Below are 138,599 nucleotides of genomic sequence, written 5' to 3'. Positions count from 1 at the left end.
GAACAAGCCAGAGCACTTTAAACTATTCAGACTTACACGTGTTCAAATTTTTATTATCTGAGTCCAGTACTTATTTTTACATTTATTATTTTGTAATAAATGTAATTTGTAACCCCATTCAAAGTTTCCTCCCAAATCTGCCCTAAACCAGAACAATGGTAAAAAGGTAATTGTATGTATCTGTTAGCATCTGTATTAAGGTTCTTGTAGTTAACGAAACACTTAGAGGGGTTTGCAGTGCAGCTCCAACACTTACCTTTCAGGCATGCTTTTCCACAACTAGTTTATGCTATTTCACGAGTTTAATTTTAGCAGTATAAGTTGAGAGACTTCTGTACTGGCAAAACTGAGGCAGTACTGATTCATTGTTTTTTCCCTTTTTGTTCTTTATACTTGGGTGGAGTTGAAAGCACTTACTCACACTTGCATTAGGCATAAATTTGCCCATTATATTTACTCTTCACTGGAATGATAACAAAGGGACGAGGAAATAAAATAAGAATGCTAAAGAGTTTTATTTGATCTGTGTATCTACTGAGATTACTCTTACATCAATTAAAATATGTTTCCTCTAATCACCATAAAAGAAGCAAGAAAATACTGGTATCATATATGTAAGATACTTTTGATTTGTATTTAGTTGGAAGCAATGGCCATCCTCCACAGATATATAGATCACGAAGGAACAAGAACCACTCTCATATTTTTGATTTTAAATCAGTCAGCTCCATGTCAATATTATCCAGTGCTGTAATACTGAGGCTACAAATGACCTTCTTCAATCTAGCCTTGGAAATCAAACCTGGATAAGAGACCAAGGGAGGCAATAATAAAATGGCAAAGCTGCCATGTACAAGGAACTAGCTCTGCCCAATGTGCTTTGACCCAACCACTTGAGTCATCAGACTGCGCTGATATTTTTTAAACTGCTGCTTGTACTTATACAAAAGATCTATTTTTAAAAGGTCAGATAGTCTAGTAAATGTAAAACCGAATTATAACCAATATTATTCTTTGCAGCAGTATGGCAAGATACAGAGGTCGTACTTAAAAGTAGACTTAAAAGGGAGCCTGTGGTAAGACTCAGAAATCCAGTATCAGACTTGAGAAGCCATAGGAGACTTTGTGGCCCTGGATCAAGAGAGAGGCTCAGCTGTGGCAAATGCTCTGCACAGAGGGTAGGAAGGCAGCTGGCCAAGGGGCCTCAAGGGCCAGCTGGGAACGCATAGCAGACAGGGCAATATTAGTTCCAGTTGGGCTGGACAGGAACCTGAACACTTGGATGGGCATCTTTGGGCCAGTCCCACTGCTTAGCCATGGAACTGGGCAGCATGAGCTTCTGACTGTTTGTAAATTGCTCCCTCTTCTCACACCTGCTGCTGGATTTTTGGACCTTAGACACACCTATACCTGGACATGATTCATCCTATGAGGAGCATGGCAGCTCTGTAAAACATGCAGAAAGCCTTGCTGTTGGCTTTTCCGCTGCCTGTCTCCAGATGCCTCTTGTACTGTTGCTGCAGCCAAGGCAGGATTACCCAAGCAGGCATCCAAAAGTGCCCCCTTAGAGCTGGCGCCAGACCTTCCATTGGGTGTGCTGGCAACTTCCCCCAGAGAGAGGAAAAAGAAAGTTCAGCCTATGATTTCACTGTCTAGAACACAGACCCATCTATTTCCTCAGCAAATGCTTAAGGAGGGACTGACTTACAGCATCAGATGGTTGCCTTCTGCATTATCTCTGAAGTAAAGTAATGCTGTTCCCTACATCATGCTGTCCTCTAAGAGGAGAAGTTATCAATACCTGTTTAATGGGAAGATTTTTTTCTATTTTCTTAGACTTTTTAAATGTTTAATACATCTCTACTGCATTTTTCTTTCCCTGCATTGTCCTTGGTCAATAAAAATAAGTTATGAAGCATGGGGACATGGTAGCAGGTGGCATGATGAATTACCACTTTAAGAAGTGATGTTCTTTTCCGCTATGGATGTAATGTTCTTCCCAGGTAGTCATAAGAGGGTTCTTCTGCAGGAGCTCTTAGTCATTTTGGAAAGAGAATTAAACTCTCTGTGTACTTTGAAAAGGTTTTAGCAGACTTATGTGCAGTTGACTTATAATGAAACTCCTCCTCCCTTTATTTGTGAGTAAGTAAATAAGATCAGGTTTGCATTTCTGTAGAGAAATAATTTTTGTTGCTAACAATTACATGCAAGACATCACCAAGCTTGTCATAACATAACATAATACTGTAATTCAGATCATATCCAGCCTGCAGAACTGAGCAAAATTAAAACTGGAAACCTTTTTTAAAATGTCATTCAACTAACAGCATTCCCTGCCAGGTAAAGATAAAAGAGTTTTAATTTATAGTTTAAATTTAGAGAAAGGGCACTTTTTTTTTAACACATCAGTAAAATAAAATGCTAAATAGTACATTTAAGTTTTTATCTTTCCACATGTACAGGCTCTCAGATAGTGGACTTGGATTTGAATATCTTGTACTCTCAGCTGGAGTTAAGATGGAGAGACTTAGCTGCTTCTTCACCCAGTTTTCCATAAGGAAGGGTAGACATAGCTCACTGTCCAGGTGGCCTCTTGCCTTGAAGCAGCCTGACCACAGAGATTTCTCCTTCTGGAAACTGGCTCTTCCCATCCTGAGCTCATTTCAAACACTATCATCTGTAAGAGGTGGAAGAAGTACCCAGTGTAGGATTTAGCTGTAACAAAAATACATTAATCCCAGTCAGTCGCTGCTGTTGGAGATGTTTAAAGTCAATTAGTGAGTGTTTTTCTGAGTTTAGGTTAGTAAAGGGCCCTCTCTGATTTCTGTATGTGGCCAGAGTCACTCTGCTCAGGTCATTTCCCATAGCCCATGCTGGACTGGACCACAGCAGAACCAGGGTCAGGCTCAGAGCCTGCTTGTCTCACCCTCAAAACTTAGAGCCCTGTAAAAATTTCATCTGATGTCAAATGCAGGAGCAAGAGAAGGCTCTAAGAATTCTGTGGGACAAAAAGAATGGTGCAAAACCCAGGGATGTGCTGAAAGCCCAGTGTTCAGAGCACTCAGTGTGGGAAAGACCTGCATTTTTTCAAGATTGTTTCCACTTTGCAGCAAATGTAGTCTAATGCCAAGTTACAGAATCAAATCTGGAAGTTAGCACTAAAGCTGGACTGTGTGCCAAAGCCACTGCCCCATGGCATTGCTGCCTCATTCAGATACATCCCACAGATGCTGGGTACGTCCAGGTTAAGCTTAGGGTGTTCAGAAGCTGGCAAGTAGAGCACAGTAAGTGCTTTTATGGTGGAAAAAGAATTTAGATTTGAGTTGTTCTAGACCTCCACCCGCTTGGATGGGTGCTTTAACCATGGGTCTGTTGGGGATGTGGCTGAATCATGGCTCTGTGAGACAAGCTGCTTCACTGGGCTGATGTTTGTTGACATCGCTGCAGAGCTCTGGTTTAGTTCATTCCCCAAGTAAGGTGTCTGTTCAGGAGTGAGAATGTAAAGTTAAAAATACAGAGTGTAAACCTAAAAGCTGTTCAAAGCATTATGTAACTGTGGAAGATATCAACTGTGAAAGTGAAAAAGTTACATTATAGTCAGGCAAATAAAGCAGGTGCTTTCCATCACAAATATTTAAAGACTTCAGGAGTGGAGATTATTTCTGTTAGCAGTATCTGATCCTCTCTTTGGCTGAAGTTCTGAGCTGTCATCAGCCTCCTACTAGATGTTGCTGGAAAAAGGAAGGAAACCTTTAGTTCCCAGCCTAAGCTTGCATGTCAAATATTCCAGTAGTTACATAAAGTTTTCAATACTTGTTAGATTTACACCTTTTATTTTTAACTCTACACTCACTGCTCATTTTGCTTTTTCACCTTCTGGCTCACCCTTCATCTGTTCCCAGAAGCCTTCCACCTCAGTCCTTACCAGTCAAGCTACTTTCACAAGCACTGTCATTAACAATAGATAAAGATCTTTTAAATAAATTATTATCTTTACTTCGAAAGATCCAGATGACCAGATGTGCTAATGTAAGAGAACTGTTTGCCTGGGGGAGCCTGTGTTCTTGTTAAAACCAAGTTTGGACTAGCTTGGAGTTGCACCAATTTCATTTGACACACATGCAATGTCATTTACCTCTTGTTTCATCCATTGTAGCACTGTGTTATGGAGGTGCATCTACAAAGATGTGTTAGTTTAATTGCAGGTGGAAAGTCTGGGTAACAAGTCACTGAGCCCTGGCAGCAGACAGAATCAAGGTGAGCCCTAGTGGGCAGGCTTGTCATGAAAGCTTATGAAGTTTAAGAAATGCCACTCAAATATTTATCAAAAAGCCTCCTGTTAAAACCAAACTTTTTATCTTTAAGTATTCAGAGAGAAAAACCATGCAGCATGCCAAGCTCCATGTAGGTACAGAAGAGTGACATGGCATGTGGAGAATTCTGCCCATATCTGGACCCACTGAAGTGCAGCTGGAGTATGGAAAAATGATTGCAAATATCTGTTCTTGCATGTGCTTGTACTTGTTTAGTTGTAGACTTACCTGCCAAGGGGTTTTCAGTAATTCTGAGATGTGGGGCTCAAATCCATGGTTGATCTCATTAATCTTAAAGGACTATTCCAACCTAAATATTCCAATGGTTTTATGAATCATGGTCATCAATAAAAAGAGGACTCCAAACCTGTTAACAGGTTCCCCATGTGATTAACTATCTCCATCATGATTACTGTTCTTACATTCTGCCTCAAACACAAAGCTTTGCAGAGAGCCACACATAGCAAGGATGCAGTTTATATTTAATTCAAAGGTGTAAAAATAGGAAGTGAGCATTCCCTTCATTATGTTTCTAATGAATTGTAAAATGTATATCATCAAAATAAATATTCTTGAAATTGCTTCCTAATGATTCACTTACACAATGTGCCTACTCAGTTGTGTCAATGATTAATTATATTCTTGCCTCCTTCCTGGAATACAAATGCTTTTATTAAAGCAATCCAACGACAGTAAGACAACAGACTCATTCTTATGGTCATTCATTTGGTTGTGGATTGATAGAGTATTCCTTTCAGTGTCTTTAGAGTGCATCTGAACAGCTGCAAGTGGCTGTGACATAAATGAAAGTTCATGTCACCTTAAGCAGAATGAGATGAAAGACAGTCTATTCATCCGGTTTCAGCTTATCAGTGCACAGTCATTAAATACTAATATTATCTGGAGCACTGTGATAAATACAGAGCGTACCGTGCCAGCTGCAGGCGTCATCAGATGAGAGCCTTTTTACAACATTCTGATGCACAGAGGTGAATTATTCCAGATTATTAAACGTTTCATTAGTTCTCAGCATCAAGATACAGCTTTAGAAGTGGCCAGTCTCACAGAAAAAAATCATTATCACGGAATGCAATACTTACAAATTGGTATTTGTGAAGTTCAGTGACTGCCATTATGAAAGAGCCTCAGAAACCTTTGTGTAGGTGAGTGACATTGTTCTGCAAGGCTGAAAAGCAGTTGCTTATTTGCATAATGGCATTCACATCATTGTTGAAAGATTAGGATTCATTTAATGAAAGTGGTCATGGGCAGAGAAAAATGGTTTTGTACTGAATTTAAATAAGCCACTCCTGAGCTTAGGTATTCCTCTTTGGCTTCCTAGCACAAGTCATATGGAAAACCTTGACTGACAGCTGTCCTTGGCACTGATGGGCTTCATGTCAGGGAAGATAATTAATAATGGTTTTTCTGATGCCTAACTACTTAGACATCAGTAAGCAGGTTACTTTAATCTAGTAAGTCAACATCTGCAATTATATGGAAAGAAAGGAGCGCTAGAGAATTAATTTAGTACAGTCTGTCTTGCATAATGCAGAGTGACCAATTTACAGTGACAGGAAATGAGGAAGGGTGGTATTAACTAGGAATATATCACATGTGGCTGTGGGGTGCAATACTTTCAAGGTATATGGTTTAGTTAAAATTGATGAAAGTTAAAAGAGAAACTAAAATACAATTAGGCCAATTTGAAGAATATCCAGACATAAAGAATAATCTTTTACATACTCTCTGTATTAAAAGCATTTGATTTGAGTGAAATTTTAATTTTAAAAAATGCTCAGATTTACCTTGTACATATGCTGCAGCAAAACAAAATCGGTAACTTACAGAAGAAGAAAGCAAAGGTTTTAAAAATGTGAGTATTTTGTAAATGCTTTGGATTACAAAGAAAAGGCAGAGTGCCTGAACCACAGCTAACTGTATTTGATAGTGCTCTTTTTCTTCAAAGTGCAACAATTACATGTAGGGAAAATGACATTTAAAAGAGAAAAAAAAAACAACACAGCAAAGAACAACACAATTTCCTTCACCTATTAACATTCCTCTTTCTTGATTCAATCCTGCCTTTGATTTTGCACATGTATCTCACTGATTTTAGTTAGTAGCCCTCTGGATGACCCCTCTCCAAGTCCATTACAGAAAGGAGATTCTTGCTGAGTTCTGGGGAGTTTAGGGACAGCTCTGGATGAGGAAGGATTTGGGGTAGGTCCTACTTTTGATAATCACAGGGGGCAGAATTTCATTCTGCCATTGGTTCTGCCAGAACCATGCCCTGTTTGCACTGACTTTATCCCCTTCAGCAGGAGGCCCTGTAGCCTGGCCAGCCCAGACAAGGCTGGTTGGCATGGGGGTGGCAGGACAGTGGTGCCCCCCAGGTCTGTGCATGATGGGGAGCAATGTGGCTGTGTGGCATGTGTGGCATGTGTGGCAGGGAGGGAGGAAAGAAAAAGCCGAGTAAAGGCTCTGTCCTTGCATTCTGCTGGGGTTATCCTGTCCAGGCAGAGCTGCAGCCAGTGTCTCGGTACTCTGTATGGAGCCGTGGGAGGGAGGGGAGAGGTGCTGAATGCAGGGGAGCAGCCATCTCCTCCTGGTGCCATGCCCTGGCGTGATACCATCTCCCCAGTTTGCTTGGGCAGAGAAGCCCTTGCAAGAGCTACTCAGCTGTTTCTGGCAAAATCTGGTTTCCCCTGATACTGCCAGGAAGTGCCTGGCTAGCTGGGCTCATTAGCCTAAAGTAGCATCTGTGACCAGCTTCCTGACATATGAATTGGCTTGTGCCTTCCTCATTCATTCAGGTACAGGTGAAAAAAGATACAAGCAGTGAGGAGCCAGCCCATTGTCTATGTGGTGTGGCATCAGAACAGCTGCTGTTTCCTCAGAAATACTCACCCGGGACTTCTGTGGCACCAGAGAGCATCTGGCTCCTGGAGCATTCCCACAGATCACTGCCTCCTCCTCACCTCCAGATGCTTGCCCAGACTCTGCCCATATGCAGGACCAGACCGACCACAGGAAACAGCCAGAGAAGAAGCAATTACTGGGTTAATGATCTCCACTGTGACTACAGAAGCAGATTTCTGTGCCATGGAAATCAGCAGGAAGGTACAAGTGCAACAGGATATGAAAATTAGTGAGTACTGGTATGTCAAGGCCTGGGGACTTCTTTTCCCCAAACAGGAAGATGCTGCTGTTCTCACCGAGCAGCATGTCTGTGAAGCACCTCTGCTGTCTGTGTATTAGCTGTACAAATATATTACTGAGACAGCCCAGTGGGGAGGAAAATGGATACATTAAGGGAGGATGGAGTTCAGAATATGTATTCTCATACCAGGCACACATACACAGGCTTAGATAAGAAAATGGATAACAATTGAAATTCAATTTAGGGACTTCATGGCTTATTTTTTCTGGAAAGTGTCATCCACTTCAACATATTCCTTTATCTTGTTCTCCCTTAATAAGGATATTGTCTTTCAATTGAGTTAACTCTCCTTGTTGCTTAATTACTTTAAAAGAGGATCTCAATTAGTCTTTTCATGATTCGCTGTCAGACATGTTTGCCTGCACTTATTTATAGCAACTGAGAATTTTTTTTCTTTAGTCTTTTGTGGTATTATCTTTACAATTTGCAGTGTATGCTTTGGCTAAACACATTCAGCCAAAAGAGTAACACAGACAGATCTAATTGCAGACATATAGCCTGAAATGTAGCTTCATTGGTATTGCTCTCGAAAATGAAGCTGTTCAGAAGTATTTATGAAAGTGGCAACTGAATTGTGTTCCTGAAGGCATTGAAATTTGGGAAGGTCATTCTGCTTACTAATGTGGATTGTCTGCCATAATGCCAACAGGCTGTGTATCACTGCACACATAAAATTAATAAATGCTACTAAAATCTGCACTGCTTTTGCGGTTATTACATGCACAGAGAATTATATCTGTAAGAGTATCTGGGTATGGATGACATGCTCAAATACTACAGTGGCTGGCTACATATGGAAATCAAAGGGGAATAAAGATAAAATACCATGCTATTTTTTTTTTCTCCTGCTTCAGAGCTTTACTTTCTGAAGTACACATGTGTGGACAGATACATATCAGAGATTTATCCAAGTTAATTTTCAAATCACAGCCCTCTGAGCATGCTAATTTACTGTGCTATGGTATTTCTGTCCAACAGCTGTAAAGTAGATGTACCTGGTTTAGCACAAAGCTGACTCAGAGCTGTCTGTGCTTGCTTGGTCCTGCAGGCACATAGATGCACTACAAATCATGTCCAGAAGTTTTCAAGAAGCAAGACGGAACCTAGAGGGTTAATATTTTATCTTTTTTTGGTTGTTATTATTTGCACAAAGCATTGCACAAGAAAAAATAAGAAGTGGAAACACAATTTTCTAGACTACATTTTACCAAATGGTCTGTGGACTAAAGCAAGAACAAACTAAAAAACAACCTCAAGAGACTGATGTGGCTGCAGAGCTCAAAAATATTTCCCAGTGTGCTGATCAGCTCATGTTTATCATTAAACAATACTGTAGCACTAACTGTAATATGCTGAATAACACAAGATTCAACTTGAACAGTGTGACAATCTCATCCTGCTGCAAATTGCTAGAAAGGGAAGAGAAAGGAAGGGAAGAGCAAACTAATGTGAAAAACATGCAAAACACAAACATTAGGCTGGATTTAGAGATCTGCAAGTTATTTTACTAGCATTATAAACTGGATATTTTGTCATTTAAATGAAGATTTTGAGATCTCATCTAGCTTACGTTATAACCCAAGCATCAGCATTAAAACAAAGATCAATAAGCGGTTGCAAACATTTGCAGATAATCTAGTTTCAGTCTTTACCCTTGTGTGCAGGCCAAGCAAGCAGTGCTGCAGCGTGGTGATTAGCAGGAAGCAATTCCTCTCTTTGGCACCATAGCCTGCAGCTCCATGCCTGGGGAGCGGCCAATTCTCTTGCTAGCACACCCTATAAGCTTTGTGCTCCTCTTTGTCAGATGAGGCTCAAAGGAAGGAGTATCCAGAAAAAATGGGATCACCCCCTACGTTAGATTTCTTCCTGATCTTTTATACAGAGATAATAATTTAATGCCTAATTCATGAGTTTCGATATCCCTTTGTATACTAGTGGAAAACAAGCAGGACTTCAACTGTGATGGCCCAACCTTCTTTGGAATCTTGCTGACTTCTTGATGTGGGTGATTTCCTCTGGAAATGAGTTCTGGATAATAAGTTATATGGAAAATCATCCATTTCCTCAGTGATAGATTCCCTGCATTGTCATTTCACCGAGGAAATTTTCTTGGCTGGAATAACAGCAATTCTTTTGCTAGAGAATAATTGTTATAGCTTTTATAGATGAACATTGCCTTCTCAGACCTTCAGTTCTTTGAAAATGTCAACAACGATTGAATAAGAAAAAGCTGGCTGTGCTGTCTACTGTAATTTCCAGAAGGCTTTCAGCAAGATCCTTCACCAGAAGCTTTTAAGGAAGCAAAGCAGCTGTGGGGCAAAAGGGAAAGTTCATGTGTGGATAAATAATTTATAAGAAGAAAGAAACCAAACGGTGGGAGAAAATGGTCGTTCTTTATGGTGAAGTAAGGTTGTAAGGGGAGTCCTGCAAGAAATTCTCACTGGTACCTGTGCTTTTCAACACTGTCATACAGGACATGAAAGCAGGGTGAGGAGCGGGATTTGCTGAGAATATGAAGTTAATTAATTTATTCTGGACAGCAAAGATGATTATGCAGACTTACAGAAGGAGCCTGCTAGATTGAGTGGGCAATAAAATGACAGATGAAATTTGATGTAGACAAATATGAAGGTGGGAGAAAACCAATCCTGTTTTCATATATAAAAAGATGGGTTGACTGATTCCCTCAACAGCAAAAGCTCTGGGCTATGACAGATAGTGCCATGAAAACGATTCATGCTTGTTATCAGTATGCAATCTAAGGAAAAGCAAGTATTAACAACTTGCCAGGAATGAAAGAGAGAGAAAACTGGACATCATCATCATGGCACTTCATATGTCCATGATTTCTCAGTCCTTCTATTCTGCATGCAGTTCTGGTCTTTCTTCCTCAAAAGGGTGTAGAGACGCTGAAAAAGTTTCAGAAAAGGGTAACAAGGGTGATTAAAAGTATGAAACTATTTCTGTATGAGGAACAACAAGAGGAAAGGAGCAAAACAGTCTGAAACAGCACAGAAGGGAGCCAGCACAGAAGTTAATGAAATCATGAAAAGCATTGAAAGAGAGGATCAACAGAACACTTCTGCTAGAGGAATGAGGCACTGGCAGATGGAAGTAGTAGGAAACAGGTTCAGCTGACAGCAACAGAGGTTGTTCCACCCTCAGGGTGTCCCTGGGCTATGAGACCCTGCTCACAGATGTGGGTGTCCAAAGTGTGCATGTACTCAAGAGGAACAGGACAAACTCAAGGTAAAGAGCTTTTCTGAGGATAATGGGATGCTGTGAGTCACTTGTAGTCACTGCTGGACAGAAGGCACCACCTTAAGAACCTTTCTGGTCTTATGTTGCAATCAGCAGCTTTAAATTTTGGAAAAGAAAATGAAAAACAGATTTATTTATTTTTTTCCCCTAGGAGAAGTGATTCCTAGTCTGAAATTTGGAAACAGAAACCTACAGTGAAAAGACAAATGCTGTTTGACCCTTTACATTTGAGCCTGGTGTTGCACCCTTCCAACTTACTTTCTTTCCTTGTCTGTACCAGATGTGAGCACTCATAGGGGATCCCTTATTTGAATAAAAGCCATGTTTGTGGCTACTGTGGTCCCTGAACTTGTTTCCACCACTCGACTGTACTACAATGCAATATTATTAAAGGCATTCGGTTTTTCAATAAAGGTGGGATTCCTTGGCCAAAACCACATTAAACATGACACTGAATCAGCCTGGGAGCTATCAAAATGTCCTGATCATTTTTAGCACTCCTACCCAGCTCAGTGCTCAGTGCTACCTATCCTTAAGAAATTATCCAAGAAAACAGAATTGTGTAAAAATGGACTGAGCATGATTTCAAGCTGCACAGGAAAACAGATAACACTATGAATTGGAGTAAAGCCATGCTTTTACTTAGAACTAAAAGCAACCTAAGGCTAACCATGAGTTGGTTAGCCTAAGTGCTAGGCTGTGTTTAAGGTCATGTTTCAGCTGCCATTTGTTAGCCCACTACATTTCCTTTGTGAAGGAGAAACTTTGGTCTGATCAATTCCTTTGCTGCTAACGATGGGCGAGGGATTTTAGAAAGCATCCCCAGGGTACAGAGAGCCCTGCTGGGCTGTTTGCCTTCCTCCCGGAGTTTTCCTGTGGAAGGGTACAATATAATTCTTTGGTTTTAGCAGTTAATTTACATCTGTTGCTGTCTCTCATTTGTTATTCCTACTCCCCACGCCTGAGACTGTCATACTTTGTCCTTGGCATAATGGGTTTCAGTGAGTGTGTCTGATGTCATGAAGAGGATTATTAGCTTCTAAATTATGACAAGTGAGAGCAAATGAAGACTTAAAGCAAAAATATCACTTCCCTGAGAAAAATACTAGAGCAAAATTAAACCAGGTAAGACATTACAGAAATTTGGAATCGGAGGTATAGACAAAATTGTTTATAATTAGCCCATTGTGTTTTTTTTTTTTTTTTTTTTTTTTTTTTTTTTTTTTTTTTTTCTGTATAGACTACATGTACTTTGCACTATTTATTAAATAGACTAATGACTCCTCTGTGAAACAATCTCTTTGAAAACAGTCAGAAAGCCTTCTTTGGGATCACTGTTGCATATACCATGCTGCCAAACCCAGCATGCTGCCTGGGAAGCTGCCTTTGCCCATATTTCACCTGGGATGGGGCAGGTGTTTGCTCTGGTACCATGTCCCTGGTGTGTTTTCATGCAAGGGTTTGTGTGTCAGGCTTGTAAGACACAGCAGTTAAGGTGTAGGCTGAATTCAGAACCCACATTTGCATGTCCAAAAGATGGCATTTAAGAATTTTGTGCATTTAAATCTAGATGCTTGTATGATAGAATTGGAAATAATCCAAGTATAGATTTCCAGTCTATCTCAGCCTTGCACCTGGGGGTTGTGTAGAGGCTTGGTGCCCAAATGCCTTTTGTGGATCTCTGAGGCATATCAAAGCAGATGTGGAGTGAGTACATGAGAATTTTAACCAGGTGTAGGATGAGATCTCTACTTCTGATCCAGTGAAATATATTTTCTTTACTCAACAGATGAATGCAGAAAACATGAGTTCAAAAACTTGAGCCAGTTATCACTTGGAAGCCAATATACAGAAACTTCAGTTTTCAGGTCTTCAAAGCATTGAGAGGTGGTTTGTACTCAAAAATGGGCATATAAAATAAACTCTGACAGCAGGGGCAGCATCTGAATAGTTGAACTAAGCTGCTGATCTTTAAAGTAACTCCTAAACCACCATGAAGTCCATACTCACACCTGTAACCAGAAAGCTTTGCCCTACAAAACTTCAGATGCCGAGATCTTGGCTTTGAAAAGAGTTGTCAGTATCCCACTTTAATTCATTGTCATCTCAGGAGAAAAAAAAATTAAAATACCAAAATGCCACCTGATAAAGACTGTATTCATATTTGTAGTTGCTGGACAGTTTCTATTTTTGAAGCCAAGTGAGTGAGTAGAGTATAAATTCTGTATTTGTGGCAGCACAGTAGTACCAAAACATATTTAAACACTTGGATTGTGAAGTTATGAGTAATCTCCTCAGAACAGGGATACTGGTGTCAGAGATGTGACTGGGCATCCTCTTTCAAGCCTTGTTCTGGCAAAGCAGATAAAAATGACTAAGCTTTTTTTTGGACAGTGGCTAATTCTTGAGTAACTCAAGATTTTCCTTCAAAAGTCTATCAGCCTTACTGTGCATGTTGTGGACATATAGTGCACTTATAGGAGCCTAGATAAGGCTCCCATTATGGTCCTGATTTAAGAAGGTTGTTCAGTTTGAGACAATCCTTTTAGGCCCAAGGGTTGTCTGTGATGTCTCAGCAGGGCTGGCAAACACCTCCCAAGGCCTGGGAAACCTGTCCCCTTTGGGAGAGCTCCTGGAGGCTGAGGCAATGCTCAGGAACATCTCAAGTGTCACCAGACCTGTGTGGGCAACTGAAACTGCTCTGCTAGTGACACACCATTGATCAGGCACTTCTTAGCAATTACACATGAGCTCATCTGGCACAAGGGCTATGCCAGACTTAATAGGTTACTTTTCCAAGGATCTTTTTAAAAAGTGTATTTATGGAGTTTTTTTGCTGTTTTCTCTTTTTCTTTCAATTTTTTTTTTTGTGCATCACAGAACTATAAAGAACACACACTTGCTGGCTGAATTACATTTTTAACGGGGTGCCCTAGTAGACTTCATGAAGTCTCCATTCTCTGATTTGTTTATCCATAATCCTACCTTTTACTATTCCCATTGTCCCTGCTTTATTTTTGAAAGAAAGTGTGCTGAAAACACTCTGGAGAGTGTAAATCATTGTAGCTTGCTTGAATTTAATGAAGTTATAAGAATTTTTATTAGGGAAGGATTTTGCCTTTTCATCTTCAGTTGTCATGGGTTTCTCTAGCTATCTTTGCTGTAAAACCCGAGGGGTGCAAACTTATATGATGAAACAATATTGTGTAGTTCATTCAGATGGTTATGATTTATCTGTTCATTATAAATCACAGATTTCTGTTCGGAATTTATTAGGTTTAAAGATTTTGAGAAAAAAATCTTTGTGATATTTTGATTAATTCTGATGTGATATGAAACTCATCATGTGTCTTCCATAGAACACACTCCCATATTAGATGAAATAAAGACTTTTGTAATGGATGTGTGGTCCAAGAGTTACTATACTGATGTAGAAAAATATTCTTTGTGTAACAGAGGCATCACAGCCTTTAAAGACATCATTTTTTCAGGGTACGTAAAATTGAAGAAAACTTTTTCCTTTCAGCATAATGGAATCTTGTCAGGAAATATGAAGCACAATTTTTCTTTTTCAGGTTTTAACACATTGCTAAAGAAATGGAATTTTTTGCTTTTGACAGAGACAAGAGCTAATAATTCATTGTGAATGAAAATAATACCAAGATTGGACAAATCTGTAAAAGACATTGTTAACAGAGTTGTCAGTAGCCGTTAATCTTTTTTTTTTTTTTTCTTCAGCTGGCAAATGAAAAGATATTTTCCATTTCCCTCTAAGATGTGTCTATGAGATTCATTGTAGTGCTATCACAAGTGGGCAAGAAGAAATTAAAAATGGGATGGTATAAGCTGAAGGGCTTAAGACAAACCTTCCAGTAAGCTCTTCACAATGTTGTTTTGAGCATCTTTAAACTGAGCTCAGTGCACATGTAGCTCCCAGTAAAGTCACTGGGAAACACAGCATGGCAGTAACTACATCCTATTGTCCATTTTACTGCTGGAATCATTCCTGCCTTTCCCTGCACTTTCAGCATCACCAGTGTTCTTGACAGGAAAGGCAGCCCTTGCTCAATGAGGTCGGGTGGCTACTATTGGGAAGTGAAGGTGAGGCACCCAGGCCTGGATGATGCCTGGGCACGGCTCAGCTGCCGTGGGGGGACAGAGCCCTGGGGAGGATGGTGGCTCCTGCACTGCTGCTGCGTTGCTGTGAGCCAGGCTTTATTCCTTGAGAAATGGAAATGGTGAAGGAGGCTGAAACCCACAATTTCTCACTACTGTTTCAGACTTGTCCTCGAGGATCAGAGTTTTCCCTGCTGCCCCTGTCTGAGACTGTAAGAGAAAGGAAAACCAAAGCATGCAGAAAGGGGAAAAGAAAAAAGCCTATTCACTGGGAAGAACCACTTGAAGATGAGACTTACAAGGGGCCAAAATCTTGCATACAAATATGATTTCAGGAATACTAAAATGTAACTGCTACAGATCCATCGGAGGACACATGGGGAAGTCGCTCGATCCAGCAGAACTGTCACTGCAGTTAAAATAATAAGCAAGAGGTCACTGATTATGAATGGAGGCTGAGAAATAATCCCCCAAGTGCTGTTTTGAACTGGCAAGAATTTGGCAGGAGGCACTGATTAATGCTATTGTGCTCTAGCTCTTCTTGAGAGCTTGTATGTTTTCAGCAACAATCTGGGAGGAAAAAAGAGAGGAGCAGCAGCAGACCTGTTCTTTGAAGAAATTTTATAAAGATAAAGGTCAAAACACACCAAAAATCTCTCACAGGCATATGAATGCTTTAGAAAAAGCATGGGAATCTTATGGTAATGTAGGATTATTTAGAGTATGAAGGATAGTGAACAACAATATGCTCAAACAGGACTCCATATTTTAGGACCACACAGTGATGTGTTCATGACACATTCAGTGAAGTGTTGGAAAAGAATCTCACAAAATGTTGGCAAAATCAAGTAATTTCATTTTCAAATCTCCTCCCTTTTGTGATAGATGTGCTTGATTTTTTTCCCTGGACAAATGACAATTTTTCTGCAATTAAATATGAATTTTAGGACATGCATTTCAGTGAGGGAAAAAACCAAACAGCAAGACATTGAACCCATTATATAGGAGTCTCACCAGAAAACTGAAAACCACATTTTACACTAATAGCAGAGGTGAAAAGGCAGAGACCACTGGCATCAGTCTACAGCACAGCCACTTAAGTTAGAAGAGAGAAGGAAAAAGAATGAAAGGAAATCAGGTTAATTGTCAGCTGTCAAGCCAGCTTAAAATTAAGTGTGAGTAGAGCAAAGGATGTGTAGGTATTTAAAGGCATTTCTAGTAACAAGCTGGCACCAGAAGCTTAGTTTTGTTTTGATCAGAAAACAAAGAGCTCAGGAAACTCCTTGATAACCCTTGCATGAATCCAAGTAGTGGGAGTAGTACTAATGAACAGGTACATGCATGGTCCTTAGCATAAAACCATCTCTGAGCATTTTACCTGTTTCTCTCTTTCAAAACACCGTGCTGCTCAACTTTCCTACAGGCCAGCAAAGTCATTTCAATTATCATGGAGATGAAGACACACAAGGACTGAGTATAGAAGGGCATTCCCTTGGTTGAAAAATCCCAGCAGTGGTGGGGAGTCAGATTCAGAGTACATGTGATCTTAGTCTTTATAATCTTATTCCTTTTTATATCTTAAATGGCTTTAGATTTCAAGAGCTGGAAAGGGTTTAAGAATGAAAGAAAATGTTTCCTTTTTTCAACAATTTCCTCACTTTTCTCCCACCATCTTTCTAGTGTGAACAATCTTCAGGATGTGTCATGGAGACTTGAGAACCATGATGTTTGGAGGTTTTCTTCCCTTCTATTTCAGCTGTAAATTGTACATAAAAATGATCTGCTCCTGTTCAGAGGGGATTGTCCAGACTTTTGTGGTAAGGTTCCCAGGACTTGAAGTGAGCAGGTGCAGCAAGGTCCCAGGCTGCCACTTTTCTGATGCTGAACCTTCTCCAGGAGTAGGGCTCAGAGGGAGATGCTGTTAGGAATACCTGCAGGGCTCCCTAGGGTGAGCTGCTGGCTTGGAGCCAGGTGGGGAGCTTCCTGGGAATAGGGCACAGGTCCCTGGCCTCATCCCTTTGCCTCGTCCCTAACATGTGTTCTCACCTGCCCGCTCATTAAGGGTGGTCGTGATAATTAATGACCTGCAGTTCCCAGATTGTTCAAGGATTCAGTTAAATATAGGCACAAAATTAGCAGTGGCAGAACTACCCTAGTAAGGTATACTGAAATATCTCAACAGGTATTTCAGGGCTCTTTCATGCCATCTATGCTGCAACTTCACAATTACAGTAGTGTGAAAATTTCCCTGCTGTTTTTGGTTCTGATCTGAAAGTTCATTGCCAAAATGGGAAGATTCACACGGATTGTTGTGCTTTGATGAGGACTGCCTTCTGCTGCCAGTCATTTTTCAGCTTCCAGTACTGAAAACCTTGTGTTGGGGGGATGGTGATTCACTTTGAGGAATCCCCAAACTCCTCCGTTCTGTTGGATTTTGTTTGATTTAGACCTTGCTGGCTGTGTTTTCCTGAAACAAGAATAGGGAAATGCACTGCCAGACATACTACTTGTGTGTCTGCAGGAGATGCTGTAATGAAAACAGCATGGAATTTGCAGGAGGAGAAGCCCACATTGTGCTGAGGGGCCTGTGTCTCTGAGACAATTACTGGGAGAAGTGGCTGCTGTAGAGGTGAAATCACCATCATGGCTGAAAACTCTGTGAGCTACCCATCTTCCAGCGTGGAAAGCACACACAGGCAACATCTTTTCATTTCAATTTCAATTTCAAGGAATTAGATGGAGGAGATAGACAAGAGGTGGCAGAAGCCTTTGGGGACAGCTTGCCTTGGTGAAACAATGAGTGAAAGGAAAAAACAACAGAAGTTAAACCACAGCTAGTTCCAGCTAGAGGAGCTGATTAAACAGACCAGGAGGAAGTTCAGAGCAGCAGGATGTCTTGGGCATTATTTGTTTGTTAACTAAGAACATCCAATTCTCACAGAAGCAACTGGAGATGGTTTTTCAGAGCCACAATTAATGTTCCAAAAGTGTTTCTTGAAAAGGCAACAGCTGGAGTTCGCAACAGATGGTGAAAGCAGGGATTACAACCAGAGGGCAAAATGGGAATTGTAATGCTAGTACCAAACATTCCTGAACTAACATTTGAGTGAAACGGTCCTTAGGAGGGCCATGTATGTGGCAACCATATGTCACCCAAGGAGAACAGCTAGTCTTCAGAAACTGGCTCAAGGGATTTCTGAATTTCTAATCAGTGATCTGGAAAAAATAAGAGAGAAAATGAAGCAAAACCCTAAGGAAAGGTCTTTCTCTGCATATGTGTGTGTGTTAGCCTGCAGCTTGTTTGTTTTGCCATAAGCTTTGTAGACATTCTCACATGCTGAAGCTCCAGGTAATTCAAAGAGTAGACAAAGTCAAAAAGCAAAAGTGTCGAAGAATGAAAAATGATCAGCTATAATGTGATTAGGAAAGATGAGAATACCTTTTGGAGATCAAGGGTAAAGAAAATTAGGTATTCCTGTAACACGTAAAAACACTGTAAGAGAAAGGGATGGAAGAATGAGAAGGACAAAGCTGTTGCTGTAAGATATGGGCTCAGAGTCAATAGGAGGTTTTATGTCAGACAGGCTTTTAAGTCTAGGTTTTTAAGTCTAAAGCTGTCATTCAGAAAACCCTGCCAGTTCATTGCTTCCCTTGAAAAATCTCTCTCATGTAGGCCAGAAACCTCTCTTGGTAGCTGGAGGTCTCTGCTGTGCTAAAGGCCTGACCTGAGCAGGACTTCTCTGCATGGAATAACAGGCCAGGCTTAGTTTCCTGCCAGCTTCATGCTTTACAGGACAGCAGGACAGCTGAAACAGATGAGCCAGTAGCAGAGTTTTGGTAACTCCTGTAGAAACTGGGGCTCCCCAGCTTTCCTCTGCCTTGGCTGCTCTTGCTGGTCCAAGGGGTCTTCTTGCTTGTGGCATCTCCCTTATCTATAGGTCTGTGTGTGCCCTGAGTTGCCAAGCCAGGGAGATCAGCTCCATGCTTCTGTTGCAGGGAGGAAGACCCCTGGGAAGCTGGCTTCTAAAGTAAACTGGTATTTTCATCAAAGTCTGTGCTGGAGATAAAGATGACATGTTCTCCCAAAAGGCTTGCACAGCCTTTGAGGGATTGACAGAAGAGTAATTAGCTTCCCTAGATGTCTGCTGTCATCCTGAACAGTGGAGAAAACCCACAAATGAGATGAGCAGGCTAATAAACTTGGAAAAAAATATAGCTTTGAGTGCAGATGTTTAAAGGAAGAGAAAGGTAGCCTGTAATTTGGCAGCATTCAGGCCCTCTGCTGAGGCAGGGCAGGTGGTCCTAAAGACCTCAAATCCCAAATTTATTTTCCTGGTTCCTATGTAGGCCCATTTTTCTCCACAGACAAGACCCAAGTCATAGAATCAAGCATCCAGAATCACTTAGGTTGGAAAAGACCTCTCACCTTTGACCGATCACCACCTTAGCAACTACACCACAGCATTGAGCCCAGTTGTTTCTTGAACATCTCCAGGGAACAACAACACTCCCCTGGGAAGTCTGTTCCAATGCTTAACAACCCTTTCTGTGAAGAAATTCTTTCCGCTGTCCAATTTGACACAGCTTGAGGGAACAACCTCTGAATTTTACCATGACAGCCAGGCTAAAATGATTATTAACATCAGACTTCTTTTTTGAACCTTAATTCAGGAAAGGCATCTCCCACTAATTGGATCCTAACAGGGAACAACTATCAAAAATAATGAAAGCAATCCAAAATCTCCAATGAAATGTTCTCAATAACTCTCCAACTCATTAGCTGGAAGCAATTTTGTAAATCTGGTACCCCTCCCCCTCATTTGACTTCCTCTGGCAATCACAGTGGCCCTGGAAAGCTCCACCAGGCAGGAAGAATGGGCAACAGGCCCATGGCAGCAAACTATTTAATGACTGGGTTGTTGTGTGAGTGACTGTCATCTGTGAGAGGAGGATGTTTTCCAGTTTGTCCTTGGCAGCTGAAGCTTTGCTGAAGGATAACCACATTGCAAAGACAGGGAATTTCAAGAACTACTTTTGCTTTTAGGCATTTTGAGTGATGTGTGCTCTTATGAAGTTCAGATTTGGATCTGTACTTCCTTGAAGCTCAAGGAGGGGGGAGCATCTCTAATTAGGAAAAGTAATCCTTTAATTTCAAATAACAGCTGGAGGCTTGTTTACATACAGTCAAGCCATAGAAGTTTCTCAAGATCTTCAATTTATAGGCAGTGATCGTCTACAGTTATTTCACTTTTTTACTCTAATGTGAAGTTTTTCTAGTTCAGTCTGGAAAAAAAAAGCAGCTTTGGGTTGACCTAATTGCAGCCTTTCAGTACCCTACAGGTAGGAAGTCTACAAGAAAGATGGAGAGAGACTTCAAGGACATGTAGTGACAGGACAAGGGGGAATGGCTTCAAACCAAAAGAGGGCAGGTTTAGATTAGATATTAGGAATAAATTCTTTACTATGATGGTGGTGAGGCACTGGAACAGGCTGTCCAGAAAAGTTGTGGATGCCCCATTCTTTAAGTGTTCAAGACCATGGTTGATGGAGCCCTGAGCACCCTGGTCTAGTGGAAGGTGTCCCTGCCTAGAGCAGGGTAGCTGGAACTAGATGATCTTTAAGGTGCCTTCCAACCCAAACCATTCTATGATTCTACCTTTGTCTACTCAGTGAATCACAAAATGAAGGGCAAACCATTCAGGAGCTGAAGCTCAGGTCCCCTATCAATGGTCTTATGTCTACGGTTTTACACCATTTATGATGAAAACATGGTTTTAATGCTGAGAAGCTTTAAACTAAACCAAAAAAAGCAATTTCAGCAGCAGAATGTTAATTATGAACACTAAATGTATGAAGTAGGAAGTATTTAACAGCTTGGCCCAGCTACTGAGAGAAATACCTATCAGTACTGAAAGAAACATCTGCACATACCTAATATCACAAAGCTTGTTTTACTACAGCAGAGCTTCCTCTAAAACAGCAGTACTACCAGAAAACAACATATTTTGTTGAGAAATGACACTATTTCATTTGAAACAATCAGAAGACAGTAAGTATTGTTTATCTGCTTCTGTTACTGTTCCAAACGATTCTGAAGAGTGAAATAAATGCCCAAGCCCTTTATTCAGTTTCTTCCTCAGGAAGGAAACAACAGTCCAAGTCACAGCATTTTGTCACTTGCTGTCACAATAACATGCTCTTGTTGCACACCAGAAATGGCCTAAAAGAATAAATCAGAATGAGTAACAATTCTTCACCAGCAATGCACTCCTAAAACTTCCAAAAAATTGCATTAACTGGTGTAAAACTAACTACTGAATAAACTCCTCTGCTACTTAGCATCTTCATGGTTGTTCAGTAACTGTTAGGTGGCAAAGCAAACTTTATTTTTCTGCTGCTCTTGTCTTCTGATACTTTCTATGACCCACAGCAGAATATATTTGATGGCATCACTGAAACGCAATGTATCTTCATGTTGATCTGTTCTTCTGCTAAGGAGATGCCAGAGGTTAAATACGGCTCTTCACAGGGAAAGAAAAACAGCATAAAAATCATGGTGCTAAGAACTAAATGAAATTACCACCTCCTCTTAGTTCAAGTGCTACTGCTGAACTTCTGCTTTTCTGATTATTTCCCCAGTACTTTAAGAGTGAGGCTAAAAGATAAAAAAAATGCAGATAATATTTTGGGCCTAGTAATGCCCAAATGCTCTAGATTATAGAGAAGTATCAAAATTAATGCTTAGTTAGCACTACCAGATAGCTACCTAGTACACATCTACCTTAAAACAGCATGTGTCCCCACCACCTTAGAGGCTACAAGAAGAGTAGCTCCTTCCTTTTTGCACAGAGAAGGCCCGAGAGGCACGGAAAGCAGTGCACAAGCACAAATTACAGTTTCCTGAGCAGCATGTGGCCAGCTGGAAAATGTCACATTTGCAGGGATGTCATCCATCCACTGGCTCCAGCTGTCGTGCTGCATCCGCTGTGGGAGCTGGGAATGTTTAGTGAAGTCACCACACACTGGCTCTCGCTATTCAGACTTTCAGCATTAAACTTCCACTGCAGTGGGTAAAGGGCATGTGCACCAAGTTTGTTCTTTGCCCTCTTTCTCCTGGTAACAAGGCAGAGGGATGTCTACAGAAAAGATTCTCACAAGTTATTGCTAAGCTTTGGTTTAAAATGTTGAATTTTCAATTATTCTTATGGAAAATTAGGAGAAACAGTCAAATCACAGTCCTCCTCATCCAGCATTTCAGTTAATTTCTGTGCCAGTAGCTAGTCCTGCTTCCACTGAGGGACTCCACCACTAGGATTGCTCTGCCATGAATAAACTGAAGACATGAGCTTATTAGAATTTTCTATTCATGGATAATGTTATCTTGAGGACACACTATAGTTATCTTCAGGCACATAAAAATTGGAAGGCTACTCCACATCACTCTTCTGCAAGAGCAAGCTAACAAAAGCCTGAAAAATGTTATTTTGTTTTTTGTCTTGGCATGCCATATCTGAAGGCAGAAGTAATTAACAGAAGGGAAAATGAACCAAGTTGCCAAACCTGGCTGTTCAAACCAGAAGGACCTATCCATATTCTGAGAGGTCTGGACAAAGAGACAATTACACAAAAGCGGTCTACTAAAGATTTTTGAAGTAGAAGAGCTTGGCAGAAAATTGTGTGGTTGTTTATTAGCCTTGCTTCCAAGTCCCTCCCTTGGCCTTCCTTCTAAATCCTGCTCAGCCTGGAAAACCCCTTTCACAGGAGAGACTGTCAGGAAGTCTATAAGCAGATCTTTAGGCAATCCTGAGGGGCAACCTCAGGCTAAAAATAAATAAATGACCTGGCAACATTGATCTTTGAAAGCTGCTGCTTGCCGTATTGAATCCAGAAGTACTGCTGCTCATGTTTCTGCCTTCCCACAGACAGATGGCAAAGTAGAGCCAAGTGAAGAAAATCCTGGTCAAGAAGCTCTAGGTGCCAGGGTATCTATCTCCAATCTCTTTCTTGAGCACCCTTTATTCTTACATACCCAAAGGCTAGCTGCCCTCTTCCATCCCTAAACTACAAGAGTGCAGCTCCCACCTGAAATCAGTACGTACATTGGCACACACACACACACACACACACACACACACACACACACACACACACACACATATCTATATATCTATCTTTTTAGCAGCTACCAAAATGTAAATTAACTCAAATACAAAGGAATTCAAGTATCTCTTTCTGTAAAGAATATGAAGACACTCAGCTTTTAAAAATACTTCTGACCTTTTTCACATAAATCAACTCTAAAGCAAATATACACTCATGGGAGGAAAGACAACTAAGGTATCTTTACATCAGTTGTGAAGAATACCAGGAGAACTATGTAAAAAGTTCATTTATTTCCACACAAAATCAGATTTTTCTTCATGTTACATAAGCCTCTTACAGGGCTTTTTTTTTGCGGGGGGGAGTTGGATCTTGGCACAAAACATCAGTATGTAGTTTTCTAAGGTGGTTTTAAAAAAGCAGATCGTTAGGAAGTTATCTTGCCCGGCTTGTGAATTTTGCTTCACATACTGGAAACATGCCACAAAACACAAGAGTATCTTCATAAAATAGTGTTTCCACTATAGAGAAAATAACTTAACCTTGAAACTAGACTAACAGAAAATTCATTATGTTTTATACAGTTTGGCTGCAGGTCTTTAATCAAAACCCTGAAGGTTTAAATTCCACTATATTACAAGAGCATTACTCGCTCAGGCCTAATTATAGATTCCAAAGTTGGAGTATGACCCCGTCTGCCTCAAAAGCAGCAAGTCAGATAACAGGACAGCTTTGCAATATCATTTTTTTGGCACTTGAATCCTCAACTTGGCACAGTGGATTAAGATCAAATAAATTTTGACATGATGACCCTGTTACAGAAACACAATGCCTTCCCAATACTGACATCAGCATTTCACAAGGGGTACTCTGCAACACTTAATTTGTGAGTGGTGTCTCCAGCAAGCAGCTCCACCTTCAGTAGGACTGACTGCCACTCAGAGAAATGTTTGTTTCCAAAGTCCCCAGATTATAGGTCATCTATCATGACACTGAGTCATTCAGGGAACTCAGCTTCAACAGAAGGCTTCAGAAGGAAAAGGAGTTACTTTTCACTTGTGCCATAAAGTTTTGTGCTTGAGCTATTGGAGAACAAGGAAAAGCATTTTTAAGGAACAGACCTAGAGATGACTGAGGTGGCTGTACCAAGCATTTGCAATTTAATGCACCGACAGAGTTCAGCTCTATTTCTCAGATGTCTGAGGACCATGCTTCCACACACCCTATCCTGCAAAGCTCTCTATCAGAGGTGAAGCTCTGCCCTCTTGACAGTAACTATTAATTCAATAGAAGGCTACGTGCCACAACTACGAATATTACAAATGGAGATGGCACAGCTTTATGTGCTTTGTTTCTACCACATGGGGAAGCTGTTGAAAATTTCTAGATGATCAAAGAAGCAGTTCATATACCTCTGGGAAAAGGGGGATGCTGAACCTGCATCTCACAGTCTGGAAGGAAAAAAAATCAACCCTCCCTCAACTCCCTATTCGGATTGTTTAATTCAATGCTGTGATCAGAGTGCAGAAGTCTACAGAGTATCTTGTGAACAACTGTAACCCTAATGGATCCCAAATAAACCTCAGATCACATACAGGTTTTAGGTGTGGTGTTTCATATGAAAGCAGAAATAATTTTTTATTTTCTCCTAAAATCAAATTAGCCATACATAATAAAGGCGTGGGGAGGATGATCTTCCCTGGACTCCAGAGGGAATCAAAAGAAGTCCAGATCATGAGAGAAACACAGAGTAACTCTGGTACAAATTTATTTTTATTTTTGCTGCTCTTTAGAGCATTCCTCTCTCTTTTAAATACCATTCCCTCCTCTTCCTGCACCAAGACATTGTTTGTTTATAGATAAAACTCCTGAGCCCAGAGTTAAAATACAGTTCTTAGGATCTAAGTATGAATGTAATGAAAAGCATGATTCTGGGAGATGATATCAGTACATCCAAAAATGAGAAACAGTGATGTTTTCTGGATGGGGCAACAAGACTAATAATAGTTGATAGGATACTATTTTTTTCTCTGCGAAATCAAACTAATTGCTGTATGCATCAGAGATTAAACAGTAGGCAAATACTTACACCTACTTTATAGATTCACAGCCTAGATGGGAAAAATGGCAGTTCAAATAATGTGCCTGTGTCAAATCATAGGGGAGTCTGACTATGAGCTCTTGCTGTTTCAAAGCCAAAACTAGGTTACATATGCATGTTCAGAAAAAAGGTGAACTTGAATAATCTGGACAAAGCTGTGGCTTTGGGTTGGGGTGGGGTTTTTAATTAAGTGTTAGTTTATATTTTGTTCATTTATTTAAATCAGTGCCTGGTCTACTCTTCAGAAACAATTAAAGAAATAATTTCACATGGGCTGTTGGAGAGTATCTGTATAGCTTGACTGAAATTACAGTGAGAATCTAAGATTTCTGCAAGTTTTTCAGCCTTCAGTTTTCTCTTCTGTGTGGAAATAAATGGCTAAAGAGAAAACTGGTGACATTTTGAAGTCTCTTTGGAAAGAAAGAACAATTTAGCAACATCATTATTACAGACTGTAACATGTTTATGAAGAGAATGTAATATAAGCCTTTTAATAATATTTGACATAACTGGATTACTGTCTCTTTATTTTTTCATGGTTATCACTGAACACCTTCAATTTACATTCTTAAATAAATTACTGTGTAAATAAAATATGCTCAGAGTTCTTGTATGTGAACAGTACTTACATTTAATTACAAATGATCTGGATATGTTTATAGGTGAAAGACATTAAAATTGTTTATAAGAAATAAGCTCAACTAGCACTAATTTTGAAATCTAAATTTTCACAACAGTACTGAGAGTAGTTCAGGTATTTTTTTTCAACATGCTTTTCAAAATGGAATTTGGAATGCAATAGAAAAAAAATCAAAGAAATGCCAAAAGAGGGAAGCACAGAAGATCAAAACTCCCTATCAGGTTGGATCAATAAAATATTAAACTGCTTCTTAAATGTAAGTACTACACCAAGTAGTAGTGTGGCTGTTCTTAACTGTTAAAGCCCTTGTTTTCTAAAGGAGACAGTAATTAGCATTTTGCCTATTCAATCCACTCAAGATTTAGACATCGTGCTATAAAAGCAAACATATCTGACACTTCTTCTATAACTTTAGCAGTTGGCTTTCCTGCTCCGTGCCCAGCCTTGGTGTCAACATGGATGAGAAGTGGATTGGTTTGTTTACTGCTTCGGCCCACAACATACTGCAGGGTAGCGATGAACTTCAGTGAATGCAGAGGGACCACACGGTCATCGTGGTCCGCTGTGAGAAGCAGCGTGGAGGGATACTGGATGCCATCTTCTTCTGGAAGTCTGACATTGTGAAGTGGAGAGTACCTGAGAAAAACACACAAATGTTTCCGTATCTTTTTCCTCAAGACCCAACAAGAAGGTCCTTCCCTACTGAAACCATCACAGTGGCATTTGTTAGCACTCAGAATAGAACAGTTCTCAGTTACATTAATCAGAGTTGCACTAATGGAAACTGACACACAGTAGTGGCCCTAGATCTCTGGCTCTGAAATGTGAAGCGAGTACGCTTCTTTATTTTAAAGGGAGATGCATGTGTACATCTCACAGGAATGTACAAAATATCAGGAGTAGCCAGCAGGGAAACTGCAGCAAAACCTGTCAAGTCCATAGCAGGACCCATCCTGCTGGAAACAGGAGAGACTCTCAACAGAAGCTAAGGAATTAATTAAGATCCTATTATGGTTTAGTGCCATTCAATTCCTACAAACAAATCCCACCCACACTGTATAATACAATTCACAATGGTGACTGTCTCTCCCTCATGGTAAAAAATACAATTTATGTAGTGGCCCACTTGAGAATATTCTGTTGTAATAGCCTAAAAGACTCATTATTCAGAAGGAAACCTTATGAACTGTTACAAGCTGCTAGGAGAACAAGGTCTTTGAAAATAGGACCATTTGATTCAACAGGGCTTTGAAGATAGTCTTTGATTCAAAACTAACTTGTAAGGAAATGCTGAACTCCCCAAATTCAGTGTAGGAAAGGACGAAGTAATCATTAGACTAGATACTGATCGTGACAACCGGAAACTGTTGAGCAGACTACACGTTTTAACAACCACAGGAAGTATTTAAAGACACTTACTTGTGCAGCCATTCAAACTGCTCTTTACAGTCAGAGCAACCATAGTCAGTGGTCCAAGCATGGCCAATGGTGTACTTGTGGAATTTGAGCATGTCCATCACTCCCACTTGGGCAATAGCACAACCAAACAGGTCAGGGCGCTGATTAGCACAGGCAGCTTCAGGAGGAAAACAATTCCATTAGTATTCAGATCTTAAAGAATGAAGTTCATCAGTAAAAGGTTCACTACCAAGTTGTACTGGGAATAGTCTGTCAGTGAATATGAAGTCAAATAGACTTTCAAGCAAAACTGTAAGCAAGTACACAAATAAATAAAAACCACAACTCTGAAAGATGGGATGTTCAAAAAAACTTAAGAGCCATTTCTGTGCTCTTCAGACACCAACCATGCTGCTCTATGAACACTGCCTTTCAAACCACCAAATTGGGAGTGAAGGAGAAATGAACTTTTAAAGCATGTGAGATTTTGAACTACTGAAATGAAGGTACCTAAACCATTCTCTGTTTAAACTTTTAATATTAGTCTCAAGAAAGAAAAGGGCATCAAGGATCAAAAGCCCTCCATTTACTGATGGAAGTTGTATTCTATAATTACTGTGTAAACCCATTAAAAAAATTGATAAAGCAGACTGTTACAAAATCAGTGGAATAACCTCAAATTAACAAAGTGAATTGCTGCTGTGTTTTCTTGTTTTACTATTTTTATATTCCTAGAGCTGGAAGGGGCAATTTCTTTAAGAATAATGCTTGCCTCATATATTTTAAAAACAACTGCAGTTGTTTTTTAAACATCAGGCTCACTGTTCAATGTGTAAAGTGGCAACTGGGAGATCTTTCCTGTAAATTATTATCTGACGAACTAGTTATTTCAGTTTTCTCTGAGTTGGGAGTTATCTCCAGCTATCTTATAAGAAAGCCATCAAAACACACATCCCCTGTAAATACAACTATTTCCTCTCTTAATGTTTATTTATCCAGTGTTCATCATATCCTGTAGCAGTAAGTTCTTCAATTCCAATTCCTGTTTCTTGATTTAAACATTTTCCCTGGTGATTTTACAAATTCCCCTGCCTTTTTATGAATTTTAAGAAGTAAGACCACTGAAATTTTCACATAACTACTACAATGGATCCCAGAATCCCTTAATTAATTCAGAACTATTCACTGTGCATCCACATGTAAGTATAATCTTTCCCAAATTCTTATTATCTTGTAATTTTTGTCCACTGTGAAAATGGATTGATTATTGCCACTCTTTGCGTCCTGCTAACCATGATATTGCTATGACATGACTTTGCTTCCAGCTCAGCAAGGACTTTCTTTCACAGTCTTATGTGAGGAAGTTTTTGAAAATGCAAGAATAGCTCCTCATCTGGATCACGGTTACAAGCCACATATGCAGCCCAACTCCTTCAGATAGCTCTAATACATTTGAAAGCTGCAACTTCAGCCTGCAGAATTCTTTCTTTTATGTCAGCAATTATTTATTGGTTTCAACTAGCTTGCCCATTAGAGAAGTCAGATTTACTCATCTGCATCTCGTGGATCACCATGAACCATTTAAAACTTGGCATTACACTTGCCCCCTTCTGTTCCTCAGATATTCAGGCTTAGTAGCCTGCAATTTCATATCAGAGTTCACTTAGGATCCTGCATGTGCACCATCTGGTCCTGGCAAGACACTGCTTTTCATTGGATTGATTCATTCCACAACCTCTCCTGCTGATGCTGGAGTCAGCTCTCCAGAATACTCCCCATGAAGACAGACTGGTGCAGGGAACCCCCACCCCGCTCCTCAGGAGGGAACATCAATACAAACAGACCATTTAGTTGTTCTGTTTTGCCATTATTTTTCTTTAATGCTCCTTTTACATCTCACTAACCTGCAAGTCCCACAGATTGTCTGGCCAGCTTCCTGCCTCTGATGTGCATAGAAAAATGTCATTGCTAATCTTAATATTAGAAGCAATTTGTTCATCAGTCTCCTATGGTCTGTCTGTCCCTGCCAAGAGTTTACACTATACCCGATTTTCTTCATTTAAACATGATTTTTACTTTCTGAAAAATGAAATTTTACTTTTGGTCATCTCTGATCTGTAATTGTGCTAACTCTTCCTTATTTATGAGTCATTTCCATAAGGTATATATAAAGTCTTAAAGAGATGCTGTGCAAAAGATCTTCAGGTTTTAATGGAAGTTTTTGATCAGATCCCTCCCCTTCAAGCTATTTTCTTTTATGAACATAAATTGTATTGTGGTAGGAAAAAAAGCAAAAAAACCTACCATAACACTTTATTTTAATACTCTTTATTTCAGAGTGTCTCTTGAAGCACTGTCTGTTGCTCAGGATTTTGGAAGAAGTTGCTCCTTGCTAGTTTCCTAAGGAGTTCCTTCAGTAAGAAATCACCCATGGCAACACTCATCCATGCACACTGCACCTTTTCAATTAGCCATAATACTTAATTATATGCATTATTAAAGTTTAATCTGGAACAACAATATATTTGTGAATTTTATCCCTCTATACATAACTTTAAGCTTTAAAATCCAGTATGAAAATAAGCCTTCAAAAGTTTTGTCTAGGCAAACATGAGAGGTCAAACACTACATTTGCAGGAAGGTTTTCAGCTCACAGCTGTGCTGATCTGCTCAGCTTGGGGATCACACTGCAGGACAAGGAAGTCTTGTTCTGTGGTTGAATGAGACAAGACAAGCTCAGGGCTCTGCAGTGCTCAGTCACCTCCTGTTAGTCTGACTGAAAGGAAACTATTTTTTGGAAGAGTGAAATACTCTTCTTGTCAGCTTTTTCTTCAATAAATAAGAACAAAGAAAATCTGGCAGTGGGTCCTCGAACCTACAGGATGAGTTATGATCTCTAACATTGCATCAACAATTATTGCAAAATTTATTCTTGCTTTGATAAAAAAGACCTTACAAGAAATTCCTGAATTCACCTAATTCTACTCAGTCAAGAAAAATCCCTATCAGGGTCATCAAGAGCATGGAAATCCTGCTTGACTGTAATCTACCAGTAAATTCAAGGGAAGGATTCTAACAAGATTTTTTAGAACAGAAAGGTCTAGATTCCTAACACCTCTCTCCTACCAGAATTATGTATTTCCTGCAGTTGTCACTTGCTTCCCCCTTATTGACACAAGGAGCCCAGCTGAACAGTTCACAGCCAGTAAACCAGGGGGTTTTATTAATGAAGCTGGGTAGGATGAACCTCATCCTGACTGAAGCTGAAGACCACATAACAATAAAATAGTATTTTCAGAAGCTATGTAATATATTCAAAGTTTAACTGCATTTCCAACTATATATTTAGGCTCACATAAAATTGACTTGTGCAATGCTCGCATTCCCAAATGGAGTACAAACCCTTTAATCCTTTATCATATTCACCCATTTCTATTTTCAATGCACAGATGCCTTCTGCCACTTGTTATTGAGAAGCATATAAGCAAAAACCAAAAAACAACTTTACAAGTACTTGTTACTTGATCTTTAAAACAATTGCTTTCTAAAAATAATAATGCCAGTCTAGCCAAGACGGCTTTAGACCAAAGATCTGTATAATTCCAAATCCTGTTTCTTATGCAAGATGCTAATTCACTGAAAAATAGAATAAAATCAATAGAGTCAGTATACAGTAGCAGATAAATACAAACAGAAGAGCAAGCAGAGTGAGCCTAGTAAAACTGCTAGTAAAACCACTCAGTGGTTTAAGAACTTGAGGTGCCTTTTTACACCCTTCTCACATAAGTAGCTCAAATCTGTCCTACTGTCTGTCACCTTTCATGCTGCATAAAAAAAGGCAAACAGACCCTGATACTATTACTTTGTGTCCCCTTTTCCTTTCAAAATTGCATCAAAAATCACCTCCTTTTTTCTTCTGTTACTTTCAGATGCCTTCAGATAGGGATCTTATCAGAAATATATTTTGCAGCTCTTAGACTGCTCAGAACATGAGATCTTTCTGTGACAAGACTTCTGTTTAAGAGGAGGCTATTTATTTCCTTGAATTTAAGAACGTAGCAGTGAATTTAACAAGATCTATTTGTAACAGACCACACACAGTTTTCCAATGCTACATAAATTAATAGTTCAGTAGACATTTTGTAATGGTTAACTGGAAGAAAGAAAAATTTTAAAAACCCCATGTTTTTTACTCCATTCTTACTTTCTGTGTGATTCTACCACAGGGTTAGCTCTTACCATAAAAGACTGTGTGGCTTGTAACAGTCAGCCTTTACCAGAGACTGCAGAATTCCAATATCTTATGCAAACAGCAAATGAAGTACTACTGTACACATTTAACACCTGGTATACATAAATGCATTGATATTCTGGCAACTTTTGACAGGCAGTTCTCATCATTTTTTGTCTGGTTACTTTAATTTGCCCAGCACCAAATCTAGGAAACAGACAAGGAGTTCTTACCAACTAAGAGGCCCCCGTTTGAGCCTCCATTAATAGTCAGCTTCTTTGGGGATGTGTAGCCTTCCTTGATGAGGTATTTGGCAGCACACTGAAAGTCATCAAAGCAATTTTGTTTGTTGGCCAAGATACCACCTAGCACGGAAACAAAATGAATCAGTTGATACCATAAAATCCTTTTGATACCATCTCTTCAGAAAAACATGTGTGCAAAAATACCTGGGAACAATTCCAGTTTCATGAACATTTTAATAATTGATGCTGCTCAGAAAAACAGCAAAAATGAAAGATTCTGTCAACACAGAGAGGTTATAAGATGGTTCTGTCAATAACTCTGATGCTTTCAGAAACTCTGAATAATACATACCTATACTGTGGAGTGAGTGCCAGGTAATGTTCCTAACCAGTGAAAGGAAAGCCAAAAGCTTTGCACAGCAAAATATATACAAAATGACCACATACAACCCACTTGAGGTTTGAGCTAATGGGACTTAACATCATTAAACTCCGTGACAGTTTCTTAAGGCAATAAAGATTCAGCTTATAAAACAAGCTATATAAAATAAGCACTTCTAATTGCCTGGATATATAATATGTGGCTGGTAATTTACTTTTTTTTCTATTAATTGTTTTCAAACCAGGTGATATAAAGCTATGGTCAAAAAGAGACTTCTAAACTGATTGCCTAAGGTTATCCCTATGGTCCAGGAACCTCCAGGACAATTAATTTTACGCTAATTAAGTGACATGAGCCACAGTCTGGAGGTGTCTCTTTATCTCCATTCTCCATCAAGTGATCCTAGACAACCAGTTTACAATGGTTACTTTGTTTCTATGTCACACACTTTTAGCAAGAGAAGTCTGACATTTAGTCATAAAGATCTTGCAGAATTGAAACCAGTAATTTGTAATTTTTGGTCTTTCTTTTTTTAACAAATACACATCATTCTTGTATTAATGAGACTGTTGAAGAGAGACATATTAGGACAACAAAAAAGACTTCAAGTATGTGGCAATAAAGGAGAAATAAAACTTACTACTTGCTCAAAACACCAGGCTGGTGTAAGGTCAGAATCCTATTTATAAAATTAAACCTAAGCAAAAAAATCCTTCTGTAATTGCTTCTGGAATTACAAAAGAACAGACACATATTTTATTTCAAACTGCAATAAAAGACTTGGGTCAAAATCAAGCAGGAAATAGGTGGATCAAAGAAGCATTACCATATTACGATAAATTTTATTAAAATCTACTACAAATCAATCTGCAAATTAAAATTAATGAAGGATACTTCATCTTTAGCAATAATATCCTGTATCTGCAAGCACATACAGCTTCTATTTATGAAACTATTACATAATTAACTTAATTGTGAGGAAATGACCCAGACAAATAGTTACCACAGATGAAATAGTAAATCAAGATGCAATGATCTGGAAATACCATTTTGTCTGATAAAAAGATATTATGGATTACTGCCATGGCAAATTGCTAGATCATGAGCACCGCTGTTTTGGTACATTTGTCTTGCTGACAACATTCCCAGCAACTTAAGCACCAGATTCTTGGAATCTGGTGACAAGTAAAGTGTCACCATTAAATAAAGATAGGTATGTTCCTGAGATAAGAAGGGCTTTTTCAAGCTTTTTCCCCTGGTGGAGGAACATGGACAGTTTTCCACAATAAGGCAAGTGGACAAAGACAATTAAATGATTAAGACAAGGACTTGATTGGAATAACATGGACAGAAATATACGAAAAGTGTTAAAAAAAGGGGAAAAGAGATTGACAGAACTTTTCAGTGTTTGACTGAGTTTCCCTGAGGCATGACAGTCAGCTTAAAAAAACCCCTAAAAGGTCAAATGGTAGTCTACAAGTTCGCCCCCGCAAGAGTGTGGGGGGATGATGTGAATGCACTTCTGGAGCTGATGGTTCTCATGTGAACTTCAATCATAGAATCACAGAACCATTTAGGTTGGAAAAGACCTTTAAGATCATCAAGTTCAACTGTTAACTCAGCACTGCCATGTCCCTAAGACACACCTATGTGTCTTTTAAATACCTCCAGGGATGGTGACTCAACCACTTCCCTGGGCAGCCTGTTTCAGTGCTTGACAACCCTTCAAAACATTTTTCCAGTCACATTCATCAAATATTAAAAAAAAAAAAAAAAAAAAAAAAAAAAAAGGTCTATTCATAAATTATGCAGAAACAATATACAAGAGTTATACTCTGAACTGAAGAGTTCACACCTTCTGTGAAGTTCTGAAATTTATTTTTTTTGTGTGTGTGCGATACCAAGAGAGGCTCAATAGTCAGTGCTCTTGTCTTGGGGATTTAGAATTGGGCACCTGCAATAATGAAAGTATGTGAAAGCAAGCCAGGTTTTATGCAATAGACAGATATTTTTTGTAAGATCAGTTCAAGATAAATAGCTGCATTTTCCAATGTTTAAGTACAGGGAACTTGATCTTGCTTAAAAACCCACAATGATTTCCTTGGAAAATATTGTCTCTGCACAAAACTGTTTTTAAGTAGGCTGCAAAAATGAAAATAATCTAATGAAAACCATCAGATTAACACTGGACAATGCACAGATCTAACATGTAAGTAAGGAAAAATATCTACTTTTTCACAGAATAAGTAAAATGCAAAAGGAGATGTGAGCATGGAAGAGGGAGTGAAAAGAAGATATTGCAATTTTCATTGCTAAGCCTGCAGTTTTGTTCCTGTGCCTTGACTGACTTACCTTTGTGCCAGGTCTCTCCATATTCACCGCCGCCCCTGATGTTTGCCACTGCTAGAACACCTCCCAAGTGTCGCACAAAAATAAGTCTTGACACACTGAAAAGCAAAAAGGTAAGAGGATTATTTTTATTTTTCAACTTTTATACACCTGCCACTTCTGCAAAAATATTTTGAGGGAAAGATCTCTCCGAAAATTAATCACAAAACTGTGACTTAAATCCCTCTTGATGGCGAACCTGAGTAGTTAGGCTTTTTTCAATGGTTATCCATGAAAATGAAACTTCCAGCAGCTTTAGGACAGGAAGGAACCAGTGCTGGTCTGCTCTTCCTCCCTTAGTACTGCTCTTTGGAGAAGAGTGACCAGTGGTTAGCCTAACAGATGACCACTCAGAATGTGCCACCATTTACAAAAATTATCTTCAAAGCCATTAGTCTGCAGACTACAGTTATGCAGTACCACTGGACCTCCATAACTTTCTGAATTGTTCCTCTTTCATGGGACCTCCACTTCTTCAGAGAGGAAAGGATGATTTAGCCCAAAGGAAGAAATCAAAGAATTAAGACTTAAGATCAGCACTTGTTCTTTGTTTATGAGCATGTATTTTCAACCTAATTTCTGCTTAATATACTTCTTTTGGACCTTTGCAATACTGTATTTGCAAAGAAAAATTCTAAATCTACTGTTCTTTTGTGCCATTGGCAGCAGTCAAGTCAGCAGCTGGCCAATTCCCTTCTTATTAATTTTCCTCTCACATTGCTAAATACAAAACAAATATTATAACATAAAATTACAGGTTCTGCCTCCCCTACTATCTCCTGAATCTGTCTGAAAGCTAAAATAGTGTATTTTTTAAAAAATCCAAATTGCAAAAGTATCAAAGATATTACTTTTTTTTTCAAATAGACTGAAGTAATTAAAATTATAAATTAAAAAATGTTAATTGTTGATCTGTTGAGGCAGTAGCTTAACATAGGAGAAGCTGCAGAAGGCCATCCACATATATGCTAAGGAGACAAATAAAATATTAAAATTTAACCTCAAGTCTTTTTTCCCCCTCTAGTAGGTTTAAATTTCTTATTTACTTGAATTCTTTGCTCATCCAGAAACCACTGTCTGCAGAAAATAAATTTTTTTAACTACAAGGGCAAGGATTGCGTCATTTTACCTTTAAGTCCCACTACTGCTTATCAGAAATGGCTTGAAAAATGGTGGTGCTACAGTGTGTCTCATGTGGATGTAGTATCATAACAGGTGAAGTTTTCATACCTCCCAAAGCAATTACCTATGTACTGGCACATGTTCTTGAGAATATATATCAAGGAGTAAGGAAATGAAAAGCACAAGGATAACTGGTAAGAAGAGATTTCTGTATCTTCATAACCATCAAAGGAAAACCTTCCACCTAGGCTAGTTATCTGGCCCATCAGGTGGCTCACAAGGCATGAATTACCTCAGCTTCTGTAAAATCATTTCTTAAGACCATCACTGTGAATTGCATTTTCCTTAGATTCCTGTGACATGCTGATCAAATGCAAGATTGATGTTCTATAAGCACACTGTGCAAAGGTCAGAGAGCATTACTCTGTCAAACTCCAGGATTCTTTAATTTCAACATGTTGCTACACAGCTTATGTGGAGTAACCTGACAGTAGGTTGCCTCAGGAGACTGTGGCTTCTTAATTTTTGGTATGTAGACTCACAAAACCTCCCAAAATATTCTGCACTTCCTTTCCCTGTCTGCCTCAAACTTTGGACCTCTTGGTCCAAAGTTACTTGATTCCCTAATAATCAGAAGTAGCAAGTAAGAATTACAGGTAAGGTAAGAGCTTGCTTCCCAAACATATTGTCTGAGAATACCTAAAAAAATAAAATATTCCACATCAGAGTCCATCCTCTTCCATCTGCTGAAAGAAACTGTGCCTGTCTGAAGGATCATGGTGAGTCAGGACCCTAACTTGACCAATACTTGGAGGTTCAAGCTTGTAACAAACTTTCTCAAAGTTTTTCTCTCTAACTTTACTTTAAGTTCAAGGAACCAGGTTTTATAAGTAGAGTCCAAACTTATTACCTTTTAAAAGAGTGAAAAGTCCAAGTAATCAGACAGCACAAAGCTCAAGTTTCATGCACAACCCTACTACTGCCTCCTGTGTTTTTCCAGGTGGATTCTTGCTTCCAGATTTGATTGCAAGTCAGCTTGGTGTCTTAGTCACAGCAAACTGTGACTAGTCAACCTGCATGGCTATGAAATACCTCATTCTGCAATGCATAGTCTGGCTCCCTGCTCTTCCCAACAGTCTCTGTACCCTTTTCTCATTACCCCTGTTTTTCCTTCTCTCCTGGAAGCAGGGTAAAGGAAAGGGCAACAGGGTCAGGACAAAGTCAGTGGAGGGATCAGAAGATAGTTCCTGCCCTGGAAAACTCCTTCCAGACCCTCTAACTACTCTTAAGGAGCATAAAACAAAAAATAATAAATCAGATATTGTTTTTTACGGAAGAGAACAATGTGAGGAGCTGTGCTTCACAGAGAAAGAACACTTCCCCAGAATTACTGATCTGCTGTCAGGTGTGAGTTAACAGAAAAATGCAGGCTGGTGCACAGGTTATGGGGCAGAAGTCCTGAGCCACTGGACTTGGTTGCTTTTTCAGCACTTGTGGAGCTGAAGAGAGAGGTGACAGAATAAGTAAAAGGAGTAATCCTCCACTCTGTACTGAGGACTGCTCTGTTGCCTGACCTTTCCCCAGGCTCAGTCTCTCTTCCCTGCACCACCTCTTTGCTTAAAGGCTGGGAACAACCTGGCAGTGAAATGCAATTTCACAGTCTGCTGCACAATCAGCTGTATTCCAGAATGAGTTAGAAATTGCTTCTCCTGTACCCACGCAGGCACACACAGAACAGTGAAGGGAAACATGTTGGTTCCTGCAGTGTAGTTAGCCAAATCTGAGGCATTACTGGTGGGCTTGTGATGGCACTTCCCCAGCAGCTCTGCCAAGCCACTGCTATCAGTTCCAGCAACCTTCACTTGCTATGTAGGCTGTATAATTAATGACAGTGCTCTAGTAAGCACCATCTCAAAATGCCATCAAATGCAGCTCTCCAGTCCCAAGAAGCATATGAAAGATGCATGCTTGCATTTAAAAATAAACCACTATTGTAACTGACTTAATTACTTTGGCCTATCATTCTTGCAGTTATTTCTGGTTCCTGTAACCTGTTGGTTTGTTTCCATTGCTTTCAGTAAAAAAGATTTTTTTTTCATTTTTGATGTGAAAAGGAACACCTATTTGTGAATTAAGCAGAAATAAGCTCCCTAAACCAGAGAGCTGGGTGTGAAATACCAGTAAGAGAATACTGTACAGGCTGGAAGTCACACAGGACAGAACTGAACCACTGGAAAGGAGAAGATGGAGTGCTTTGTGGAAAGTTTTAAGAGTCTTCAGTTTAAATAAAAAATTCCAGGAGTATTTGGCCAGGAATTTTTTTTGTTTGTTTTTTAAAAGGTTTTGGCTACTACTTGGTTACATTTCCATAGTTACATCTCAGCTCAGGATCCAGGTGAGTGATGTGGCAAGCCTCAGCCTTGGCCATCCTGTGGCTGTTTTCCAGCACTCGTGTTGTGGTCATCAGGGAAAAAAAAAAAGATTTAAAAAAAGAAAAAAAGAAAAAAAAAAAAAAAAGAAAGAAAAAGAAAAAACCCCCACCAAATCATGGTGTTGGGCTGTGGATGGAGTAGCACTTGGACTTGGGAACTCCTTGAGGAGTAAAGCAGTATATAGTAACAGGGATGGAGTAAAACATTAATGGAATCTGCCAGGTAAAGGGTGAACTGGACATCCTGCTTTTCTGGCATAAATTCTCTCTTACAATTTACTTTCCCTGATTTTGCCTGCCCACTTTTGGAATGCATTCCCTCACCAAGTGCTCAATTCTCAACTTATTAGTCATAAACATGTATTTGAAAGCTTTGGCTTTTCTTTTTTTTCTTTTAGAAAGAGAAGGCTGAGAAATCCTATCTTGATATTAGAGGGAGAGAGTAAGGACGGAGGTGTGGCCAATCATGTTTTATTTACATTGTCAGTGAGATAATATATTTTGATCTGGAGGTCACTGATAGTTCCCTGTGCATTTACTTTTAAGGGACTGCTACAGATTCATATTCTTAATTTATGAACTGTATAAAGAAGGTTTCATAGGGTTCAGGAAAATATAGGTCACTGCTCCTACCTCCCATCTTCCTCTCTTCTAAATGTCAGCTGCACCCTCTTGCTGCTGTTTGCTGGACTCCTACGAGAATCAATTTTTAGCTTGCCAAAACGGCAGAAAACCACCCACTTCGTTTTGCTGGGACAGTTTTCTGTCATTCTTGCGAGGTAAATCAGCTTAGCAAAGGCTCCAGCAAGCACCAGGGCCAATGGATGGGAGGTGGAAGTAGGCACTGTGAAACAACTTCTCCTCGTGCCAGCAACCAGCTCATGTCAGCTCTGCAGTATGTGAAATTTTACCTTAAATCAATAAATATGTAATATTTATTTTACGTTCATTCTTTAAAACTGAAAAAATGGTAAGTTTTATCACAGCTTTCAGCATCTACAATAAACTGTAATAAATCAGTGGTTGAACCTAAGTAAAAAATAATTTTAAAACTTATGCTAGTTATATAATTGTGTCTCTCAAGAACCACAGAAAATTAAAAGTGTAGCTTTATGAGGCAGATAAAAAGCTTGCAAATTATCACAGAGCACAAGATGGGAGGTCCATTGTTAGACAAGGTATTTGCTATAACGGAAAAGAAACTGTAACTGCTATTCAGAAATGCAATCACAGCAAACAAGAAAGGCAAGCACTACAAAGGATTTCTTGAAATGTGCTAACTCTGAAGCAAGACTAGTAGCACCTAAACTTAATAGGATTGTTTCATTATTATTTTTCTGTGGTGAGCTGCTCTTCTGTTTCCTGAAAAACTGTTCTCTATCCAGCCTTTCCACTTGTTTTCCTCTTCCTCACCTAGGAGCATTTCTTAGGTATTCAAGTACTGCCTCTTGGCAAGTGTATTCAAATTGCCTTGCTTAAGAAATAAGCCTTTTCTTTAAGGGGATGATCTATGCTATAAAGCTTATGGCTTTTGAGAGCTACAAAGCCTGTTCTGAACACAACATTTTTGGTTTACAATGCTATGCTTTGCATTTGTGAAGACAGTATCATTTGCATCTCAAGACAAAATCCTCTTTCCTCATCATATGGGACACAGAAGGATTTTGTTTCCAATGTAATCTCAAAAGTATAATATGAAAATGCAGCCAAGTTTTAATTATTTACATTAATTTAGCCAAACATTTGATTTTCTATAATATTTAGACAAAGGCAATTGTGTAACTTGGAAAAAAGAAAACTTCCCACATTATTAGTCCAGCAAAAGACTCAAATATTTCCTTAATATATATATCCATGTTTTTCTGTTGAACTCAGTGACAGTGCAAGAAGAAGTTAAGCTGTAATCCTAAGGACAGGATGACTGTTGTAAACCTCAGGGGAGCAGAGCTCTGCTCTGACATAATTTCTTCTGTGAGCCTGGGTAAAACCCTCAAATTCAGAACTAATGAAGCAGACAAATGATGCCTGGGCAGCCCTTATGCCCCCATTTTGCTTCTTAAGAACCTGAAATGCATCCTGTCAGATTCATGGTCCACCCTGCCCACAGTGTGTGGCAGCTGTTAATACCAGATCCTCCAGAAGAAGGTGTGAATCATGCTGCTTACCTGTAGCTCGGTGTAATGGATATGTTGAAGCCTCCATATCCATACAAGAAGGCAGGATGAGAACCATCTAATTTAATTCCTTTCTTGTGAATAATAAACATTGGGATCTTAGTGCCATCTTTGCTAGGGTAGAAAACCTAAGACAACAGAAAAAGAAATGCTCTTAGTGCTGTAACTCTCCACAAGTGCTGTTAACAAGAATCAGAGGTGATCATTACTGTAGTTTCTGAGGGGTAAAACCTTCTGAGCAACTTGCACCTATTGCCCAGGTCAGATTCAGTAACGGCCACCACCCACTTGGTTGCTTATCAGCTCTGGAAAATGTACCAAAATGAGACAATACAAAGGGTATGATGGGATCACCTTTCAGTATCTTGTCCACCAATTCTACACACACAACGGTTTAAGAAAATGTTACAAAAAGAATACAGTTCTCTGCAAGGGAAGACTGTGAAAACACAAGGGCTGCATGGCTCATCACATGTGAAAGGAGCAAAGACTGTGCTGGCATAGAGAACAAACAGAACTAAAACCAGATTTCCTGCACAGATGAATTTAACAAGGCAAGTCTGGTGAATCCAGCAAAAGTGGACTAAGCATTGCCCAGTCTTTCAGGTTGTCTCACAGACACTTCAACCTTGTCAAGGTGGTAACACAAGCCATGACAGAAACTTTTGCAGCACTTCCGTGCATTTTCAGACATTACTAGGCAACTAGAACCAGGAGACCCCAACCTTGCAGAATCCCCAGTCCATCAAGTAAGACAACTGCACTGCCCACTGGCTTTCTAACTGAAAGAAAACCAGCATCAAGCATCCACACAGCACATGCTTTCATATGTCTTTTTATTGCTGCCACAGCACTGCGTGAAGTTAAAAGCTGAACTCCGTATACACAAACACAGACTGTAATTGCTTAACATAGTTCCCACATCTTCTTGCTTTGATGCATGTCTCTGCCTGCATACTCTAATTTGGGATCTACTGTGTCATATTTTGCCAATCAAGCAAAACACGTGGCTGTGAATTCAGTTTATTGCTCATCCTAAAATTCTGGGTGATTCCTTTTCACTGCCTTGCTTTAACATTGTTGCAGCTTCTACTCTAATTAGAACTAAAACGTAGTAAAGGAAGAATGACACATTCTCATAATTTAGTTATATGTTTAGAATCTCTGCTTTTAAAAGAAATAGTCCTACGGTGAATTGTAAAGCACACGATCAACAGGTTCTATTTTTACAACACATGAACCTCATGAGTAATATGAACCTATGCAATGCATTTATTCTGAGCACTGCCTGTAATGTGAAACATGTAAATCCACATGGTACGCTGAAAACAAAGTAATCACATTTAATTTTAGTTTAATCATTGCTAAGGAAATATGAGAAATTTCAAATGAAATCACATCTGCCTCCAAAGGCTTTACAAAAACTTCTAGACATATTACAGAGAAAAGTTTAGTATTTCACAATGCCCAGGAGATGGAAAAAAAACCCCAACAAACCAAAACCAAAAGCCTAAGGGCGTTTTTACACAGATGAAATCACTGTTTCCAACTGCTGTCATAACTGTATCTTAACTGACAAAGTGCTTAACTGACAAAGAGTATAAAGGATTTGCACTTTAAATAGTTACTTGAACACTATAAACAAATAAAATAACTGATGAGCAGAACTTCTGAGGCTGATGATGAGGAGTTCCAGAGACTCTTCCCTAAAACGCCATCCATCAAATCCAGTTGTTACTGGCAATTCTCAGGAAGCAAGCACTCGGCCTTTCTACATCTCCAGAAACTTACTGCTGTTGACCATTCCTTTCCTGATGATTAAAGTATGTCAGTAATTTTACAGCTGGTTTCTGAATGAGGACTTTATCTTTTCTATAACAACCCTCTGAAACACTGACTTCTGTAGGGCTTTTATTGTCATCAGTTAAGATAAAATAACATACCATGAAATGAAATCTCAAGAAAAAAAAGATGCATGTCAAGCTGACATTTGCAATTTAAGGGTTTTCAGTCCTATCTTTGCTGAAATAATTATTACCTCTCCCTCCAAGATGAACACACGAGAGGGAGGGTGGAAATCAATTCAGTGAGACACTAAGATATGTGAAGCTATTTAAGCTTCTCCAAATAGACCATTTTCAACAACTGATTCAATCTCACCTTTAAATTAGCTGTTATCTCTGAAGCAAGTCCAATGGTTTATTCATGTAACCAATAAAAGGACGTGCTTCTATCTCAAAGATTAAGGTAAACTGCAAAGGGCAGGCCTAAAAAGGATTTCCCAAGATGGTGTTTCATGCCTAACTTTAGATGCTGTCAGCTTCTACAGTGGTAAATGCTCATAAAAGGGTACTACCTTTTCCTGCTTTAATCACAGATAGGAGATTCACTTGTCTCAATCGTATTATATTATTCATTGTTCATATATTTTCCAATAAGGTCTTAAGTAATCCAAGTCAGCATATATAAAAAGAGGTCAAGTTAGGAAAATGAATTTGAAAAGTAAAGGGTAGAGAAGAATACTTCAGAAATGCTACTATGAATGCTGAAACTCACCATTCAAGGAGGTACATGCTAAAAATAAGTATCTTCAGCCTTTAGGAATGCAACAACAGTGTTGTGTGGTTGACAGGGCACTCCTGCTACGTGCAACCCTTGGTGCTATTCTAGGACCACAGTGCTGGAGCAGTAGAGCAGCCCTGGAATAGTTGTGCCTATTAGTCTCACGGTAATGTCCCTGTGTCACATGGCAGGGAGGTCTCAGCACCAGAATCACTTTCAATTCAGATGGCAGAGCCTGAAGCATACATTTATAGCCTCTTGTTTACCTACTGTGGTGGAAGGAGAAAGCAATGCTGTTTGCACAGTTACTCATTCCTACAAATTATATGAAAATTAAGCTATATAAGCAAAACAGAGCCCAATCTTAATCATTCTTCTTTAGTAGGTACATATATATTTATAGAGTGGTGTGTTACTTTCTTTTGATTTTTAAACTTAGCATTTGAAAGCAATTTACACTCCATTTTCACCAGAAAAAGTCAATGGATATTTATGTCAAAAGACAGTTTACAGAGTAAGTTTTACAAGCAAATATAGTTAATAGCTCTGTGATCTGGCTTGTAAATTTACTTAGGGGTTAAGCAGGATAAAAAAGTTCAATACATTCATTCCTGGGGAGGTCTTTGTCCTCTTAATTATAATCTGCTTTAAATGTGCAGTATTTATATTAGGAGAATCTTCACTTAAGGAAGAGGGGAACTATCAGCTGGCATTGTAGACACAGACCTAAATTCAGAAAGGCTCTATATTTATCCACCTCTGCCTCTGCAACGACAAGAAGCATCCTCTCCATCTCAGGAGGCAAAACCAAGTATTTTAGAAAACCACAAGGTTTGAAAAACAGAGGCTGCAGATGAATTTTTTCTTTCATTTATCTACAGAGATAATATAACCAGACATGGATGCTTACACACAGAACTACAAATAATTTTGGCAATCATCCAATATGCACTTCTCTTGTGAGTAAATACGAAACCAGTATCTTGGAGTATTAAAGAAAGTGATAGAATCATCCCAATAAATAAATTAAACTAATCTGTCTGCATATTCATATTCTGCCACATAACTAAAAATACCTAAAATCACAGACATTGAACAGAAACTTCAATTTTTAAAAATTAAAAACCTCAGCAACTTCCGAGGATTTAGTTTCACTTTTTCTCCCTTTCAGAACTATTATATCTGTTTATATAATGAAGAGATTAAAAGATGTTTGGGTAAGAAAAGTACACCTGAAATCATCTTGCTTTTACAAAACCTAAAATCCTTCTACACAAAAGCCAACCTCAAACCTTTATACATTTAAAATTAACCTTTCAAGGGAAGATTCAACACAGGTTTTGAAATACTGCTGTAAAACACAAATCCAAAATAATCTTGTCCATATGGGTCTAATGTATATATTTTTTGAACTGTGTATAGTATCTGAATGTTTAGGACTCTTTTATCATTTGCCTCACTTGCTCATTAATGGCAAAACATTAAAATCCAGTTTAAAAATGATTAGTTTATCTTGTCAGAAAGAGTTATTTCCTGTAGATAAAACATGAATTTTATACACGAGAAGAAACTTTGATTTCTGAGACTTGAAAACACCCCCTAAGTCACAGCAGGCTAATTATTCTTAGGAAGCCAGTAGTTATTCTAATAATGTCTCTCCCAAGCTCTCTTTCAAGATTAGGTATTACATACCAGAAATAGCAATTGTTTCCATGTCTATGTGTGCTTGATCAAAACCAGGTAAGAATTACACTTGTCATTAGACTGACATCCATTGTGTGAAATGCCAAAAAATTTTGCAAAGAGCAACTAGAAAGGCATATAAATCAAGCTGGAATGCTCCTTATTAAAAATTCATGTTCACTAATTTAGGTTTATTAACACCACAACAAAGCCTTTAAAATATTTTTTCCAATGTCTCCTATACAGTTTTTCTGAGATAATTCCTTTTAATTTGAAACAAACACAAACACATTTGAAACAAGCAACATTTGCATTTTGAGATTTGGGGAAGAAAAGTATAAGGAATTCATTATAGTTATATATATATTCACTTATACTTATTCAAAAGCGTAAGTAAATCACATCATATTGCCCACATTTTGTCAAATGTCACAAATGCTTTTTTAAATGTTCACTGTTTTAAAAATCCCACACCAGTATCTTTGAAAGGTAACTGGAACAGTAAACTTAAAGGAATAGTCTCTAGCAAAAGTCTTCCTTCACAAATAGTGGCATCAAGGTTTTCAAACCTATGTTTAGGTACAGAGATAACAGTGCCTGAAGCTGAACAATGCCATATAGCAACATCTCCCTCTGACAAGATCTAACACTCGGTGCTTCAGCAAGGCAAGTGACAAAGATCCTGCCCTCACACAAGCAAGTCTGAACATGCAGCACTGGTAGAGGAGAAATCCTCTCTTGGATGCCAGGACAGGAAACTCACTGATTCAAACAGAAGCATGTGCTGCCTTCCACACCATCTGTCCATAGCCCATTCCATCCCTCACCACCTCTAACCTTACAAAACAGACACTAGTCTGGAGCTAAAGACTACAGCACATCACAAGCAAAATTCCCTATTTATTGCAGCAGTGGCATGGACCCAAGTATAAGATCTGCAGTGGTCCCATAGGCAGCTCTGGCAGCCAGCCAATGGCCATGCCTAAGAACGGCTCTTACTAAATGCCACTTTTTGTATTTTAATATAGAACATGAATCAGAAGTCAGGAAAAATAACAGAGAACTGTTACCACTACAGAGCAAATCCACAGGATCTGAGGTTTCCTTTCTTCAGAGGGGAATCCTCATCAAACTTCTTTAAGCGTCTTAAATTAGCTTCAAAGCAATTCTGTGTGGGTTGCGAAGCTTGCTTAACACAGAGCTGGAGAGGGGCCAAAGTAACTCAGTACAGTAAGAACTCATGCAGGTAAAACCCAGAAAGAAGGACACCCACCATAGCCATTTGCAAAAACACTATGAAAATAATCAAGAAACCGCTCAGAAGAAATTGTTTCACCACCCACCCACCGGCACAAAAAGCAGACTCATGCTGACAGAGGCAAAGCGCCAGGAGATGGTCTTTTAGAAGAAACGTCTCCTTGCTACTAGATTCAGCTGCCTAACTGCAACTGACTGCAGAGAAATATCTCACAGGGTGGTGGGAGGATGTAGGGGAAGACAAGAGAAAAATACAGGGGAAAGATGAGAAATCCTGCAAGACTGGCATAGCAGAAATACTTTTAAGTCACTCTTTTCTAGTGTGACTTAACTTAAAAGGTATCATCCCCCTTACATAAAGTTTTAGTGGTAAATGGGATCCAGTGAGACCCTCCCACACCCTGTACTTCTGCAACCAGAGACTTCTTGCCTCTTCCCTTTATCCTGTGCCCCTTTCAGTGCAATCTCAGAGCTTCCTGCAGCAAAGTAATTAGAATCTGCCAAGTACAGTTTTTGGGTTTTTTTCATCAATTTGCCTTGAAGACTTAGAATACAGTGCAGAGACAGACAGATATGAGACATAAATTTACCTTTTCATTTAAATGAAAAGCAATGTTGAACAGAAAAATGTCCCAGGGTCCTTTTTAAGTTACAGTCTGTTTTCTGAATTATCTCTGTGTTTATGCATTCAGGAAATGTATTATTGTGTAGTATAGCATGAGACAAGCAAAGGGGTGCCTTGATGGAAGTAGCACACCGTTATGAATAAAATCATAAATAACAGCTGCTGGCTAGTCCATTTTTTTTCATTAAATCAAGCTTTACTTCACTGAATGGACTGCTCTGACAAGAGACAACTCACTGGAGTAGTGTGTAGGCATTAGAAAGTAAACACAACTTATTTTTACCATGCTGGAAATCAAATTTTAATGAGAAACCTCTAAGAACAAAGATGTAGAGGCAACGTACCATGGGGTAAGCAAGTGGGAGAACTTATCTCTCCCAAGCTACTTCACGATAACTATTCTTATTTATGGTTTTATGATGTGGTAGATGCAGACACCTAATCCAATGTGCTGAGAGAGATACATTCACTTAAACTAGCTAGTAACTAGCTAACTAACTAACTAACTAACTAACAAACATTCACTAGTAACTACCTAATTCACCTTTCCTGTTTTTGACTCCATCTTGCTTCAAACTTGCATGGTCATCTCAACACAGCCTCACTGTTGAGTGTTTACAAACCTCAGGAAAATGACACAACTACTGTTGGATTTTCTCCTTAATGTAGGGGCATCTACACAGTTCAGAGTGCTCAAATACCCAAAAATTCTTGAATACAGAAAATTCAGTCTTGGCAATCGGAATGTCAAGCATCAGCTTGTGTCAAAGTCTCAAGAGAATCCATGCATTTGCTTAAATGGCCAAGAAGTTTTTTTCATGACTTTCCAAGGCCAGGCAATTTCAGAGGGCTCTGCTCTCTCTTCCTTAGAGAATCATACCATGTTTATAGATGTCAAGTCAGCTACCCAAAATCAGAAGTACTATAAATCATTAAACACCCTCAAAAATTCTGCATGTGGCTAGTAGAATATTAAAAATTCATTCACGCTTTTTGGTTTGAAAGAATAGAGATATTGTCTACACCAGACATGTGCATGTTTCAAAATCAGTTTCAAATCACTTTCCTGCAAATATTTATTCCAAAGTACTAACTGAAATAAATAGGCCATTAAAAGTATTGTGAAGCAGTTCCATATGCATTTTCTCACTCAAATTATAGCTACATACAATTTACTTTCTGAGATAAATTTGAATTTAAAGTTACTCATTTGTGCCCCTACATGATTTAAAAAAAACCCATCAAAATAGTAGCAGAAGGGGGAAAAAATCCCTTGAGAATGGTCAGGGAAAAACAAAATTATTTCAAATCTAATATAAAGCAACCCAGCAAAAATTTCAACTGATGGTGTAGTTTCCAGACAGATGTCAAAACCAAGACTTTGAAGGGACTTCATACCAGGAACACCAAGGAGAGTACTGAAGCACTCTTGCAATACTCTTGGAACAGGGAGAGAAAAATGAGTAACAAAAGAGGAACTTTTTTTTTAAGCCCTAAGACTAAGGACAGTTAGCAGTAATCTTTCCTTTCTTAGGCAAAACATGAAGAAGACAGCAAAAGCCTATAAACTTGTATCAGACATTATGTAATCCACAACTAATAATCAACCCCCAATAAATCAACGGATCAAATTTCTAATGATGCCAGATCAACTAGAATGAGTGCTATCAGTTCAAAAACTGATAAAGCAGAAAGCAGTAAGCAGAAAGAAAAACTCAGGGATGTTCTTACTGGTAAAATACGGCTCCCTGATTTCAAGCATTATGCTTCAAAGCTTTTCTGCATCCGGACTATTTTTAGCTGTTAGCAAGGATCTCTGTACACTGGTACTTTCAAAAATAATTGACAAATTGGATGAAAAGCAAGTGGTTCAGGGAGTTGTCAGGGAGAATTTATGTAGCAATTTTTCCCTGTCTGTGAGAATAGAAGCTGGAACTAAGGAAATCATCTCTTTCTTTATATCATTCATCTACACAGTTGAAACACAAGTTACTGTGAATAATAATAGTTCTTAGAGGCTTCCCTTGTCCCATAAATCTCCTGGGAGATGACTCAAGGACAGAGCAGAAAGAATTAATCTAAGGGAAAATAATATTTTATCAGTACTTCTGAGCAGTGTTGATAAAATCAAATCAACTGCTAAATGAAGATGCAAAATAGATTACCATTAATAAAATTGCACACTGATGAATTTGTGCTGCATCATAAGCAGACAAAAGCCCAGAGAAAATTAGCAACTGAAATGTTTCTGGTTAGAAAGTGAACTGAAAAAGAACTGTATTCCTTTCTTTCCCCATTTCTGAAATGTTCTTTCAGAATGCCCCAAGATTTTGTGATTTTTAAGTTTTTACTACTTCAGTTCTTATACTGAGAACAAATAAGAGGTCTGCAGAACAATTCTGCTCATGTGTTCCACTTACACAAGTTCACAACTTTGCATCTCTAGATACTTAGCAAAGCACTTTATGTTTAGGTTGTCTTTTCAGCAGTGAATCCAATTTAAGAAAAAACAATCCAACAAATCTGTTGACAAAGCTATTGACTAAGCATTTTAAGGTCTGCCTTACTGTCAGTAGGGCTATTTTTTTCTGTTTGGTATAAATGGAGACTATGCCCTTCAAAGTGGCCAGCAACAGCAGCGTATTACTAAGGGGTGTGATTGTGCAACTGAACACTGATAACAGAGGTTCTCCAAAATCTTCTCATTAGTATTTAGCAAAAATTATTTTCTGAGTATAAACTGAACTGCTCATAACTACTGTATGATCATCCGGGTTAATATGCATCCTTTTCTAAGGTAATCAAGCTCACAGTGAATGCAGGAGTTGTAATTTTAGGTTACAAGATTTGCTATAACTTGCTTCCCTTTCCCCCTTTCAATAGCAAGAGTCTGCTCCAAGCAGTGGCCACACAGACTCAAACATTTTACAGAGGTTTTCATCTTACATATGTATATGTAAGATTTTACCAACATCTGAAATTGCTGTTTTTCACTCTCAACTCTATTAATCTGCTCTCCAGCACAATGATGAATGTTAATTAACAGCAACAAAACCCCTAATCCACCAAGCAGTTCTGACGCTTGATGAAGACAGCAAGTATAATTTTATTGGGCTGCAGTGATAATGTGTGTGTGTGTATATATATCAAGAGTTTATCTGCATTTTTTACCAGTTCTAATTTGATTTTGTCTCTTTTAGGTAGTTAATGCATAGCCATCATTATTAATCTTCCAAACGTAATTTATTTCCCTGTTCTGCTTCAAGCTGTGCTTGAAAAGGGTCCTGTGATGGTCTGCATTTCCATGCTGTCCAGCACACTGTTGAATGTGGTCCATGATAAAGACTCTTAAGCCCTGCAATAATAATAAATAAAGAAGCAACAACTTTCTAATTTGTTCTCTGCTGGCTGCCCCACCTCTTTAAACTTCTTTGTAACAGTTGCATGCCAAACCTAATAAAAAACTGCATAAACTAGTTACAAACTTGTGTGTGCCTGGAGGCCTGCAACTCTGAAACACAAACCTCCCAGCTCTGCCAGACCCATGTCTATTCTAAAAACTCTCTAGTTTCCCAGTTGCCTACAGGGACACTATTCAGAATGAGAGACGCATCCACTGTAAAGTATTTAAATGGGAGCATAGAGCTGTGGTGAAGCTTAATTGCTAACACAAAACACTGAGACACTGCAGAAAAGAGGGGACAAGGGAGTGCTTTTTGGAAGGAGTAACAAACTCAAGGCAAAACTACCTGAAATAGTAAAATGCAATCCAACAAGGCCAGAAATACAACATACTATAACCTGACAGATACAATCACATAAAGAATAGTGAACAACTCACTAAAAAGTAATTTAGAAAAGCATCTTGGAGTTGTAGACTTGCGAGACTGAACTTGAACAATGAACTGTTAGGGAAAAGGCAAACCCTATATGAGGATACATAAAGTCTCACCCACAAGGTGTTATGAAGTAACCCCTCTTGCATTCACATTCACAAAGCCTCAGCTGGAGTGCTGTGTTCAGCTGAAACCATGGCACATCATATGCTGAGCAACTAAACAGACTCCAGGAAGAGGATTAGTGATAGGAAGCCAGGAAATACAGTCCACTAAGAGAAAATGAACAGAGTGCAGAATTTTCTTTTGTTTTGTTTTTAGTCTAATGGAAAATAAAATTGAGGGACACACAGTGACAGTCTTTAGATATGCAGCAGTTGGCTGTAACTAGAAGAGAACCAATTGCCTTCCACAGCAGTGAGGGACACAAAGCAAGCATTTCAAACTAAAGAAGGGAATTCAGGCGAGACCTTTAGGTGGTGTATCCCTACTCCCTGCAAAGGATTTTTAACAGTAAACTCAGTGAGAACCTGGGACAGATTGCCTAAGGAGTATGAAGGCTTTTAAACACAAGGTAGACAGAAATCAGGCAGGAATGGTACAGGCAGAAGTGACCTGCCATAGTGCCCATGACAGATCAGTCATGCCCATGTCACCACCACATCCAAACACATTTCAGGCATGGTACTTTCTTTCTTTCCCCAGTCTTTTTGCTCCTTGTTTATTATAGCAGCTCTGCTACAGGTTTTTCTGTTCCAGAAAAACAGCCACCTGTTGGGCAGTAGAAGCTGGTTGCTCTCTCTTTGCAGATAAAGGCAGCATCCTACCTCCTGGGACTCCAATGGATTAGATGAACTTCTGAGATTGTTCTTATACAGATTTTATATGATTTCAAAAAGAGAAGCTTCAAAAGCAGAAGTGGAGAAGACAGACTACAAAACAGAACAAGTGCCTCCCTTCTCACTGCCTTTTGCCTTTAATAAAACTATGATTGAGAAATGTGAAGGCCATCCAAGGAGTTTACATATATAACAAAATCTACAGGAACAGCTGGTGAGAACAGAGATATATTCAAAAATCACCACTTGCATTATGGATCTGTATTAGTTAAACTTGAGAAAGTGGTTTAGAAATTTAAGTATTAAACGTTTACATATTAAAAACAAAGAAAACATTTTTAAAACTTGCCCATATGTATAATATAGATGCGCAAACACCTATTAACAGAGTGTTCAATGCGTTATTTTCAAGTAATATGAGCTCTGCTAACAAATAAATGACTATAATTGCTACTGTTCTGGAAATCTGTTTGAATTTAAACACTGTCCTGTGGCACAGACCTACTTAGGTATGTAACTCTTATTAAGAGGAAATCCCCTTCCTCAGAAACTTAATGACTATTAAATGCACTTACATGACACTGCTAGCACAGTACTGAGAAGTACGACCAGAAAAGTCTGGTTTTCTTGGTGGGCTAGTAAAGACAGTCAATGTGTGTCCTTGCTAGGTCAGTGGCTTGAATGCTGGCCCAGGACAGTGACGACTGACAACTGCAATCATCTAACCATCTTTTGCCAGCTGTGCGAATAAAACTCATGATTGTGGTCCCAGAGCAATCTGTCCTCACTGCAGCATTATCATCACAATTAAACCCCACCCCCCGGCCAGGCTCCATGAGGCAAAATGATGGGTGGGCAGATGGATAGAAATATTCCCATTTTGCAGAGGAGCACTCTCATTCTGAACAATGCTGGCATGCCAAAGTTTGACATTTATCCTCTTAGTGAGAAAAAGGGCAGCTATCGCTTTTTTCTTTCAGTAGAGGACTATGCTGAAATTTCCCATTTTTATGACTACTTGGTTTAAGCAAGAATTAAACAGCTATAAAGAGGCTTTAGAGTATTATTTTATTTTTTTTTTGTGGAAGCATTCTATGTTTGACCTTCCACCATGGATGGTATTGGCCATTCAATCTTGACTATACAAGACACACAAACACCATAATGATCAAAAGACTGTGTGCTGTCAGCCTTTATTACTATTGGACGTATCAAGAGGGGGGCTTTTTATTGATGCTGAAGTTCTCTGAAATATTTGTGTAAGATTTTAATAACTGTCTTGATTAAGTTTACAATCCACATCTGAAAACTCAGCTCTGAGGATCAGCAAACCACTGCCATTAGAACAACAAACCATATTCCCAGAGCAACACCTCATCAATGTGAAGCCACGGACAAATTTCATTCTGAATGTTTCTGTTCCTGTAGAATGAAGTTAATAATATTCACTGCCTTTGAGAAATAACACTGATAAGCCTATACAAATGGGAGAAGAAAAGCTGGAAGTAGATTCCCACTGAGGAACATTAAATACAATTCTTACTTATCCTGAGAGTAAGAGAGTTAATTAAAATAGCAATGTGTTCATGCTTAATTACTGGAGGTGAGTTCAATCAGAGGAGTGAATATGAAAGTTGGAGGAAAAATCAAAGGGAAGAAATTCTTCAGTGACTTGTGTAGAAAGAAGACAAACCCCAAGTACTTTTACTACAACATTATCATTTTAGTATCTCTATATCAGCAAAGACTCTACCTACTGAGGTTCCTGAAGACTTCAACACGTTCATTTAAAGAGTGAATGACTTTAAATCTCTTTGAAGGCAAAAAGTATTTTTCAATTTACTGTAAAAATCAAAATTATCTTTTATTTACAATCAATTATGGAATCATTTAAGACATGTGAGGCAATCCTTTAAGCTCCACTACAATTGCTTAAGCTCTTGTTTAAAACTCCTGTGTGCAGAAAGGAATTCACTACACTATGTTTAATGGTTACAGGTTTCAGTCCGTGCTATTTCGCCTTGTGTTTTAAGGAATTCTGAGAAAGAAACGGAGCGTGGAATGCACCATGGGATTAAGTAAACCAACTAACATCTCCCTTCACTAGAAAAATGGAAAACAAACCACTGCAAATTCATACAAAAGTTCTGCTGAGTAAGGCGTAAGAAAGTATTTCATAATGAGCTTTTGTTAAACTACTAAGCAACCACATCTCTTGTAGGATTGAAACAAATGTTTTTATAAAGTCTAGAGCATGAAGGTTCTACAGATGCTTCCATTTTAAGAAGCTCTCCAACTCCCTGCACACTCACCAGAAAAATAAACAAAAGCTTGGAACGAGTGAATCACAAAGTCTATATGACAATACAAATGAACACAGAGTATTTTAAAAAATATTTTAGTTTTATTCCCTACATTGTGTGGTCAGTAGTGTGGTAATTCTTCCCAAGAGCAGTTTTGCACTCCTCTCCATCCCAAACCACATTTCCATTGTTCTGAGTTTTGCTGAAGCTCCCAACTTCCTAAACTACGCATCAATCCCAGTGGTATATAAGAAGGGGATAGAACAAATCCAGAAATTTAGACCTTAAAATAGGATTTGAACTGGATTGGTGAAGAAAGCAATGCAAAGTCTATTGCTTCATGCTCTTATTTGGAATATAGAGATATGTTTCCTACTGGACATACCTAAGGAATATTTGAACTGCATTGGATGGTCTACTTAAATCATAATGTATGTAGTGCCAACTGTTATTCTGCTACTCCAGCATATGGATTTCAAAGTTCAAGAGCATTTAAAGTAATTCACAGGAAATCCATCTCTTGATACTCTATCTAGACATAAAGTCCTTGATTCTGACGATTCCCTCCCTTAAAAAGTAGTGTAATGTGGCTGCAAATATGTAACATATTTAATATACAATCTCTTGGCTTTCAAGAACTACCAGGGCCTTTAAAATAAACATTTTCAGTTAGTGTGTCTTCACTGACCTCCGATTAGAAAAGATAATGGCAGACTAACATGGTGTTTGTAACAAACACATGCCAAGGGTGTAAGATATTACATTCACGCAGGCAAACTGCCAATGCTGTCAGTTGTCACTGGGATTTTGTTGAAGTCCTCCAGAGTGAGACTGGTGCCTTGGTGCCAAACACTAGGTGAGATCAGAGCCAAAGCCTTCAAGCTCCTTCCTAGGAGCTATGAAAGAAGTGGCTCAAAGCTTATTTCCCCCTGCAAGACGGCAGGTGTCTGCCATACTGTGGCAAGCACTAAAACTGTGGTCTTTATCACATTGCTTCTCCCCCCAGCATTTCACAGAACCACAGAATATGCTTAGTTGGAAGGGACCCACAAGGATCATCAAGTCCCACTCCTAGCCCTGCATAGGACTATCCCCAAGAGTCACACCATGAGGCCGAAAGTATTGTCCAAACACTTCTTGAACTCATTTTCTTCCTTACTGCAATACAAAACCTCAAGGAAATAAAAGGAATAAAATAGAAGCAAATAACAATAAACAACTTGTTTTCCCCAAGCATTAATTCTATCCTCCCATCCCAAGAGATCAAGGCAGGATTCAAACCCCAAATAGTGTGAGAAGAAATAAAGTCCAACTCTTCAAAAATCAACTCCTTTTTGGTTGTGATGGATTCTTAGGAGAGGAATGAAAATTATGCCAAAATTACTTATTCCTCTGTAGAAAAGGGGAAAATTATTTGTCTCTGCTCAGAATCAGTTGAAAGTATATGCCTTTAGTTCTCTGGTATGAGACTGTTTTATCTCAGCAGACATATTCAAAGCTACTGAATTACGTCCTCTCTGACTTACAATGATCTATTCATATAGAAAGTCACACTCAGAGTTCTGGTCGATGGGGGTGGCATTTGGGCTGGCACTGCATAACACCTTTATCAGCAAAATGGTCAGTGCGATTGAGAGTCTCCTCAGCAAGTTTGCTGATCTCAAGATGTGCAGTGCAATGGACATGCTGGAGGCAGGCTTTAGAGGTGGACTGTGTGAACCTCTTGAAGTTCAACAAGGCCAAGTGCAAACTCCTGCACTTGGATCAAAACAATCCCAAGCACAAATAGAGTCTGGGTAGAAATGGCCTGAAAGGAGCCTTGAGGAGAGATACTTGGGGGTGTTGGTTGATCAGACACCCAATGTGTCCCAGCAATGTGCCTTCACAACTAAGGAAGCCAACTGTGTCCAGGGCTGCATCCAAAGAAGCATGGCCAGCAGGTGAGGCCCCACCTGGAGCACTGCAGCCGGCTCTGGGGTGTACAATATATGCAGGACACTGACCTGTCAGAGCAGACCCAGAGGGGACATAAAGATCAGAGGGCTGGAGCACCCCTCCTATGAAGACAGGCTGAGACAGTTGGGGTTGCTCAGCCTGGAGAAGGTTCTGGGATAGCCTAATTGTGGCCCTCCAGTACATAAGAAGGGCCTATAAAAGAGCTGGAGAGGAACTTTTTACAAGGGCATATTGCAATAGAACAAAAGGAAATGAGTTTTAACTGCAGGAGGGAAGGTCTAGATGAGAGATTATGAATAAATTCTTCACTGTGAGGGTAGTGAGGCACTGGAACAGGTTGCCCAGAGAAGATGCACAGTTCTTAGAAGTGTTCAAGGCCAGGATGGATGGGACTTCGAGCAACCTGGTCTTCTAGTGGAAGATGTCTCTACCCATGGCAGTGGGATTGGAACTTAGATCATATTTGAAATCCCTTCCAACTCAAATCATTCTTTGATTCTATGATACATATGTGGGTAAGGGGAAAAAATAACATTAGACCATCTCTATAACCACACTGAAAAAAACAGAGACAATTATAGTATCAGCTCTTGCACTGCATAGCAGGTTAAGCTTACTACAGTTTTCAGAGGACACTGCTTTCCTCTGTTATTTTTATATTAATAAATCTAATGCTCATGGAATGATACCACCAGCAACAGCAAGATCCAGGAATAGCATGGGCAGCTGCTGTGCACAAGTTTCTCTGCCAATCAATCTCAAGCCTGACTCATCTTCTCTCAGTGTTGTATTTTCCTGAAGCAGAGATTAATCACTGTGCCAAACTGTATGGTGTAAAGTTCCACTAGGAATGAGAATGACTGTAGACAAATTTTTCCTATTAATGCCTCATAACTTGAAATCATTACTGCAAGGGCTTGGTGCTGGGGGTGAAAGACTGAGCAAGAAAAAAATAAAATTCTCACAAAAATTACTTCACCTGTGAAAGTAATTTCTGCAAGAGAAAGGTAGAAACTCGTTCCAGCCCAAATAGATACCTTTTTCTGAGACCTGTACTTCTTGCATCTGTGCTGGAATATCTAAACAGCAGCTGCTTTTTAAATCAAACTAAGTTGTACAACCAAGTTGTGTTATGAATTTCACCTTCTGGAAGAGCTAATCCAAAGTGCATCTGTCAGTAGCAACATCTATTTTTGGTTCATCTCAAAGTATTTTAAGTACTGGAGGGTATTCAAAGAATGGTAAACTGAGCCAATCAACATTTTTATTGTTGCAATTTTAACACTTAAAAGCCCACACATGGCCTAAAAGTAGGTGAGCTGTGAGCCACACCAGAAGACCGTTTATCCATGATTAAGTGTCACTTTGAGGTGCTAACATGGAGAGGCATATAAGAACACAGTTGGCAACTTTACAGAGATAAAATAAAGGCTTTTTATTTAAAGCAACAGTTGAGTTATTAACACAGTAAACATCTTAAGGCAAGTGCTGTTTTTAAGTTCCTGTAGAAGTGTTTTTCTCCTTCTGTAAAGCCCACCCCAGGCTATTTCCTGAAAAAGGTTGTCATTGTGATAGATGGAAGTACACAGGGAAGCAAAACCAAATTTCAAGAAGTGCTTGCAGAGGAAGAGTAATTAATGCAACTTAATGTATCATTTAACAAAAGCAACCAGGATGAATTTTTGATGTGTGGCAAGCATTTTAAATAGTTCATCTTTTTCATGAAGGTCACAGAAGGAAAGGGCACAAACACAAGCTACAGCACAATAAATTAGACTATGTACTTGCAGGGTGTCACATGGAACCAATAACTTACAAACATGCTCTTATCCTGGCACAAAATTCAGGTATGTTGAACCAGCTCTCCCTTCAGTGCAAGTTGGCTAATTTGTTCTTAATTTGGGCTCTCAAAGAGTAAGATCTTAACCCTAAGAACAAAACCAGCAGCAGCTCTACCACAAATTTTCTTAGTGCAGTAAACTCTATCACTAGTCCACCCATGCACTTTACAATATATGCCAAATAGGATAGATTGGATTTGAAAGGCAAAAAAACCCCAGGCACTGGGGCATTTTTTCAATTGCTATTACTTCAGGTTTCATATACACATGACACCTTGCATTTCAGTTCAAATCTTGACCCAGTTATATTCAAAGACTGTTAAAGAACAACTCATTACAGTTTCATATATCCTACACAGCAAAGCTGGGAAGATTCCTATTATTAGTAGGTATTTCTTCAGATATATGAGAATAAAGAAAGAACCTTGGCAGAAGACCTGCCTTTCATTAAGGACATGGATTAGGACAGTCAACAACATTATCCTTTACTATGCAGTAATTCCGATGGAAATGAAAATTATTAAATAGATTCTGCAGCATTGTTCATTCTCCTATAAAAACCAGGGTTTGTCTACTTTCAGTATATTTCTTGCATTCTTATTTTTGATTTTTTTTTTTACAATTCCCTGCAATGCTGCCTATGTTTTGAAATGGCTATGTATTCATCTAGGTTGACAGCCATTTATACCCTGCTCTGACATCCTTCCATCCCCTTTCCCTCCTCCAAGCAGAAGCACCAACAAGGCTCTAAGTGGGACCACACAAATGGAAACAGACTGTCCATCTCATCTATGCAGCACTGACAGGCTCAGTTACTACAAACTTGAGTAGGCAGTCCCAGCCCCGGCCTTGAAACAGACTTTTTCACATCTCAGCTGAGATTTCTCCATGGAATTAAAGATATCAAAAAACTAATTTCCAAGAGGTTGCCATACTGAGATCATTTGCTGGACTAACGCAAAACTGGATGACTGGTGAGCCAGGAGTGCTCTTTATAAGCACTGATCCCAGTGTAACTACACAGGTCACATTTCCCTAGAGCTGGAACTGAGAAGAAGAAGTTGAGTAAGGAGAAAACCAGAAACAGTGATAGTGACTTCCATCAGATTTACAGCCTAGCAGTGAATCTCTGCTTTACAAAGTGAAGGTTTCCAAGGGCATAGCAACAGTATGCTTCCTCCTTGAAATTATTTATATTACTCTTCTATTTTACCTTAATTTAGCATGTAATTGATTTAAGTATAAAATGAGATTTTATTTTTCCATTTATTTTATAAAATTTGACTTACTAGAAAAATACATTATTTCTAATTTACAGCAATCTCTTCTATACCCTTTTTAATTACATGAGTATTTGTTTCATTATTATCCTTCTGGGTTTGATGGAAGCATTACAATTGTACCAAGTTCTTTCCTAAAGAGAATGTAGTTTTCTTTTTCTTATCCAGCTCACTCTGCCCTAAAGTTATCTTGAGGAAGTCCCTTAATGAATTTGAGTGAAGCAGCAAAAATGCATCATCTGTGAGAACATTTCCATCAAATTGCTCTCTACCACACTCTTATTTCTGTCTGGAGATGCAGACACAAACAGATGGGCCTGTTTACAACCACCTCATGTACACATACTACTGTCTTTACACTTTTAGAGAATGTGCCTTCTGCATGTCTCAAAGGCAAAATTAAAAATAAGATATTAAGAGAAGTATCTAATCTCTTTTCGAAGACTCCAAGCCATGCTGTCACACGGCTTCATGCTGCTTACCTTCTACATAATTTTACCATTTTGCAGGCTAAGCTTATTTAAGTTCCACTTTTGGCACTAGATTTTGTTATGCCTTTGTCTATAGCAAGAAGAAGCCTCTATTCTATTCTTACTCTTAGTCAGAAGATGAAAAAATCATACATATAAAAGATTGAATCCACCCTCCGATAATTATTCTATAAATTGCAGGTCTTAAATATGCTAAGCATCCCAAGGTAATGACTGTTTTTCTAGACCCCTAATGATTTTGGTTGAGTCACCATCCCTGGATGCTTTTAAAAGACAAGTAGATGGGCACTTAGTGACACATTTAGTGATGGACTTGGCAATATTAGGTTTATGGTTGGATTTGCTCTTAAAAGGTCTTTTTCAACCTAAATGATTCTATAATTTCAACAAATTTCCATGAACTCTCTCTAGAAGTTTCATAAAGCTCTTAGAAGTCCTGACCAGGGCATAGTATTTTATTAGGGTCTTATCAAAGTTGTGTTTAGTGGAAAGATCACTTACCACTTAAAATGTGTATTTTGCATAATCTTTTTAGTCATAATATTTGTTATGACATCAAAGCAGCTGTCTATGAAGAACCCTGTATTTTCCTGAACCTGTTCTATATAATCTGTAGCTCACACTGTTTTCAACTGAAGTAATTTCTCTTAACTTTATAAACCTTAAATTTAGCTAGTTCTTATATGTCTTCACTATCTATAATAGGCATCTCCATGCTACTGCACTGAGGTACTTGTCTGAGCCTTCAGAGTACCTAGAATAACACGTCAGTTCAAAACCAAACCAAAGCATGGTTCTAAAGCAAGTCTCCTCACCAACAGCCATGTCCAATTGTCTTGAGCTCTTGCATAGGTGATCAGAGCAAAACAGCAGGGTTCATGTTTATTACCTGAATTGTCTGGTAAACCGAAGGATCAAATCCTTTAACAGTCACTTCTCGGAAAACTCTTGGCTCCAGTTCCTCTTTGGTCAGATCACAGTGATATATAATACCTAAAATACAGAATATAATGCAAGCTTGTCAGCTTAGTAAATATCCATCATTGAAAAGATGCCAGTTAGGCTCTGTGATGAAGTCATGAATGGTAAAGGTAACTCAGCAAGGTGAAAAACAGTAGTTCTGGACACATTTTTTAATTTATTATATAATTTAACACTTACATAGATACATTTCATCTAGGAGGGTGCACAGGCTTTCTGTGCAGAAAGAGTAATTCTCACCGCTCACAAAAAGCCAGGGGGCTTAGGCAAAATAGGGGAAAAAATAGTTTACATAAAGTTAGAAAGGACTTATTGAGAACAATAATGTTGGAAGAAAGAAATGTAAAGTCAAATTTGAAACACTCCCTTTTAGATCCACCAGACTGAGAATAAATGTATCAAGAATTTCACTCAGGTCAACTATTTTATTCTTATGATAAAATATTTGAAATTAAAATTCAAATGGCCCAGACAACAGAAAGAGCTAAACATCCACTTGAAATTGTGGCAGACTAACACAGGTTACCTATGGAACTGAATAGAATCTGGTTTTAAGTAATTACTTTTACATCCTGATCCTGAAGGTTTGAAGACAACTTCACTTTAGTTTAGTTACAATTTTAAAAGGATTGTGCACATGAGAAAACTTATGTCTATAAATAGTACAAAACTTCTAGATTGCAGCAGAGGCCAAATCACAAGGAATGCAGGTACCTAGACACTACACAGATGTCTAATTAGACAAGAATAATTTTACATTTAAACTATAAAACATATTTCCTGTCATTCAACCCTAATAACATTTGAGTATATGTCATACAACGTGGCTACCCTGTTTGCACACTAGTTAACATACTAAAACCTCCTAATATTCATGCCTGTACTACAGATACATGTGATACATAAACTAATTTGAGTGTTAATTATTCTTTGTTTTTCTCCTTTACAACCACGTGGTCCCTGCAAAATTTGGAACATATATTAGGGAAAAGAACACTAAAAGGTATGGCAGTAAGCACTTTACTGGGATCCTCAATGTAATAAAGCTAACCAAGGTGGACAGGATTTGATTGAAAACCTGCTGTATTGTGTGCATTATAGATACATTCAGGAAATAGAAGTAATTACTACAGAGGTTAGAACTATAAAAATTCATACTGACAAAAACATAAAATAATGAGGAAACTTATCTGATACCAGGGAATTGCCTCTTTAAGTTAGTTTTATAGACTGGAAAATCAGGCAGATAGAGATTGGTAAACAAATGCAGATGTAAACTAACATTTCTGGCAACTGATAAAACCCTTTTTCCTTAACAGTGAATTAACAGTGAATTGACTAGGACTATCCTAGTCTACTGGGATTTTTTTTTTTTTTCATTTATCATAAAATGACTAGCAAGCCTAATCACCTTGATAGGTGCAAACCAGCATTAAGGCAGCATTTCCCATGAAGATCAAGATCCAGAAAATGATGTGGAAGCTCAGTGTAAGGCCATCCAGGCAGCAGCAGCAGAGCAGATGTTTTACACACAGGCAGCTGCCCAAGCTGGGTAATGTCCTGGCTAACACTGCACACAGAACAGGCAGAACTGCCACATCCTAGCAAAGCATATGACGAAGAGTAAGCACAGTCACAGACTGCATTTCCAGAGCAAATCAACCTAATGTTACAATAATGTGCAACTCAAACCTTGCTACTTCATCTTGTTCTGTTATATTTTTAGTGTCACAGTAGTTAAAATAAAAAAAAACCTGTAATATTTTCAACTGTTTTGCTAGGTGCTAAATAAATGCCAAATGTCAGAGTGGTCACCTAAGCATCTGACTAGAGTGGACAGAGATAACCATATTTTTCAGGGAATAACAAAAATTATTTTATGGTGTCAATATATATGGGTTTAGAACTGCTTTATTCATTGTTTGGTAAATATGTTTGTTATTACTTTTGTTATCGGTATTAAACATGAGTATGTTAATTTGTTTCTCATTAGAAAAAAGAAAAAAAGAACAGTCCAACTTAATACAGGAGAAAATTATATTGATTTTCAATAGTAAAGTAGGGATATCTAGGTTAACCAAGAATCAGCCCCATACGTTTTGTATGATTATTCCACTGCTGAGGTGAATGAGGTGAATGGAGGTTGCACACAAACTAAAAAGGATCCATAAATCTACCTAAAAATTATCTCTCTGGTCTGCTTTCCTCATTCTTTTCTTATCCTTATACAATCTACCTACATTTCTTACCTCCTCTTTTTTTTCCAGATTCCAGGTCACTCTGCCCCAGCTAACAGAGCTATGCCATAGTGAATTCTTTGTAGATGTTAAGCAAATGAATGAAAAGGAGAAAAATAATCTGCCTGAGCAACCAGCAGGCAGAGAGAGCAGCTATTGCTGGCCAGCTGGAAAGTCACTGGCTAAAACAGATCCGGGCTCTTTCCCTACCGATTTTTAGCAGTTGCAGAGACTCTACTGGTTCTGCTAACACAAATGGTGCAGGCCTGTAAAACCGGCAACTTCTGGCCCACAATGTGGGTGAGTGAACTATGGACCATCAAGCTGGACGTAGTTAGAGATAAATGCAAGTGTCCTCAAGCTACTCTCCAGCTGCAATGGCTGCAACTATCTGAATGTTTAAAAGAGGAACTGAAAATATATTTTTGTTTATGTCAACAGTAAGATAATAGGCAATTCATCACACTTCTTATCTGGTATGATTGAAACCTAATTTTGATAATTTGATATAATCCTTTCTAGCAAAACCAGCAAACTTATCTAAAGTATTTTACAGCCATTGTGCAATGTAATGCTGCTGTGCTCTAACTGAAACAAGCAAAAATATAGGTCAGATGCTATACGAACATTTTTTATCCCCTTAATTATACAAAACCTTGGAAGAAGGTAAAGATCCTGATGCCTATGTGCCCCTTCATATTTGAATCCTGTCTCTTGTATTAGGTATTTGATTGTTTGGACCATAAAGAAGAAAATAAAAGTGGGAACAGTAATTACATTTTCTTATCATATACTAGAGTGAAACTGTATAGAAACTATGCAAAATCCTAGAATATTACTGTTTTGCCACACCTGGATTATGCAATGCTTTGGACAGCTCCAGCTTTGCAGGACTGTACAAAGAAGATTCCTACAGCAATCCAACAACACCAAATACTGTAAGGACAGATAGTAAGGATGCCCAAATAAGGCTCTCCATAAATGAATCATAAAACTGTCAGAGAACAATTTCCGTGACTTTTATTAATGTTCTTTAAAACTGTGATTAAAAAAAATCACATTAAACACAATAACAATTATCTTTTACTGAGTTTTTCACCTTTTATCTTGCTGTATGAAGCAAGAACTGTCAGAATGCTACGATTTTATCTCCAGTACAAGTCAGTCTTGAGTCTTAATGCAGGTGTCTCAAATACTAGTAGGCACATTATTTGATGGATCAAATGCTTGATGGATCAAAGACAGATATATTTTTTGTGCCCAATCACTGCTAACATGGGTGGAAGCAGTTTTATACCAATACACCAAATAATTACTAAACTACAGAAAATGAGAAAGATGCTGTTCTCAGGAAAAGGAAAATAGCATGAGACAAAAAAAAAAAACCAAAACAAAACAACAAACTTACCTGGAGATAAAAAGGAAGTAAACTGGTAGAATATTTCAGTGTCCTTCTTTTGGCCACTATATCCCACAATACTACCAACTTCTAGGGGAAAAGTCTTGAGATGTGCACCAGTGGCTAGGTCATGAAGCTGCAAGATATTCTTCACATCATGCAGGTAGCACAAAACCAGGAAATTGGATCTCACACAAGCAACCCATTCTGCAAGTGTGGAAAAGAAAAACAAAGCCATGAAAAATACAATTAAAAAAGTAAGAAAGAAAACAATCAGACATATTCTGATCCTAAAATTCTTTAGCATACCTAAACGCATGCAGCAAAATTTCTGACACTGCCTTCAACACTTAAATCTTTGTAAATGAACCCAAAATAAAGTCTGACATTCTCTAGAAATGCATTAACCATGCCTCTTAAAGTAAATTTATGCAGACACAAGAATAAAGAATTGCTTAATCAATATGCTTATGCATTTGGGATATTTATAGATCAATACTGCTCTTAAATATCACATATTTCAATGCATAACCCAAGCAAAACATTTATCTTTGCCACCAATACTTATGGAAAGTCATGAAAATCAAAACAATCATTGATTTATACTCAAACTAAACTCATAAAGAAAAAATACGTGATCCCATATTGCACATTGAGGTATAGAACGTAGACATTACTATTTGTCTTGGTTCTATTGCTGAAGTAATCAGGAGACTACTCTTGTAAGCAAGTCCTACTGGGTGTAAGAAAAGGGCTATTTTGGGGTGATATTCTCATTATGCCATTAAAAACAGCCCCACGTGCTTATTCAAGATGCTAATGTTGCTGAACAGCATTCTCAAGACTGTAAGATAATTGGAGCAGGATGCAGCACAGTGAACTCAATCCAGCAACAGGATCCAGGAACAAATCCCTCTGCAGGCGTTCATTGCCTTTATGTCTCTCCTGGCAGTCCTAGTTCTAATCCCACCTTGTCTGTGCAGCTATGCAGGAATGAGAGCTTCTGCACCACAGAACTTTTCTCATCCTGACTTTGTTCCTTGGAATAATTACTAGACATATGTGAACCTTTATTTCATGGCATGATAATTTTTCAATTGGACTTTGGAAAATTAAAACAAATTAAAATAAAATACCTGGGCTGGCAATTTCTTAAAATACCTGTGGTTCTACTGACTCTCTCACTTCAGTCTCCATCTCTATAGCCTGTAAAGTGTAGAAACTCTGTGGAGCTCCAGTTCACCCACAATATATCATGTAACATATTCTCTCCTGTCTTCTGTGCCATTGGCTTTACATCTCTAGTGACAAGTCTATTTATTTACTCATACAGACATGAGAGAGTTAAAACATCTTAATCTTGCTCAGCATTTCTGTCATTTAAGAAATTACTTTGCAACAGAAGTATTTTAACTTCTCATCAATTTGCAAATTGAATATAAGCAAGATAAAATACAAGCAAAGTTAAAATTTAAAGAAAGTACCCTGAAGGAGGTAATGTGGGACATTTTTACTTGTTTGTAATACTAGGTGAGGAGGTGATTCTTATTCTCTTCCAACTACATAAACACAACTTCTTCTCTGACAACTCAGACTGGAAATCTAAATCGTGGGCAAAATACCAGTGTTGGACAATGGCTTTTTTTTATCTGCAGGAAGCAAAGAATGAGGAGATGGAACCAAATGAGCAAGAAATCTGAGGTAGGACTGACAAGGGTACACTGTAATGCCAAAGTAGTACTGTGAGATGGAGAGTTTAATGTGACAACATTGGAGTAAAAAAATGTCTGAACATGAGCATATAAAAACTAACAGAATTTCAGTTTTATGCCATTTTATGTTATTCACATCTTTCCAGTTTCTTCAAAGTCCTATAAAACCAAATAATTTGAATTCACAGAGTTGTAAAGACGACAGTCTTATAAATGCATCTTTGCATATTCAGGTTCCAGAATAAAAGTTCTGAGTTGTACGCTGTGCCCCTTCCATTAAGGGTAACAAGTTTTTTTGAACTGAAGGTCAAAATCCCTTATTCTGAAAGCATCCTATATGCTTTCATATAGAGTTCAAGTCTGTCACAACCCCCTAGAGCTCAAAGACCTTCAAATCCTTTTAGCTTGTTTCTGAAGGACCAGTGAAATGTAATACTTGCCTTTCTAGACATATGAAGCCATGTTTCATAAACATCTAAATAAAGCTTTACTACTCTCCTCTTCCTGAACAACACAATTCTTTTTTTTTTTCACCCTTAAACTTTCCAGCTCCCTCATGAGCTTCCAGTCTAAATTTGGGAATTTTCTAACCAAAGCCCCCAAAGAGAAGACTAACTGAAATTTCAGCCATAACCTGAAATAATAAGGTACAGCATAACATAACACTGTTTATAAATTAGTAATTGATGTGTAATTTTACCTCTAAGGTAGCTAAATTTTTTTAAGTGAGGCTGGAGAACATCAAAAACCTTGTAAATTAATAGTTCTATTCAATTACATATCTTGAAATACAGAATAATTCTTTTCTGTATACACAAGCAGAATATGTAGTAATTTAAATTTTTTTTTGCATTGTCACTGCACAAATTTTCCAACATTTTTACGTGGTTTATTAACACAAATGTGAATTTAAAAGTTATCATCCCAATAGTAACACACCTTTTTTGCATGCAGAATTATTGCCTCTGCAATAAGTATGAGATGCCATGAACACCATTGGTATTCTCAGCAACATCTATAATTAAAATGTCCAGTTTTACTCTCAAAATTTCTTGAAAGAAGTTTCATAAAATGGATTATAAACACTCTCAGATCGATTTCAAATGTATATAATATATAGCTTTGCCTCAACAAAAAAAAATTAAGGGGTTTTTATTTTAAAATTATGTTGTGGTGATGCTTTAATTTCTCACTAATTATTTGATTAAGCAGTTCTGCTTAATGGATTTTTTCATTAAGAGCTGATGTACATTATTACTTTGACTTATATACTTATGAAGAGGTATTACTCTTTTTATTAAAAAGATTCAGTTGCTCAGGACTAAGGCTGCTGGCTTATGTGGGGATTTCTGCTACTAAGGAACTTGCCCAGGAAACAGCAGTATCAACTCTCCATCACCTCTTTGGTTTACAATTAGATGCTTTCAGGTGAAGATAACAGATGAGAAGTCAATGCAAAATGTTTTTAAAACATTCAATGAGATTTAAGAACACATCTTCTATGTACAGTACCTGTATTATAATTGGTTTTGGTGCATTGCTAACTGCCTCCAAAACTTACAGTAACGGCAGCTACAAAGAAATGCAAAAATCAAAATAGAGCAAAACATTGAGGCAGACTTGAAAGACCAGAAGAAAAAGAAAACACTAAGAGCCAACACTTAGATACACAGCAAGGTAAAACAATGCTGAATTATTAACAAGAGATAGTTTTTGACTGCAAGCTTTGAGTCTCTGGTATTCCCATGCTCAGCACTGAGAACCACAGATACTGTTGGTGTCTTGCATTAGCAGCCAACATTTTGGTTTTGCTCATGCGCTGCAGGATGCATCCTGCATGCCTCTGTATTTCGTAGAAACTTTTAAGATGGCATATTTCAAATCTCCTGTCTAAGCCTGACACCACTGCTGTAGGCACCCTTTACAGACAAATGGGGAGAAGAAATAAGCACCTTTAGAGTGCAAATGAACCATTTATTTTGGACACCCCATTCTGGGATACTGTGAATTACTTGCTGAGCAGTTTCACTCACACAAGTACTGTTTTTTAAAAAGCTAACTATCCAAAACCTCTCCAGTGTATAGGTCAATTTATTTTCAGTTAATACTGATGAACAGAACAATTACTCTCCTGGTTACACCTAAATTTATCAATCTACCTACTTCCAACATCCATCAGGCACAGGATTTCTATTACTACACAATAAATACTAAGAGGATGCCTTCTCTAACCTGAGCATCTTGCTTCAGGCATCAGAGAGAGATGAACACACTTGGCGGCAGTCCTGAGTACTGAAAGCAGGTGTGAAGAATTATCCTTGGTATTGGCCAGTTCTGTCTGAAGAGGACAGTGACCACCCTGGTGACTAAAATAGGTTATACACAATTCTTCAATAGCTAAATTTGGCTAGAGGCTGTACTTCTTAACAAGGCCAAGAAAACTGAGCTAAACCGTGCCTAGAACTTCTAATTCAACCTTCCAGAAATTCATACACTGCTACTTTCCAAAAAGTCTTTTTTATTATTATTATTATTTTGACAGCTGTAATTAGTCACAAAGCCACTAACTTGGCATCTGCAATGTTGCTATGAACAACTTTTTGAAATAGTGTCAGGGAAAAAAAGGGTTGAATCCTCACACTAAACATCTGTGCTACTAATCTTAATGACTTAAAACAGTTTTGACCTTTCCTTTCTGCAGCAGTAACTACAGCATGTTAAGTGTCCGAAAGTACAAACATACTTTGACAGATGCAGGCTGAAATGCTGATGGAGAACACCACACTAGAAGAGCCAAGCAGCCAGAGAGCTTCAGCAGGAATTGCTGAGTTACTTGATGAACACTGTGCTTATGCATCCACTCAACACTTGTATTGTTGAGTGAGAGTAATTCATGTATTTTAATGGATGGTCAAAGCCGTAGCTGCAAGACAGACCTGGAAGGTCATGGTGGTTTTCCTGGTCATCAAAGACAGTGACAATAAACCTCAGTGTTTAACAGGTACCAATGCTGATCCCAACTAGAATGACCTGTAACCATCACTCAAGGCTACTTACGAGTAGACTTGCAGGTAAAGTATGAGCAATTTACAGAATAGAACATGAATAATTCTGAAACATGTAAGAAAATGTTGACATGCTCTCACAGTATAAAATATATATCTTCTCACTGAGACGCCATCCTCAGTGGCAGCCTGCCATATTAAAGTTAATGGGAAAGCTTCTACCAATTTCAACAAATAAAGGATTTGGTGCTCCTTCCATACTTTCTCTCCTGGCTTTACTACAGTGCCAAACCAAAAAATTCCACCTGCAGTAACTCACCTCCCCATCTCCTAAGCATTTATGAATTAATTAGCAGGTTAAAAGTATAAATAAAAATACTATTTTGCACTTGGGAATTGTAGCTGAGGGAAGGGAAGCATTTTACATGCACTGAATTTAGGTATGCAGATCTGTACAAGCTACAGGGAGCACTACTAGCTTTGCCTCTGCTTGTTAAGTGGCCAACTGAGATTCAAGGAATTGTTCAAGACTCTCTCCTCAGCTACAACACATTCAGGAATATGTCTAAACTCCTCAGCCCTCCTTACTCAGGAGATCTATTCTGCTTTTCACTGCCACAAGGAAAGGGCTGGATACTAACTGCTGCTGTCCAGTTGCCCTACTCTATCAGTACTGGCCACTTTGGGTGCAGTGGGGGGTGTCACAGTTCTCAAAATGAATCATTTAACCTTCTAAACCCAGCAGGTTTATCCTGTGCCTTAGAACTAAGGTTGCAGGTCTGCTATGGTCAGTTGGCATGTATGGTTTCATAGCTGCCTTTCAATTCAGCACACTTCTTGCAGCTGCAAGGTCATTTAAATGACAAGTTCAATGTCAGATGTGAATCTCTCCTTTGGTTTTATTTCAGATTCCCTGAAAATTGAAACTAACACTTTATAAACAATCTCCAAAGGGAAGGAAATTAGTCTCATCATACTACAATATGCTTTGAGGTGCCCTCTTCAATTTCCTTTTAAAATAGCTGTCATTTATTTCTTCCCCTCTTCTCAGAGAGTAGAGATCTAAATTTACCTCATCTCTGTGTAAAATCCCTGCTGACAGTTGTAAAATGAAGTGCATGTACAACCTCACTGCAGGAATATGCTTGATTTTTCCCTTTATTTCCCAAATTATCGCATTTATAAACAGTTCTTGAAAAGGAAAGGGTCAAAGCCAATAGAAAAGTCTATCTTAAAGAATATGTTGAGGAAACCAAATGACATTCACAGCAACATGTACACACACACGTGTTTATTTCTTGGTTAGACTGTATCAGTTGTAGCATCTTTCTAAGAATACAATGGTACTTTGTGGAACATCTCTTCATGCCAGTGATGGACACTGGTAGAGATTTTGTTCTCAATCCTGAATTTATTATTTGTAAATAAATCTATTTCTGTAACTGCAGCTTTTATGAAACTGAATCTAAGTTAAGGCACAGAAATGAACAGACTAGGTCTTCAGGCAGGTCATAGCAGAGTAGGATCCATGTATCCCAAAAAAACACATTTGTGACCTAGGGTATCACTAACTATAATGCTTGTGAAGAAATACTAATAGAGCTAAATGACATCTTCTTAAAATCACTCCCACGTGTGAGTAAAAAGCAGCAATACCCATTTACCCTCTGAATCAGTGCTGTCTTAGCTTTTGGAGGAGCTTCATTACACTGTCATCTCTTTATCACCCAAATCAAATTCACTTGACTCCAAGGTTTCCAAGAAGGAATTATTAACTGTCATTGCTATAATTATGTCTTCCTTAACAAAGCTTGGATAGATTAAAAAAGCTTGACATGGAGACTGGCTTGCTTGCTGGTTACATTAAATGAAGGAGTGAGGTTTTTTATTCATTCAGGACTACAACTTCCTGATCGTGATAAAACTCCCACATACCTTGGTGCTAAGGATACAACACTAATCTCCAAGTGTCTATAAAACAAAGAAGCAATTGAAAAATTTAAATTTACTTTACCGTAAGATCTATGGTATAGATTTATTAAGATCTATTTAAAACTCATCTTTTTATGGAGACTCTTTCATTTGCTAGTTCAATCCAACTTCTTTACATACTGCTCCAAAAAGCTAAAGAGAGAAGTAGACACACGATTGCCTGTTCTGGCTTCACATTCAACTACAGTAAAAGATTAATGACACACAATATATTCCTGAAAGTCACCCTGATGTGGTTTTATATGACAGATTATGTCTGCTTTCAAGTGTTTAAGAGCTGAATACCTGTTGGGTTTACAGTCTAAAGGCCAGTGTCCTCAGCAAACCCATTCATCTGAGCTTTCAGTTTTTTTAGTGCAGTTCTTGTTAAGTCTGTACTGTCAAGGCTGTCATGCATAAGCCATTTAAATGAATGTTGCGTGCATTTTTTGTTTGTTTGTTTCTTTGTTTGTGCATGTACATGAACTCATCATGACTTTGCCTTTAGAATGAAACCAAAATGGAGTTGAGCTAAATACCTCAGTGTAGGGAAGAGCAGATCTGGCATTTATCTTACTGGAAAGGAATGCATAATCAGTGCTTGCAGAGCCACTGGTCAAAGCTCCTTTGGCTGCCTAGACCACTTTTTAGGTAAATCCACACATGCCAACCACATTTCATGCCACTCACACATTTCTGTCCCATTCTGTTTATACACTCACCATGTCCATGTGAATTCTTCAGTTTAGTCCCACTTTATAAACTTCTGCTCCTCATAACTTAGGCATAGCTTAACACACTGTCAGTGAATTTGCACATGACCAAAATTAAGACTTGGAAGCAATTTTTCACTGACATCTATTATTAATTCTCTGCTTAGGACTTGAAACATACTTCATTTAAGATGCAAACTGATTCTGATTCAAAAAGTTTCCAATCTTAAGAAAAGATTTGCGCCTCACCAAGCTCTAATTTGCTACATTTCCATTCACTAAAATTCTCTCCATATTTTAGACCCCAGTCATTTGCTACAATTCTGGATATGTTCAGAATCAACATTTATGTCACACTGGGGACGTGTAGGCTGTGGGAGAAATCACTTAGGACACATTGGGAACTGCAGGAAGAAATAAAGATTTTCTTTTAAAGTGACAAAAGCCTTAAGATGACTTTGGATTAGCAGTAAAATAGATTTGTCTCTGTGGAAAGACAGAAGTTACTGTATATGCACATATCAAATCATATACACAAAGAGAATTCTACTCATTCTACAAAGTAGCTCTTCACTGGAAAAGTAGCAAACATGAAGGAATTTGCATAAAAATTGATTAATAAAAAACCCCATTTTTTAAAAATAATTAATTATGTTAGTCAGATAAATCATAATTGTACCTTGTACTGTATGGAGAGCAAACTACATAAAGGTACATTAGGCATCTGTATAAAACAGCTAAGAGGAGGTTCTTCTGTATTATCTGAAACTATAAGCTTTCATAGAACTTTCTGCAAAATGATGAGATTAAAAAACCTCCATCTTTATTTTAATTATATCAAACCCAAAGATTTATGTTTTGAACTTGCTTCTATACTTTAAAAATTCCACACACTTACACCTTCCTGAGGCTTCTTTTTTTCAAGTATTGTTTACTCCACTTATTCCAGGAATAAAAGAAATCCTGTCTCAAGTTCTGACCAGTTCTGTTCAAAGCATGCTGCAGTACTGCCAGATTTGCTCTTTCCCTTTTTTCTGCTTACGAAGACCCTCTTGTTGTAATCCCTGACTGTCTAGTAAACATTTATTTCACTGACATGAAGCAGAAAAATACTTTCTCCCCATTTCTTACAAACACAGAATTAAAACAAGGACAGATGAAGCAACTTCACTAGGGCCACACAGGACGCTGGAGAGAGAGAAAAAGATATTCTGGATAACTTGTATCTCAGCAAGTCTTTTAATTGTAAACTTAAACAAAGTTTAAACACAGGAAAAAGGCAAGAAGGTCTGTAAAAGATCATGCAACAGACTAATTACTGAATTAATCTGGAAAAAGCAGAACCTAATGTCTTTAATTTAACATGAACTCTTACCTAGAACGTCTTTTTCATGTTCAGGGACAAGAACTTTCCATTTGGATTCCTCTGGGTCACTGAAGTCAATGTTGATTAACCGATAATTTGGAGAATGGCGGTTTGTCTTGAAAGTGAACACTGTTCCTTCATTGGTGACATACTCATACTCAGCCTCAAAGTTGTCTATCAGCTTCACCCATTGAAGAATTCCTGCAAGACCAAACACAGAATGTCAGCTCCACAAAAAAAACCTTTCAACACCTGAGGACAGGGCCTTCCTGACAATTGCTGTAGGCTCTTTCTTGAGCAGTGGCAGTGACCAGAAGCAGTACAGCTATGGAAAGGCACAAACGTGTACCAGGTATTAAGAACTTCCAAAGAATGCTCCAGATCGATAGGCTGCAGTGGAAAAATGCCAGTTCACAGACATGTTAACACAACTGGTTTGGAGGAATTTCTAGCAAAATACTGACAGAATTATGGCTTGTTTCACCAGCTTTCCTGAGGGGCTTTTGGAGAACTCAGATGTTTGCCACAGAAACGCTTCTCCCACAGTGGCTGCTCCGAAGCCGATGCTGCCGAGCACATCAGGCTCTTGTCAAGGGACTTCACAAGTGCTCCCTTCTACAGACTTAGAATGAAGGGCTGCAGCTGAGTTGAAAGATTGCACTAAGCTTTCAACTGCAATTTTATTTTTAACAGCTTTTCTAAAATTACTATTTAATTATAAAGAAATGTTTAGGGACTTCAGTTCCTGCAAAAAAATTTACTTTGAATGGAAAATTTTCCATTCTCCTTGAAAGCCTGGAACTTCCTGCAGAATAGAAATGATGCTATTGGAATGAGTACAATAAACTTCAACATGAGGAATTTCCCTTTCAATTCAGAAACAACATTCCCAAAATGCTGTTCAGCAGAAATTTGTCACCACCAAAGGACAACTACTGTTAACAAAAACATCTGAGTTTCTGAAGAATAAAACTGCATTTTGCCTATCAAACTCCTAGAATATCACACTCAGTAAAAGAAGTGGAACTTCTCTCAAAAATTAATTCCCTCAGTAGACTGTGGTACAGGCTAGGTAGTATTGACTCAAACTGAAGATGGGATTTTAAGACTCTACTGCTTTTCATTCACCTTTTCCCGTTTTGCAGTAGGTTGAGAGGCTAGTAGAAAGAAAAAGCAGCAAAGCTAGATAAGATATGTGATACACTTATGCCTACAACCAACCTATCATACAAACTTACTATTGCAATCATCATACATTAGCTATGCTGACAAATCATGATCCTTATTGATATGTGAAATTAAAACTCTTGTATCTTAAAATAACATTTAGTGCACTGTCTGCCTCTTTCCTAAAGCTACCAGTTGGGTTCTCGCTTTTAAGTATAAACAAAGAAGCTGTTCATAAATCTGATTGTGAAACTCTATAATGCAATGTTTGTATCAATAAAAAAGCATTTCAGCTTATTTTATACTATTAAAAGCTGAGCAGAATAATGCAAGTAGATCATAGCCAAGCTGCAATTACTGTAAACTTAAAAAAAGAAAAGAATAATTGAGGAAGCAGTGAGATGACTAAGGTCATTTAAAACCCATTAGAAGTAATAACAGAGTATAGTAAGGCCTGGTACATTCATAACGTTTGTATCTCTTAATGGCCATTTTGGTTTAAAGAAAACTTCCCTGTCTCTTCATGCAAAGTGATTAAATTCTACTTTGTGTACTCCTGTAATAGAAACTTTCCGGATAATGCAGACAACTTAGTATCCTCAGTTCTCTCAGAACACACTGTCCTTAAATTTTGATTTTTACCAAGATCCAAAGTTTTGCCCTTCTCAAGAGATTTCACGTTGAAGAAAAATCCTGCTAAGTCACTCCAGTTGCTGTGAGTTCCACAGAGAAAACCTGCTTTGATGCCCAGCAATAGCAAAGCAAATCCAGCCTACAATGAACTCTGACGAACACCAGTGAAACCATTTCAAGATCCCAAGTCACATGCACAGGCATTTTAGTAAATAAAAACTTTAACTGCAGAGTAAACCATAACAATACTGGAATCTGACAGAATAAAACCATCATACTGAAGTACAAGGCTTCATAAAAAGAAATCACCAGACTGTTGAAAAACTCCACTTTTTTAATGGTTAATGTGCACAATAGTTGTAGTCTCCTTGAGTACAACAAAACTGGGATTTTGTGAAGAAAAAGGACAATAACGTGACACTAGGGATTTATGTTGCTTCCTTGGAACTCATTAATCCACTCCTAAATGAGCAGCTTGTAAAAAAGTGAGAGAGTTCATGTTCTGCAGGGGTACACTTAGTTGTTATTAGACAAAAACAAGAGCATAAATCTTATTAAAGTGGCTTTTATGTAGTCCTAAAAAGGAAATATTGCGGATAAATTACCTCTAAACCACTATCTTACTGAAGTGGTTAAATATGCCAACATCTAATCCCAGATCAGAGGCAGTAACAAGGCAACTACAGGAAGCCCTTACATCAGACACATCACTGCTGTACAGGGAATGGGCTGCAGTTCTCCACTGAGAGGAAGAAATTCTTTGCAACAACACAGATATCAGCCATAAGAGGATGCTTCTTTATGGCTGGTTAGAGATGACCTAGTTGTGGCTGTGACTGAAAGGGGTATTCTAGCATTGCTTCAGATCCTCCTGCTTAGCCTTCTCCTTTGGGCTAGAAATAACAACCTGATGACAAATACAGGCAGTTCACTGGGCACTAATATGGCTGAAAAGTGATGGGGACAGACATCATTTCTCCCCACCTCATGCCAGTGGCAACACAAGGGACAGGCCCATACAGCTCACTAGCATGGTACTGCCCCCAGGTCAAGCACTCTGGTCTTGCCTCTCAGCAACACAAAGAACAGTGTGTCTGTAAGCTATGACTTCAAAAACTACTTGAGAAACAAGGTGAAGGATGGACATTCAGTCCATTCTTCAAAAAAAAAAAAGAGAGAAAAGAGTTGAAGAACTGGATCTTGATGAGACATTTACAGGTGTAAATGTCCTCTGAGAACAGCAGCCCTCTGAGAACATGTGTCTTAGAGAAGAATGAGAGAAGTGGCATTTGTATAGTCTAAGGCTACTCTTAACACCTGACATACTGAAAACTTCCCATAAGACTTAACCATACAATGAGACAGATTTATTATATACAGGAAAAGCATGACAGTTTCCTGTACACTGCTGCTATACTCTAAACCTTTCCCCTGCCAGTCATTCTATTAAAATACATTGTTGAAATGATACAGATAGTTTTGCCTATATGTTTTATACCAATCAGTTATTCATAATCACATAACTGCATTACAATAGGAACTGCAGACTGAATTCAGTGGACAATAAAGTCATGCCACACAGAAAGTCATAATCCTACAGAGCTATGCTTCTGCAAAAGATAAAAGCAATGTTCAGACAGACTTTTTAAATAAAGTTTTTGGATCCACAGAAGATCAAAAGAGATTTTTTTTTCAGTAAGCATCACAGAATAAGCCCTCAATCTTGTACTGGTCTCTGAACATAGTAAAGTATTGCATGGTCTGCTGAGAGCTCTGGGTGATGAAGCAGGTCTGTAACTGAATGATGACACCACCAGGAGAAGGAAAAGCTAATTTGAACAAATTGATAAGAGCATGAATTATCACAAGGCCTTGTTACCAATCCTCTTTAGACAGAAAGGAGAGTGGCTGAGTGTAGCGATGCATTTTCCACACCCAGAAAGTGTTTTCCATATAGAGAAAAGTTTAAGATCACCTTTTGCATTTCCTATAAGGAAAAGAACCCAGAAACTTCTTTGCAGTTCTGACAGAGATTGGCTCAGTGCCAGGACAAGAGAATGGATTGGGCTCCGAGAGTGTAACTCAGAGCCTCTTGGTGATCATATTGGCTGCAAGCCAGGCTACCCCTCCTAAAACATTCAGTATTTAGGAAGAAGTACAAAAGAAGTAAGAGGCTTTTTGGAGTGTTTTCGCAAGGTGATAGAGGTTTCTCGGACACTTGTGCGCAGCTTATCATTTGTTTTCTGCAACGTCGGTTATTTTGTTATTTTTCCTCATTAAACCTTTTGCTTTACAAAACACCTCTGAAGAGCAAGTCTTGCTAATTAATTTTAGCCACTTCTCTGCAAAGGCTGGACCCTCAGAGATTGACACATTAGCACGCAGTTTATAAGACTCTGGCCAGGTGCTAACCTGTATCAGCTGAGAGTCATTCACAAATGTTCTTGATACTTCCATGTTTCATGGTAAGGCAAAACAACCAATTAATGGCAACTAACCTCTTGTCTGTACCTACTGGAGAGACAGGGTTTAATGGTAGGGTTAACTTGATACTGGGAAAAAAAGTTTTCAAAAGGCAAACACTTGCATTTGGGTTTTTTCATGCGCTCTAACAGTCAAAATTATCAGGTGAAGAGACAAATGTTCATCTCCATAAACTCCATTCTGTTTTGTCATTTTCTGCAAGACAGCTTTTCTAGAAATAGGGCAGTGCTGAGAAAGCTCAGGAAATGAACCAGGAGGCTTGGCTTATAACAATAGGACAGGTTTTCTAACTCAAAGAAGGATGCCATATTTTCTTACAGTGCATATATCAGGTAAATAAACTTCTACCCAAGGAAAGATCATGACTTTTTAACTCCTATGTTTTCATAGAATCACAGAATAATTTGGGTTGGAAGGGGCCATCTAGTTCCAACCACCCTGCCATGGATAGAGTCACATTCCACTAGACCAGGTGCTCAAAGCCCTGTCCTATCTGGATTTGACTATCTCCAGGGATGGGGGAATCCACAACCTCTCTAGGCAACCTTTTACAGTGTTTCACAGTATTAATCCACACTAGGTTTTACATTCAATAGCAGACAGATAATCTCATGGTACATAGCATACATCAGATTGAAAGAGACTGTTTCAGGGCTCCTGTGGCACGTTCATAACTATTCTGGGAACTGAATGGCAAAGTCCATCACTCAGACATCTATTTCCACACCAGAACCTAATTTCTTTTTGAATCATGTAATACCCAGCTCAAGCCATTGTCCTGAGCAAGGCAGCTAGGCAAAACAACTCAGGTTCTTCTTTCTTCAAAGCCACAAATATTTGTCTCACTCTGGTCTCCAAAGGCAAGAGAGATTTTCAAACAATTTGGACTCTGTTTAAAAGCAAGATCTCTCTCTGTCTTGGGACCTGACTTCACTTACAAACATCTGAGGGAGGAAATACTGTAAAGGAGATATTAAGATGTTCCTTGAAAGGAATGCAACTTTTGTATTTGTATTGAGAGGATACCGCTCATTTTGCAGATGATGGATGACAGCTACTCAATGATCATGGAAAGTTAATGTATTTGCCATCTAAAATATAAATAAATGGAAGGAAGCAGTATTCATTCCTTTGAGTTAAAAAGTTCAGACATGTCAAGATATATTCAAAGATTAATCCAGAAGCAAGAAATCAAGCACTTTTATGAACAGACATTTCTCAATCAGTTTCAAGGCTCCAATTTTACTTCCACTGGGATAATCATTCAAAAGACAGGAGAAGAGAATATATATGAGTCATTTTGAGAGAGTTATAGCTCATGGCCTCAGACAGCAGAACATAGCAACTGAAAAGCAGGCATCAAATTAATCTCTCTCCCTCACACTGCACTTTCTCTAATATAAACAGATTAAAGCACAAATACCTCATCTAAAAAATAACTTCATTATGAATATGATTTACCCCCCTGGTGGTGTTGAATAAGCTTGAATAAGGCTTTGGGTAACCTGGTCTAATGGAAGATCTCCCTGCCCATGGCAGGTAGGGTTGGGACTGGGTGATCTTTCAGGTCCATTCCAACCTCTCAACATTCTATAATTATAATGGACTCATAAATGTCCAGTCAGACAGTAGCAACATGGAAATGTCCTTGCTCAAATTAACAGCAAGCTATTTAATTTCATAGAATAGTTTGCATTTAAAGGTCATCTATGCCAATCCCCTTGCAAGGAGCAGAGATGTCTTCAACAAGATCCAGTTGCTCAAAGCCCCATCCCACCTGAATTAAAATGTTTTCAGGAATGGGGCATCTATTACCTCTCTGGGCAACCTGTTCAAATGTTTTAATGCATTTACTGTGAAAATCTTCTTCCTGCTACCTAATCTAAACATACCCTTTTTTTATTTTAAACCATTACTGGTTTTTGTCTGGCAACAGCCCTGCTAGAAAGTTTGTCCCCACCCTTCTTACAGACTCCCTTGAAGTTGTGAGGCAGCAGCAAGGTGTCCCTGAAGCCTTCTCTTCTCCAGGCTGACCAACCACAGCTTTTTCAGCCTTTCCTCATAGGAGAGGTGCTCCAGTCTTCTGATCTTCATCATGGTCCTCCTCTGGGCCTACTCCAACAGGTCAAGGTCCTCTGTGTGCTGTGGTCCCCAGAGGTGGATGCAGTGTTCCAGATGGGGTCCCATGGGAGCATGGCAGAGGCACAGAATGCCCTCCCTCATATCCTGCTGACCATGCTGCTTTGGATGCAGCCTAGGATACAATTGGCTACCTGGGCTGTGAGTGCTCATTGTTGGCTCATGTTCCAGCCTCTCATCCACCAATACCAAGTCCTCAGACCCAGCAGGGCTGCTGTCAATCCCTTCATCCTGCAGGTTGCATTGATAAAGGAGGTTACCCTGACAGAGGTGCAGCACCTTGCACTTGACCCTATGGAACTTCATGAGGTTCCCATGGGTCCATTCCTTGAGCTTGTCCAGGTCTATCTGTATGGTATCCTCTCCTTCAGGTGTGAAGCACCACTCAGCTTGGTGATGTCTGCAGACTTGCTGAAGGTGCACTTGTTCCCAGTGCTCATATGGCACCACTCCCAGTGGTCCCATTAGACCACAGACACTTGTCACCCACGTCCATTGGGACACTGAGCTGTTGACTATGACCCTCTGGATGTGATCACCCACCAACAACACCTCATCTACCCAAGAATCCACCCATCAAACTCATATCTCTCCAGTTTACAGAGACAGATATTGTAGGGGATCATGTCAAAAGCCTTAAAGAAATTAAAACAGATGACACCCTGTAGGGCTTTTTTATCACTAATTTTATTTATTTATATTGCTAATAATTTGCTTCCAAAATAAATACATCTAAAGTATTCATTTATACTTATGTTTATGTATAATAAATAAAAAATAAAGAAATACAGTGAAAGCAAAACTCGTTGAAATTGACCTTTAACAGATATGAAACATTTTTCTTAAATACTCTTGATGATCCTTCCACATATTTTTTCAAGACAACTAATTTTTTTCTCCCCATTTTTTAGGATACAATAGCCTTGTTTTGATATTCATTTTTGAAACTTTTTTAAAAGTCACTTCAATCACAGAAAAGTTTTTCAAAGCATGGAAGAGTATTCTCCCTCTCCCCACATTCCACTTTATGGCTGATGTCTACTGTCGCCTCACTGTCTCTTTTCATTTTCATTCAAAGGTTTTGATCCACTATTTCAGGCTACACAGCACAAAGTGACTCACTCCTCTGATGTTACTGTACATAGGACTGTTCATTGCTTATTTATTTATTAAGAGAGCCTGATAAACTGCAAGACTAAACTTAAACATGAAAGGCCAAATGATCCTACTTTCAACACTGAAGTGGATAAACATTACCTTTTCCCACCTGCCCTCAAGTCACATACATGCTTTTTTAGTGTGGGGAAAAAAAGAACAACATTCTAAATAAAGAAACAAAATTTTAAAAACTTCTAACTGATAGCCTTGCTCTTAGATTCTTTCTTGCAACCTTTTCCTGTCAGTCTAGTACAAAGCAGTGCCAGCTGACAATGAGTAAGCAACCAGCAAGCTGTGAACTTATGTGTTTCCTCAATTTTTATCACATCTTTTCAAGCCAGTGGTTCTCAAGTATTTTTCACTAGCCCCTCTTCTCCTACAAGTGTCCTCCCACCACCTCACACTGCTCCCACCAGACCTAAAACCACCAACCTCCAAGGAGCCCAGTACCCAAGCTTAAGAGCCCCTATCACTGTTATCTCACCAGAAAGCCCCTATACCTCCTATTTAAAACAAACTTGTGTTTAGCTTCCCTTCCAATCCAACTACTCAGGTGTGCTTTCCAATTAGCCAACACATTCAGCTTTTTGCATTCCAGAAATCACTGCAGCTTTTCATTAAGGCAATGTTTCTACATACCCAAAGGCTGCAAGAAGAGCCATGTCTTCTGCTCCCCATACTGGTTTATATCCCTTCTTTTTCCCCCGTCTGCTCTCACGTTTCAGGTCCCCTAGGAAGAGCAAACTGGGGCTCTGCCCAGAGCTCTGAGTCAGTAACTCATAAAACAGTTCTATAATGCTCACAAGAGGATTCTAATTTTTTCATTAGGCTTCCTAGCTGCTACCACAATACAAAATAAAGAAAAAGGTCAATATTAAGGACAACTTCAACAACACAAATAGGCCATGTCATGCTGGTCTAAGTTCATAGCCAAGGGTGATTAAATAGCTTTCATTTATTTCTTGTTGCACACCAACAGATTGGTGCTAAATTCCTTCTTTGCAGCACCAAATCACATATTCAAAAGAGTAAACAGTTAAGGCTGACAATCTAATAAAAAAGGAACAATCTCATTTCTCAAGGAAAGGGAAAAACAAAATTATTACCAGGCACAAAAGCATGAAGAGACATGCTACATGAAAAAACCTTTGGTTTTGTGGTTTGGTTGGGTTTTTTTTCTTTTCATTGGTGTTTGGGTTTTCTTGGTTGGTTTGGGTTTTTTGTGGGTTTTTTGGTTTTGGGTTTGTATTTTTTTTTGTAAGATGTACAACAAAGTCTGCTAATTAAAAATTGTGTTGTATCCAGATGTTTGGCTATTATGAAGCATTTTCACCTATTCCAAGAACAGTAACACAAAGCAATTAATGAGAGAAGTTTTCTTGTTTGACTGGTTCAAGGAACAAGCAAACCTGAGTGCTGTCTTTTGGAAGATAAGTTTGATGGAATAGCGACCAAAAATTGTGCCTTACAGTGCTCAGCTACTGGGCAAATATGTGTTTTTTTAATAAATACTTAGCATTAGATCACTTTTAAATGTTTGTTACAGAAGCCAAAAACTGAAAAGCCTACTAGCAGCTTAGCAATATAAGTAGGGAAATCTGGAGTATTGAATAAGGGAATAACCTTCTGGCCACAAATCCACAGTGCTGTCCTTCCTGACCCAACAGGCACTACACTCCTGCTACTGATTCATAAAACAAAATTAAGCCCTATCAGTTGCCTGACAGAGTGGTCAAATCCAGACGAGAATCCCATCATTTTGTCCTCTACCCCACAAGGAACTACAGAGGCAAGCACAAAGGGAAGAGCTCTCATAATCACAATTACTTGAAACTGAGTACAGCAAAGGAGTTACCCTAAAAGCTCAAAAAGCAGCCAGTTGTCTTCTCCCCAGTGAGGCCTTCTCACTGCATTGTCTTTTCACAATACTGTGAATTAGAAACACAGGTCTTGAGAAATGGAGTATTTGTAAAACACTGATATGCGATAAAAATATTTTTAAAAGTCTTTTTGGTTAAGTTAGTTGTAAACATAAAATTCTAGTTGGTAAACCTGGCCATTTCTAACACAAAGAGTTTTGTTGCAAAAACTGTGCCACAAACGGGGTAATCTGGTGGGATTCACAAGAAGCCTGTGGTAGTAGGGGAAGAAGGGAAACAGTATTTCCCCAAATCTCTTATCTTTTCAGACTAATTTTAAATCCCCATTAAAATGAAGCTATTACATTATTTGTTATAGGTTACCTACCACAGTGATTTTCTATTCTAAAAAGAAGCATTCTTGGCACAAGTAGCTCACAATGGCCTGCTTAAAAACCCAGCAAACAACTTGAACATTTGAAGAGGAAAATGTCGCAGTCTGTATACAGTAGAAACTCTGTGAAGGGAGGAAGGAAAGCATGAAGAACGTTTTAGCTAATCTGGGAGGCAGAAAAATGCTCAGATGCTCCCTGTACAGTTCATGGAAAGAAACACTGCTGTGTAGATTATCTTCTGAGGAAAACAATCTGACAAGGAATATCACAGGAGACTGCACTGCAAATTCAATTAATCTACAACTGTTGACAAAAATACCATGACATGTAGTAAAGGAGGAGGATGTGCTGACACACCTGAATTTTCAGATGTAGAAATAGACAAGTTAAATCCTTTTAAGTTTCCTGAATATTTAGAAATAGTCTCATCTATTAGATGTGATCTCCATTCAGAGACGAAGATGATTTTCCACTCAACACAGGACAAGTTTACAGCCACTGAATCACAGCCTGAGAAATACATGAGCAATCAGTGAATGCACAGGACACAATTTCCTTCAACTAATATAATGTTCTCTCTTCCAGAGAGTCTTTGACAACACCATTATCACCTCACTTATTATTTAAAGGCAGCATATTCAAGAAGAAGCAACAACTCATGCTATGCAGGAAGGTAATGAAACACATTAACTCAAGATTATTAAAGCAATGATTAAGTGGCAAATATCAGACAAATAATGTTTCATAAAAAGATAACTTATGAGAAGGGTAAACTAGAGGTTTCCTCTTCATCAAAGCAGTTTACTTTAGATTGTTAGCAAAATCATTCTGTTCTGTATCTTGTTGATTCTTATGTAAAAATCTGGACCTTCCCTTTCAGTGTCTCAGATTGAAAAGGTGCAAATTTACTTTTTTATTTGTATTGTCTAGACAGACAGCAAAAATGGGATAGCCATGTAATTGTGCATAAATATGGAAGACGTTCACAATTTAAGAAGGCAAATAAGGGTTTTACAGCTCTGTTTTTTTGACTGAATGAGCTTATCTGGTTGGATTAATCTTTTCAAAACAACCACAAACTGTTTAATTTAATTTGAAATTTAAAAAGGAAATATTTTCTTGCTATAAAACATGCCATATATAAGTAAGAGTAAAAATGGAAGACTACACATTTCTTTCACCTACTGGGGAAAGAAATATCTGAGCTCCTGTAAGCTTGTTATGGGCTATATTGTGTTGCTTGATGATTCCCAGAGTAGCTGACTCATCCCTAAATTCACGGCCATCTTCCAAGTTCTACAGGCAGAAATTTATTAAGCATTTTCTATTTCCACACATGAAACATACTGCTTAATTTTGTAATTTTGCACTCCTGTTTCTTCTTTCTTTTCCCAAGATGGGTACCCCTCCTTTTTACTCTACTGCCCCACTCTACCCTGAAAATTTAAGCAAAACAATTCAACCAGCTACTGTGCTCTTTGAGGGAAAAGGCCTTTTTTTGTCCCTCAGACAGACAAAATAAACTTTATTCTGAGCAAGAAGGTCTCCTAACATATAGGTAATTTTTTTTTAATTGTGACACATTTCTAACCTACAGGAAGGTATAAACAAAGCCCACAAATGAGCTAGCCAATCTTAATTCTAACAACCCTTAAGAGCAGCGCATTTACCCTTCTTAAACTATGACTTTACAATACAAATAAATTCAGAAGTATGAGAAGTTTGTTGACACCAGACTTGAAATACTTCATGAGTATATAATTTCATATGTCCAGCTGTGTGCTGAAGTAACTAGTTCAGCTAAATCAAACAAGTCCCCAAAAATGAAAATAATGAAAAACTATATCAGTCTATACATGAAAGAGAAGACTTGAATTTTTATTTGACCATACAAAATCACACATAATAACCTCTATTCAGATTGCATGAAGTTTTCAAAATCTTTTTCTTAAAGCCTCAGTAAAATGAGAAAAATTATAAAAACAATCACTATTTCTAAATAAGCTGTACAACATACTATCAAAGGGATTCAAACTATGAATCACTTCATGGAAACAATAAATAGCTTTCACTGAATCCAAGGGCCTCAACCTAGGAACCACAATATTGCTATTCAATACAAATAGAGCTAGTAAGAGGTAACTAGCCTATGAAATGCTTATGACAGGAATAGTTTAATATCATCATCTCTTCATAGTTGAGGGAAGTCTTAACCTTTGTTTTGCTCCATCCAGACAAGGGAAGTCAGGTTTGCCTATTCACCCTTGCTGCTACAGCCAAGGTGCTGCTGCAGAATGACACAGTCTTCAACACAAGTCTCTGTACATTGAGCACAGGAGCTTCTGCGACCAGACTGTGGTTTTAGTCCCTAAATACACACATGTGCATTTATCTTGACCTGCTGCTCAAACAGGACTCAAATTCTGATGTATCTCAAAGAAATTAAACAGTATTAAGGATACTTCTATAACCAGCCTCTGGGATTTTAAAGGATAAGTCCAAACACTGGAAGTGATATGAGAAGCACAGATGTAAGAGGTCTACTACAGAAGGAGGAAAGAAAAAAAAAAAAAAAAAAGAAGAGGAGGACGGAACAACCTAAGTACAAAATTACCACAAGATTGTGGTATCAGTTGTGTCCCTTCAGCTCTGAGGTGCATTCCATATATTAGGTTCTTTCCCTTGATTACTAGCTCTGTTACTTTTTTCCTCTTCATTACAAAACCATAGACCTGTCTCTTGACAGAAGCTTTCCTTGGTCAATCAATTTCAATAATCCAGGAAGTAGTTTAGTCAATATCACCGTAATCAGGTGTTAAAAACATAAGTAACTAAGAATTCAATGGTCATTTTCAGTTCTCAGTTGCAAATTCAGACTTATTTGCACCTCTGTCTTCAGCAAGCATCTCCAGGATGTAAAAGCATTTTGACTGAAATAATCAGAGCCTCTACCATGTTATTTCACCTCTTCTTTATGGTTACTAAATTGGAGTTGCACTGTCAAATCACTCTGTCCTTTAAACAGCATCTATATCAGGTATGTTATCTGCTAGATCCTAGGGTACCTATAATATCATCCATTTTCTTTCATTTTTCAATTTCCCTCATTCCCTCTTTGCCAGTCAGTACAATTTCTGAAATAACTAAAAGTCACTCAAATAGTCCTGCAACTAGTTCTCTTTTTTTTTTTTCTGACAACTTCTTCACAAACATCTGTGTCTCAATCAGGTAATTTTCACTTTCCTCTCAACTTCGTACTTTTTTTCAGATTTCCTTCTTTTTCAAGTTGCTTTCAGTTTTGTGGTATTTCTCTTTTCTTTTTCTCCCTTTCATCTTAAAAGCATATGAGCTACAATCCATGGGCACTTTTGGCAATCAACACAGGGGTCCAAATCTGTGCAGAGTGATACCTGCATTTCACATGGACTGAGTCATCCTGAGGGAAACACAGGAGAGCAGGTGCCTCAGCTAATGGTCTAAACAGGTATATTCAGTCCATCATCTTATCACACCTGCAGTCTGGAGGTGATTCTCACTTTACCTCCAACACAGAATTTGGCAGGAAACAGAGTCCTTCATTACAGCATAAGGTAAGAAAGTTCATTAATCATCTCATCCACTTTGATCTCAAAGCAGTCAATGATGTAACAGCTACTGGACAAACATGTGGCTTAGAGCACCTTAGCCTTGTTATCACATACCCAACTCAGCCAATAGCCCATTCAAGGAAACGGGTTTACAAATTTAAAACCAAACACAATTACTCCACTTGTCCACCCCACAGGTCCTTTAAATCATACACCTATCAGCCAATATTACTTGTCTGTGATATTCCAGTGCATTTTCCCAGTTATAGCTGTTAGACTTTATTTCAACTCTGAGAACACACTTGTTTAACACAGTATGAATTGATCTATGACTTACAGTTGGCACTTCTGGGAAAAATAAGAATGGAAAACAGGTTGCCAGGAGCTCTCTAGAAATGTAACTGTGCTTATAACTGCTCCTTCTAATCCACAAATGGGTTCTAAAATTCATCTCAGGTCACCACAACCTCCCAGTGATGACAAAGCTCTGCCGACCACCATAATGATCCAAGTAAACAGATGCACAGGAAGGGTGCATCTTCAAAGTCCTCTTAAATGAGTACAACACACAGAGTCTTGTATGCAACAAAGAGACATAAGTCTGAACACTGGAAACAGTAGAACCTAGTGATGTCTGGGTTCATAAAGTCACCTGACATTCTAACTCAATTTCTATTAAGATTCAGCATAAGCAGAGTGTCATCTAAGAATTCACACAGGAGAGAGCTGTTATGAATATCAAAGTTGGAAGACAAATCTTCATTGACTTTCATATCTCTGATGATCCACAGGGGAGAGAACTTCGACTAAAAGTGACTTAAGTCTAAGATGATAAAAATTTCTTCCGAAGCCTTCTCCACATCTCAGGTATCCATACGGGGGCTCGTGCTTTAAGGTATAACAAGGTTAAATTTATGCCACAAGCTTATGTTCTCACCTCTGCCTGGCCAATTGACCTCCCACACATTCTTGTGAGGGCTGGACCACTGGGACTCCTGCTTTTCCATAACCAGTGATTGCATTTGGGAGCCAATGCTTCAAAAAGCAAAGTGGGATTAAGCATTTCTTATTTCTGTAGAAAGCAGGCTGCAAATAAGGAACAGGAGACATTCACCCATATACATCCAAGTGAAAAACCAATGATTCAGCAGCAATTCTAGGTCACCCCATTCTGTACTATTGCTGCACTGTTGTCTACTGGATTAAGCAAGGCAAAAGAATCCTTGCAGGTTAGACAACCCAGTTTTCTTTAAACCAGAAAAAAACAGGAGAAAGAGATTCTTCAACAAGTAAGGAAGATGTGGATGGGGTAGGCAAGCCAAGGGCTTGGGTGATAAGAATGAGACACAGCAATCAACAAAACAGAGCTGAAGTGGAATCTCTCCAAGCATAGGCATGTAAAGAAGGAAGTCACTGCAGAACAGCCACATGGAGAAAGCTCTCAAAGCTGTACTGAGGAATCAGCACACTTGGGTGCCTGCCTGAACTGCCTCTACACTGATACACACAACATAGGAACAAACAGGAGGAGTTAGAAGTCTGTGTGCAGTTTCTGGACTTCAACCACAATGGGATAATGGAGGCATGGTGGGATAGCTCACAGGACTGCCATGCTACCATGGATAGACAAAGGTCATTTAGTAAGGACAAGCTGGCAAGGTGAGGAAGTGAGTTGTCTTTTACATGAAAGAACAGCTGGAATTTGTGGAGTTCTGCCTTGGGACAGTTCAGGGGATGGTCAATAGCTCATAGGTTAAGATTAGCAGGCAGACTAGCATGAGCACTACTGCAGTGGCATATACTACTGTGTGCTATGGAGTATGTAGTAGCAGTATACTGTACATAGTGGTACATGCTATGGACTTCCTAATTAAGAAGGAGTAGATGATGCCTTCTTTAGACAAGTGGAAGAAGACTCATGTTCACAGGCCATGAAAAAAAGTGAAAACTAGCCACTGTGATGTCTTCTGCGTAGAAGGACAATGTAATCCAGGGCTCAAGCAATCTAGAATTCTACAGTGCCTTGATGATAATTTCCCAAGGTGATCATAAAGCTGAAGCAAGAAAGTGTGCTGCCTGACCCAGTATGTACAAATAACGAAGAACTGGCCGTGCATGTGGAAATTGCTGGCAGCCTTGGCTGAAGTTTGGTTGTAGACAAGTCAGTAGTAGTGTCCTCTCATTAGCCTGAAATATTTTGTTAATAAACAAAAGAACAAGCTTCTTGAGATCCAATATTCAACAAAGAGCTACTGCAGTATTTATTCTGTTTCTGAAGTTTCTGAAGAGAGAAGCTGCAAAAACCAAAATAGCTAAGCTGTGTTTTAAGCAGTAAGCAAAACACACATTGAGGAATACCTTTCAATAACCCAATACTCTGGAAATACAAGACTATCAATTAGTAAACTAAAAGCCAGCCATTAACAACAGCCATATGATGCAAAGTGTTATACTTTCAGCTCTAACCACTGCAGCTACAAAGCCTAAATCACAAAAGCTAAAGGCTACTCCAACTAGAAAGCAAGGAAGGAGCACTTCATGAAAGCACATTTGAAATATGAGTCGATACTTCCACTATGACAACAATGGTGCTACCAAATAACACTGGAGGATTTTTATTTCCTAGTACTATGCATAGAAAAAGAAAGTTATCTATAAACCAGTCACTTTTTGTAAAAAAGTGCTATCAGCACTTGAAGGGAAATATGTGAAATTTTTAAAATACGAAAAAAGTTTAAACATGGAAAAGTATTAATGGCGTAGAATGAAATGGAACATACATGGGTATGGCTGCTTACACTATACCAACTTTTCCTTGTGACCTTTTAAACAAACTATAGAATGAAGAATGGAGTTTTTCATCTACTGATACATACCAGAAAATGGAATGCTAGCAGTGCTTATTTTATCTAATTTCTGCATTGTTGGTTAAGCAATACATGTATTTGAATACATATACGTATTTAAATACATATTTTTTTTCATTCAAACATAAGGTATTTCAAATCTTATACTGTCTTAAAAGAAAGCAAACTTACAAAGCAACACATACCTGATATACCCTGAGACTCTTTCTGTAGATCACAGTACCACAGTCTGTTCACTGGATCACAGCCTTCTCTGATGGACAGCAAGACATATCGACCATCATCTGACACCTGCAAGAAGTTACAGAAAAATCAAAGACAATTTAAATTCACCCTCTGGAAAAAAAGTCCAACTCTAAAAGTGAGTTCACACATGCAGAAAAATCTAGTGCTCCGGTTAAACAAACATTACAAGCTACAGCCACATTATAAATTATCTGATGAAGCTTCTTGGGTTGCTTTTGCACATGCATGTATGTACAACAGAATTTCTGAAATGGTGTCTGCTAGTACAGAAAGTCGTCAATAATTCTTCTATTCAGGCTTTGCAAACACACTACATACATTTCTGGACAAAGCTTTTGAAAGTGCAAGTCCAACAAAGAAAGGCAAAAAGTAACAAGAAGTCATCAACTTAAAAAAAAGTTTCCCTCTCCTGACTAAGCTGTTTTGAGCATATTCCCAAATTACCACATTTTGATGTTTTATTAACAGAGCTGATAGAGAAAGCTGTTTACTGTCCACATTCTTATACGACCATATCTAATGGAAATTTAAACCCCCAGTCACGAAACATGAATCCAAGTTCTGGAAATTTTCCACTTGGCACTATACACAGCTTCAAAACAATTCTTACATTGTAATTACTTCTTAGATATATTTCAGTTTCTATTTGTAACACTTGTTATGCAAAATATCTGCAGAATGAGTTGCACAAAATAAATTTCAGAAGAATTAAGTTCTAATTATACAGCTATTCCAACAGATCCACAATTTTAAAGACACAAGAAAGGTACCTAGAACAGAAACAAATCTCAGTGCATGAAAGTTAACAAAAAATCCCCAACAACCAGACACCTCTTGAAATAAAAACAATCCCTGAATGAGTGTTTCCAAATCGTATTTTTACAGGCATTTTGTTAAGAGCTAATTATACCACAAAAAAAGTCCATACAGCTAAAAGCTCACAAGACAAATAGAAAAGAACACCAAAGATTCCTACTGTAGCCAAAAAACACTCCATTATATGAAACAGGAAAGACATTTTTAACAGGGCAGCCTGCAAAATTGAGATATTTTGCCTTCTCCTTCCTAGAAACAAGTATATCCAGAAATGGAAACTGAGATTAGGTAATCTTTCTGGAAAGTACATCTTCAGTGGTTTTAGGTAAGCAATAATTGCAGGTGTAAATTTTAATTAAGAAAATGATTGCAATACACTACTTAAACATCTGTCCATACTTGTGAAAACATCAAGTTCCCTTCACTTTCTCACCAACTGAAAAAACATAAGAAATAACTTTAAGTTGTGTATGAAAATATGGATTTCAATTAAACTCAAGAGTATGACACACAAAAATCTTTTAGTCACGGTCAGAATCCACATGAATTTATTCTTTGATTCTGTGAGTAAAACAGTTAAGAGAAGACTGATAACTTTGCCCAGGAACGAACAGAGATGTGCAAATTTCTGAGGTTGTTGCAAGGGCAATTCAGAATCTCTGATGACAGCGAATCTGAGTACATCTAATTTTTTCTTCCATATTTCCAGCTGGACTAGTTAAGAGTTGATAGCAGTTTATGTTTAATTTGAAGTAAGAACTCCCAAAGCATCTTGCTGGTGGGATACCAATTATGTGCATCTCTATTACTAAAGCTATTCTTATACCAATGAGTTCTAAAACCCAAAGGAATGTGATAGAAGCAGGACAAGATGGTTGACGGCAGCATGCTAAAATGTTCAGTATTATACTGCAGATTTAGACATCCACATTGCAAAGTTACAGTTTGATAAGCAATCTTGGCAGCAGCATCAGCTTATGCAGTCTCCACCTCTAGCTCTTCCTACTGCTGTAGCAGCTTGTGTCCATGCAAGTTCATTCCCCATGTCATGCCAGTACAAGCCTCCACCACTTGTGAAGTAAACCAGTTCAGGGAACTGATCCAACTGAAAAAATGGCACGTTAAACAAAAAAAACCCCAAAAACCCCCACAAAAACAACAACAACAACAAAAAAGTAAACCTCCAAGAAAAGGAAAAAGAATTCAGAGGAAAAAAACACCCAAACAAACAAAACAAAGAATCCAGGAGGGGAAGGAGAAAGAAAAAAGAAAAAACTTAAAAATCCACAATAAAAAAAGAATGTAAGAAGCCCCTCTGCCAGATTAGTATCTCAATGAGTTCACTGTTCAATTGCACAAATGGCCAAGCTAACACACAGCACCAAACAGCTGAAAACACGAATAACAGGGGCAGAGATTGCTCAAGGCAGCTCAGACTGCATCACTGATGAATGTGTAATTACAGCCCAAATGCCACTGACCCTCCACTGTAAACAGACAAGAGTATGGGTTTCAGGATGGCAAAAGGAAATAGGATTTACCAACTATCATTTGGATTATACTGCTACTCATCTTCATGAGCTGAGCTGCAATCCCTGCTCTTGGCTCACAAATTTACCAACTAAAATTTCCTACTAGTACCTCACTCAAATCTCAGAATGCATTCATGGTTCAGCATAAGGGTTACAGCTGCAATGTCAGACCTAGTTTCCTACATTTAAGATGAAAAGGGAACATATCTCAAGAATTTCTGAGATCTGGAATGCCAGTCAGTGCACATTTCTCTCATTAAAATAATTACTATCATTTCAAACAACACCCACGGGTAAAAGGTAAGCAGGCTATAAAGCAATTGCAGCTCTTAAAACAACATTTAGTATCTGTCAAAAAAGGACGGAAGAAATCCTGTAGCCTTTCAAGTGGAGCTTTTAAAAACCTTCAACATAACAATGATTTTACTGGCATAACACAGCACTAATCCCTAACTCAGCACCAGTAAAGGAAGGATTATTTCAAAGAGCTGATGTTGGTATGCAGCTTTCAGTTTCACTACTACTGTCATTCAGTCAGTTGGCAATGTTGAGTTTGTTAGATCTGCTATTTCTTAAACATTTGTTGTGACCATCATTACACCATACAAACATACACAACAGTATCACTAAGATAGCTGTACTCCCAAGTACTATTTTATCTAGTCTTTCAAGCATTAAAACCTTTAAATCTTCCTTTATAGTAGAGTTTTGCCTTATAGTGGAGTGTTTTCTGTGGATTGTTTTTTGCCTAGCAATTTAGTTTCAATGTTATCTGTTCTCTCCATTTTGATGAATAGTAACCACTGCTAAGTCAAACACTAAGAGAAGAAGTGGTTTACCAGTAACTTCAATATATCAATGAACACCAAAATAAGAAAAATTATTTGAAGTCTAATTAGTAAAAAGAATCTTCTAACCACTTAAATCTTGTCTTTTGTTACAAAATACAACTAATTCAATATATAAGCAATATAAGGAACTGTAAAGGGTTATGAGGATCCACAGCAAAAACAAAAGTAAAATATTTTTTCTAGCAGGAGCAGCCGATTTCAGACCAAAAATTCATACATAATTGAACAAACAACAACAAAAAAGAATGAATACGAGAAGGCTGTTAGGGTTTTAGGCTTCCTAGCTCTATGTATCACTCAACTAAAATGTCAATATGAGAGATATTAGAGTGCTCAACTTTCAAGTTATTTGCATACCACCAGTGAATATTCATGCAAGTTCTGTGAACACTACCTGGACAGTCACCCCTGCCAGATTCAGGATAAGGAAGAGCTCTCTATATTTAGTTCACAAATAGGGGCCCTTAGAGTATGTCATATTCTATTAAGGCAACTATATATACACATCATTCCTTTACAGATAATAAATTAAAAGTTTTACTACCTTTGTCCTTTTTTGGTATCAAGGTGGAAAAGACCTAATCATGGCATAATTTGTTTCTGCATAACAAGATACTAAAAATAAAATAAATAAAATCAGTTATTAGATCCTATGCCTGTGTTGAGAAAAAGATACTCTCTTCTTAATTGCAGACATTAACACCATGGTAATCTACAACCTGCTCTGCATCTGCAGTTATTTCACAAACTATGCTCTTCATGCACTGATGCCTTTTGCATATGAAACTGAGCAACTGTCATTGCTATCTAATGCATTTCCAATGAAGCACAGCAAATGAATCACCTACCAAAAAAAAAAAAAATCCCCAAAATCAAGACAGAATCAAAGCTTTCCAACAGCACTAAAAGGTCAAATTACTAACTTCAATGTATCCAGCCATGAAAGATCAGATCACCCAGAAAAATAAAGATGTGTGGCAATGAAGATGCAACCATGCAATGCACTGGTATTAATAACCAGGAACTAAAATCTCACTGCATAAATAAGCTGGATTTTAACACTGCTACAATTTTCACTATATGCTATGGTTGTAACAGCTTAAAACCACCCAGAGTGACTGAATAGAATTTTTTTTTTTAAAAAAATTATTTAGGAATGTGCCTAGCCACCACAACAAAACAGATTCGTGACAGCAGTTCCTTCCTTAGTTTTAGATACATACTGCACAAAGACTTTTGCATAACACCACTGACCCTGGATATGACTCCACTAAGAAGAATTTACATGCAAGAAACCTTTCACTTGCTGCAGAAATTGCCTCTTTTGTTATTTATGAGTATTTTTAAGCTTTCTATCAGATGAACAAAAGAAAATATTAAGCACAAAAATCCATAAAGTACATGCCTTCTACAGAAAAAAAAAATAATTACTGTAAAATTTGCTGAAATATTTGGCAAGTAAAGAGCAATTACACTGTCTTAACAGCTTCAAGTGTTCTACTATCACAGATGTGCACATATGTCTGTGCCACAAAGATCTGCCTGCATGATGACAAAGAACCCCCACAGTAGTCGCCCAGCCTTTCCAATTCCACTTTTATTATCTCACTTTTTATTAGAAAAATCAAAGCTATTTTCCTTCCTAGAATAGGAAACCCTTTGGTAAAGGGTTGTGGGGTTTTGTGGTTTTTTAATGGGGTTTGTGGGGTGTGGTATGGGTTTGTTGTGTTTTTAATGAAAGGAACATAAAGCTACGTTCTGACATTATCTTTGCAGGGGTGCCAGAAAGTCACTGAAGCTTGCAAATAGCTCCTATCACATTTTACATTCTCACAGTCTTTTGAGACGTTGAGGATTGGGGCACGAACTCCCTCCCACAAAGCAATCTCTTGGGACTGTCTGCACAATCCAAGCCGCCTGAAGCTGCTACTCTCAGGCTGTAAAGGTATTGTTTTGTTTTCTGTTAGCAGAGTTATCAGTTTCAGAACCAACCAGATTTCAGAAGCCCTAATGATGGGTGATCACAGGAATGCATATTCAGAGGCATACATCAATGCATACATTCTGAGGCACAGGCCTGACATTTTATGCAGAACATGGACATGGTTACATGCAAACAACACTGATGTGTTCTATCCATCCACTCCCCAGGTTAAAAAACTTGTTCTGGGCATTAACTCAAATCCCTTGTTCCAGCTGGGGTTTTATTCTTGGATTTTAGATTCAACATGCTGGTATATAGAGCACTTATATTCTGACCATATCCTTTTGAGCCTCTGCTAACTTTGGGGTTGAAGGAGCCCTACCAAAGCCAGAGAACCGGGATTTCGACCCAGATCATAGTGCTTATGACTATTACAATTCCAACAGAACACCAGGCAGCCTTGTTCCAAAGAGGAAAACAGCAATATGTACACACATTTACATGCATTCTCTTTCCTATGTCTAGCACAGAATAAAATCAGTAGCATTTTAGGGTGACAAACAGCACACACCATTTTTACTTTGGCTTTCAGCTTGTTTTTGAGCAACGAAAGCACCAAAGCATCTGGATCCTGGCTAAGAGATTATCAGCTCCCATAGTCCCATGTGCAGCCATGATTTACCTGCCTCTTTTTCTTAAGAGTAAAATTCTCTGGGCCTACTGCCAGGGCTGTAGGAAGGTATACATTCTAGGCTTCTATTCAGGATTCATCCTTGACTAAGAGAGTGTAAGGCTTTGGAAAAATTCCTCCAGCCCTGTTTTACCCAGCAATGCGTCTCACTTGAGCGAACTGACAATGTTTTCAGCCCTTCCCCTCCATGCTGTTCACTGCTTCTATGTTGCTGCAGTGAAAACACTATAGCCAGCACACATCTGGCACATCTTACTCCTCTGTGCTCTGAATTTCATCTGCAAGATCACCTCCCTGGTTTAGAACCATTGATGTTAACTGACAGCTCTAAATAAAAAAAATCAAGAATTAAAGTAATAATTGTCAATTCAGAGATAGTGCACAGTGTTTGTTAGAAAACATGAAAAACTGTACTTATTTTACTGCTGGCAGAATTGGGATAGGAGGGCTCCCCTCACCCACTCCTTTCTGTTCTGTTTACTTTCCTGCTGGTACCACAGGGATTTCTTGCACTACCAACTGTGAAAGACTGTTATATAACTTCTTGTTTAACTTTGAGAATAACAGTCTGTCTGTGAAAGAGAGATATGCTCAGTCAGTCTGGAGAAGAAGCAAGAAAATGCAACTTAAACAGAGAAGCATGGGAAGCTCCGGTTTTCCCAGAATACCTATGACATTGCCAAGGTTTTAAAAATCTTCATACCAGACTGCCCTCTACTGGGCTGTTACTCAATTAAATCCTATCCCTGCCCTTCCCAACTCTCCTATCATTCTAGAATCTGTAGCAGAAATGCATATGCTTTTTCTAGACTAATGAAGAGATTTGATAGCCTCTTTTTCAAAACTTACATATCTGACTAACAATAAACAGATTTTTTCCTCACAAACAATTCATTCAAGCGAAGAGCTGGAAATGCATATATATTTTTCTGCCAACACCATTTTCAGCACCATGGATTTTGCTTAAATCAAGCATACTTGGGGCTGGTGTTGAATGTATAATAAGGATTAAAACCCTGAAGCTATTTGCTTGCATGTTGTCTTGTAAATATATTAAGCTGACAAAATTTTATACAACCCTCTTCTGTTCTTATGAATGACCTAGTTTACCATCTCCATTGAGAATACACACCACTCCGACTCCCTACAGAGCACACCTGAGATCATTTTTACTGAAGCATCATGGCAATATTATTAATTTTGCAGTCTCTGAAGAATCTCCTTGTCAGGTGCTTTTCACCTGCAAGTAAGGTATTTCTCTTCCTTGACCTTGGTTGCAAGTTCGCAAATTCTGTTCAAACCTAGGTATGAAGGTTCAACTCTCTCCTCCATTATAGAGAAAAGTTTGGTACTTAAGACTAGAACACCCATGTCATAATTCAACTGTTTTCACTGAAGCTCATGTAAAACATAATGTCTCTAGCTAATGGAATAGCAAAGCTGGTAAAATAAAAATTTTTTATTCATCTGACAGGAATGCATGAAAGCATGCATTTTATGACATGTTGAGCTGTGCAAAGTTGTATTTTAAAATCTATAGCAGCATATCTTAGCACCAAGGAAGTATACTCAGGACAGCACCAAATAGCTATATAATTTGATTTTGACTAATGATATTTTAATTTTTACCCCATTACTTTGTGGTCTTCCACTTTCTCAAACACTTAGAAAAACTGACCAGAAAACCTGTTGAAATGGCCTGAAAAGATTTTTGACCCATTACACAAGGGTTATGAAACCACATTTTGCAATTGCACTGTTTTGGTTTGGGGTTTGTTGTTTTTTTGGTTTTTTTTTTAAATTGCAGAGTATTTTTCTCCTGACCATTAAAAACCATTTTTTCATTAGTATCAGTACAACAGAGCCATGTGTTACAGCTGGAGCTCACAGCACAACCCCAGAATATCAGCTGTTTTAAAGTATACTCACTTAGAAAAGTTAATGATTATTTACAGAGGTGGATCTCTGCTTTTCCACTCCTCCCTAAAGTAACATTTATTCTTAAATACCAAGACCTCTGGAAGTTCAGGCTTCCTAGAGGTCACAAAACCCACCCTAAAGCCATACCCATCCTGTAACATAAATTTATTAAACAAAAACCCACAGTAGGGAGATGTTTCTCTATGCACTGTCCTCTCCACTTCCAGAACACTACTGGGGCTGTTCCAACTCCAGTGGTTTCAGAACTCATAGCTGTGCTACATTCCTTTACCCTCTGTTATGCAGCAAAAGTCTAATTAATCAGACTGCAACAGTCCTTCCCCGTGGAAAATGAATTTGCCTTCAACACAACATATGTAGTTAGCTCATGATTCTGGAAAGGAATAATAATAATAAAAAATAAATAATAATAATAATAATAATAAGCATCACTCATGTGAATCGGGGGACAGATCATTACAGGACATCTGCCACCAACAAAAAACCCATTTATTTATGTAATTAGGGAAAAATAAGGATAACAATGGCCAAATTCCATTTTATTGCCAGTTAAAACCCAGAACTGACTAGTTTTTGAACAGTTAAAAACATCCCCTAAGTCCCATTTGCAAGTTTCCATTGATATTCAGGTCAGTTGTTAAAAATATGTTTCATGAATACATGAGATTGTGTAAATGTTATTTGTGTAGGTTATTTGCAGAACCTACAGATAAATCCGATTTGTTAGAGAAAGCTCAGTCTCATTACTGCTGGGAAGACCTTCACGTTCTCACTTACTGTCTCATTTTAAATCCTGCTGTTCAAATCCTTTGAAAGAACCTTTGTTTTTTAGCAGCCTACAGTAAAGACATCCTTAACATTTTCATGAGTTAATGTGTCAAAAAGTGACACAAACTGAGGATCACATTTTTCAAAGGAGGTCCTCGCAGAGAAAGTATTTGTAGGAACTGAGTACCCCAAACCAGGTAGAAACACTTCATATTCATCAAAAGTGCCAGACAAAATGTACTGATCAAACATAGTAGGCAGGAGAGTCCAGAGCATTACAAGTATTCATCCACAGGAAAATGTCAGTTCCCTGATAAATGGGATGACCATCACTACATTCCAGTAGCACTTCAAAACAGTGCACTCAACGGCACATTACTATATCTTACACGGGGAATAAAACTCATTAATTAAAAAAGGTTTACTGGGACTTTGCACTATATAGTAGTACTAGTTCAACAAAATAAGCTTAGGCAATCAATTCCATTTCCAATAACACAGTCTGTACCATATGTGTGCTAATAAAGCTTGTAGGGAAACTTAAGAGCTCTCCAATTATACACACAATATTAACAGATTTTGACCTGTGTATCTCCAGTCCTCAATTAAGCAAAACAGATATATTTCTTTTTCAGGGAAGATATTTAAAAATTAAATATGACCAAATAAATGCATGGCAGGGAATATCCAGGTACGCTGACTATTAGAGTAAGTTTTTTGCACCGAAAGTAGCAGCTGGGGTTAACACTGACCAAGAAGAAACAAGAATACATTGTCCATTAAATGATCTTCTCTGTTTTGCAATGTGTATCAGGAAGAATGACTTCAGTGAAGAAAAGGGGTATGATTGTGTCATTGCAGGCTGGAGGAGCGATTTAAAGCAAATTAGTAGTCTTATTTTCAGGAGTTCTTAATCAATTATTCTTAGTTCAATTTTCAACTGTATAACACTAATAAAAAGTGTTTTTTTAACAAAATGTTTTCAAATTAATACCCACTATTAGAATAGTCAGAATCTGAAAACCAGAACATGACAATAATAAGGTACAGGACATTTACCATACCTCAGCTCCACCCATCCATTTTGGTTCATCAGGAAATTCAGCACATAGTATATCTTCTGACTGGTTAGTTCCTAATACGTGATAGTACAGCTTTTGATGCAGATTAGTGGAGGTCTCAGTGCCTAGTGAAACACAGATATTTAAACCAGTAAGTTCTCAAAAAATTACAACATTCATATGAAACCCTTAGAAACGTCTGTATCCCTTCGTAGATAAAAGAGAAATTCAGAAGAGAAAACTAGGAATGGTTCCGAGCTACAACCATTCCCTTCCAAACAAACACCCTCATACAGAACAAGATAAAACTTGATGCTGGAAACCTGTTTAAACAGTAATCCTTTCCTTCTATTGTTGCTAACAGCTTCTTCAAATCTGAAGATTTATCATTTCAAGCTTTGCTTTCTAGAAATAAAAGCAAGCAAAGCGAAGAAAAACAAGAATCCCTGCCACCCTCTAATGACATTTTTACTTCCATTCCACCCAGAGGAACTAAGGGGAGATTTACCACTAATGAGCATTCCTAGAAACCCTCATACCTCCATTTGCTGAAAATATAAAAGTGACACATTTTAAAGCACTGCATGAGGTGCCACTTGATATTTATATTTCTTTTAAATTTCATTCTTGCAACATTTTCCAACACTTCAGCTTGTGAACCGCAAACAGGAAGTTAAAAAAACCTCAACAAAACAAGATTGGTATCTATCTTGCAAGTCTGGCAAAATTATAGGCTTCAAAAGCAAATACAGAGGCAAAATTCAGGTGCTCTCCAGTTTAACAAAGAGCGCATCTCCAGAAGAAACTTTCCATAGCTCTGCCTTATAATAAAAGCTGCTAAATTCCTTCCCCACTGACGCTCCTCCGCAATTTATTCCACTTTGTGCGGTACTCCTTGAATTTTGCTAGCATAAACATTTCATTTTGCTTTGCTGTGAACCACACATGACTTAATTTGGTTGAACAACAAAAACCTCATGCCTCTAACACTGCTATTCATCAGGTCAATCTCCCAAAGCAGTTTATCTATGCCCACAAATGCATAAGGGGAAAGATCTAAGTAAGCTGCCACCAGACATCAAATTATAGCAAACACCACCAACAATACAGAACCTAAGTAAATCATCCCAGAGAAAACAAAAAGGAGCAGCAAACTTCCATGAGAAAAAGAGGAGCAGGCAGACAAGAAATGACTCATACTGACTAAACATAGGCTTTGGACATACAAGACATAACTTGATCTCTAACTGCACAACCAATATAGCTACTTATTTCAATATAGACTTGTAGAGCTAATTATTTGTTGCACCAATTCACTGCAAAAGTGATTCTACTTCCATATGGCATGGAATCAGAACAGTCATACCTACCATCGCTTTTCCCATCTTGTTTCGGGTAGGAGTTATAGAACATGCCTTTTCCATCATGGGTCCATGCCATGCAACTGAATTTAACTCTCTCCAGTGTATCTGGGAGTTCCTCAGGACCTTCTACTTTCATAAACTTGATAGTAATCCAATCAGAGCCACTAGAACTCAGGCCATATGCAAAGTATTCACCATCTTCACTGAATGCATAACCTAGGAAATTAGAAACAAACAAAATGAAGAGAGATTAAATTGGGATACTAGTTAAAGGGAATGTTCACCAAACATTAAGAGAAGGTTTATTTTCTAAAAATCAGTGCAAGATACTACATCTGGTATCATTTGGGATTCACAGCACTTTTCTAGTCTCTGTGGACTTCTCAATTAATTCACAGATCCAAGTTTAGGTGCAGATACTCAGTAAGCATACCCATGTTCAGTAACATAACTTACGCCCAACATCTGAATTATGGTTTGAATCATATTTCTTCTACTGCCCTGAGCTTGGCAGGAAGAGCTAGAAAATGAAAATAGGTAGAGAACTTGAGTGAAATTTTAGGAGAGAAACAGTACCAAAGAAGCTAACAGAGATGTAAGGTATCAAATAGTCTAAGTACCACTTTAAAAATGGAGTCACTGAAAACTTGACCCTTTAAAACCCTGAAAACTGAAGTAACTGGAAAACTTTGCCACTAGCATGCAAATGGTTAATTACCAGTATTCTCAGCTGAGACCTGTAATATGTATTTCACTTTATCCAAACAGTGAGGGAAAAGAGCTTCCATTGTAGTTGATAAAGATCAAATTCATGCTTGCAAATCAAGTCAGGTGAAGAGACTGAATTATCATAGGCCTGTACAGACCTGAAAGTATCTACCAAAAACAACCTAAGAAAAAGTTGCATTTCACAGACATGACAGTTTTGAGAGGCACCACTGTGCCACACCAATATATTTTCTCCCGTAAGAACGTAAGAGTGGCCATTCTGATTCAGAATAGAATTCCACCTAACTGTCCTCAGAGGTCACCACAATGTGATGCCTACACAAGTAAGAACAACCATATAATCATGGAATGGTTTGGCTTGGAAGGGATCTTAAAGATTAACTAGTTCATACCCTCCCCTGTAGACAGGGACATCTTCCACTAGACAAAGGTTGCTCAAAGCTCTGTCCCACCTGCCCTTGAACATTTTCAGGGATGGGACATCCTCAACTTTTCTGGGCAACCGGTTCCAGTGCCTCACCACCTTCACAGCAAGGAATTTTTTCATAATATCTAATCTAAAGCTATTCTCTTTCAGTTTAAAACCATTCCCCCTTGTCCTATCACTACATGCCCTTGTAAAAAGTCCCTATCCAGCTTTCTTGTAGGCCCCCATTAGCTACAGGACCTACTACAGGGTCACTCCATAGCTTTCTCTTTTCCAGGCTGAATAATCTCAACTCTCTCAGCCCTCCATCATAGGTGAGGTGCTCCAGCCCTCTAATCTTTTCATGGCCCTCCTCTGGACTCCCTCCAACAGGTCCATGTTCTTCCCACAATGGGGGTCCAGATTTAGATGCAGCACTCCAGGCCCAGTGGAGAAGCAGAATCCCATCCCTTGCCCAGCTAGCCACGCTGCTTTGGATGCAGCCCAGGATTAAATCAGCTTTCTGGGCTGCAAGATTCCATTGCTGGCTCATGTCCAGCCTCTCATCCACCAGGACACTCTCAATCTCTTCATTCCCAGCCTGTGTTGATACTGTGCAAGGCAAGCACAAGAACAAAACGCAGAAATAAATGCAAGAACAATATAAGCACATGTAATGTTTCCCTCAAATATTCTTATCACCTCCAACCATTTTTAATGTAGCAGACTCCTTTTTCCATGCTGTAGTTGGCTAATACTCCTGAATGCTTCCCTTCTCCTTGATTATGTCCAGCTTCACTTTTTCCATCACCACCATCCGTTGGTAAGGGGTTCTACTTCTTGCAGCACGAACCATCACCTTGTTCTGTTTGCTTGAGACATGTCTCCCACTGTTTTCATTTGATATTCTCTCTTGTAATTCTTGTAATAGAAAAATGACTAACCAACCCTTACTCCGTCTCTCCATCCCATTGCATGCCACAATGATTCTGCAGACCTCTAACATCCTTGCTAAACTGTCCCTTTTCTAAGCTGATTAATCCAGGCACACTCGGGTTTTCCTTTGATTGTTCCTACTGCCCTCCTCCAAACTGTATTTCAGAGCCCCTTTTGAGCTGAGGAGACTGGGACTTGATTTAGTGTTCAATGGTACCACATAAACTCCTGAGTTGCTAATGAGATGGTGTCTCATATTTTGTTCTCTATTTCATAGAATCACAGAATCATTAAAGTTGGAAAAGACCTCCAAGATCATAGAGTTCAACCTTTGACTGATCACCGCCTTGTCAACTAAATTGCATCACTGAGTGCCACATTGAGTTCTTTCTTGAATGCTTCCAAGGAGAAACTTCTTCCTGATAAATAAATTGCTATTTGATGTACTTGATTGGCTTTACCAAGCTGACATTCTCATGGAATTAATTATGTATTACATTCTTTGTTCCCAAGAGGTCATCCTGAGCTCAAGAGTTAATTTCACCCATTCTTCCATAAATGAGGTTAGGATTGTTTGTCCCCTGTGCATCACTTAATTTATCTGCACAGAGACTTTCACCTGTTAATTTATTGCCCACTTACTATTATTAAGGTCTTCTTGCAACTCTTCGGTCATTCTTCAGCCAGCAGTAACATTGTAGTGTCACCAAATTTTGTTACCTCACTGCTCACTCCTTTTTCTAGTACATTCAGCATACGAACACTGCAAATCCCAGCAGAGTCCCTGACAGGACTTTACTGGTGATTTCCACTTGACAGCCCATCAGTTCTTCCTTTCCTTGCCCTTAAATCAATTATAAATCAACACCAGGAGCTTTTCCTCTTGTTACACAACTGTTGGTTTTCTAAGTGCATTTGGAAGGAGACTATGCCTTAAGACTTCTAGAAATGCACAGATATTATATGAACAGAATATACACAGATTAGGCAGGACTTCTCCATTAAAAAAGCCATATTGATTCTTTGCAACTAGGTCACTTTTAGAGAAACATTCACTAATTCTGTCCTCTGTTTTTATTAACTGTCCTTGAACAGATTTAGAGCATTTCTAGGTCCAAGAGTCTGCTTCTACAGATGAGCAGCTAGGGAGTGTGAAAATGGACAGCTAAGAGAAGTTACAGCCCTAGTGAACATTACCAATTCTGTGATCACAGATCATCACAGATCATCACAACTCTGTTCCTTCACAGTCTCTAACCCATTGGCTTGTGTTAAAGATGCAAAATACAATTTTAAGAGAACTAATCAATATAAATACATAAACTTTTTTCCTTACTATGGACAGCCTCAACAGCTGCTCATATTTCATTGGAAACTTGTTAGAGTTGTGAAAAAAAAAGCATTGGGAAACCCAACCAAGTTAATTGTGGAAAAAATGTAGATTTATAAGTGTTCTTCTGAAACACCATATAAATCCACATAGAGCTATCACAATTACTTGGATTAAATTTTCAACTTCTGTAGAAGACTGAGACTTACTCAGCAGGAACTGCTGTCTCACTAACCTCGTAAGGCCACAGTACCATCATCAGAAAGCTTATTTGGATCAAGAAAAACTTTGGCATCGGCATCCAAGGAGTCTTGTACATATAAAACTCGCTGATTCTGGAGCCCTGTATTGTAGAAGTGAAAATACCTAAAAGAACACAGGAGGAAAAAAATTAAGTAGGAAGAACTCTGATTTTCAGTTAGGCAAAAAACTTGTATGAGGTTGTTATGAAGTGAATAAGACAGATGAACAGGTTAGGGAAACACAAGTTTCACAGAAGAGTAGCAGTCACGGCTAGGATGCACCCCAAATATCCTTTAAAAATAAAAGCTGCATTTGCCACAGTGCATTTCAAAGAATTCCAAGTATACTATAAATTCCACATAACTGTCTAAGTTAAATATCTCTGGCAGCTGCAGCATTTCTCTGTTACAAGTACTGGCACAGGTTCTCATCCCTTATGTTCTCAGCTTTGTCATTCATACAGCTGCTTTCAATTCATACTGAGTGACAGACTTATGTTCAAATGAAACAGAACCAAAACTGTTTCAGTGTCCTTATAAATGTGTGTTTCAAAAAGCTGTAGGAACAGACAATTAAGGAGTTGTCTTTAGTGTGTGATACTCTTCACATCCTAAGACGCTACAGAGCTCAAAGAAATTAACAGACATATTCATAGAACTTGACTACACAAACACAACTGTAATGCCTGGGTTTTTTCATGCTGAAGACCAATTCATTGTGTCTTTCAGTAATCTGAAGGTCTAAGAGATGTAATTAAGTCCCTTTACTCCCTTTTAGGAGCTTGCTAGTGTTTCTAAAAGAGATCACACTAAATTCAGTAGCAGTTGCAGTCTCCAGATCTTGGGTAAGACACAGAAACACCATCTCTTCACCTAGCCACAGAACTAAAACAGGGATATAAGTAGGTTAGGCACTGGAATATAGCAGGATTTCTTTGTTCCTAAGAAAACAGATCTTTTTCCATCAGATCCTTTAAGTCCTTCAAATGATTTTTCCCATATACCCTGCAGCTACAGGAACAGTTTTTCACAAGGGAATTCCTACTGCTTTTCACTGGGTATGACTAAACAAAAAAAGTCTACCAGCTGCTCAAAGAATGACCAACATAAGAACAGTGTTCTAGCAAATATGTGGAACAGAACACACATGATGGGCTTATGCTGTTTTCAGATGGTGTGCCTTTAATAATACTGACAGTGACCAAGCCTTTCTTAAAGGAACTCCTCAAAGCATTACTTTTACAATTATTCTACAAAATTGTGTGAGTTCTGATAAACTCACAAATTATTCTTCTTATAAAAAGAAAAGACAACAAAAGAATATAATATGATTGGGAACTGGAGAGAGTGAAGCACCTTGTGCTCTGCATCGCACAACCACACATTAACATTGGCTTAGTTTTCTTACTTCCCAACTATAAAGAAATAAATACAAGTATAATTTATAGTTCGTTTTCCTAATTAGTAGTTGCTTCTGACTTGCTTCACCTTTATCACCACCTCCAAAGACATTCCTCACATACCTTTTTCCTTTCTTGAAGTGGCAGCTGTACTTAGGATAATCATAGAGTTCAGTCATTCGTTCCTTGAACAATCCTCTGACAGGACACTGCTCAAGGAAGGGTACTGTGAGCTTGTTCTGAGCCTCCACAAATGCCTGGAAGAAAACAATCAGAAAGTATAAACTCAAGCAGAAATACCTATTTTCTACAGAAAACATTTTCAGAAGCAATGCATCACAGATGTCTTTCCCCCATATAGATTATGCAGTGTCACACATGAAGAATCCTACATGCTTATTTGCATTATGCCACAATTCTTTAATAAGACTCAAGTTATATCTTCAATAATGGCTCTCCGGGGCACACTCCGGTGTGCCAAAAGAGAAGACAGTCCTGCCTTTCCCCCTAAAAAAACCCAAAACTCCAAAACAAACCCCAACAACCAAAAAAATCCTAAACAAATATAAAACAAAACACACAAAAGTACCCCAAAACTGAAGTAACAACCTCCAAAAGCACACCATGCTTTAAAAACCTCTCATATTTGCTTAAATTACAAATACTGCCCACTGACTTCACTATTATTTCAGGAGCTGGGAAGAGCTTTAAGATGACACAAAATGTCATGTGCATCATCTGCTCATATTATTAACATAACAAACAGAATTAGTCTCAGCCAGTATTTCATGAGAAGCTCAAAGAACTGTTCACAGATCAGTTCTTAAGAAAAAATACTAATCTCTGAAAACTTTGGGAAGTCTGGTTTCTTTAAAACACTCCAGCTCCCTGTCACAAACACATAATGACAGTGATCAAAACCATTACCACTCCAGCTGTTTGTTGCATGCACAGAAAACCTGGTGCTCTGTTGGTGTTTCATCATCCTCCCTATTTATAGCATGGTACATTAACACAAAATTAATACCTAAGCATCTTAAGGTGAATCACAGCTGCTAACAAGCAGACGTGTAGGCTTTTCTGTCTCTAAAATGAAGCAGGTAGGACAGGACACCGTGTGTGTGGCTGTAACTCAGAGACAAATGTTGCAGTGGCAGCTACAGTGTCTCTCTCAGGCTCTCAGCCTCTTTCCTCCAGTAAATCCCGTGCACTCATCCCTTGCTTACACAGGGCTCTTCCCCAGAAGAGGTTTGAATGAGCATATTGTTTCTACCTGTCCTGAATCCATCATAGGGCAATCAAATCAACACATTGTAACATCTGAGTTAGACTTCATTGCAAGGTGTGACTCATGGGAACAGCAGGGCTACAATCCACATGGCACAACTTGTCCTTCACAGATCTTCAGAAAAGCTCGCTGCTGTACAGGCAGAGCACCTGGCACACACTTACCAGCTGCTATCAGCGTTTAGTCACGTATTAATTCAGGTGAAGAATTAATACGTGCACAGCACATCCCAGTGGTACATCATGCAGCCTCCACATTGTATCACTATAACTGGCCCCCCATCAGATGGAGAAAGAACTTAACGAAATCCACACAAGAATTATGTGTATCTGAATTGGTTTTCTCTAAAATGAAAGCACATCAATTTCAAAGACCACATACACGAAACTATGGACTGTGGATTCTACACAAATAAACTGACTTCTCCCAGTCCTGTGACATTTTCTGAGAAATGATGGCTTACAAAAACATGCGTAAGACCATCCAGTGTACTGGATGGCCAAAAGCACTTTCCAGTTACATGTAGGGAACGGAAACTAGTACTCATCTTTGTTTCATCCATCAATAACATAGTCAAAATGACAACATTGCTGCAAGGGTATACTGGAACTGTGTGTTACTCACTTTTAACTGTGTAGGCACATCTTACCACATCTGCTTTCACTAGTGATATTCAAAGAAGAAACACAGACTTTTCCTTACAAGCATTTGTTGCCCAAGAGCATGCTTACAGACTAATTATTACACTCACAACTGTATCACTAGTTTTACAAGAACTTAATATATTATTTTTCTCATTTCCAATTGGTATGCACCAAAGTTTCCAAGATAATTTGCAAAAGGAATGCCACAGCTGTATGAAAAAGGAGCAAGGAATTACAGATTTTCCAAGAGCTTTATGGAGAAGAATACAGTCCAGTTTGGAAACTTTCTGTTTCCGCACTTCTGAGCATGGGGTTGCACCCACATTTAAAATGCAATACATAATTGAAATATTGCTCTAGATAAAGTACAGGAGCATATGTCAGCAGAAACTCTCACAGTAAACAACTCCATTCACCACACTGACCAAAACAGATGCCACCGAGGCTACAGGACTAATAGTAACAGTACGCCTTCACGAACTAGAGAGAACGATTTTTATTGTACCTGTAGATATCTGCATCTGACAATGTATCATAAGCCTTGAACCAGGACAGACTTTGCTAGCAGAAGAAAGGACAGAATAAGGGTCCAAGTAAGGCAACTTCTTTTGGCTGTTTTGGAAAATAAGGTAATTTGAAAAGCAAAACCAATTCTAAAGCATCGTACTAAGAGCAAAGATGGTCTTCTTGAAGCTGAAGTGTCTGGCCATTAAGTAGGCCAATTGTTATTCTATAACAATAGCCAAACTAAATTTCATCCAAGAAACACATGGCACAAGTTCTTTTTAACCATGCTTTTTTTACAACCCATTGATAGTATACTTTCCAAGAAAAAGCCTCAGAATAGAAACTGTTGTACCATGACCGGTCTTTGTTAGTACTCTGCAAAGTATTTACAGATCATACATATATACACACACACATATATATGTATATATTCAGTCAAGGATAGTTCAGTGCAACTCCTACAAGAGAGTGCATACCTTTCCTAAGTGTTACAAAAAAAATTATCAGAGTTCTTGTGATTTGCCCCTGAGCATTTACTTTTTTAGTGTTTAACAAAGGAATATTGAAAGTGCAATTGGAAAATCTATTAAAACGTGAACAAAACAGCTGTCTATTATAACTACAAATCCATTCAATTGTAATTTGATAGTTTCAGTTCTAGTCCTAATTCAAATACAAGCATATTCAGCATAGTACAACCCAATCCCACGTGACCCCTGCTTTTTCATGACTTGTCCATCTCCCATGTCTGGAACAAGCTCAGCATGACTGCCTACACTGTCAGTGAATTAGGTACTGTATATGACTGACATTGCAGAAAAAGGCTTTGCTGTAGTCTAAAAATGAGCTTATTTCCCACAAAGTGTTAAAACAAACCAAAAAGGCAAAGCCAAAACCAACACAACAGTGAAAGTGTGGTGTTGCATTTGTGGCCTGTGTCATTACCACAAGTGTTTCACCAGCATAGCACATTTCAGCTGTGCCTGGAATGTTTCCCCAACCTGTCATAGAAGTCAGCAGCCAAACAACAGCAGAGTATGAACTCACATTCTGCATTTCCTTTCCCCAAAGTGAGAGAGGAACTTCCCCACCTGACCAAGGATTCATTTTTATTTGTGCATCTGCAGGAGGGAGTTTGTTTGCTTATAGCTGCCCTTAACTGCTCCAACCAAGCACACACAGGAGAAAGAGATACAGCAAAGCACACAGATTGTGAACATGGAAGTGCATACTTCTTGAACAACAGCTTTTCTGCAAGACACTGAAGATGTGACTTAATGATTGGCTTTATCAGCTCTAAGAATGTGCACTGGACCTGCTTAGCCACCTGCAGATTTCAAAAACCTTCTTTTTTTGTAGCAGATAAATCGCTGCATACATAGTAAGATCATCTTTGTGACCTGGCTGGAAAATCTCTAGATAGATTTGACTTTCACCTAATTAAAAGTAGACTGTGGGTGGCTAGAAAAGGAAAGATCCCACTCTTGGACCATCTTAGATCCGACTATCATTTGGCCTTGGGATGATCTAGATTAGGCATGTATGTCAATAAAAAACTAATTCACAAAAGTGTTCCCTTCCAGGACATCACCTTGTGATGGTTCTACCCATGCAAGGGAGAGACAGAAGCATTCGTGTTACTGCAAGAAGGAGAGAGAAGGCAGAGAGAAACCACACAACCACTTGACTTAATGGAAACCTGCAAACAATACTGGATAAGGTACAGCACCACCTGCATTCTACTTACACGGCAAAAAGATCTGATTTAGCCAATTACAAAAAAATGTTCTTCTACCCATCTATGTTCGCTTTTTTGTAAGCTGCTAGCTATCAAGAGGCCAAATAATCATTTGGACTAGTCACAGAAAATAAAAACAATTTTTTAAAACTCATAGCTGTTGTGGGTGCTTTCCTTCATCCCAGTCCCTTTAGCTCTACAGTGGACATCAGGTGAAATCACCACAGACATTTCAGACCTAAAACCAACCTCACATACCTTTGCTTCTTTTGCCATGCTTCAGGGAAATAGCAAGCTTTATGTTCAACTGACTCAGTAAAGTGAAGCCTACTCATTTATTTTCTGTGAGCACACCAATGTTTGACGTGTCTATTCCTGTTACACCTAGAAAAGCAGAATTCCAACATATTTGTGTATCTGTTTCACAGCATTTTTTCCTGACTTCTTCTATGAAAGACATAAACCAGAAAAATACTTTAATTCCCTTAGTTCAATAACTCCTGAAACTTTGGAAGATAATATATTTGCATACTTACTTACACAGAAATTCTATCCACTCCTTTGGTCATAATGCTACTATAGCAATTTTGCACTGCAAAATTCTGCTAAGGTGAGTGTTATTTCCAGTGTAGGCAAGTAAGATGTAATGACCTTCATTCCACCAATAGGACAACTTGTGTCTGGGCTGCTGCACTTTTGTGAGGTTGTTATAATTCTCTATTCCTTATTCTCCCTCCTATATAAACTGCAAGCTCTAGAGAATGTGATTCACTATCCTCCAACTGTTCTCACCCAACTTGTTCACAGTATGTGGCTACAGTATTGAATATAGCGACACAAGAAATCATGTCTTTGCACTTTCTCAATCCCTAATCTTTCACAGGATCCCAAGAAACACTTCAAGAGGTGTCTGTAAGGCATGTCTGAAACAAAGACATAACCATACCTCCCACACATTCATTCCTCTCAATTTTGCACAAAATTATCCTGTGTTTACTTCTCCCAACTGTCTAAATAGCTCATTTTCAATATTAATGTCCATGGCAGAGTTTTTCCACTAAAACCTGGTCCAAAATCAACCTTTTTAAATACATGAGTATTCATACATGCTAACAGATTTGTAAGTAAGGAACTGGCTCCTAACTGCACACATTTTATCTTGCTCTTGACAGTTACTGTAAGCTCTATTTGACCAACCTCAGACTCATGAAAATGTATAAGGTAAGCACACTTGCAGAAGAACCTAGAAGGAATCTCAAAAATGGAGAGCCACACTGCTAGGTATTTTGAAACTGAGATCATACCCTTCATCAACTTCCTGACACAATCATGCATAGAGGGTAAAAACCTGCATTTTGGATCTGGAACTACAATTATCACTAAGTTAGCAGCCAGTGCAGAGGAAACTCCCTCCACACTCTCACCTGTCACTTTCTGGCCATCATCCCTGCAATGCCCTATGCCACGAATATCAGAGGAACTGGCTCACAGTCATTATTCTTCATGATTCTCTCTCAGTGAAAGACCAGTTCCAGCAGCATATTCTCGCTATACCAGACTGCAGGCAGAAAACATTGCAACACTTGTAATCTGTAATAAAAGACACTAACAAAACCCAACTTTGTGGAGATAGTTAAACCTTGGGAGGCTATGGAGCCTGACCATGGTGATGATACTCTCCCCTGGAGAGAAAGCAGCCCCTAGGCTTCAGGGTTGTGGTAAGCCCCCTAGGGAAGAAATCTCAGGAGACTGCTCTCTCACATAGTGATAAGGTGTGTTCTCCCTCCCTAAAGCTTTATCAGAACCAGGTGAATCGGTTGTACCTCACTGGTTCTTCCCCTCCTTCCTCTTTTTCACCCCAGTTAATTGGTCTGATTTTGATCCTTCCCTTGGCTGGTGCATTTTTCAATCCCTAAACCAACTGTCCAAGTTGTGTAACCCTGCCCCTGCCTCCCCTGTATAAAAATCCCCACTTTTCCGAGCTCTCTAGTCTTCTGTCCCTAGATCCCCCCTGAGGAATTAAGCTCCTGGAGGACTCCACAAGAAGGCTCCATCTCATTCTTCCCTGTCACCAGAGCTGCTTTCACAAGAGAGCTAAAACCACTCCAGTGGCTTGGACATGCCTGTGCACCCCTAGGATGTCTCCAGGACAGGCTGCAGCATAACTTCAGGAAGAAAATGTTTTTGACTTTGCCTTTAAAAAGGAGTAAAAAAATGCACTCACTTTGCCAGTTTTTGAAGAAAGCAAGGCCAAGTTTTCCTTCTACCCTTTCCTAACTATTTTATTCTGGCAATTTCAATTATTGGATGTACTTAGGACAGTGGAAAAAGCACCCTAAAACTTTAATGTTTGTCTTCAGTATGACATCACTACCCTGAGAATTCAAACTAGCCAAGAAAAGTGGGTGCAAGATAAGCACTGGGTTAGTTTAAAAAACTCTGTGATCTAAGTTATAACAAGTGTTCTAGACTTTCATAGAACCATAGAATGGTTTGGGTAGGAAAGGACCTTGAAGATAATTTATTTCAATGCCCCTACCATGGGCTGGGACATTTGCCAGTAAACCAGGTTGCTCAAAGCCCCATTCAACCCTTCCCTCATTAAAACACATGGACAAAACAATGGCATTGCTGTTGGTGCCATGAGCTATCACATGAACTACACCTCATTCACTATGTAAGTTTTCAAAAAATATTGCCAGGTTCTTCAAAAGCAAAGTACCAATGTATCTGGTTTATAAAAGAGAACCACGTGAAAACAGCCATTCTCATGCAAAGAAAGGTTACCTTGGTCTGTTCACTGTCAGGATCTTCAAGCCAGCAGTACGGATCACTGACTTTACATCCATGGTAATCCGACACCTGAATTTGTAAAAGACAGAAAATTTAAAAAAGAAATGCACACAAGTAAACTCTATCCATCAAGAAACCATAGTCAGCATGATGAAGGGCATTTGGAATTTCACAAAAGCATGCAGTGCTAAGCAGCAAAGAGAGAACCAACACACTGGTCTCAGGTGAGTTACTAGTACAACCATTCTTTGGTGATGGCACCACAGCAGCAGAGTAGTTCTCAGAAAAAAACACAGAGCACAAAAAAAAAAAAGGTGAAGTACACATAAATTCCTTCCATAAGACAGATTAGTAAGTAAGAAAGAAACTCCATCAACTGAAATAAGACCCTTAAGGTTTTCAAGCCAAATTATAAAACCTGATTATGGGATGTACCCAAAATATGGTTCCTGGTTTCACAAACAGTCTCTGGTTTGGCCCTCCCCATGCTGCCCACAAATATGGGCATAATGTATACATATAAAAATCATAATTTAAAAAAAAATTTCAAAAGCCCACTCCCAAAACAACAAGCAAAATTATTAAACCACAAAGATTAATCCACGTGGTTGAATTTACCCTGCTTTCTTCCTCCAGAGCACAAAAAAAGACTAGATACCTGCTACTAGGGCTGGCACAGTTCGGCCTTTCAGTCAACTAGGAAAGTAAATACTTCAGGATGTTTTCCAGTTTTGGCTCATACCAGCAAAGAGTTTGGTTTAAATGCAATGCAAATCCTTCCTGGACGGTGCACAATGCACAGTGCTTTGAGGAAGGGAAAGAAAATCGAGCCCATCTTAGCCAAACTTACACTGTAATCCCCTGAGTATCCAGACACGATGGAAACACGGGGAGATGGCACTATGCTACAGATGTGCTATCATATATAAATAGACTATTTGTTCCTGTGCTGACTCTGCTGCAGCCCGGGCGGAGGCCTGGGTTTCCCTGACACAGGCACCGGTACCGATGTTCCGGGACGGGCCGTGCGGCCGCTGCTCCCGCACCCCCGGCCCGGCTCCGGCCCCGCACAGGCGGGACGTGCCCCGAGGCAGCGGCGCAAGGCCCCGAATCCCGCCCTAACAAGCCGCCGGTAGCCGCCCCGGCCCGCGGGCGGGACAAACCCGAGGCCCTCTGCACGGAACACGCCGGGCGTCCGGCGGCCGCGGCCGAACAAAGCCCCGAGAGCCGAGGCGGCACCCCCGCCCCGAGGCGGCCCCGCCGGGGACAGCGAGCCCGGTGCCCCCGGCCGGGCCTGTCCCCGCCTGCGCTGTACTCACGGCGGTCTCGTCGCGGTACACCTCGGGGTACTGGAAAGCCGGCATGACGGGCTGCGGCGGAGAGCGGCGGGAAGCAGAGGAGGAGGAGGAGGCAGAGGAGGAAGAAGAGGAGGCGAGGCGCGGAGGCGGCCGCAGGGCTGGGGCTGAGGCTGGGGCTGGGGCCGTGTTCGGGGCCGCGGCGGCAGCAGCCGGCAGCAGGCGCGCAGCGCGGCACAGGCGGAGCGCCGGCGCCGCCATACGGCCGCCCCCTGCCGGCACCGCGCCGCCAGCGCAGCGCCCCCTGCAGGCCCCGCCGCCCTCGGCCCGGCTGCGGGCGGGGCGCCATGGCGGCGGCTGAAGGCCCGCCCCGCCACCCAGCCCGGCCCGGCCCTTTCCTCCCCGCCGCCCTCGGCCGCTGCCGGCCGCCCCTGGTCACCGTGCTCCGGCGGGACCGCCCGGGTTTCATCCTGCTTATAGTTAACGTTTGCAAAAAAATAAAATCGCAAGTTTTCATTGTTTTTCCGCTCGGCTCCCCAGCCTTGGCACACAGTGAGGGAAGAGGCTCGGATCTGGCTTACAGGGCTCCCCTCCGTGCTGGCCCCAAAATAGAGCTGCTTCCTGGGTGGGGTTGAGTCTTTGATTCTGGTTGTGTAACTCAGACAGCTTGAAGCCAGGTCACAGAACCGATTAGGCTGGAAAAGACTTTTGATATCATTAACCTGTGACAGAACACCACTTTGTCAAGTAAACCGTGGTAGTAAGTGCCATATCCAGTTTTTCCTTAAACACTTTTGTGTAATGGTGACTCCATCAGCTCTCTGGGCAGCCCATTCCGATGTCTAATCACCCATTCTGTGAAGAAATTCCTCCTGACGTCCAACCTAAACCTCCCCTAGTGCAACTTAAGGCTACGTCCTCTCCTTCTGTCGTTGGTTGCCTGGGAGAAGAGACCGACGCTGACCTGGATAGAGCCTCTTTTCTGGGAGTCCTAAAGAGCGATAAGGTCACCCCTGAGCCTTCACTTCTCCAGGCTAAACCTGGCTTGGTCCACTCAAACTTTAGTGTGTTTCCATCGAACGTTGAACAAGTTTCCAGCGACTCCTCTTTGCCCTCAAAGCGAAGGACAAGTTGGCCGCCTGGTCCCGGTGGAGACGGCCCCTCTGGAACACCAGCCCGGCTGGCTGGTGCTTGTCACCCTCACCCCCAGCATCATGGTGTGTAGTCCCCGCCAGCTCCCACTCTGGCCTGCACAGCCAGGCTGGATGAAAGGGCAGCCAGTAAAGGTGTTTCAAGTGGATGGCTTCAGGCTCATCCATGGCGTGTTTATTTTACAATAGGATTTCCTGGGTTAGAAATCTCGCAAAGATTTTTATTCCAGGGAGAGACCATATGTAGTCCTCCTGCACAATGGGGACGTGCAGGGGACAGGAGGTGTTTTGGCAACATACCTGAACTGCTTTTCTTCCAAATAAAGCTGCTGCCCACAGCCTTTGCCAAGCTGTCCTGTCAACCTGGGGTGGATTTCACTGCAGCTCTTCATCCAGGGTAAACTCATGTGTATGCATGGTTAATGGCACCTGGAGACATCAGGGTTTGTGTGTGGTCTTTAAAGGTCTGGTCAGCCCAAAGAGCATTCATGGTTGGTAGTAAAGTAACCACCTGGAACGATAATGACCTAAAGCATTTTGGAAATTGCACCAGACCTTTATAGTTACCAGCTCAGAAGTGTGATTGCCTTAATGGAAAGAGTTACCATCTCCAATTGGGCATTCTGTGCAGAGGCTGAAGGTTGTGTACATATGAAATATGCCAGCCCCGTAATGGTCACTGTTAACTAAGTGACATAACTGTGCTCATCATCTTTGCTTACATCTTAAACAACAGCTATGTGGCTTCTTTACTCTCATCCCTTCTCTTTTGGTCAGTTTTCCTTCTTACCTTGTTTCTTTGTTAAATTTCTCCCTTTGCAAGGCAGCAGGACAGCTGCTGACTACAACTACACCTTTTGTTCTTGAGCTCAAGAACATGTCACCAGAAAGGAGGTTAATGGCAATGCCTTGACAGGCCTAATGCTGATAAAAGCTTGCTAATTGTCTGAGCAACTTGCTTAGGTAGATATTGGCAAGTCAAAGCTGTTTCTGTCTTAAGCTTCCCAGACAGAATAGTATATGCCCACAAATTTGTATTATGGGGAGAATTATTAGCTCAATACCTCTGTCAACCATTCTGCTTGCCAATGTGCAACATAAACAAGTTACGTGCACAGTTTGTCTGGGAGTTGTGGGCAGCCCTACTGCAAAATCATTTTATAGACAGCAGAGACCATACATCTGATTCAGATCTGCAGTTTGCCTTGTGAACATGTCTTTTCAACCTGAAGGTATTGTCCAGGATGAATGTATTTATGTTTGTCCAGAATGCCTGTTTGTTTAGCAGTTCAGACAAGGTTATCTATCGTGTATCTGACTGAACATCTCAATATCCTGAGCACTTCCACAACGCCTCTAAAGATCAGCTTCGTGCTGTAGAAGCAGCTAGTCTGAGTTGTAGTGGAAGTTTTGGGCAGCTGTGCTTCATCCACACGGCTGGAGCTCCCTGAGCTGGCAGGAGAGGGCAGCAGGGCCACACGGGTGCTCCACACAGCAGCGCCCGCAGTTCCTCAGGCTCCAGTAGCACTCTCAGAGCAATGCCTTTCAATTCATCCTGGATACAGGATGAAGGTGGGAATATAAAAAAAAAAATCTCCCAAGTACATAGCAGTCCAAGGTAATATCTTTGGACCTGTAATTTTACAAGCAGTAGTTTTCTTCCAGAGGTGAGCACCAGGGTCAGAAAGTGAATTTTCTCCGTGCTGTAAATTTCTCCCTTTTATGGGGAGTGAGGATAGTGGGGGGAGAAGGAAGTGAACAACAGCAGAAGGAGAAAATCTACACTGTTGGTCTTTTCTTATCAGGAAAGCAGTTAATACAGGTTCACATAGTGTCTAAAACACTGCCCAAAATATATCTTTCTTACCAGACACCATGTACCCCCTGTACAAATGAAAGAGAGTGCAGTGTGCAGTCTGATAAGAGAAATCCTTACAATGAAAGGTATAGCACTCTTCTGCCTTTTTCAATATGTTTGCTTAACACAAAATTAAAAGTCATTCACATTAGGACTGTGCTATGACTGAAAATTTAAAGCCTATCTTAATGTTACTGTTGCAGCAGAAAGTATATTTCTGCTAAAATTTTACCCTTTCTTGGGCCTAACCAACACCAACAGAGTTCAGCTTTGATATTTGCTGTGTTTTGAGGATAAATTGCTGAGTAAGCAAAAAATTATCTTCCTATATATCAAACAAAAAGTTTGAAAATTTATTTTCCTATATATAAAACAAAAAGTTTGAAAATCTCTCAGTAGTGTTTGTCATCTTATCACACTCCCATGTTAGCATGATTCCGATCATTTGCAAAACAGATACTGGTCTCTGCTGATATTAATTATAATTTTGCTGATCATCCAGTCATTAGCAAATCTCTTTCAGCTTAGTCAGCATCTCCACAATGACTCACTGCAAGTAGTATATTGACTCAGTAGGAAGTGAACTCATCATCTTGGTCAGGGAAGATCTGACAAAAAATCTAGCAGCAAATTTTGTTTTTACCTTTACTTGTCGCCCTTTCCCCAACCTCACTCACATTATGACTTACCAATAACTGGAAACATTTCTGTTATAGAATGAAGACACGTCTGTACCTTTACTCCTGTTTTCTATATACATTTTTTATTTCATTTACTTAATTGTGTGCCATCAATTCTGCTGTTCAGACGCCTACCAACAGGTGTCAGCAGAACCTCAGTCTTGTGCTGCCATGAGCGTGTGCTGAGGTGTACAAATAACTCCAGTTTCCGAGGAATGTGACTCTCAATTGTCTGTCTGCCCTGATGGGTTTCTATTTTGGAAGCACTGACTCAAGAGCCTAAGTCCTGTTGATTTTAAGTGATCCTTTGATTCCTAAATTGTGTTCATCTAGTCTACACATTAATTATGATCATTTTGTACTATTTATGGGTAGTAAAAGGATTGCTTCTTTTTGAGCTGAATTATGAAGTGGCTTACAAAATACAATATGGTTTTATTATCTCAGTCGCAGAAACTTCTACATTACATAGGTCTGGTCAATATTTGAATGTACAATCAAGCAAAACAATATTTCATTGTGGTAAATTTCTCTATGCCGTGAGACAGGATGGGTAAATTGAAGTCAATGTCACACTGCAGAATCATCCTCCAGCTTGCCCTGGGTATGTGCATTGGTGTGCTTACAGGTGCTTACACTGCTGTGAAGTCAGTTCAGTGATGTAGAGATGTCCACGGAGCATTAGCATGGCATTGCAATTATAAAGTAGTATTAAAAGGTATTTCATCAGGTCGGCAATCTAAACCAACATATGTAAACTGTTGTAGGAGGATGAACACAGAGATCATAGTATAAGTACACCCAATCCAAAGTCACTTTTCTGTGAAGGAACTTTTTTAGACAGATGAAAGTTGAGGTGTTTTGAGTTCACCTTTTCCTTGTGCAGTGACCTGAGGTGAAGAACAAACAAAATTCTAATTGTAGGTAAGACTGATGACCAGAATTTTTTAATTTACTCTTTTTTTTAATTAATCATTTTTAACATATAATTTGACATTAAACGAAGGATTTGCCAAAAAACAGAGATCACATAGTAAAGTCTGTCCCCTTGTGTCCTTGGGTAGACAGTCAATACTCAAGTCTCACTGCCTGTGGTGTGCTTGGGTTGTTTAGTAAGTTTTCACAGAGACCTTCAGTGTTTACAAGGTTTGTAGGTCTGATGCCTACTTATGCACCAAATCACCGTGTTCCTGATACCTAGATTATACTTACTTCAGCATTTCTGGAAATTAATCCTAACCTTATACAATTCAGCTGGGACTCATGGCTCAAGTATTTTGCCAAATTCTCAAGAAGGGTCTTGCAGAAGAAAAGCTAGAAGGAACTGAACTTTTCTTGCTACACAGTATTTTATTGCAACACAAGGGAGAAGGATGTGACTCAAAGTCCGACAAAGTCTATAGAAGTTTTTTTGTCTACTTTTTCCCCCACACCAATTTCACTGAATCTTAAATGAGCCCTTCCTTCACCTCCTCCCGCCAAACATCACTCTGAAAAATGAATTAACTTTACAAATATAATTTTCGATCTAAAGAAATATTCATTCTTTTGTGTGGAAAGGTAGAAAACCCATATTAGTAAAATGGAAATGCAAGTGTTAATTTTCAGTGTTTGCTTTTTCCTTTCCAAAGTTGTTGTTATTGTATGCTGCAAAAAACACCTGATATGCTAACTCCTGCCTTCAGTGTCAAAAATAACTAAGATAATCTTTATATAGAAAAGGATGACAGTATAAATAATTCTTACATGGCAGTATCTGAAAATGGAGATTATGAACTGGAAGAAGGCTTTTCATTCTTTTTCATTCTGAAAATATAAGGATAAAAATTTTCAGCTTTGGATGAAATCTGCCTGTTGAAGTCATAGGAAGTTTTGTCACTGAATTCAAGAGGGTAGGAATGTCACCCCTAATCTTGGCACTGAGCAAACCAGTAGGCAGCTTCCTGTTAACAGATTATGACATGTTGACAGAATGTGAAATACACTAAACATAGTGAATCTGATATATTTTTCTTGGAAAGGAAACCAGTTTTAGTCCTTTTTAAGAGACTCCAGGTCTAGAAATATCTTCTTCTGCAGTCAATGTCTACCCATGTTTAATACCTTTTGAATGTATGTGTTCAAATGGCTTAGAAATAAAGCTTTCTGTTATGCCTCAGAAAACATTTGGTTTGGGTTATAAAAATATTGAAACTATAGATCCTTGCAGAAAGAATAAACTTTGGAGTCAGAGCACCAGAAATGTGCTTCCAAGTGAGGATTGCACATGTACATGCCTTTGACAGGAACCGCTCAATGCTTGAGAAAGAAAGAAAACTACGTGCAATTCAGTGATCACCAAATCTGAAATTCAAACTAAAGTGAACACTGTGCGAGGTAATCCCACAAAGTAGTACTTTAGCCACTCTGTATAGCAATTCATTTAAAATATTGCCTCTACGATTCCACAATGAAGGCAAAAATAAGAAGAATGGAAAAAAATCAATTCCAGAAGTGCTTTTTAAGAAAGGCACCTGATTTCAGTAGATACTAAATAATTATAATAATTACAAATTTTTAAAAAACATTTAGGGACAACTTTAGCCTCTTCTCTGAAGGAGTTTGAGTCAAATCTAGTCCTGAAACTGAATAATACATCCCAAAGATGTTGAATATCAAATCTCTGTATTTCTAGTACTGCAGACTCTGTGCAATTCAGATGTGGACCAGGGCTTCACTGTGCCATTTTCCACACACAGCCAGATGATAGAGATACTCCATGCATTTATTATCTACTACTTTAAATCAAAGTGAAGAACACAAGAGAACAGGTAGCTTTCATTCAGAGTCATGGAGGAAAATAATGTGATGTTACAGGTCATTGTGCATATAACACTTGCAGCATGCCCACAATCTGGTGTTTTGTACACTGTGAAAAAGGAAAGCTCCTGGGGAAAGTTGAAGGTGCATAACAGTAAAGTTATGTATGTTTTTACAGACAGCTTCACCTTGACTGACAGAGCAATGTAGAAAGAGAGTATAACTGAAGTGAAAGGTTCCTGAATGTGTGGTGACAGACGGTGCCATGGGTTGTCCAAGATGGCAGCGTGGCTGCAGTCTGTACACAGGAGAACTATGTTGTGCTTTCTGTCGTAGGAGTAGATGGGGACGTGGGAGGAGAAGGGAAACCTGCTTACAGCTGTGGGCACAGAGGAATGAGCAGGAAATGGACTCTGTGGAATGGAATCAGAGAGAAGCATCTTGTGGTGAAAGGATAAAAGCTGGACTGCTAATTTTAGCTGTGTGGAAGTATGAGGAAGGTCAAAGCTTTGAAGTTTTGTATATCAAAATTTACAGAGACCCTCAAGAGTCCTAGACTGAAGGTGCTGGACAAGCTCAAGGCCCAAGCAACAGAACAGCCAGTGATGTTAACCACAGTGACTGGAAAAAGCAGTAGCAAGGAGAGCTTAGAAGACAGATTAAGAGCTCTGGTGAGCCATACTGAGCTTGAGCCGATGGCGAGACATTCAGAGAGAAGCAGACTGAGCTTTGAGCTTGGACAGACTGGAGCAGACGGGTGGATTTGAGTCATCAGTGTGAGCACTTGGGCTTGTGTTTACAGATGACCTTCCCCAGAGAGGAGGTGCCCTTCCCAGTGAGAGGAGGGAAGCTGATCAAGGACAGAGCCCTTGGAGCTCACAGAAAGCTGGAGAAAAATGAGGGCATGTCATTTTCCTGTTCCAATATGTGATTTGTTGATAAGAAAAGCTCTTAATAACTAATTTCAAACCTTACAACCAAAACTTTTCAAGAGATACATTAATGTAGTGTGGGGCTGGTACAGGAGCCCTGTGTGGTTTGTTTGGTAAATAGTCACTTTTGTAGAAGAATTTGAAGTTTGTCAATTTACAACAGTATTACTGAAAATGAATGTCCTTCATGAATTCTGTTATTTCCTTCTCTTGGAGATTTGTGCAGGGATTTCCAAGATCCAATGCATGTTAGAACAAGTTAAACATTTTTCTGTTCACCTGGAAATTTTAATTCAATTTTGCAAACTTTTCTTTTAGGTTTTTATCCCTGTGGTTTCAAATTCTGACAGAAAATGTGAAGAAGGAGAAATTGAGACAAATTTCATGGAAATAAATTCCCCTTCTGAATATTTTTATTAGAGGTTCTCCCTTTGCATTCAGTCTAGACAGAGGAGATATTTTTTAGTGCCTGGAGCAGGTTCCTGAATACAGACAGAAAACATGGAGCAAATCAGAGAAATTGCAAAAATAGTTATGACACCTTTGAGTAGAAAAAAAATTCCACAAAAAGTTCCTCACAAACTTCCCTCTAATTCAGTGCATCTAAATAATCAAATTTATTTTTATTTTTAATAATCAAATTTATTTTTGCCTCTTGGCAGGTCTCCTATTCTAAACTCCACACATGCCTGAGAGTCATCAAAATGTACAGGACATGGCCAAGGCAAAACATGGCCTCTGCCCTATAATTTCACAGACCAACTATTCCAAAGCACTGCTGAAATTACCCAGGTCAGAAGAACCCTTTATGAATCTTGAGAAAAAAATTTAAACGAGCAGTTGTACTAAATAACAGTGATGTTATTTAGCTCCCCTTCACCCCTTTCCCCTCGTATGTAGTGGGATTGTTATGTCAATATTCTTCACTGATTTCTGATGTTTAGCTTCTGTAGAACTGACAGACAACTGCTACAGGTTATTTGATCCTTTGCAAAAATTATTTAATTTTCTACAGTTAAATATTCTAGAGGAAATAAAAGTACTTGGGAAAGAAACCTAAATGAGAGAAAAGCAAGAATTAAAGACTAGGACACCACATCTTCTGCAAGAAGGGTCTTGCTTGCCTGCTAGACTTTCTTTGATCTCTAATTATGTTAGATGTTATGTTGTTGATGTTAGTGCTGTAAATAATCCCTCTCTGAATTCACTAATTAAATCTTTTAATATTATTCATTCCCTCCTACCAAAACTTACTTTAGTAATTAAAAATGTTATGGTAATTTATTCTGACCGTATGACTGTTTTGTCAGTTATTTATTTAAATAATTTTATTTTATTACAACCTCACAAAAAATTCATCCTCATCATTTAATTAGAGATGTATGTGAAAAGCCAAGTGGTATTTGGAGTTAGGCTGTGTGTGTTCACTTTATTTATGCGCTTACTCTTGTGAACTTCAGGGTATTTACAAAGGTATAAAGGGTAACAGTTGTTACCACACCAAGTAAAACTTGCAAAATATCTCCATTTGCTTCATGATAAGCATGTTATCTAAATCTTGTAAGCACTAAAGAGATCAGAGAAAGAAGTGTACCTTTCTCTTGTGTAATGCTACCTGGATTTTCTTTTTGTCTTGTGGGAGACTGGCATGTTGCTGTTAACCAGCCTTCTTAATCACTTGTGCACTCACTGCCCTTTTACTGATACCACTCGCATGGAGAAAGACACATTTCTACACAGCTCTTAGGATTTCTCTTTTACCAGAGAAATGAAGGTGGCTGCCCATGGAAGATATTTGCTCACACTGTCGGCTCTGAGCTGGGGGTTTCAGCCAAAGATACACTGGGGCATCAGACAGACTTGCTCCAAGACTCAAACCTTCGGAAAAAGCACAGTATATTTAGTAACCATGCCCCTACACCTACTAAAGAAACTGAATTTGTCTTCTGGTTTCAGGGTAATAAACCTAGCAGCCTCATTTCCTGGAGGGTGCTGAAAATAAATTCAGCCAGACCCCTTGTTCCAGGCAGTGGAAAATTTGGCAAGCAGTGTTCTCCAAGGAAAATCAAACAGAACAAGTCCCTTGGTTGAAAACACAGGGCAGTCTTCCTTTTCATCTTTGCAGAGCACAGAGCTGAAAACATGGTTGTCTGAGTTAACCCTTTTTTATTCCCTGGAGGCAACTTGATGTGCAAAATAAACACTGTGCCAACCACCGGGCTGCAGCAGGTGGCTTGCCTGCTGAGCCATCCACTTCCTACAGCCCACCACAGCCAGGGGAGGTCAAATCCCCCTGATTTACTCCTCTTAACTTCTCCTTTTCAGGATGATTTGATCACTGGTGAGGAGAGGCACTCACTGATCAGACAGAGCAGTACCTCTGAGCCTGACACTTGACAAATCACATTAAAAAAAGAGTCTTATCTCTGTCTTCCCCACTGTCATTCAACCCCTCCAATCCCCCTGATAATCTGTCCCTGAATGGGCAAGATAAGATTTGGAATAATAGCAAGAAAATGAGGAGAGCCTTGATTGTCCAGCTCCCTGGGAGTCTGCCTTAGAAACCACTCAACCAGCCCATGGCTCATGGCTGCACTAGTCAAATTGTTGGGATCATGATTATGGGCAGGTCTTCCATGAAACCTCATGCTTCTGTCACTCCACCAGATCCTTGCCTTTCCTCAAGTACATCAAAGGACATCCTCACCATATGTGAGCAGAAATCTTGTGTCACCTTATGCCGTGTTGATAAAATTACTTGAAGATCCTTCAGGAGTAACTCAGGGAGGACCCCACCTGCTCTAGGAAAACAGAATTCTGGAACAGCACCACTGGAGGATCATCAGCAGGTCTGTTGTCCAGCTTGCACCTACCAAGCAGGTGATGAGTAACTAGTAGGACTGAACACATAACCAAGATGCTTAAACCTTTCTGCCAACATCCAACTGTGTCGTGGAGACATCTTGCATTGTTTTGCTACAAATCTTGCAGAATCCAATGCTGTCCAAAAAGCATGCTCTGAAAGCTCATTTACCAGTACATACTATGCTGTCTGGTATGGTAAAAAATGCCCAGTCCCACAAACTCAGGTCCCCTCCTCCTTTCCCCTGCCCTTGCATATCTGCACACTCAGCACTTCCCTCACATAAAGCATGATCTGCCTCTAGGTTTGCTTATCACAGTCTCAAGAGTAAGTACTATGCAAAGTTAGAATCTGTTGAGCACGAGGGCATTTGACCCTGACCACAACCTGCTGTTCCTTTAACAAACAATTAAGACATTCCATGTGTGACTAAATTTGAAAGCAAATCCAAGAATTAACCAGCATGTTTTAAATAGGGATATAAATAAGAACCAGCCCAGCCATTGCCTAAGAGATAAGCCAAAACTTTGGGGTTCAATAAAAGTTCAGTTACTTCCGCAGGCTGAATATTTATTTAGGGAACAGGGTCATGGTTTAGGGAAAAGATCTTTATTTAGGGATTTTAGGGAACACAATGTCCCCCTGAATCTCATTTCTGTTTAAGTTTCCTCAGAGTATGGATGATGTTAAAGGAAAATAACAAAGCCAAATCCATTCTTGCCTAGCACAAGAAGTTTTTCTATGGGACTTCTAATTCTAGTGGGAGGTAGCAACAAACAAAATAGTTACGGAGGTATCTGCATGAGTCTGAGTTATGTGTCTATCTCAATGGCTTATGAGAGGAGAGTGAAGTAAAAAAATCTGCATTTAAATAAGGTTTGACACAGAAGCTTGGCTGGCATAATACAGATTAGCTTTTAAAAAAATGCCAACAAAAATATTCAGATTTTAAAATTAGTAGCACCTTGCTTGATCAATTTCATTAGAATGGCAATTGCCATTTCTTATATGAAATGGTGTATTAAATCCTTGAGTAAGCTAGTTGAAATACATCTTCTAATTGTTAATATAGTTATGTGTTACAGTTCTGGATCATATAATTTAGGGAAATCTAGAATAGTTTTAATGCTCTATCTAGGTAAAAAATGCTATAGTAAAACTGCATGAATCAGGAGAATTTGAAAGTAACTTTTTAGCATGAAAATTTTCTCTGTGGAAGAAAAATAGATGTAAGGAGGACTTTGGTTCTGTTTAATAGTGTGAAGTTAACAAAACCAGTAATTAAGTTACGAGATCATGGAAAGTGACTATACCCACACATTTTTCAAGGTGATATGGAGTGCAGAGAGTTCGTTTTTCTGGGTTTGTAAGTTGAAGATTACACATTAACCACTAACCTAACTGATAACTCTATGGACAGAGTCCGTTCTTCTATGTAACACAGCCTCACTTGTCCCATGCATGATGTTTTATGAGAGCTCTAAAACTTACGCTAGCACTGTTTTCTTGCAAATTATTTCCCATGTAGGTCAAAAGAGCCTTTCCTAAAGAGTTCAGCAAAATATCTGGGGATTTTCATGTAGATAAAATGAAACCTTACGTGAAAACTATTACAAGGTGGAGTTTTACTTCAGAATGTGAAATGATCAATTATTCCTGTTACTGTTGAATTTGGAAGAGCAGTGCTGTTTGTCTAAGAATCTCACACTAAAGCCTGTCATTGCAGTGTAAAGCTTAAATATTTGAAAGTATTTAAGTACCTAACAAATATTGTGATTTCAAAGAGACTGGGTATACGAGCATCTTTGAAATCTTAGTGCCTTCTGCCTGAAATTAAGGGCAGTAGCAACGTCAAGGGGTTTTCATGATGTTTCTGACACTTCTTTTTGTGAGAGATTTTCTCTGAGTAGCAGAGAAATTCTTAATATGTCTGAAGTTACTGGTTTAATATTCTGTTTTAACAGCAAAGGAAGGTAAGCACATTGTTACAACAATTAATACAATGGTAAGATTTGTTTTGAAAAGAAGGAAGATTTCATGCAGTATTTTAAAGAGGTGTTTCATGGCAGTATCAGGAGTCAGATGAAAGTCAGAAGATCCATTTTTTCTGTTAAACACAGGGAAATATATAAGCACATAATGGTGTTATTATCTTCCTAATTAAAATCTTTATTGTCTCATGCTACAAGTGAACTAGATTTATGTAGCCATTATGGTAAGTTAATACTCAGATATGACACAGTGGTATCAATATTGAATGCTATCACCTGTAGATCCTTTGTGTTAGTTTTTTCTTGCAACCTTATGTAAATAAAGTGAGCACATACCATTCATTAACGAGTACATATTTTTCTGTATGCATTTATAGCATTAACAAAGCATTCATTTTCAACCACATAAATTTTTATGTCTCTTTTTTTCACAGACATACTACAAAAGTGTTTCAGTCACCATGATGCTGAGGGTTTCTATTATTGGTAGAAAGAAATTAGAGGTGTTTTGTTGAAATCAAAAGGACTCAGAGCATTTCAATATCCGTATTTCCAAGATTAAAGTTGTACTGAATCTTTTGACTCAGCCATATTCCCCCACTTTGCCATCCTAATCCATTTTCATTACGTGGCATATTTTATTAATCATACATTTAATATGTGCCTACTATTTCAAATTTACTAATACTGTGATTTTTTCAGCAAGATTTTCAAGACAAATCAGCCCCAATAATTCGATTGCTCTCCCCCAAATTTATGCTTTTCCAAGAAATTTCAAACTAACAGCTTTTCCACCATAAAAACGGAATATCAAAATGTAAAGAAAAAATTGTCCTAAAAATGTTTTATTTTAAAACTAACAATGGTAATTTTCATTTGGAGTAATTTAAAAATGCATTTCTGCTCTGTAACATACAACAAATAGATCAAGTTTTCACTCAGTTGTGGCAATAATTGCCTTTTTGAAAGGCTTCAAACCCAAAAACATTTAGAATGTTTTAATTAACTTCAGAGAAATAATCTATTTTTTTCATTTCCTGAAAACACACTTGAAAAGACAGAGAGTACCTTCTTGTTTGATTTTTGCCTCTTTTGAGGAGCTTCTTAAAGATCAGAAAGTTTAGAGGTCAACAAGATGATCTGACCCTTAGTAAGTGAACCCCTAATTATTCCAAAAGACTGAGGCGCTGGGGATCTGGGATCTTCATTATTCTCCAAAATGAGGTGTTTCCACTGAGCTCTGTTGAGAGATCCCTTTCCTCAATCAGCTCTTTGCCTGCCTGGCAATTCTATGCTTTGCATTCTTATTTTGCAGATAAGACAAAATCTGTCAAATGAAATATATACTTAATCTTTCTTATCATATTGTTTTACCACAAATGATGCAGTGCATGATATACAATTCTAAAATAGCACTATAAACTATTATATTCTGCTTCCAAAACTGAGGCTGTCTGAAGTCCACAGATGCTGGCAATGCCTTTTGAAAACCTTCAGGAGCTTGTTCTGAAGCCAGCTCAAGCTAATGAGACATTTTCCACTGACTTAAAAATGTTGCTCCTCAGAGTGCAATACATGTTATGTGTTACAAAAAAATAGGTGCATTTTACTTTCAGGCTTTTTAGGGTGTTGTGGTGTGGAGGGGTTTTTTTAAACAATGGATTTAAAGGCTCTTTCCAAAGTTCACTGGACTCAGAAAGCTGAATCAAGCTGAGAATTCTGTTCTGTGAGTATTAGTATCTCAATAAGGCAAAATTCAGCTCATAAATGCACCAATCACTTACCCAGCTGACTAGGTCATTCTTCATCCTGCTTTTCCCTTCTATTGAAGATAAGCTGACTGGTGCCCATGTTTGCAAAGAAAGACCCTTGTACTGAGGCAATTTGTTTATAGTTAGATTTAGTGACCTGTGCTCCTAAGCTGTAATGATTGATGACAAAATAATGCAAAGGTGTAGACCCCCTTTTCTTTGGGTCTTATATGAACAAAATGACAAAATAATTTCTGACCCATATTCTGAGAGATGCCCATTTTTTAAAGGTATTTTATTAACACACTCAGTTAAAATGAGTGAGAACTGGGGAATTCATTCATTCATTCAAAAACAGTGACTGGCCAGGAGTGAGCTCCAGTTAAGAGTTCTGCTTGAGTTAAATATGAGATTTTATTTCTTCACCGCTATACACCTCAGTGAAATTAGTTACTCTTATTATAAAGAAACAGCCAGATTTTTGTCTTTCAACTATTTTTTGCTGCAGGTTCCTGTCTTTTAACTTTGATTTGTATGGCTGCACTGTCTGCTGCATGCTGGTGTCCCCACAGGACCCTTTGTTTCCTACCTCTGAAAACATTCAAAACAAACAAGACCCTTTCTCTTCCCAGAGACAGTACACATAATATTAATGGTTATCTACCTGTGATAAGCAGAGCAGTATCATTTTACACGACTTGAAAGGGTCATCCATATCGTCAAGCACAATTAACTTGTCTTACTCTCACAAAATTGGCTGGGGGAAGTAACTAAGAGGCCATAATTCTTCACATACCTGGGAAACAGTTCCAGGACAAGGAGATACCCAAAAGACACAATAAGATTCTAAACAACAAGCACAACAGGCTTTCTACTGAGATAAGAAACTGTATTGCACCTTTTTGATGTGATATTCTCTGTGATGCCTGTGTGTGTATTTACTGAGATGATCAGTTGAATACAATTTTGAACAAGTCAAGCTGCAGGGTTTAACTTCCTGCTTCTCCCACTTTAAAAGAAAGTAAACTCTTTGAAATATTTCTGGAAAACAGAGTGAAAGTTGTTTTGAGGATATATCCAGACTTCAATAAAAAGTGTTCTGAAATGTTACAGAACTTGCACTGTTTCTCTATTCACGTTTTGGTTTGCAGCCTACCTAGATCAGAAGAGCAAACTAAGAATGAGTGGTAACTCTGGTTCTCTGAAGAAGGCTTTCACACCCTACAGTACCTTTCAATTCTCAAAACTCATGTGAAACAAAGATTTTGCTTAGAGGAGAAAATGCCCAAGTAACCACTGTGTGGAGAAAAATGTTTATAGTTCAGCATGTGAGCATATCCCCTCTGAGTCAGCACTGAATCAGTGTCCCAACTGATGTTTCATTCAGATGTAATGGTGTTGACCACTTGGGCTGTGGAGAATGGCATAGCAGTTGTCACAATAACACAGCTATTAAATGAGTGACGTGACCAAATGCCATATCAAAGTACTGCTCTAGCCACATACATTATTCCTGCAATTAAATTAAATATATTTCACTTCCTGTCTTAAATAACTGGGTACTACTGCTGCCAACAAGGTGCTGACTTTCAACAAAAGAATGATTGACTGTCAGTAGCACATCCTTTATCCTTTTGAGTTTTTTCCTGCAATGCTTTAGGATCATTTAGGAGAAAGTGACCTGGTCAGTGCAAATTTTTTCTTTATTAATAAAATCACAAGTTGGAATCTGCCATTTTCTTTTTACTAGTAATGAAAAAATATTTACAATGCCAATCATGTTGTGTCTTTTCCCCATTTAATATGCCTTTATAGGGAGATATGGCCAGAAGAAAGCTAGCCTTCCTTGCTCAGATGAAATTTAAAATAGAGAAATAATTGAACAATGCCTATTTAAAATAAAAATCTGTAGATTTATTTTTTCAACATAAAAAAAAAGTTTTAAAAAGAAAGTCAACGGATGTCCCCACAATTCCCGAATAATTCTTGTCCATTTTAAATTATTCTGTGATTCTGTGAATCATTTCTATGTGCATTTTCACCTTGATAAGAAAAGGGAAGTTGGAAATGCATCACACATCCATTTTCCTTCCTTTGACAATGATTAAAGCCAAATCGGTATGTTTTGGTAAAGAAATCAAAGCGTCCTTTCCTCCTCTTATCCTGTAGTGTCAATTTTTTTGCCCGCTCTCCGCTGGGCGAGCGCAGTCTGCAGGATTCCCGGTGAAGGCTGCAGGGGGCGGGTCCTGGCCCGCAGGGAGAGCGGAGTCCCCGGGGCAGCGGGGCTGAGCACGGACCAGCCCGGCCGGCTCTCGCAGCCCGCGGCTGCTGGAACATGATGCTCGGGAAAGGTCAGCGGCCGCGCTCTCCAGTCTGCTCTCTGCCTATCTGTGCCATCTCTTGAAACAACAGCGACTTCCAAGACTCCTTCGCCTTCTTCCCTCTCCGGCCCCGGCATCCCTTCCCTCCCCAGTCCTTCTCTGGCACACATCCTTCAGCGCCACTCTCTTTTCTTCCTGGAGCTTTTCCTGTTGTCATCACAAAGACCTCTGTGTCCTTTATTGTCCTGTGTCCTCTCATTGCCTGGCTCAAAGGCTGTCTCTGGAGATAAAGTCTCCACTAAGAAGGATGGAGATTTAATTTGGAAAAAACCCCACCATAAAGAGTTAAGAAAAAGAAACATGCTGGTGCCCTCTTTTGGGATGAAATCGACTCTCTCTTTCATTTAGTCACATAGGTAAAATCAAAAATTGCCCGTAATAATCTACTCACTCCTTATCACACCAAAACTTTTGAATTTCCTGAAAAATCTATTTATGATCTGTACCCTTGAAAACTTGGAAGCAGTTCATTTGAGAAAAGCTTCCACATTACTCTGCCAAGAGGACTACCAAAATAGACCTGCATTGTTATTTTTGAGTATTCGTGACCCTTCATTAGTTTGTTTGTTTTAAAGGGATTTTTTTTTTTGATTGAAGCTGTTTTGCCTTGGTGACAATGAAAGTTGAAAAGAGTGGTTTAAGCAATAAAAAAGTAATTATTGAAATTTGCAGTTTGAATTATTTCAGAGTGATCTGTGTATTTGAAAGAAGGAGACTGCATCAGTAACGTGATATATTTTGTGATATTCTGTGCTAGGACAGACAGATAATTTCTAAAAACTTCCATGAGCTATGCATGTTCCTGGTTTCAAAAAGACTTGTACAGACAGAGGAATCAAAACAAACTCTGAAGCTGATGTTACATTACAATTTAGGAGCATCCTTATGTCCACTCTACTGAAGATAAATCTCTTCCTCAGCCCCAAGTAGAAGTAATTTTGTCTTCTTCAGGACTGGGAATTGAAATGGTTCTCTGAACACATATACAAGTGTATTTGTAAATAATTTTGTACACATACATATTGTCTTCTCAAACTTCACGGTACCTATTAATCAGTGGTTCGTCTGCATTGCTTTAATTTACTTTAATTTAATTTGGAGCTCATAACACTCAAGGCAGATCTGAGTTCAAGAATTACAGACATGGTGTGTCCTTCCTGAAAGTTTCACTGGGAGACCTCTGAAAGAAAATTGTCAATGTTCAGACAGAGAACAAGTATTCCTTGCCCTTAACAAATGAATATGCCATTGTCAAATGCCATTAAACACCCCTCTCATAAATCTGGTGGAATAATACACCATTTTCAAGAACATCTACTGAAAAGTAATATTTTAAGTCCAGAAAAAAATACTTTTTCAAATGGTAATTTCTTAAAATTATGGATTGTTCCATAACTCCAGTGAATAGACATACTTATAGGAACATGCATGCATTTCTGTCCCCCACATGATGTGTTTATCTTCTAAAAATTATCACCAAGATATTGTTGTCTCCATTAAGATAACTAATAGGATTTCAGGTCAATAAATTGAACTAGTATCTCACTGGAGGAAGTCCTAATCTTTACATCTCTTCCACCTTTCTTTTACACCATTTCTACTACAATAGCCCATTTATTTGACAGGTAAAACTGTAGTAAAAGTGATTGATTTGACATAAAGTCATGCTAAAAATTGTGTGAGTGAATGATAGAAAGTTTTTAATGGCTTTGTGGCCACAGTGAATAATTCTCTTGGCTTCGATAGCTTGATTTAGACTGCAACCTAGAAATATTGTTATAAGTCCAAATCACAGCTGCCACTTTTCTGTCATCTCTTTTCAGTGAAGAGTTTCCATCTAATCTCAGTAGATGATGACCTAGCTTTGCTTATTTACATCCTTTTGCTGGGGTACAGCAATGTGATGTAGATTGGCTTTTGAAGTTGAAGAAACATCAAATGGCATAGGATGCTACGGCATATAAATTACATAAAGCTATTGGAAAACTTTTCTTTTTAGCTTCTACAAACCATTCCATGGGCAAACTAAGAGATTCCCATGCCATGTGAAGGCCATGGGCAGCAAAACCCTTCCCCTGCTCTAATGAAACTAAGTGCAATAAGGATGATGATCTTTGAGGAAGACAATTGATCAGAGATTCATGAGTGAACTCCTGTCTAAAGAATTCCATCAACTTCCCTTCCAAGGGCCTAGCCCCTTGGAGCCCATTTTTTTGGACTTGCTTGCCTTACATATTCATATTTAGAACAGAAATTAGAATGTATTTTTCAATCATTGAAACAACAGGTCCTGAAATAGCTGCCAGAGTTGTTGGAGTAAGAAGACAAAATTACTTCTAAGACAAATTTATGAATGGGAATAAATAGCAAGATATGATGATGATCTCCAAGCACGGACATTAATATTTAAGCCATCGGGCTTTGTTTGTTTCATGTCTGGACCTTTTGAACAGCCCTAAAATAAATGTGATCTCAGTTCATGAGACATTGTGTCACAATAAGGAAAGGCTTTACTGTTCTGCTGGCCACTAGCAGAGATCAAAGGTGTTTTTATCTCTTGACATTAAACTTGACTCCAAATTTGTTTTGTGTTTGAAGATAATTTCTTCCTGCTCCCTTCTGCAGCAATAAACTACCTACAGTAAGAAAAAGGGTATCACATAGGATGTGCTGAGGCTCCTATCTGCACTCTTGGGTGCATAAAGTAACCATCAGATTTGGGATCAGGAATACATTTTCCCTCGTGCCCAATTGGTGAGGCCCATAGGTGTCTGGAAGGAGTGAGGGCTTCTCTACAGAGGCACAAATAAATCAATTCCAGCAGCCTTGTGAGCAGGCCAAACAACAAACATAAACAGGACATTGCCAGGGACCTTGATTTCCCTTGTTCCCTTCTTGTGGTGCTACATGGTCCTGCAATCTTCACAATTTTTTTTCTGTGGTATACTGGGAATTATATAGCTTGTGGTAGGTGGAGACATGTGGAATACATGTGCTCAGCTTCCTTTTAGGCCTTTTGTCTGGGTCCCAGTCTGTGTGGTGTCTTAGATACCACAGTATATTAAAAAGAAAAAAAGGTCCCGGATTCTGTACCAAATCCAAACAATGCATTGTGTGCCTCTCCTCTTGGGAAGAGGACAAGAAAACAAACATTTTATGCATATATGGTGAACACTACCTGTGCTACTTAATGCCTTAATGACAATTACTTGCAAACTTCTGGTGATTGAGCTGTAAGACTCTAAAGCACAGCCAAGAATAAAGTACGGGAAAATAACAGAGACAAGCAGAGATTTCACTGTATAACATCATAAGTATTTTTAGCACACTAAGCATAAATTTTCTTTCAATTACATAGATAGAGGCACTCAAAAGTAAATGTAATTGTTAATATTCCCAACATGTGTATCTAAAATATGTTATTTATTGACCATTTGTACAATGAATAAGTGCACTTAAAGACACTTTAGTGTAAAGTGTTATTGTCTGGTAAAGATCTCTTTGCTAAATGTTTGCAGAGTCCTGAGTGTTTTGCAAATCAATTAAACCGCTGATGGAACAGTGATAAACACTTCCTATTGAGAAATGTCACATCGGTCTTTCTGCTTCATTTCATTGTGTCACTTAATGCACTGAATGGTATTCAAGTGACACAGCACCAGCTATGATATCATGGCATGGGCTATATAACGTGCTGAGCCACGTGCAGATGGATAAACAATATTGTAGTTGTACCAACTGGCACAGAAAGCAGAGACAAGCTGTCATGTATTTATTCTTAGGGCACACTAACCTGCAGCTGGAGTCTTGGTAAATAGATTTTCTCCCATGCATTACTCTCTAAGGAGTAGCATGCAGGCATGTGCAATTTAACACCTGCTAGCTCTCCCTTCCTTGAAAATTAAGAAGTGTGGCAACCAGTGTTGTCAGGATCTTTTTAGGATTAGGTTTCCTCTTGCTTTCTACAAATGAGAATGTCAGCAAACACTGTCACTCTGCTCTACTTGATACATCACTCACATTGTTCAAGTTAATAGATAAGGTACTGGAGTTTCAGGAGTGCTAACAAGTTGCAGTTCAGTTAGTGCTTGTAATTTTTCAAACAGATGAAGTATCTACCTATTATAAAACTATCTTTATTAAGAGCTCAAGAGGTCCTGATTTCTTAAGAGCTTTGTAGTTACGAGAGAGGTAAAAGCATTCTTGGTGAGCAGAGAAACCATATGTCCCTATTTTAATACGAGACCGCATGAATTTGGTTTTACTTGGAAGCTTCCAGATTTTTATTTCATTGTTTAGATTCTCTGATATGGTTGATAGCATGTTTTTTAATAACAGCAAAATAAATGTCATAGTTGACTTAGAATTCATTGTTACATTGAGTACTATGTTTCATTCAAGACTAAATTGTGGAGGAAGTATACAGTAGTATTTAAAAATACTGTGAGACAAAGAAAAAAGAGAAGATAGCTCAATGCACTTGGGAGATATTAAATTTGTTCTTGTACTTCAAATAAATGTTGGTGTCATATGATTCATATTTTATGATAAATTAATGTAGTACCCTGAAATAGAAATAAACAAGACTCCATTTCTCAGAAATGTGCTTGCATTACTGTTGATTCAGAGCTTGGCATCAATACCAATGGAACACATGAAAGAAGTGTCCTTTTTTCTTCTACAGGAATATTTTTGGAATTGTGTTTTGAAAAAACTGTAGAGCTTGTAGCTGCAGCAAACCAAAGTGCGCTAGGTAGCCAATCTAGCCATGAATGAAATTTGCTGCATTTCCTAATCAAAGCAGTGACACAATATTTTCTCTGTTCCTCTTGCCAGCTAATGGTGCTAAGCCACCTTCCCACTGGCCCTGATCCATACTTCCAGCACTGGGTGTGTCAGACGGAAGAGAGACATGTCCCTCTTTTCCATCCATGCCTTTGCTCACAGAGCGTGCCTCAATTTGACCTTGGTTATTTTTATACATCCATGGCCCTTTTTTTTGCATCTTAAAAACAAAATTAGAAATTAAATTGGAATCAGGAAAATGGGATTGAAAAGACCTGGAGACTTCACTTTCTGGTTTTGGGAAAGCAAAAAGACATGAAATGGTAAAAAGGGAATTATACATAGAAAACCAAAGTCAAGGTTTTGTGTGTATTCCTTGTCGCCCTACTGTATACAAAAAGAAAGTCATTAAGGTTACAAGTCATGAGAGTTCTTCTTGATGGTAAAATTGCTTTGTCAACAAAAGGGCTAAGTATATTAATGTATCATATTTCATCTCCTGCTCTTTCTGTTTATATATTATATGCTTGCTCATTTGAGTATAATAAACCCCTTAAATTTACAGCTTCTTCTAGGATATTTATGTGAAGTTAACTGAAAACAGATTTTACTTGGGGAAAGAAAACAAAACCCACTACAATGTTTGCAACTGAAATGCTTCTGCTTTGGAATGAATTCTTTTAACAGAGAAGGTTCTCAGTGAACCACTAATTCTTGGTCTCTCTCCTGTGGGACCCTGTACACAAGGCTCTTTGGGAGATGGGAACACCCCCTCCCACCTGTGCATGTCCCTCTCAGGAGAGCAGAGCATCAGGTGTTTGCTTATTTACTCTGATTTTAGGCCTTTGGCTTGACCTGTCATTGCTCAGCCTGACTCATCTCCAGTGAAAAGGGTGGAGATTTACCTGTCCTAGAAGAACCAATCTGGTGGATCTCAGGGTTCTTCTGGGATGTGGGAATTTTTGGAGTCGAACTCTTTGAGGCTGAAGATACTGGCCAGATTCCTGGCTTCCTAGATGAAGGGACTGTGGCATCATGCACAAAGTAAGCACAGACACTTTCTTCTTCATCCAAGCTTAAGGAAATATAGGGCATAACATTTCTTCCCTGAGCACATAAAATCATTTGAAGCTCCAAAGTAATTTCATAAGGGTGGCAAATACAAACAAGAGAAAAATATTCCTGACAGCTCTTTTTTTCAGTGCTCATTGTAGTTTGTTTAGAAAGTGAGTAGAACACTCAGATAGAAATTCTTGGGTGCTTACCTCTCTCCATTCAGCCCGCTAGATACCTCACCCAGAAATCCCTTTCCACAGCCTGAAGTGTTCTGGCCTGAAGTGTGGGTTATTAAAAGGCTGAAATTCCTTCTGGTGCCTTGGCCTTAACAAGGTTCTTCTTAAGTAATAGACACTCAGCATTGTTGTGAGCCAGCTGCTTCAGTACATTATCATTCTGTCACGGACAAGATGTGCCATCAAGTGCTGAAGGTCACCAAGAGGTCACCTAGAAGAGCATTTGGGTATCAATGAGTCCAGGTATGGAGGCAGCTGGACACTGAGCTCTTGCAAGAGAAAATCTCAGGACTGCAGTAACCAGAATCCAACCCAGAGCCTCCAGAAGGAGTAAAAAAAGATATTACTGTCTTCAGTGTGAAGGAGCAACTCCATTAGCTGCAGGAAAAAACATCAACTCCTCTTTTCGGCACAGACCAGCCATGCAAAAACAACATTAAGCCACTTCACTGCTAAAACTTTAGAACAGACTAACATGAAGATTATTGGGAAATCAAAAGAAAATCTTTAAAATTGACTATACTACACTAGAGAAAAGAATATATATTAAAGGAAATTTTCAGAGAGCTTGGATAAAGTATTAAATATTAAATAACATTTTGACATAGGCAGCATCTTCCAAGAATTTCACCAGGTGCCTGGATTTTTTTTGTCCTGGGGAAAAAGAGAGTGTGAAATAAAACCAGAGCAGATTGATAAATCTGTAGTATAATGCTGCAGCAAGCCAGTCTTTGGGCAGCATCTCAAACTGCAGCTACTGAGACCAGTAGCTGGCATTGCTCCACAGAATGTGTGACAAAAGTCAACAACACACGTGATGAGCTGCCATACCTTAAATGCTGCCCATCTTAACCTTCTAAATTGCCACAGTGGTCATGTCACAGCTTAAAATAGATCCTTCCCAGTTCCTTATGTTTGCTACCCTGAGAGTTACTCTTGAGGCTAGTGGAAGGCAGGAAGTTAGGTGCTATTATGTTTTTCCATGTGTATGTAAAGCTTAATAGACTAAACTAGGAGGGTCAACAATAGGCAAAATGAAAACAGTTCTAAAAATGAACTAGACAAGAGGAAACAATTATAGGGCTGCTATTTGGAGGAAACAAGCACTGGGTGGTTCAGTCACTAACACAATGAAGGAGACAGCCCATGATGGTGCTTCTAAACCCTCCCCGGTCTGATATTCCCAAACTGTCCAGTGTTGTTTAGTTGCCTGGAACACTGCCACAGACACATCCTGATAGGTCAGGAGCAATCCTCGGCAATATCTGTGAGAAATAGGAAGCAGGCAAAGAGGGCAGCAGTGACATCTGCTCCTTTGAGGAGCAGTGAGCACTTTCCTTTCTCTGGGTTGTCTGAGTCAACGCCTTTGGTCAAAAAATAACTCCAGGAGGTATCATGGATTTCATAAAACATTGCCAGATAACATTTCCAGTTGCCCAGATCTGCTTTTAGGATGCCAAAGTGCTTAGTAAGTATTCGTGCTTCCATAACCCCAAATCATTAAAGCAATATTAATCGGTGGGGATCAAAAGAGACATGACCTTAAGCCAAATGCACTGACTGGGAACTTAGAAGACTTGTTCTGGTTTTTGTGTTGATACAGAATTACACTGACTGCATCCTTGGAATGCTCAGCTTTCCACTTATGACTAGAATTCTTACTTTCTCCTTGTCTTTTAAATGATACATTCAGCTGCAAAAGGTTTGTGGCAGGCACTGTCTCACATTGGGTGTTAATACTACACATGGCACAGCAATGCTAGGTTTCATACTGCCATCACGGTAACAGAGAGAGACTATTGCATCCATCTGCCTTACTGCTAATTAATGAACTTACCTATCAAACCCTAGATCTGTAAAATAATCAGTTTCATTTTTAGTGGCAGACTTTTGCCAGGCTCTCTGATGTCTATCTGAAAGTTAATGATTAAAAAGCAAAGGTCTTTGTTAAAGGCATGGGAATGTCAGAAATAGAAAGTGCTAAGAGCCCAACACATGTATTACCTAAATACCCATTGATAAGCAGGACAAAGATCAGAGAGAGTTTCTCTAGTATATATTTTTTTGTGTGTGTGTGTCTCCTAAAATGTTTTTAGTAGGTGAAGGTAATCTAAAATCTTTCATTCAAAAGACTAAATTAAAAAAAAAAATTAAGTGCTTTCAAACCTCTGCTCTGGAAAATTTATGGAAGACATTGTGCATAGATGTTCTTGTCTGTAAGGTTTTATGATTTGAGGTGAGAGTGGTGGGGTTTTTTTAATCCAGAAAACAATGCAGACCACAACTATATCATCAGAAACTTACCACATGGTTATTCTTTTTTTTCTGCAAACATTTTAATTGCAGCTGCAAGAGACTGAAAAATCTTGCCTGATAAGCTTGCTTTTCTGCTTTAAAAATACAATGGAAAGCTATCATGCATACACAAAATCTCATTAAATTAAATGTTAGGGATTATCTCTGAAGGTAAGTGAACATAGAAGGCAGGTAGAGATAATGAAAGCAGGACATTATCCTATTAACATTTGTTCTGTTACTGCACCCACTTTGCTGTCAGTTCTCATTAGCATCCAAGCAGAAAGCTACAGCCTAGCTGGTAACTCCAGCACCTCTGCATACCGGCCACTCCTGCAGGGTGAGGAAAGGTGCTGATGGCTGCATGTCAGCCAAGGCAGTCACATGCCAGGGAGAAGTGCAGGCTGCAGGTGAGGCTGCAGAGGTGCCTGATACGCCCTCCTCAGCACAGTTAAGTGCTGTCGGTGATGCAAGAGCTCTGCTCGGGTCCTACCAAAAAAGTGTATGCTCTTTCAATGTTTCATTGCCTCACCCCACCCATGCAGCTGCTAATGGATGATCACTTTTCTATTGAAAAGTGATTTAGCACAATTCATCTGTCCCAGAGCACACACAACACCCACAGACCCCCTCTCTAATACCTAGGAACTCAGTGTACTCTTTAAACACAGGCTGGCAACGAGGGTGGTGCAGAGCTATGCTGGTCCTGGGGAAGCTCAGGGGAAGGAGACAGGAGAGTGAGGATGCTCTCCTGACTCCCGGGCTACAGGAGGGGCCAAGGGTGACCTGGCAGCATCTGCAGCCGTGTCCCACACTCAGGCTGCGCAGGTCTTCCAGGGCAGCAAAGT

General features: G+C 38.9%; 1 protein-coding gene across 1 annotated transcript; it reads right to left on the bottom strand.

The window, feature by feature from the left end:
• Positions 1-25,239: 25,239 nt before the first annotated feature.
• PREP (prolyl endopeptidase) lies at positions 25,240-113,119 on the bottom strand. Its single transcript, XM_083856610.1, has 15 exons — positions 112,998-113,119; positions 111,673-111,747; positions 104,832-104,965; positions 103,302-103,432; positions 99,672-99,881; positions 98,305-98,426; positions 88,657-88,762; positions 72,192-72,383; positions 63,425-63,622; positions 59,688-59,791; positions 40,117-40,253; positions 34,363-34,457; positions 31,617-31,748; positions 27,174-27,330; positions 25,240-26,390 (listed from the first exon to the last, which is right to left on the bottom strand). The coding sequence occupies exons 1-15, from the start codon at positions 113,040-113,042 to the stop codon at positions 26,096-26,098; spliced, it is 2,133 nt and encodes a 710-aa protein (XP_083712736.1). The 5' UTR covers positions 113,043-113,119; the 3' UTR covers positions 25,240-26,095.
• Positions 113,120-138,599: the final 25,480 nt, after the last annotated feature.

The sequence above is a fragment of the Zosterops lateralis genome (assembly GCF_965231275.1).
Source record: "Zosterops lateralis genome assembly, chromosome: 3".
NCBI classification, from domain to species: domain Eukaryota; kingdom Metazoa; phylum Chordata; class Aves; order Passeriformes; family Zosteropidae; genus Zosterops; species Zosterops lateralis.
This window is presented reverse-complemented; position numbering and strand designations above follow the sequence as displayed.

Bases quoted from the DNA above. Each gene is read 5' to 3' on its own strand.
- PREP (XM_083856610.1), bottom strand. From the start codon at position 113,042: ATGCCGGCTTTCCAGTACCCCGAGGTGTACCGCGACGAGACCGCC. The intron at 98,427-99,671 runs GTAGGTATGACT...GTGTTTCACTAG, and splicing joins ACAAGATGGGAAAAGCGATG to GCACTGAGACCTCCACTAAT. The intron at 34,458-40,116 runs GTAAGCAGCATG...TTTGCTTTTCAG, and splicing joins TCCATTACACCGAGCTACAG to TGTGTCAAGACTTATTTTTG.